General features: G+C 44.2%; 5 protein-coding genes across 6 annotated transcripts; all 5 read right to left on the reverse strand.

The window, feature by feature from the left end:
• Window positions 1–7,409: 7,409 nt before the first annotated feature.
• LOC135555512 (myosin-10-like) lies at window positions 7,410–85,673 on the reverse strand. Its single transcript, XM_064988012.1, has 39 exons — window positions 85,516–85,673; window positions 82,930–83,302; window positions 67,983–68,139; window positions 40,356–40,383; window positions 37,835–37,937; window positions 33,613–33,705; window positions 30,795–30,858; window positions 29,861–29,959; window positions 29,493–29,636; window positions 29,312–29,407; window positions 28,246–28,364; window positions 27,939–28,091; window positions 27,634–27,807; window positions 27,366–27,539; window positions 26,630–26,744; window positions 20,397–20,590; window positions 17,588–17,709; window positions 17,208–17,277; window positions 16,813–16,973; window positions 16,545–16,653; window positions 16,252–16,383; window positions 15,403–15,609; window positions 15,100–15,237; window positions 14,864–14,987; window positions 14,600–14,771; window positions 13,520–13,877; window positions 13,162–13,368; window positions 12,972–13,076; window positions 12,338–12,490; window positions 11,939–12,187; window positions 11,593–11,805; window positions 11,202–11,414; window positions 10,903–11,064; window positions 10,667–10,795; window positions 10,320–10,532; window positions 9,921–10,129; window positions 9,513–9,621; window positions 8,856–9,028; window positions 7,410–8,731 (listed from the first exon to the last, which is right to left on the reverse strand). The coding sequence occupies exons 2-39, from the start codon at window positions 83,272–83,274 to the stop codon at window positions 8,575–8,577; spliced, it is 5,943 nt and encodes a 1,980-aa protein (XP_064844084.1). The 5' UTR covers window positions 83,275–83,302; window positions 85,516–85,673; the 3' UTR covers window positions 7,410–8,574.
• Window positions 85,674–86,707: 1,034 nt separating this feature from the next.
• Window positions 86,708–89,803, reverse strand: LOC135555514 (probable ATP-dependent RNA helicase DDX47). The gene is made up of 11 exons (XM_064988014.1): window positions 89,645–89,803; window positions 89,229–89,322; window positions 88,901–89,089; window positions 88,736–88,807; window positions 88,436–88,626; window positions 88,200–88,316; window positions 87,946–88,092; window positions 87,678–87,815; window positions 87,463–87,533; window positions 87,238–87,367; window positions 86,708–87,150 (listed from the first exon to the last, which is right to left on the reverse strand). The coding sequence occupies exons 1-11, from the start codon at window positions 89,774–89,776 to the stop codon at window positions 86,971–86,973; spliced, it is 1,461 nt and encodes a 486-aa protein (XP_064844086.1). The 5' UTR covers window positions 89,777–89,803; the 3' UTR covers window positions 86,708–86,970.
• Window positions 89,804–90,091: 288 nt separating this feature from the next.
• LOC135555513 (WW domain-binding protein 11-like) lies at window positions 90,092–97,749 on the reverse strand. The gene is made up of 12 exons (XM_064988013.1): window positions 97,549–97,749; window positions 95,324–95,410; window positions 95,035–95,066; window positions 94,848–94,941; window positions 94,533–94,729; window positions 94,284–94,417; window positions 94,021–94,172; window positions 93,686–93,913; window positions 92,228–92,350; window positions 91,733–92,017; window positions 91,412–91,597; window positions 90,092–91,142 (listed from the first exon to the last, which is right to left on the reverse strand). The coding sequence occupies exons 2-12, from the start codon at window positions 95,385–95,387 to the stop codon at window positions 90,493–90,495; spliced, it is 2,145 nt and encodes a 714-aa protein (XP_064844085.1). The 5' UTR covers window positions 95,388–95,410; window positions 97,549–97,749; the 3' UTR covers window positions 90,092–90,492.
• Window positions 97,750–100,357: 2,608 nt separating this feature from the next.
• Window positions 100,358–101,841, reverse strand: LOC135554967 (osteocalcin-like). The gene is made up of 4 exons (XM_064987350.1): window positions 101,727–101,841; window positions 101,447–101,494; window positions 101,180–101,271; window positions 100,358–100,462 (listed from the first exon to the last, which is right to left on the reverse strand). Exons 1-4 carry the CDS (start codon window positions 101,785–101,787, stop codon window positions 100,358–100,360), a joined length of 306 nt encoding a protein of 101 aa, XP_064843422.1. The 5' UTR covers window positions 101,788–101,841.
• Window positions 101,842–106,204: 4,363 nt separating this feature from the next.
• LOC135555515 (matrix Gla protein-like) lies at window positions 106,205–112,597 on the reverse strand. Of its 2 annotated transcripts, none has more exons than XM_064988016.1 (5): window positions 112,490–112,597; window positions 109,434–109,525; window positions 109,301–109,330; window positions 108,961–109,063; window positions 106,205–106,747 (listed from the first exon to the last, which is right to left on the reverse strand). In XM_064988016.1, the coding sequence occupies exons 2-5, from the start codon at window positions 109,492–109,494 to the stop codon at window positions 106,597–106,599; spliced, it is 345 nt and encodes a 114-aa protein (XP_064844088.1). In that variant the 5' UTR covers window positions 109,495–109,525; window positions 112,490–112,597; the 3' UTR covers window positions 106,205–106,596. The 2 variants fall into 2 exon arrangements, with proteins under 2 accessions (XP_064844088.1, XP_064844089.1); XM_064988017.1 differs by having other exon boundaries at window positions 109,434–109,528; window positions 112,490–112,596.
• Window positions 112,598–144,161: the final 31,564 nt, after the last annotated feature.

Raw genomic sequence — 144,161 nt, forward strand, 5'->3', positions numbered from 1 at the left:
CACACACACACACACACACCTACTCTTAACTCTGAGCTCCTCTTTTTGTTTAAAATAATTATGTGTGGTACTCAGAGTTATCTTGCATTCATGCCTTACAAATCCATTCATTAGTTTACCTTTGGTCCACAGGTCAGATATTAGTGTGGTACTGATGGCTTCTTTCCCTCAGGTTGCCTAATATTGGCAACACCTGCTTCATGAACTCTGCTCTGCAGTGCCTGCTGGGGCTGCCAGCATTTTGTAGAGACATCCTGAGACAGCAGGACACCTGGAGTTCCTACCCCTCCTCTAAACTGCTATGGTATACAGCCTCGCTCTCACCCTCCTGTCCCACCTGTACACACACTGACCCACCCACCTAGACGCTTATAGTTACAGTACACAGTCCCGCCTCAATGTATGTATCAATGGAGGCTGCTGAGGGGAGGATGACTCGTAATGATGTCTGAAACGGAGCAAATGGAATGGCATCAAACACATGGAAACCATATGTTTGATGTATTTGATATCATTCCACTGATTCCGCTCCAGCCATTACCACAAACCCGTCCTCCTCAATTAAGGTGCCATCAACCTCCTGTGGTATGTATGTACAGTATGTATGTATGTATGTATGTATGTATGTATGTATGTATGTATGTATGTATGTATGTATGTATGTATGTACTGGATGTATACTAAATAAAAAATATAAATGCAACATGAAAGAATTTCAAAGATTTTACTCAGTTACAGATCATATAAGGAAATTAGTCTATTGAAATAAATTCATTAGGCCATAATCTATGGATTTCACGACTGAGCAAGTGCGCAGCCATGGGTGGGACTGGGAGGGCATAGGCCCACCCACTGGGGGGCTAGGCCCAGCCAATCAGAATGAGATTTCCCCACAAAAAGGCTATATTACAGACAGAAATACTCCTCAGCTCCCCCTCAGACCGCAGGTGAAGAAGCCAGATGTGTCAGTTCTGGGCTTGTGTGGTTACACGTGGTCTGCAGTTGTGAGACCGGTTGGATGTACTGCCAAATTCTCTAAAACGATGTTGGAGGGAGCTTATGGTATAGAAATGAACATTCAATTCTTTGGCGGACATTTTTGCAGTCAGCATGCCATTTGCATGCTCCCTCAAAACCTGAGATGTCTGTGGTATTGTGTTGTGTGACAAAACTGCACATTTTAGAGTGGCCTTTTATTGTTCTCAGCACAAGGTGCACCTGTGTAATGATCATGCTGTTTAATCAGCTTCTTGGCAATGGATAAATAACAGGTATGTAAACAAATTTGTGCACAAAATTTGAGAGAAATTAGTTTTTTGTGCATATGGAAAATGTATGGGATCTTTTATTTCAGCTCATGAAGCTTGGGACCAACACTTCACGAGTTGCATTTATATTTTTGTTCAGTTTGTTTGTGTGTGTATGTATACTCTCTATCGTACACTCTTAGTGCCTCATATGATTTTTAAGATAAAACCACACCCAACTCAGCTACTGATTAACACCAGAGGTGATTTCCTGTCACTATCAGGAATTAACTAAAGTAGAAAGCACAGAGCTAATCTGTGGCCAAAGTGAGACAGCGAAACCTGAATGCATGCTCTTTGTCTCCCTCCACAGCTGCTTTGCCGAGTTACATCAGGCCAGGCTTTCTGGAGGCACTGTCAATACTAAGAAAAAGGAAAATAAGAAAATCCTTCAAACAGTCAAGCGCTGTCTCTCTGTTGTCAATGAGGACTATGAGGACGACGATGAACAGGTAAGATATTATATGCCAAAAGACTTACTTAACAATAAACCTGGGACACGTGACAGTGTTTTTCCTCAGCTCTGTTTCAGTTGTGGTTGTTGATGTATTTTCTGTTTCTTTCCCACTCTCAGGATGCCCATGAATGTGTGTTGCTCCTCCTCTTTCAGCTGAAGGAGGAGGGTATGGCATTAAAGGGCTCACCAGAGCCATACACCTGCCCCGTGAAGCAGTTAGAATTCAAGCTGAAGACTTCCCGTACCTGCACCAGGTAACAGCTGTCATTTGTATACGGTGTACCTTGATGTCGTCATCACATTTGTGAGGAGGTTTAATGTCAGCATAACATGCAGGATACAGAGGTAAAGCATTAAGATAGTGTGTAGAGGGATCAAAAGGCTTGTGTTGGATAGCTGATGCATTTCTCTCCGTACTTCTGAAGCTGTGGAGTTATAGTGTATGGTCAGGAGGATTACAATCACTTGTCACTGAGCCTGAGCCATTACCTGCCACACAGCCTGGACCTCTACTTTAAGGTCAGCACTTAGCTTCAACCAAGAGTTAGTATGTCAAGGAACACTATCATTAATGTCATAATGTTCATAATTGAATTGCTATGCTTTGTCACCTAGCCATCTGCGTTAGAGTGTGCATGCAGGGTGTGCTCAGGCAGCATGGCATCTGTGACTAGGCACTTCCTCACACTGCCCCGGTGAGTCCTCCCATCACCTCTGATTACAATTGACAGTCCTGATCTAACTCACCAAACTGGATTATTGATTTGAGTACAAGACTGATTCCTTTGTCTGTGTGAATGCTTGCCTGTTCATCCCGTCTTTGTGAATGTCTGTCTGTCTGTCTGTCTGTCTGTCTGTCTGTCTGTCTGTGTGTGTGTGTGTGTGTAAATGCCTGCCTGTCCGTCTGTCTCTGAGCAGGGTCCTAATGCTTCATATTAAGCGGTTTACTGCAGGCAACTGGGAGCCAGAGAAGGTGGACGATCCCATGTCCATCCCTGCAGAACTGACCCTCCCAGCCCTGTGTGGGGAGACAGCTCCTGTCCAGCATGGAGCCAGGTTGGTTTACACTCTGTTTGGGGACATTGCACATTGAGCAGCCAACACACACCAGGATTTTCACACACTAGATATTGATTTTCATTGCCATCGATTTACACAGGGCAAGCTCACTGGGGAACAACAACATGGACAACACATCTGCAAACTCCCCGAAAGACACCCTTGATAAACTAGGTAGGACATTGTGTTACTGACATCATGCAGAACAAATGGAGTCAATCACAACAATGAGTCACCCTCTCATGAAACAGGACTGTTGAGGAAAGCAAGTCGGAAGTTAAGAGTATATTTGTTGATAGGTTTCCACTTCACTTTTTGGTTTGTATTTACACTATATTTGATATACCCCCACCAGCTTCAATTTCCTCTGATCAGCTAGAGAAACCAGCTGACAGTGAGAAGGGGCAGCAGGCAGTCGCTGTGGTGAGGAGAGAGAGAGAAATATATATATAGAGAGAGAAATAAATAAATAACAGATAATTAGATCCAGTTGAGATAGTTTGGGGGCCGGTCAAGATAAGGCAGTTATAGAAGGCACCCCTATCCTGTAGACAAAATAACAATCCTATTATTAAATGTTTCCTTACAGAGACACCAGCCAGACAATATCTACAAATTGTCAAGTGTGATCTCACATCTGGGAGACAACATGTATACAGGTATGCAGGCACTCAGGTATGCAGGCACTCAGGTATGCACACACATACATAATTCTGAAAGCTTAATGTACACTCTATTCTGTCTCCCTTGTTCCCCAGGCCACTACATCAGTGATGTTCTGGACAGCCGTGGCAGTGGGTGGCTCTGCCTGGATGACACCCGTGTCTTGAGGACAGATGAGGCCACTGTGCTGAGGGCAAGGGCACAGACTGCCTACATCCTGTTCTATGTCTGCAGGTAAGGCTCTAGCCCACACATTTGAGAAGAATGCCACAAATGGAGTCAATCACAACAATGAGTCATCGAGAAAAAAAAAGTGTTTACCAAAGCTAGAAAGATGATTCATTGACCACACATTAAGAGTTGAATGTGTAATCTTTAATGTGTAATCTTTAACCTGTAATCCCTTTGTATGTGTTATTTTCCAGACATTGTATGTACATGTAAGATCTCCCTGTCATTTCTCATTGTAGTGGAGCAGGGGAAGGAGACCAGGCCCCTCAGGACCAGGAGAACCCATCATAAAACTCAGGGAGATGCACAGAGCCCAGGGACCACCTGGAGTAACACCTACCACAATACCAAGAAACATCAGATTCATTGAATTAGGCTGCCCTACACCACCATTAAGCTGCCCTAGACCACCATCAAGCTGCCCTAGACCACCATCAAGCTGCCCTACACCACCATCAAGCTGCCCTACACCACCATCAAGCTGCCCTACACCACCATCAAGCTGCCCTACACCACCATCAAGCTGCCCTAGACCACCATCAGGCTGCCCTAGACCACCATCAGGCTGCCCTAGACCACCATCAGGCTGCCCTACACCACCATCAGGCTGCCCTACACCACCATCAAGCTGCCCTACTCCACCATCAGGCTGCCCTACACCACCATCAAGCTGCCCTACACCACCATACACCCACCATCAGGCTGCCCTACACCACCATCAAGCTGCCCTACACCACCATCAGGCTGCCCTACACCACCATCAAGCTGCCCTACACCACCATCAAGCTGCCCTACACCACCATCAAGTTGCCCTATACCACCATCAAGCTGCCCCAGACCACCAGGGAATAAAGCTGCATGAGACCACCACCAGGCTGCCCCGAGTGCAATTTATTTTCCTTTACTGTACATGGTAGTGAATAAATGTACCTACAGTGCATTCAGAAAGTATTCAGACCCCTTGACCTTTTCCACAAGTTACAGCCTTATTCTAAAATTGATTAAATAGTTTTTTTCTTCTCATCAATCTATACACAATACCCCATAATAACAGAAAAAACAGATTTTTAGATTTTTTTGCAAATTTATAAAGAAAACAAGAATCTGAAATATCACATTTACATAAGTAGTCAGACCTTTCACTCAGTACTTTGTTGAAGCACCTTTGGCAGTGATTACAGCCTGGAGTCTTCTTGGGTATGATGCTACAAGCTTGGCACTCCTGCATTTGGGGAGTTTCTCCCAGTCTTCTCTGGAGATCCTCTCAAGCTCTAACAGGTTGGATGGGAGCATCACTGCACAGCTATTTTCAGGTCTCTCCAGAGATGTTAGATCGGGTTCAAGTCTGGGCTCTGGCTGGGCCACTCAAGGACATTCAGAGACTTGTCCCCAAGCAACTCCTGCATTGTCTTGGCTGTGTGCTTATGGTCATTGTCATGTTGGAAGGTGACCCCTTCATCCCAGTCTGAGATCCTGCATGCTCTGGAGCTGGTTTTCATCAAGGATCTCTCTGTACTTTGTGCCGTTCATCTTTCCCCCGATCCTGACTAGTCTCCCAGTCCCTGCTTCAGAAATATATCCATACAGCATGATGCTACCACCACCATGCTTCACCGTAGAAATGGTGCCAGGTTTCCTGCAGATGTGACGCTTGGCATTCAGGCCTAAGAGTTCAATCTTGGTTTCATCAGACAAGAGAATCTTGTTTCTCATCTGAGAGTCTTTAGATGGCTTTTGGCAAACTCCAAGCATGCTGTCATGTGCCTTTTACTGAGAAATGACTTACGTCTGGCCACTCTACCATAAAGGCCTGATTGGTGGAGTGCTGCAGAGATGGTTGTCCTTCTGGAAGTTTCTCCAATCTCCACAGAGGAACTCTGGAGCTCTGTCAGAGTGACCACCAGGTTCTTGTTCACCTCCCTGACCAAGGCTATTCTCCCCTGATTGCTCAGTTTGGCGGCCAAACAGTCTTTGGTTTTTGTTCTGACATGAAATGCCACTGCGGAACCTTATATTGACAGGTGTGTGCCTTTCCAAATCATGTACAATCATGTACAAATATTTTTGTTTTTAATGTTGGTTACATTTGCTAGAATTTCTAAAAACCTGTTTTCGCTTTGTCATTATGGGGTATTGTGTGTAGATTGATAAGGATTTTACATTTTTTTAGTCCATTTTGAATAAGGCTGTAACGCATAATGTGGAAAAAGTCAAGGGGTCTGAATACTTTCCGAATGCACTGTACAAGAGGCAATCCCTAGTGGAAAAAGTTAATATTACAATAACACTGTGTGTCTGTGCACAGTCTATAGTCTACGCGCTCCCTCAGAGCTTCAATGTAACCACCAATGAAGTAATGGAACAATGTATGGCAATGTAACATGGACCATACGTCACATATCAGTTTGGAAGACAGTCTTTCCCACAGTAGTTGTGGGAAAGTCTAAGAGGACATCAACGTGTTGCACAAGAATTACAGAATCAATCAAATACTTTTCTATAATGGATATGTTTATTGGTCTTTTACAACAATAACAAAAAAAGGCTAGGAATACAAGAAATAAAAGGAAATGATGAATACCTGGTCGTCAACAGCCAGTCCACTAATAATAACAACCTTCAGGATGTTAAAGCTTTGAACCCATTGAAATCCTACTTTCTGCCTGGCAGACAGAAGGCTCCATGAAGTTATAACACCATGGGAGAGGTGATTATGGTATAATATGACACTAAAGCTATGAAACTGGTTCACACCAACACCATGGGAGAGGTGCTTATGGTATAATATGACACTAAAGCTATGAAACTGGTTCACACCAACACCATGGGAGAGGTGCTTATGGTATAATATGACACTAAAGCTATGAAACTGGTTCACACCAACACCATGGGAGAGGTGGTATAATATGATAATATGACACTAAAGCTATGAAACTGGTTCACACCAACACCATGGGAGAGGTGCTTATGGTATAATATGACACTAAAGCTATGAAACTGGTTCACACCAACACCATGGGAGAGGTGCTTATGGTATAATATGACACTAAAGCTATGAAACTGGTTCACACCAACACCATGGGAGAGGTGCTTATGGTATAATATGACACTAAAGCTATGAAACTGGTTCACACCAACACCATGGGAGAGGTGATTATGGTATAATATGACACTAAAGCTATGAAACTGGTTCACACACCATGGGACATGGTATAATATGACCATGGGTTCACACCAACACCATGGGAGGTGCTTATGGTATAATATGACACTAAAGCTATGAAACTGGTTCACACCAACACCATGGGAGAGGTGATTATGGTATAATATGACACTAAAGCTATGAAACTGGTTCACACCAACACCATGGGAGAGGTGCTTATGGTATAATATGACACTAAAGCTATGAAACTGGTTCACACCAACACCATGGGAGAGGTGATTATGGTATAATATGACACTAAAGCTATGAAACTGGTTCACACCAACACCATGGGAGAGGTGATTATGGTATAATATGACACTAAAGCTATGAAACTGGTTCACACCAACACCATGGGAGAGGTGCTTATGGTATAATATGACACTAAAGCTATGAAACTGGTTCACACACTATACACTTGTTCCACCAACACCATGGGAGAGGTCTTTATAATATGACACTAAAGAAGAAACTGGTTCTTTTGTTCAAAAGAAACAAATAAACCTTTTTCCCTCAATTTGTTATGGTTTAAAATAATTAATAAAGGCCTCATATGTATTTACTAATTTACAAAATGGTAATTTATGTTTAACAATTAAGGCATCAACAAGTGTGCATATTCAAATTGATCGATTTCTCTACTCTGAACCACTGAATTAAAACCAACTTCTGTAAATCATGCTAATATTATTCAGCCATTTGTAATGCATTGAAATTAAGGTGACAAGAGATGCCAAAGAAACCTTGTGCATTTTGAGTTAAGCATTTTGTACATGGTACAGAAAACATAACTGAATGGGCAGAATTATACATAGCAATATTGCAGTATGTCAAGCACACATTTGGGCTGTCTTCCTAAAAAAAGGGCCTTTGCTCCAAGTCTGACAAACCTAATTCCACACATTATCGTACACCACTTAAAGTAGATTGATATGTCAAATATAAAATGGTGGGTTCTTGGACAAGGTTATATTGGTAAAGTTAACAGGGTCTTTTGCTGGTCATATATACAGGGGGAAGTGCTGAGGCAACATGGTGTGGTACAATCTCATTTACTACAAACCTGCTACCAAATAGTTATTCACATAGTTATTTTTATACTAAACTAAGTGGATTGCAGTATCTCTATGACAGTGGTGGTTTTGATGAAAACAATTCAGTGGGATCGTCATTTAGGCTACCATTTAAAAATAATTTCCTCGCTTATGCTGTGCTTTATTTGACATATCCTGGTCCAATCCTGTACAATCATGAAAGACACATGTTTTTACCGACTGGTGTGCAGTCGTCCACCTGTGTGCCAGTAAACCAGCTGAAATGACAGTGGTTAATTCTAGCTAGAGGACTGTTTGATTCTAATGGCTGTTCCAGGGAAGTAGCTTAACATAATTATGGTAAACTCCTGTTATTTGTTTTCGAGTGCCTATGCACATTCAGACTCCTATGCAATTTAAATGCAATTGATGTTAAAAACAAATCCAAGGTTTGATGTGCGATATATTCATATGGAGGAGATGATGGATTTGCTTGGCCCTGCAGCTTGCCATAGAGGGATAAGGCAGAGTAGTGGGGTCCACTGCTGGTGTCTGGGGTTAGGAGGACAGGGGGAAGGTTTGTGGGGGCGGAGGCCATGCTGCATGTGGGCTGGAGAGCTTCTACTCTGGTTGGGGAGCCGCTGGTGTCTCGTTGGCATTGGCGTCCGTGGTCTTGTTTTCCACCTCGTCGTCGGATAGGAGGTCGAGCGATGTTCCCTCCACCTGCAGCTGACGCCTGCCCGAGCGGCTGGAGGAGAAACTGATGGGGCCTCCACGCCTGCAGGGGACAGATGGGGCCAGGAGAGGTGAAGAGGACCACAATTTGGCCAATATACACAACTGATTGTGTGAAAAATATAATCTTAGAGTTTGTGTGTGTGTGTGTGGGGGGCTCTAAATACCTGAGGCGGCTCTTGAGTGTGTTGACCTCGCGGCTGAGACCCTCGCTGGCCTCAGTTGCATCGTCCAGCTCCCTCTGCAGCTTCCTGCGGTAGGCGTTGGCACGTGTGGCCTCCTCCTCAGCCTCCTCAAGCTGCCTCTTCAGCTGCTTCATGCGAGAGTTGGCCTTCTCCATCTGACCCAGCCAGGAGTCACAACAGACATCAACAATGATGAACAGTCAATACTAATACTTACAATACTCAGCAGTCCTGTGGTCCAGTGGTTACTGGAAAGAACCTACTGTAGGAAAGACTCCATTCCTAAATCTTCACACCTATCCAATCCCGTCCCACCTTTGCAAGTTGTACTGAATTGGATAGAATTCCTTCTTTAGCTGTGTACATCTTAAAAATGCACTATGCAGAATTCGCCTAATTTCTGTTTGAGTCAAAACAAGCAGTCATTGTGTAGAGAATCCATAACCAAAAAAATAGATATTTTCAGCTGTTGTACAAAACCGAAAGTAAAAGACGCAAAAACAAAACTTAAGAACAGGAAGCATAGAAATAGAGCACATAGAACAAACCTATCGCTTATTAGACTTGTTTTCAATGAGAATTAAATATATTGTAGCTTTAAGATCTGGAACGTCCAAACATCCGTGACAAGCTCCTCACCTGTTCCTTGTACTGGTCGGAATGGCGGCGCTCGTCCTCCACCTGCATGCACACCTCCTTCAGCTTCTTCTCTGTCCGTCTCACAAGCTTATTGGCCCCTGCTCGCTCCCTGATAGGACAGAGGAATGAGGTCATAGGACAGTTAGAGCACCACAGGAAACGCAATGTAACAAAGGTTGTCAGTCATAGATCTTCAAGTGCATCTCTTAAGATTGCTTTTGACTCATTACATTGATCACATTAACATTTAGATCACATTCAAGAACCTCTCTTCCAACGGGCTGAGCCTGTTCTGAAGCCCTCATGAACTCCTGCCCTCAGCACAGTGGCCTCCTGAGTCTTGGTCTCCTATTTCACCCTGTCTAATAAGGTTTGGAGTTGTTATAAGAGAGTTGCTGTGTTTCTCACTTAGCCTCCTGCTCCAGCTGCTCCTCCAGCTGCAGTATCTTGGCCTCCAGGGCAGTGATGGAGGCCTTGAACCGGCTTTTCACAGAGCCCTCCAGCTCACCCAGCTTGGCCCGCAAGTCCTTGTTCTGCCTCTCCAGCTGCTGGCGCGCATTCTCACTCTTCTGGGCCAAGCTGCGCTCTGCCACAAGCTCCAGGGTCAGGGTGTCCACCTGGGGGAGGAGAGAGGTGGAGAGAGGAAAACAGGGAATGAAGGAGAGAGGGGAAAGTGAGAGAGAGATAAGAGTACTTTTTATGGTAGGGGCTGAATAATGGATTGTTCCCTAAAAGTCAGAGGAACAAGGGTAATATGATTACAATGATCAAGTCTGCAACCTGAAAAGGTTTCCTTCTGGCTCATACCTGCATGGTGGTCTTGCGGAAGCGGTCATTGAGCAGCTCCATGTTGCCCTGTTCCTCCTCTAGTTCCTCCTCCAGCTGAGCAATGCGAGCCTCCAGCCTCCGTTTCTCATCCATCAAGGCAGACTTGCCCGAGGTGCTGTTGGAGATCTCGTCCGCTAGCTCATCCCGTTCCTGCTCTGCGTGGCGCCGCGCCCTCTCTGACGCAGCCAGGTCCTACAGGGCAGAGGTCACACAGAGGTCAAACACAGGTCACCATTTCTCACAGTAAGATGAGCCAGTCTAGACTACAGGAAACAGCCGACCAAAACACAGAGTTACGACGGGAGCAATACTACAGCCCACTGCACCTCATGCAGCTGGAGAACCTCGGCCTCCAGGCTCTTCAGCTTCTTCTCGTTCTCCTTGGATTGGGAGAATATTTCGTCCCGAGAGGCCCGGGCGTCCTCCAACTCCCTCTGGTAGTCTTTCATCTGGGACTGAGGGAGAAAGTGGAGATAGATCGAATCCCATTATTGACCAAAATAATAAATTGTATATTTTTTTATTTGTCTTGTCTGTTCTACAGACGGTGTGAGTTTATTACCTGCAATTTGCGTAGCTGCTTGATGGCTTCGTCACGGGCCTTGTTGGCGCCCTCTATCTGTCCCACCATGTCCATCAGGTCCATTTCCAGCTTCTTCTTAGCAGCCATGGCCAGGGCTCTCTGCTTCCTCTCATCCTCCAGCTCTGCCTCCATCTCACGCACCTGAGGAGACCAGGACAGAACAGGTCAGAGGAGGGGAAGGGGGTGGTGTACATTCTCTGAGAGTATGACAACATATTGTTCCTGGAATTTTTTCACACAATTCTTGTTTATATGGAAGTAATGTGTCCTCTTTGCACCTGTTTGACAAGTGCCCTTTTCTTCTCGTCGTTCTGGTCGTCTCGCCCCTGCAGGTCTCTCTCGTACTGGGCCTTCATGGCCTGCATGTTGACCTCCAGACGCAGCTTGGCGTCCTCCGTGGCCTGCAGCTCGTCCTCCAGCTCCTCCAGCTGAGTCCTCATCTCCTCCAGCTGCTGATCCAGAGTCCTCTTGGACTTCTCCAACTCATGGACCTGGACAGTGGTAGAGAAGATACTTTGAGGTGATGATATCTGGAATGAACTGGCTTTTAAAGTTTAGGTTTATCCTAGTTTATTTCTGTAGGATGCAGAGCAGTCCATCTGAAAACAACAGATGCAAACCATTCTGCCCTCAGCTGAACAAAACACAGGTATTCAGTGCAACACTCACGTTCTTGCCCACGTCGTCCTTGGAGCTCATCAGGTCCTCCATCTCACTCCTCAGCTGCTTGTTGAGTCTCTCAAACTCCTCCTTGGCCTCCAGAGCCTCATCCAGAGCCCGGGCCAGAGACAGTGACTTGGTGTCCTTCTCCCTGGCCTCCGCCTCAGCCTTGTCCCTCTCCTCAGCGTAGCGTGCAGAGATGTTCTTCTCCTCAGCCAGCAGCTACAACACAGGGTAAAAACTGACTTAGAGGGAAAATGTCCACCATCTATCTACACAATGCCATTCCATACTGTGCTCTAAGACCAAGCCAATTTAGCTACCATTATGGATGGCTTAGAGTGATCAGTCAAACCTGGTCAAACTTCTTCTGCTTCTTCTCCAGGTTGGAGACGATGGTTCTCTGGTGGTCCAGATCCACCACGAGGTCGTCCAGCTCCTGCTGCAGGCGGGTCTTGGTCTTCTCCATCTTCTCAAAGGCAATGCCCTTCTCCTCCAGCCTCAGGGTGGCCAGCTCCATGTCCTTCTGCAGCTTCCTCTTCACCTCCTCCAGACCCTCCACCATCCCCACGTCATCCTCCAGCTTCTTCTTGGTTTCAACCAGCTACACATACATAAAGTTTATAATGATATGATGCTCACTGAAGGATGGCTACAGTAGGTGGTAGCTTGTTATGGTGATATCATCTGTGTTGCAGTTAATGTGTAATATTATTTGAATAGATACAATTAAGCTGTAAGGCGCTGTGCGGACCTGGGCCTGCAGTGTGCACAGCTGTTTCTCCAGGTTTCTGCGCGCCACTTCGTCCTCCTCCTGCTGCTCCTGCAGGGTGCTCTTCTCCTCCTCCAGCTGGCGGATACGACTGCTCATGTTCAGCTTCTGACGCGTCTCTTCCTGGAGAAGCTCCTACACAGATAGACAGAGACAGACAGACAAAATCCCATATCCCAAAGATGAGACATTGACATGGAAACAGAATGCCACGTCCTCTTAATGTAATGTAGCAAAAAACAATTTTTCAAGCAACAATTTTGCTAGGACTGTCTGGGAGTGGGGAGGGGGAAACTGAAAACTAGCTGCTATTAGCAAATCAGTTTGGATCTCTTTGTTATTGGTCTATTAAATCAGTTTACCGCATGGCGATGTCACCATGAAAAGCCGAAACTCCCACGCATGCAAACCTGCTGATTAGAAGGACTTGCTGGTTGAAAATACAATTTATGCAACTACCAGGAAATAACACTGATCAAATTTGGTCAGTGTTAGTTTCATCAGCTGTTGTACAATATGATATAAAAGACAGGAAAACAAGATTTTGTCTGCACTGGGCCATTAAGATACACATAATGTGTTCTTCTCCGATGAGAGGTTGTCCAGTCTAGCTCACCTGTGTGTCCTGCATAGCACTCTCCAGGACAGTGGTGTCTTTAACCAGCTTGATTCCCTTCCTCTCTGCATCTTCCAGCAGAGCAGACACACTATCCAGCTCCGTCTGCACACACATCAAACAGCCCAGTTGAGAGACCATCACCAGCAGAGGTTAAAGTGTGTGTGTGCTGCAAATGGCGCTCTCTCACCTGTAGTTTGTGGGAGCGTTCGGCCAGCTCTCCCTTGCCCTTCTCTCCCTCTGTGACCCGGGCCATGAACTCCTGGAGCTGGGCCTCCAGCTTCTTCTTCTTGTGTTCTGACTCCATCTTGGCCTGCTGCAGCCCCTTTACCTCACTGACCAGCACCTTGTTGGCACTCTCTGTGCTCTGCTTGTTCTTCTCCAAGTTGACCTTGAACTGGACACAGACCAAGAGATATTACAATAGGAATCATGCTCAGACAACACAAAACATTTAAAACAGAGGAAGTACTACCTCCACTACTTCATCCAAGTGAAACATTGTCTCTGACTAAACATGTCCATGCGGTTGTTGTGAAGCCACCCACCCTTTTGGCCTGCTCTAGCTGCTCAGACAGCTCCTCCAGGGCCGTGGAGTGTCTCTGTCTCATCTCCTGGATCTGAGCCTCGTGGTTCTTGGTCTCCTCATCGATGGCCTTCTTCAGCTCTGTCACCTCCTGCTCACGCTTGGTCCTGAGCTCCTGCTGGGCTGCGGTGGTGTCCAGGGTGTCCTCCAGCTCCGTCTTTAAGGCCTCCAGCTCCTCACTCAGATCTCTCTTGAGCTTCTCAGCCTTGTTCCTGGAGACTTTTTCTGATTCCAGGTCTTCCTGCAGCTCTGCCAACTGGGCCTGTAGCTCCCGTACCTGCTTCAGGGCGTTGTTCTTCTGGGTCACCTCCTCGTCTCCCCTGACACACACATTTTCAATTCTTTATTAGGATGCAAAATACAACATTGTTGTACAAGTACAAAGGACCCCAAATAGTCATAGGCCTATGCTTGGACAGTTGAACTAAGTTGCTATGCATATATTTTCCACTGGTTGGCAGTATCAGACAATATATCCTGAAATAAACACAGATACCTTGTTTCTGTCACTACCATTGAGTATGTGAGTTGGTCCTGAAAGAGCAGAGTGTTTTTAATGGCCAGTGTTCAACACAGACTAGACGTGGGGCCAACATTTACACATTCCAACCCAGTGAGATCTGCTGAATAAATAGCTGCTGGGTGGTCTGGTCAGCACCGTATCATGACGAGAGGGCATAAAAATGGTAAATGCTCATAGGGTTTTAATAGTCAGATTACAAGATTACTGGTGCAAGTCTGGCCAACTGTAGACCTACCATTGTTAAATATGGCATATAAAAGACAGGTGTTGAGACAATTAAAATAGGAGGGAATTTGATGACGGTGCTATACAGCTATGTGATAATTACTTCAGTCTAAGGCAGTCAGAGAATCAGACTTCCTCGCAGTCAAACACCTTCCAATGGCAAAATACATCTGAACTATATCTCCAGGTGGCTTCCATCCAGCTTTGGGCCTTCCCTCCCTCCGTCCGTCCGCCCGTCCCACCTGGCCTGTGTCTGTCTGTCTCACCGTCCGTCCGTCAGTCCGTCAGTCTCACCTGGCCTGTATAGCCTGCAGCTCCTCCTCCTTCTTAGCCAGCTGCACCTTGAGCTCCTCTATCTGGGCCTGCAGCTCAGCTATCTGGTCCTGCAGGTCTGTGGTCTCTCCATCCAGCTTCCTCTTGGCCTTCTCCAGCTCCTGACGAGTCTTCTCCTCCTTCTTTAAACGCTCTGAAGGGAGAAGGGAAGGAGACGGATGGTGTTAAAGTGTCTGGACTCACTACCTATAGCTAGTGAGACCTTGTAGGTAAGAGGACACCTACCTTCCAGGTCCACCATCATCACCTCCTGCTTGTTCTTTGTCTTGCCCAGGTTCTTGGCCTTCTCCTCCTCCTCAGTCAGCTGGGACATCATCTCATTCACACGGTCATCCAGGAGCTTCTTCTCCTGAAGGGGGAAAAAGGAGTCAGGTTGTTTATAATGATAGTAAAGTTCAGCAGCATATTGTTAGTAAGGTCCAATATTTCTCAACCCTAGACTGCCTTTCATCTCCACTCACCTTCAGGAACTTGGAGTTCTGGTCCTCCAGGAGCAAGATGTCCTCCTCAAATTTCTTCATCTTGGCCTCGGCTGTCACCTTCTCCAGCTGCAGCTTCTGCCTGGCAGCCTCCTCCTCATCCAACTGCTCCTCCAGGTCCTGAAATAAATAAATAAATAAATCACAGCATTTATTAAGAAGGTAACTGGTAGAAATGTTTTGGGGTCCACAGAAAATATATTTTCTGTCATAAATTATGTGCAACCACTTCCATGTTCAATCTGCTCAAGCTTCCACTCTGCAGTCTCCATGTCTCATCAGTACCTGGATGTGAGACTGCATCTTCTTCTTCTCACTTTGCAGGCCCTGGGTCCTCTCCTCCTCCTCCTCCACTCTAGACTCCAGGTCATGAAGGATCTCCTCCAGCTCCTGCTTCTTAGCGGCCAGACGAGCTCTCATCTCCTCAGCCTCGGCAAACAGCTCCGTCTCGGCCTGCAGCTGCTCCGCTAGGATGTTCTTCTCCTCAATCAGCTACACAATGCAAACATGGGCATAATGGAATGAATGGTACAATGCGGAATTGAAGATCATAAAGGGATGCTCCTTAAGGTCTACACTCTTAGAAAAACATGTTCCAAAAGGGTTCTTTGGCTGTCCACATAGGATAACCCTTTTGGGTTTCAGGTAGAACCCTTTTTGGTTTCAGGTAAAAAACTATTTTTGGTTCCAGGTAGAACTCTTTTGGGTTCCAGGTAGAACTCTTTTGGGTTCCAGGTAAAACTCTTTTGGGTTCCAGGTAAAACTCTTTTGGGTTCCAGGTAAAACTCTTTTGGGTTCCAGGTAAAACTCTTTTGGGTTCCAGGTAAAACTCTTTTGGGTTCCAGGTAAAACTCTTTTGGGTTCCAGGTAAAACTCTTTTGGGTTCCAGGTAAAACTCTTTTGGGTTCCAGGTAAAACTCTTTTGGGTTCCAGGTAAAACTCTTTTGGGTTCCAGGTAAAACCCTCTGTGGAAAGTGTTCTACATGGAACTCAAACGGGTTTTACTTGGAACCAAAAAGGGTTATTCAAAGGATTCTCCTATGGGAACAGCCAAATAACAATTTTACGTTCTAGATAGCACCTTTTTTTTCTAAGAGTGTAGTCCACTGTAGTTGGTGTGGACTGGACACTGACCTGTGAGTGCTTTCTCTCCATCTCCACCAGTTCTCCCTCCACCTTGGTCTGCTTCTCCTTCACCTTGACAAGCTCATCGTCCTTGGCCTGCATCTCCTCCTCCTGCCTGGTGACCTGCAGCAGGGGCTTCACCTGGGGGACAGAACACAGACCTGGGGTCAGCCACTGTTCAAACACAGATGACTAGGAGCCTTATCATATAGCTATATAGAGAGACGTGACAATGCTGGTGTTACAAAGACAGATTAGCCATATACAGTAGATATCGTGTACTGTAATGGAGACATGCCCACCTTGGTAAAGAGTCTCCACCACTGCCAGTGCTTCAGCTTCAGGTAGGCAGAACAGTTCCTCTGAAGCACCTTCAGACAATTCAGTTGCTGCTGCTTCTTAACAAACGCCCTGTCAGGAGAGGGAGGGGGAGACGTGGTCAGACATACTGACCAAGAAGGTCAAAGGAAACATATATCTGTGGCATCTTTCTGTCCTAAGAAGTGTTCTAGTGGTCACGAAAAGGAAGGAATTGAGGAAAGGTAAGGCCATTGCATATAGAGAACTCACTTGCGGGCCAGGTATCCCCGGCAGACAGACTGGAAGTAGATGATGATGTCCGTGATCTTCAGGTCTCTCTCCTCCTCCAGGTGGGCCAAGACTCCAGCCCTGAAGAAGATCTTACTCTGACCAATCCTGAACAGGTTAGGATCCAACTCCAAGGCTCGGATCTGGAGTGAAAATTGGTCATAGATTTAAATCCAGGGAAGGAAGGCCAAATCATAATAAACAGTGTCATTTAAGCGATGCCCTATAAATACTAAGGAAGAATCATGCCATGGGTGTTTATGAAGTCGATATACATTTAACCTGCTTACCGTGCTCTAGCTTGTAAAAGGACAAAGAGCCTCTCCCAAGTATTCAATGTGTTAAACACAGTAAAATAGTGACACACAAATCCTCACCATTCTCTCACAGGCTTGCTTGCCATCCATGAAGCCCTTGGGGATGGCGTTGGGGGTGAGGATCTCATACCTGGCAACAGAGTGGACATGAATGTGTAAAGGCCCTGGGTCATTACACCACAACTCAATGTTGACTAAGACCAGGGTGTGAGGAGAGACGTGAGAGGCCTCAGATCTTACAGAAGCCTCACTGTTCAGAAATAGAACAGCTCCATGAGATAATCAAAGCACAACACCCAGGGCAATGGGAAACCAATGCCACTTTGTCCTGTATAATCTCTCTCTCAAAAGTAAACACAGGAACTTATCAATTGGGTTGAAATACATAAATAGTCCGTATGAGGTGTGTGTATGAGGTGCGTGTGCAGTGAGTACAGTACCTCTGTCTGAACTCCTGGAAGACGATACGGTTGGGGAAGCCCTGTCTGCAGATACGGATCCCCTCCAGAACACCATTACACCTCAGCTGGTCCAGAACCAGGTGGGGGTCTAGCTTACCAGCCTGTAAGGGAGGGAGGGGCATTGAAGTGAGAGGTCAGGGAGAGATACAGTACAGTACCAAACTTCATGCAAAGAAGATTATTCTAAACTAAGAGCAACTAAATGCTGTTACTGTTCATTTAGCTTTTTTCACCCAGAAAATGTTTTATAGGGAAACAATGTTACTTCAAATATATTTGTGAAATATTATGCAAAATGCCATTCTACAATTAGGATTGCATAGGGACTAGACTAACTACTTGAACACATTCACACCAAAACAACCAGTGTTTATATCCTCTTCTCCATCCATACCATCCATTTATGACAGTCATTTGTGGTTGCGCTGCAGAAACAAGCGTGTCTAGTCTAAATCCCCTGGAATACATTAGGGAACACTTAACAGGCCCACATAGCCCATAACTCTCCACTCTGCTATTGTTTCATTTCCAGCCTTCTATCTGAGCTGTTTGTTTATGGAGGCAGAGAGCCCACTGAGGCCTGGTAGCAGAGTGTGTCTCCGGGGGTTCTGGTGGGTGGTGTGGGGACTGTAGTCTGTGCTACAGGGGTTCTGGTGGGTGGTGGAGGGGCTGTAGTCTGGGCTACAGGGCTTCTGGTGGGTGGTGTGGGGGCTGTAGTCTGTGCTACAGGGGTTCTGGTGGGTGGTGGAGGGGCTGTAGTCTGGGCTACAGTGGTTCTGGTGGGTGGTGTGGGGGTTGTAGTCTGGGCGACAGGGGTTCTGGTGGGTGGTGGAGGGGTTGTAGTCTGGGCGACAGGGGTTCTGGTGGGTGGTGGAGGGGTTGTAGTCTGGGCTACAGTGGTTCTGGTGGGTGGTGTGGGGGCTGTAGTCTGGGCTTCTAGTGGGTGGGTGGAGGGGGGGGTTGTAGTCTGGGCTACAGTGGTTCTGGTGGGTGGTGTGGGGGCTGTAGTCTGGGCTACAGGGGTTCTGGTGGGTGGTGGGGTTGTAGTCTGGGCTACAGTGGTTCTGGTGGGTGGTGTGGGGTTGTAATCTGGGCAACAGCGGTTCTGGTGGGTGGTGTGGGGGTTGTAGTCTGGGCTACAAGTGTTCTGGTGGTGTTCTGTAGTCTGGGCTACAGGTTCTGGTGGGTGGCTGTAGTCTGGGCTACAGTGGTTCTGGTGGATGGTGGAGGGGTTGTAGTCTGGGCTACATTGGTTCTGGTGGGTGTTATGGGGGGGTTGTAGTCTGGGCTGGTGGGTGGTGTGGGGTTGTTGGTTCTGGTGGGTGGTGTGGGGTCTGTAATCTGGGCTACAGTGGTTCTGGTAGGTGGTGTGGGGGTAGGTGGTGTGGGGGGCTGTTGTCTGGGCTACAGGGGTTCTGGTGGTGGAGGGGTGTAGTCTGGGCTACAGTGGTTCTGGTGGTTGTAGTCTGGGCTACAGTGGTTCTGGTGGGTGGGGGCTGTGTCTGGGCTCAGTGGTTCTGGTGGGAGTGGTGGGGGTTGTAGTCTGGGCTACAGGGTTCTGGTGGGTGGTGGAGGGGTTGGTAGGTGGGCTTCAGTGGTTCTGGTGAGTGTTATGGGGGTTGTAGTCTGGGCTACAGTGGTTCTGGTGGGTGGTGGGGGTCTGTAGTCTGGGCTACAGTGGTTCTGGTGGGTGGTGTGGGGGCTGTTGTCTGGGCTACAGGGGTTCTGGTGGGTGGTGGAGGGGTTGTAGTCTGGGCTTCAATGGTTCTGGTGAGTGTTATGGGGGTTGTAGTCTGGGCTACAAGGGTTCTGGTGGGAGGTGTGGGAGCTGTAGTCTGGGCTACAGTGGTTCTGGTGGGTGGTGTGGGGGCTGTAGTCTGGGCTACAAGGGTTCTGGTGGATGGTGGAGGGGTTGTAGTCTGGGCTACATTGGTTCTGGTGGGTGTTATGGGGGTTGTAGTCTGGGCTACAGTGGTTCTGGTGGGTGGTGTGGGGGTTGTAGTCTGGGCTACAGTGGTTCTGGTGGGTGGTGTGGGGGGTTGTAGTCTGGGCTACAGGGGTTCTGGTGGGTGGTGGAGGGTCTGTAGTCTGGGCTACAGTGGTTCTGGTGGGTGGTGTGGGGTCTGTAGTCTGGGCTGGTGGAGGGGTTGTAGTCTGGGCTACAGTGGTTCTGGTGAGTGTTATGGGGGTTGTAGGGGGTTCTGGTGGGTGGTGTGGGGGCTGGGCTACAGTCTGGGCTTCTGGTGGGTGGTGGGGGGTTGTACAGCGGTTCTGGTGGGAGGTGTGGGGGTTGTAGTCTGGGCTACAGTGGTTCTGGTGGGTGGTGTGGGGGTTGTAGTCTGGGCTACAGGGGTTCTGGTGGGTGGTGGAGGGGTTGTAGTCTGGGCTTCAGTGGTTCTGGTGAGTGTTATGGGGGTTGTAGTCTGGGCTACAGTGGTTCTGGTGGGTGGTGTGGGGTCTGTAGTCTGGGCTACAGTGGTTCTGGTAGGTGGTGTGGGGGCTGTTGTCTGGGCTACAGGGGTTCTGGTGGGTGGTGGTGGGGTTGTAGTCTGGGCTACAGTGGTTCTGGGCTGTGGGTTCTGGTAGGTGGTGTGGGGGCTGGGTAGTCTCTGTGGTTCTGTGGGTGGTGTGGGGGCTGTTGTCTGGGCTATTCTGGGGGTGGTGTGGGGGCTGTAGTCTGGGCTACAGTGGCTCTGGTGGGTGGTGTGGGGGCTGTAGTCTGGGCTGCAGTGGGCAGAGGGGGGAGGGACTGGTGGTCAGTGGTGGGGGGGTGCTGTTCATTGCTCACCCTCTTCTCGTGGTTGGGGATGATGCAGCGGACAAAGTTGGGGTTGGTGTTCCTCAGCGTGGCCATGAGCTTGGTGAGAGACTCCTTGTAGAGTTGGCCCACCGTACGGAACATGCCCTTCTTGGTCTTATAGGCTGCGCCGAAGGCCGTCTCGTTCATCCCTGCTACCTGGTCCAGACCCACGATACGGTCCACTGACAGAAGAAAGAGGGAGAGGAGAGAAGGGCAGAGTTAGATGGGTAGACGCTGGTAGAAGGGTGACTGGTGCGTGAACTAAACATATATACTGTATAATCAAGCCGCAAAGGACTAGAGGCATGACCAGGACAGATGAGGGCTTCTAAGCACAACAACATGTAAACAACATGACGGACAGCCAGAGTGGGTGGGATGGGCGGTTGGCCCTAGCATGACTACATGTTCATTAAAAGCAGACAAAGGAAACAAGACTGAACCAAGCTATTGCAAAACCTAATCCAACTTAACTCAAAACATGTTCATAATACAGCTGTTTTTCCAAGAAAAGCACAGCCATTTTATTTGACCTTTCCACCCCCACCGTTACATAAACTGCAGTCAATTGGTTTTATTTGAATGTAATTCGACTAGCTAGATCAGTGGTTGTTCTTGCCATGAAATACAGAGAAATAATATCAACAATACCATCTTGTTTGCATATTCAGATAGCATCAATATATGAGGCAATGTTCTTTGCAGAGATCAAGGAGAACGGAAGGGAAGAGACGTTATTATTCAATGTGGTGTGTGGCAGCTCACCTTCCTTTAGAGACCAGCTGGCTGTTTCCATTTCGGACAGACAAAACAACCTCCGGGCTAAAAAAGGCCTTCCTCAGAGTATTACTAATATAGTGCCTTTGGAAAGTATTCAGACCCCTTGACTTCACAGCCTTATTCGAAAATGTATTACAAAGTTTTTCCCCCTCATCAATCTACACAATACCCCATAATAACAAAGCAAAAACAGGTTTTTAAAAATGTTTGCTAATTCATTAAAAAATGTAAAACTGAAATATTACATTTACATAAGTATTCAGGCCCTTTACTCAGTACTTTGTTGAAGCACCTTTGGCAGCAATTACAGTATCGAGTCTTCTTGGGTATGACGCTACAAGCTTGGCACACCTGTATTTGGGGAGTTTCTCACATTCTTCTCTGCAGATCCTCCCAAGCTCTGTCAGGTTGGATGGGGAGCATCGCTGCACAGCTATTTTCAGGTCTCTCCAGAGATGTTAGATCAGGTTCAAGTCCGGACTCTGGCTGGGCCACTCAATGACATTCAGAGACCTGTCCTGCATGGTCTTGGTTGTGTGCTTAGGGTCATTGTCCTGTTGGAAGGTGAACCGTTGCCCCAGTCTGAAGTCCTGATCTCTCTAGAGCAGGTTTTCATTCAGGATCTCTCTGTATTTTGCACCTTTCATCTTTGCCTCGGTCGTTCCGCTGAAAAACATCCACACAGCACGACGTTGCCACCACCACGCATCACCGTAGGGATGTTGCCAGGTTTCCTCCAGATGTGACGCTTGGCATTCAGGTCAAAGAGATGAATCTTGGTTACGTCAGACTAGAGAATCTTGTTTCTCATGGTCTGGGAGTCTTTAGGTGGCTTTTGGCAAACTCCAAGTGGCCAGTCATGTGCCTTTTACTGAGGAGTGGCTTCCGTCTGACCACTCTACCATAGAGGCCTGAGTGGTGGAGTGCTGCAGATATGGCTGTCCTTCTGGAAGGCTCTCTCATATCCACAGAGGAACTCTGTCAGAGTGACCATTGGGTTCTTGGTCACCACCCTGACCAAGGCGCTCTCCCACCGATTGCTCAGTTTGGCCGGGCAGCCAGCTCTAGGAAGAGTCTTGGTTGTTCCAAACATCTTCAATTTAAGAATGATGGAGACCACTGTCTTCCTGGGGACCTTCAATGCTGCAGAATGTTTTGGTACCCTTCACCAGATCTGTGTCTCGACACAATCCTGTCTCGGAGCTCTACATATAATTCCTCCGACCTGATGACTTGGTTTTTGCTCTGAGATGCACTGTCATTTGTGGGACCTTATATATACACTGGTGTGTGCCTTTTCAAATCATGTCCAATCAATTGAATTTACCACAGGTGGACTCCAAGTTGTAGAAACATCTCAAAGATAATCAATGGAAACAGGATGCACTGTGCTCAATTTCGAGTCTCATAGCAAAGGGTCTGAATACTTAGGTAAAAAAGGTATTTCTGGGCCTCCCGGGTGGCGCAGTGGTTAAGGGCGCTGTACTGCAGCGCCAGCTGTGCCACCAGAGACTCTGGGTTTGCACCCAGGCTCTGTCGCAACCGGCCGCGACCGGGAGGTCCGTGGGCGACGCACAATTGGTCTAGCGTCATCCAGGTTAGGAAGGGTTTGGCCGGTAGGGATATCCTTGTCTCATTGTGCACCAGCGACTCCTGTGGCGGGCCGGGCGCAGTGCACGCTAACCAAGGTTGCCAGGTGCACGGTGTTTCCTCCAACACATTGGTGCAGCTGGCTTCCGGGTTGGATGCGCGCTGTGTTAAGAAGCAGTGCGGCTTGGATAGTAGCTACTACAACAATTGGATACCACGAAATTGAGGAGAAAAAAGGGGTACATTTTAAATAAATAAATAATATAAAATATACACACAATTTTTAATAAACATTTTTAAAAAACTGTTTTTGCTTTGTCATTATGGGTTATTGTGTGTAGATTACTGGGGAAAAAAATTGCCTTTAAATTGTTTAACTTGGATCAAACGTTTCGGGTAGCCTTCCACAAGCTTCCCACAATAGGTGAATTTTGGCCCATTCCTCCTGACAGAGCTGGTGTATCTGAGTCAGGTTTGTAGACCTCCTTGCTCACACACACTTTTTCAGTTCTGCCCACAAATTTTCAAATGGGATTGAAGTCAGGGCTTTGTGATGGCCACTCCAATACCTTGACTTTGCCGTCCTTAAGCCATAACTTTGGAAGTATGCTTGGGGTCATTGTCCATTTGGAAGACCTATTTGCGACCAAGCTTTAACTGACTGATGTCTTGAGATGTTGCTTCAATATATCCACATAATTTTCCTTCCTCGTGATGCCATCTATTTTGTGAGTCACTCCTGCAGCAAAGCACCCCCACAACATGATGCTGCCACCCCCGTGCTTCACAGTTGGGATGGTATTCTTCGGCTTGCAAGCCTCCCCCTTTTTCTAGAGGACATTTCTCCAAAAAGTGAGATCTTTGTTCCCATATGCGGTTTTGGAGCAGTGGCTTCTTCCTTGCTGAGCGGCCTTTCAGGTTATGTTGATATAGGATTCGTTTTACTGTGGATATAGATACTTTTGTACTGGTTTCCTCCAGCATCTTCACAAGGTTCTTTGCTGTTGTTCTGGGATTGATTTGCACTTTTCGCACCAAAGTACGTTCATCTCTAGGAGACAGAACGCGTCTCCTTCCTGAGCGGTATGATGGCTACGTGGTCCCATTGTAACGGATTTCCTCCTCTTTGTCTGAGAAGGAGTAAGGATCGGACCAAAAACGCAGCGTGGTAAGTGTCCATATTGATTTATTCAAAACCACAACAAAATAATAAACGTGAAATATACAAAACCGAAACAGTACCGTGTGGCCCAAACACTCACACGGAAACAAACACCCACAAACCAAAAGTGAAACCCAGGCTACCTAAGTATGATTCTCAATCAGAGACAACTAACGACACCTGCCTCTGATTGAGAACCATACTAGGCCGAACACAAAAACCAACATAGAAAAACAAACATAGACTGCCCACCCCAACTCACGCCCTGACCATACTAAAACAAAGAATAAAATAACAGAACTATGGTCAGAACGTGACACCCATGGTGTTTATACCTGCGTACTATTGTTTGTACAGATGAACCAGACTTGTGGAGTTCTACAATTTTCTTTCTGATGTCTTGGCTGATTTCTTTTGATTTTCCCATGATGTCAAGCAAAGAGGCACTGAGGTTGAAGGTAGGCCTTGAAATACATCTACAGGTACACCTCCAATTGACTCAAATGATGTCAATTCGCCTATCAGAAGCTTCTAATGCCATGACATCATTTTCTGGAATTTTCCAAGCTGTTTAAAGGCACAGTCAACTTAGTGTATGTAAACTTCTGACCAACTGGAATTGTGATACAGTGAATTATAAGTGAAATAATCTGTCTGTAAACAATTGTTGAAAAATGACTTGTGTCATGCACAAAATAGATGTCCTAACCGACTTGCTAAAACTATAGATTGTTAACAAGAAATTTGTGGAGTGGTTGAAAAATGAGTTGTAATGACTCCAACCTAGGTATAGGTAAACTTCCGACTTCAACTGTATATACTGTACTGTATCTTTCAGAAATCCTCTGTTGGGGTCAGGCAGTATTTCCCTTGGCAGGGATGCATCATGCCACTTTGATGTGATTTTAGAGGCTTATTAGGAAACCATGGTTTCACAGTGTAGTCGGCTGTCCTTAAATGTGGCATGGTAAAAGCTTCATTGGCATGGTAAGCTTCATTGGCATGGTAAGCTTCATTGGCATGGTAAGCTTCATTGGCATGGTAAGCTTCATTGGCATTATTATGAAAGGATCTGGACATATGCATACACATTCTTCATAGATGGTGCAAAGGATAAAGTCATCAGATGAAAAGGGCCCTGATCCGTTTGGAGAACCAGAACCAGGCTTCTAAGCATAGGGCAATGGTCAAGACTGACAACTGATTGGAACAGGAACAGAGCTGAATCATTACAACTCTTTGAATCATATTCTCCCCTTAACTCTCTAAGTGACTGCTCTGATTTACTTCAATATCCAAGGGTGACAGAAGTTTAAGGAGTGTGTGCAAAGGTTAAGTGACACTGACTGATGAATCTTTTCTCCTTCAGTCATTCCACATCAGCTTCACCGATACCTACAGGGTGATATTTTAGCGAAGCTTCATTTCACAATCTATCTTTTTAAATAAAAGATTATGGAAATCAGATCAGTGATCCCGCATGCAGGTTAAGGTTGCTAAAAAATGTACCCTCAAAAAACAGGCTTAGCCCATGCCAAAGGGATTATGAATTCCAGCAAAGTCAGTGTGATCTGTAGCTAAAATATCCTGTGAAAGAGGTGGTGGAGGGAGTCGGTCTCTATCCATCAGTCTCCAGTCAGCTCCAAGCCTTACTGAAGGCACTTTACAGGTGAGTGTTGAATACATTAAACAGCCATGGCCCTGGCAATGTCCAGGCTTTTTCTCATACATTTACTCCACACCGGCAGATGTCTCCATGCTAGTATTCTTCAAGGTCCTACCTACGATGGCTCTTCCAAACAAATTATAACAATCCTGGTGCTTCCTTGTGCAGGAATCTCAAATAAACAATCTGAGCTGAGATTTGACTGAGACAGAATGGCACCAGACAAACCAGCATCGCTGAAAGGTACTGTCTTGGTTAGCAACAGTGCATTACGGGTCATGCAAAGCCTAGAGGCGGTGGGTGCATCGAAGGGTGCAGAGTGCAGCCGTGAGCGAGCAGGAAGAGCCCTACAGAGCAGCAGCAACGTGTGCATTCACCTGGAGGCTCAAGGAGACCAGAGGCCTTGTCATAGAAACAGGCTCTCTGAAAGGTCTGAATGTCTACAACTCAGAAACAGAGAGGGGAGGATGTGAGGGACAACTCAGCTTTACATAAACATACATGCAGACACAGATTTATTCTTATTATGTTACTGCATACACACTCACACAAACAATGATTAGTTGTGTACATTGTAAAGGACAGAGACATATTGCTGTTACTGGTCCAGTAGAATATTCCATACACAAAAACAAAGCAATTCAGTCAATTCCTTTCTATTAGTTGTTTCTGAATACATTGTAGATGTCCAATGACTCATAATGAAACTCAATCGCTTTTTAAAACAAGTGGATGTGCCAAATGAGGGAATAAAAGGCGGGAGGAGATTTACGAGCGGATATTTCAGGTTACCTCACAAATGCACAATGTTTTGGCTGACAATACTCATCACAGAGAAGCGAGCAGCTGAATATGAACCAGACAAGAAGTCTAATGGATGAGAGCGCGTACAAATACTCCCTCCATAGCCACTGTCCTAAGTTCCAGGTTTTAAGGGGATTCTTCAATACTGTCACTGAACAACCAAGACTCAAAAAGTGACAACTACATGGTCCAAACAGGAAGAGAGTATGGGACACTCACCATCCTTCCAGAGTTCAGACACAAACTTGTCAGTGGACTGGTTGAGCAGCGTGGCCACGTTGTCGTTCAGAGGGTCCATGTTCTTCATCAGCCACTCGTCAGCCTTGTAGTCCACCTGAGGAGAGACAGACAGACAGACGTAAGCTAAACAGGCTCTTTAATTTAATAAGAAAATGGATAAAGATGATATGAACTTTATTTCATGTGGAGTCTGGCCTGGAACGTACACAGGCCCTCTCCAGATGGGAGACCACACTGAGGTGAAAGTTGAAAAATCAGTGATTACGTAACAGTGTAAAATCGGTCTCACACCAATGTGAACCAGATGTGGAGATTGGGAGCACAACTGGGCTTTTGTGCTATAAGGCAATTACCTGTTAATGAGAGCTTTAGTGGAGACATGTCTGCTGCCTCAAAGGCAGCACTTTAACATTGACTGGTTACAACGTCATCCAGAAAGAAAACATGTTTCTCAAGACATTATGGAGCTGAACAATCATTCTAATTTCAAAAACACTGCTTCATCTTTCCAACACTCCAACCCCTAACCAGGCAAAGCAACAAAAATGTGAATGGCAAATCAGTTTCTTCGAATGAATGAGGCCCTTGCCAGAAAAAGGGAGCTTATATGGCAGAACTGCTTTGTTTTCAGCAATCAATGAAACGATATGAGAGGACGAGCTGAGGAGAGGAAGTCATTTCAGTGTATTGAGACCCAGGCTCTGCGTGGACGTACCCTGCCAGCGTAGTGAATGATGCAGAAGTCGGCTTTGTCCTTCAGCTGCCGGGGTTTCTGGAACTTGGGGTGGGTGCCCTGCTCCTGGAGCACCTTGTCTACAAATGTCTTATCAGTGGCCTTGGGGAACCAGCACTCCTCATCCAACAGGGCCAGAACTCCTGGAGGGTTGGTCTGCAGACAGGGAGAAAGGAGAATAATCTGATGAAGTTCCTCAGACATAATCTTGAGTAAAATACACCTTTATGTGTAAAGATGAAAAGCTGACCGGTCTCTCAATCAGGTCGATGCAGGGCTGCAGGTCCAGGCCGAAGTCGATGAAGCTCCACTCGATGCCCTCCCTCTGGTACTCCTCCTGCTCCAGGATGAACATGGTGTGGTTGAACAGCTGCTGCAGCTTCTCGTTGGTATAGTTGATGCACATCTGCTCAAATGAGTTCAGCTAGAGGAGGGATATGGGGAGAGAAAGAGATGTGAGAGATGAGTATTACAGATCAATAAGATAAGACAGTCCCTCTTGGACATGATTATATGCCTGCTACAAGAGATGAATGATCTTGAAAATAAATTTACCTCAAAGATCTCAAAGCCAGCGATGTCCAGGATGCCGATGAAGGAGGCTCCCTGTCTCTTGGTCCTGTCCAGGGCCTTGTTGATACGGTGGACGAGCCAGCGGAACAGACGCTCATATGTGGCCTTGGCCAGGGCTTCCACTGCAAAGTCAGCCTGAGGAGAGAACCAGAGAGCGATAGACGACAGTCTGCTGGGTACCAGTCTGTATCTACTTAACCCAACTTCATGGACCTGCATAGATTGGTGTTAGTGAATGCAGAAACAGTTGAGAGTGTACATCTGATGGGAACTGGAGAACAGCTCCTACCTGTTCTTTGGTCTGGGCCTTCTGGACGTAGTCTCGGCCCACTTTGATGCGGGGGGACAGAATGGCCCTGGTAAACTCCATCACATTCAGCCCCAGCAGGTGGCACAGCTTCTGAGCCGCTGGGAGGGAAGACAAGACATTGGGTTACTAGTGACCCATCAGTGTTGCAACCTGGAGATGGGCACAGACAGAGCCTTCTATACAGTACAAATAGAGAGCTTTGTGTCAATTCAAAACAGTTGGGGAAATGTCAGACAGGAATATGTAATGAAAGACCTCAGTAAAGCACTACCGCTTCATTTTACCCCAGTTACCCAAGGATATGGCCACAGTCTGATGTATGATTCATCAGTTAAAATCACCCAGGATAAATCTCAGCAGAGACACATCCATTTTCCTAATGACAACCAAACTGCATGGTTTACCATTATAAACTGACCATTAATGCAGAGCAACATGCCAGAAATAAATGAAAAATTACACATTTATTCCTACTAGCCATCTCCTTCTGAAGTAAAATAAGTCAAATACAGACACGCAGCATGATCCCCGGGGTATAACATACCTGATATGGACCGCTACAATGTGCCTGCATGTCTTTATATTAACAAAATCTGGACGGTCACTGCAGGAGTTCTGAGGAATCTGACCTCAGTTCAGTGAAGTGTCTCTGCGCTGCCAGACTTCATACTGTACTAAGGACAGACATCTGGAGCTGCTGACGCTTTGCTATCCTTGTCTCAGCCACAATGGTGAAAGATGACTCTACTCTGCTAGTGTTGTGATTCCAGCTGACTCACACTAAGACCCAATACTGATTTCAGCAGAATTTTAATGAAGCTGTTCTGCAGTAAATTATGTGGCCCAAGTGAGTGGACTGTTTTTGAGGCTGAGCAGCATATTGTGGGAGGATGATCAATGTTTAAGACTAGCAGCCCAGAGAGTAAGCTCACTGTAAACTGGGACAATGTATTTTCAGCTGTGTGGTGAGAAATGGTCAAACTTAAGCTGGATGATTTCAAAGTGTTGGTTGGATTATGTATGGCCTCTGAGGGTATAGCATTACCTGTGTTCTCAGGCATGGAGGCCTGGTCTGTGTTCCTCTCCTTCTTGAAGACAACGTTACCAAACTGTAGTACTGCAGACACCACCTTCAGCATGCCTGCAACCACAAAGGAGAGTAAATCAGACAAGAGGCGAGGACAGACATTGATACTACATGCATGGTCTAGGGTGTGTATACTCACATACAATCTCCTCGTGGGAGAAGCTCATGATGTGCATGGCATCCATGGTCTCCTGGAAGTTGTCCTTGTCCTGCTGGCCAGGGATGGTAATGTTGCCATTGGACAGGAAGCGGTAGTTGTTGAAGCCCTCCAGGAGCAGGTCAGCTGAGAGGACAGGGGTAGGGGGAGACAAATCAAAAACCAGTACTATAACAGAACAGCCAGGACTTATAACATGAGATGAAATAATGAAATGGCATATACAATATTGAATGAGCCATTTCTGGCACAGAATATTGAAAAACTGAAAATAATAGACATATGTGATTCTTCTTGCAGGAGACACTATTGACAACCATTATAATTGGAATGGTGTATAAGATACTGACTTTTGAGGTGCTCCCCGGCTCCTGCCAGAAGCTGGTAGAAGACATGGAAGGTCCTCTCGTCTTTGGCCTGGCGAACAGCCCTGGACTTCTCCAGGAGGTCTGGTAGTCAGGGAGTCAAGGTCCAAAGGAGCAATGCCATCATTCCTGTGCTGGTAAATGGCTTACTGGTTATTGTGCCATGTCTAGCAGAATTATCAAACATACAATGGATTGGTATGAATTGCTGCTTCTTGCTATACTTGTATGTTATACTGTAAAATAATAAGTATTAATTTCTGTTAACACCAATCTCAACAGACTTTAATATGTTAAATGCGGTCCCAATCTAGAGATACTGGGCATAATTTGCTGGCCCTAAAATTGTAAAGTCATGTGTTTCTGATCACTTGTGTCTGAGTACAGGGTGTTTTCTCTAAAGAGCGACCATTTTGGGCTTCAGGCAAGAGCTCAACTGTGCACATTACTGGACCTTAGTTTTACAGGAGACTGAAATGCCCACTGAGTGGGTTGCTATTTAGTCAGTGTTTCCAGAAACCTTGACTACCACCATCTCAGAAAGAGGAATGCATGTATAGCACACATCACACTGCTTTATAAATCATACTTTCTGCAACGCCAAATCTTGCACAACATGCTATTCTTGAGGGACACAAATTTGACATTTCTCACAAGCATAACGACCAGATATAATTCAATCTTAGAAAACGAAAACCAGTATTCTCCAAAGTCAACCTAAACATGAATAAACAAAAGCTGAGTATGAATATATCTAGCTCTAAGAACCTAAGTCTATCCACTATCTGGTGAGCACTCTGCATTGAAGTGTGGCACAAATCCCAGAGCCCCTTGAGCCAAACCGCGACTATGTATGTATATCTGCAGACTCCTACATCCCCTCCCCCTTCACTTCCCAGTCTCCCATCTTTGAGGATACAGGTCTCGATATTGGCCCCAACAATGTAGCCGGTCACGTCAAAGTTGACTCTGATGAACTTGCCCTGCAGGGAGGGATACAAAATGTGTAAGGCAGCAGTTCTAAACATTGTGCGACATTGTAGGCCTCTGTGAGCCCAAAAGTCCCCACTGAGTCAACAGTATCACTTCTGCAGACATCCGTGACGTGGAATGTGGGGAGACAGTTCTGGTCGGAAGTGGGGATACACTGTGAGTGTGTATGGGTTGCCAGTTCTGGTCGGAAGTGGGGATACACTGTGAGTGTGTATGTGTTGTCAGTTCTGGTCGGAAGTGGGGATACACTGTGAGTGTGTATGTGTTGTCAGTTCTGGTTGGAAGTGGGGATACACTGTGAGTGTGTATGTGTTGTCAGTTCTGGTCAGAAGTGGGGATACACTGAGTGTGTGTGTGTGTGTTGTCAGTTCTGGTCAGAAGTGGGGATATGGGTTGTCAGTTCTGGTCGGAAGTGGGGATACACTGTGAGTGTGTATGTGTGTGTCAGTTCTGGTCAGAAGTGGGGATACACTGTGAGTGTGTATGTGTTGTCAGTTCTGGTCAGAAGTGGGGATACATTGTGAGTGTGTGTGTGTGTTGTCAGTTCTGGTCAGAAGTGTGGATACACTGTGAGTGTGTGTGTGTGTGTTGTCAGTTCTGGTCAGAAGTGGGGATACACTGTGAGTGTGTGTGTGTTGTCAGTTCTGGTCAGAAGTGGGATTACACTGTGAGTGTGTGTGTGTGTGTGTGTGTTGTCAGTTCTGGTCAGAAGTGGGGATACACTGACTGTGTGTGTGTGTGTGTGTTGTCAGTTCTGGTCAGAAGTGGGGATACACTGTGAGTGTGTGTGTGTGTTGTCAGTTCTGGTCAGAAGTGGGGATACACTGTGAGTGTGTGTGTGTTGTCAGTTCTGGTCAGAAGTGGGGATACACTGTGAGTGTGTGTGTTGTCAGTTCTGGTCAGAAGTGGGGATACACTGTGAGTGTGTGTGTGTTGTCAGTTCTGGTCAGAAGTGGGGATACACTGTGAGTGTGTGTGTGTTGTCAGTTCTGGTCAGAAGTGGGGATACACTGTGAGTGTGTGTGTGTGGTGTCAGTTCTGGTCAGAAGTGGGGATACACTGTGAGTGTGTGTGTGTTGTCAGTTCTGGTCAGAAGTGGGGATACACTGTGAGTGTGTGTGTGTGTCAGTGTCAGTTCTGGTCAGAAGTGGGGATACACTGTGAGTGTGTGTGTGTTGTGTGTTGTCAGTTCTGGTCAGAAGTGGGGATACACTGACTGTGTGTGTGTGTGTGTGTTGTCAGTTCTGGTCAGAAGTGGGGATACACTGTGAGTGTGTGTGTGTGTTGTCAGTTCTGGTCAGAAGTGGGGATACACTGTGAGTGTGTGTGTGTGTTGTCAGTTCTGGTCAGAAGTGGGGATACACTGTGAGTGTGTGTGTGTGTTGTCAGTTCTGGTCAGAAGTGGGGATACACTGTGAGTGTGTGTGTGTGTCAGTTCTGGTCAGAAGTGGGGATACACTGTGAGTGTGTGTGTGTGTGTCAGTTCTGGTCAGAAGTGGGGATACACTGTGAGTGTGTGTGTGTGTGTCAGTTCTGGTCAGTGGGGATACACTGTGAGTGTGTGTGTGTGTTGTCAGTTCTGGTCAGAAGTGGGGATACACTGTGAGTGTGTGTGTGTTGTCAGTTCTGGTCAGAAGTGGGGATACACTGTGAGTGTGTGTGTGTGTTGTCTGGTCAGAAGTTCTGGTCAGAAGTGGGGATACACTGTGAGTGTGTGTGTGTGTTGTCAGTTCTGGTCAGAAGTGGGGATACACTGTGAGTGTGTGTGTGTGTTGTCAGTTCTGGTCAGAAGTGGGGATACACTGTGAGTGTGTGTGTGTGTTGTCAGTTCTGGTCAGAAGTGGGGATACACTGTGAGTGTGTGTGTGTGTTGTCAGTTCTGGTCAGTGGGGATACACTGTGAGTGTGTGTGTGTGTTGTCAGTTCTGGTCAGAAGTGGGGATACACTGTGAGTGTGTGTGTGTGTTGTCAGTTCTGGTCAGAAGTGGGGATACACTGTGAGTGTGTGTGTGTGTTGTCAGTTCTGGTCAGAAGTCACTGTGAGTGTGTGTGTGTGTTGTCAGTTCTGGTCAGAGTGGGGATACACTGTGAGTGTGTGTGTTGTCAGTTCTGGTCAGAAGTGGGGATACAATGTGAGTGTGTGTGTGTGTTGTCAGTTCTGGTCAGAAGTGGGGATACACTGTGAGTGTGTGTGTGTGTGTGTTGTCAGTTCTGGTCAGAAGTGGGGATACACTGTGAGTGTGTGTGTGTTCAGAAGTGTCAGTTCTGGTCAGAAGTGGGGATACACTGTGAGTGTGTGTGTGTGTGTCAGTTCTGGTCAGAAGTGTGAGTGTGTGTGTGTGGTGTCAGTTCTGGTCACACTGTGAGTGTGTGTGTGTGGTGTCAGTTCTGGTCAGAAGTGGGGATACACTGTGAGTGTGTGTGTGTGTTGTCAGTTCTGGTCAGAAGTGGGGATACACTGTGAGTGTGTGTGTGTGTTGTCAGTTCTGGTCAGAAGTGGGGATACACTGTGAGTGTGTGTGTGCATGCCAGGATTATGGAACATGGAAAGCGCATTGCCGTGCTCTTTAGCAGACAGTGTTCTCCTTCATACACTATTTCACTGTATTCTGGAGAGGCAGGTCCTACAATACCTATTTACACAGCGGGTCTGTGTATAGACCGTCTACAAATGTGTACATAAAACACAGTACAGCTGTCACATTCAAGACCATTTGTATCCAAGTGTAGCTTTTTGAACTTACGAAACGTGACGAGTTGTCGTTTTTCACCGTCTTGGCATTGCCAAAGGATTCAAGGATGGGGTTGGCTTGCAGAAGCTGCCGTTCCAGCTCGCCCTGTAAAATGAGGGAGAAACTGAGTGATATAGAGCCAGTTAATACCACCACCACCTAAACCAGCCATGAACCGCTAATGAAAGATGTATTAAATCGGTATGGACAAGTGCCTTTGCTTTCACCACAGGGTGGACATGGGAAGTAAAAAGAGTGTGAGAATGGAGCCTCTGTTATGCAGTAGACCTCTGCTATATTTCTACTGAATGAATAACCCATTAAAAGTATGATGTCAGTAAGACGACATTGTACCCAATTATTTCATACAATGTTGAGAAACACTAAATGTAAACCATATGGTTCAGCTCATCTGCAAAACGGAAGATTCAGTGCACTTTTGACTGAGGCTTTCTTTAATAATGCATTCCTCAATATCAATACCAGGCTTTGGAGAGAAAAATACATTTTTGTTTGACTGAACACAAAATGATGCAGCACGAGAATCCTCCTCAAAAGGCCTGATCATAATGCTTTTAAATCAGATGTGGCGGTCGTGTTATTAACATCTGGGACTAAATATTATTCCGTTTATAATATTATGCAGTTTAATAATATTATGTCAAAACATACACCAACTGATCAATTCGAGCTAATGAGCTGAGCGAATACAAGCCTACTGTATGAATCGTGTAGACAGAGGTTTATATGCTGTTTATATGCTGCTGGTCATGTCCATCACAGGTTGGAGGGCATAGCCAGCCACAGGGCATAGCCAACCACAGGGCATAGCCAGCCACAGGGCATAGCCAACCACAGGGCATAGCCAGCCACAGGGCATAGCCAGCCACAGGGCATAGCCAGCCACTGGGCATAGCCAGCCACTGGGCATAGCCAGCCACAGGGCATAGCCAGCCACTGGGCATAGCCAGCCACAGGGCATAGCCAACCACAGGGCATAGCCAGCCACAGGGCATAGCCAGCCACTGGGCATAGCCAGCCACAGGGCATAGCCAGCCACAGGGCATAGCCAGCCACAGGGCATAGCCAGCCACAGGGCATAGCCAGCCACTGGGCATAGCCAGCCACAGGGCATAGCCAACCACAGGGCATAGCCAACCACAGGGCATAGCCAGCCACAGGGCATAGCCAGCCACAGGGCATAGCCAACCACAGGGCATAGCCAGCCACTGGGCATAGCCAGCCACAGGGCATAGCCAGCCACAGGGCATAGCCAGCCACAGGGCATAGCCAGCCACAGGGCATAGCCAACCACAGGGCATAGCCAACTGTCTCATAGGGATTGAGAGGCCACTAGTCTACTTCTTCCCCACATACAGAGAGGACAGAGGGTCAAAAGCAGCACTGCCTGCAGTAACTAAAGTGAGACATTGTGGGGTGGTGAGAGCATTCCTGTGGTTGTGACGCTGCTCACATGCACCCTCCACTTCTGGGAGGCACTGCTGTGACGGGGCGGTGGCTACTTCCCAAATCCTCGAGCGGTGGGGGCATTCCACCATCCCACACCTCGCCCCTTGTACCCACTCTAACCAGGGCGCTGGCTGTGTGGGCACAACAGAAATAGCACTGCAACCAGCCAGCCTGTACCGCCCTGGTTTCTCTTCGGGGATGGGACACTGGGGCCAGGTTTTTGTTGACCCGGTGGGCCAGAGTTTTCTGTGATTTTAAAGGTTGGGGGGTAACAGATATGTGGGACAGGCTCAGCCTACATACGGGTGAGTGAGAGAGTGGTGCAGAGAGAAGTAGGGCTGCTGCCAGAAGGACTGGGGTCTGGCCCACTTAAACATACTGCAGCCTCTACCGTGTAGATGTGTCCAGCCAACCATGAAGCACATCCTATAACTCAGGTTTCTAGAGTTTGAGAAATGCACTACAGAGCATACATACACTAAACCCCTGGTTCCAGACAAGACACATTATTAACATAATGTTGTCTGAATAGTTAAACATGTCAACGTAAGAGAAGGGAGCATCCCCGGGGTAGATTGTGTTTAATTAGCTCAATGACTCCACATATATAATTTCCAGTGGAATGAGACTGGAGTCGGGGTGCCTGGCGGGGCAGAACACGGCGTGAGGACTATTTGTCTTTCAGGAGCTCAACTCAGGGTGGAAATCAGATCTAAACTGTACAGATCACATGGAGGTATTGAGTTCCTCCTCCCACTGTCTGGATCAGAGTCAGAGAGCTGCTCCAGTCAAACCTCTCTCTCCTGATGGCTGGACGCTAAGGGAGGGTCATGTGTACATTTTCACTCCCTCTCTTATCCTTTACCTACTACACTGCACAATACCTCCCTAATGCACACACATTGTATCAGATCAATGCAATACTTTCACTGCTCTGCCCTACTGAAAAATCCCCAAGGTCCTGGCTACTGGGTGTCTGGGGCCCACTCTTCTATCAGAGCTGCTACTTGGCCCCCAGCCTCCCCTCTCCTCCCTCCCATCGTCCCCTCGCTCCACATTCCTCTGGCCTGTGCTCATAGGGATCCTAACTGGACACAGAGGTAGCGTGGTGTGGGAGGGCAGTGGGCTGTAGTGGACTGGTGTATTCTGGCACATGGACTCAGGTACAGAGTTACAGCCAGGATAACGCCACACATCAACACCCTCATATACACAACCTGGGTGAGTGTAATTTTTTTAGGGGGTGTTTAATCTTAGCAGCATCTGCTTCAGCAAAGCATAGCTTTACAGAGGGGGAAAAAGGTTTTGAGAAAGAAAAATAGCTCCTGGGCAAACTGAGTGGGGAGACAATGAGGGCCAGTAAATATCTCATTTACACTCAGAAGTATCCACAGTGGAGTATTCAGTTGGAAAGAATGCTGTAAGGTTAGAAGTCTCTGTGGGGGAACAGTGGATCATGAATCAAGCTGAAAAATGATGTGCAGTGTATTAGTCCCAGGTGAGCCTCCATTGTTACTGAAGCATGCCCATGTTATGCAGCAGAGAGACAATAGTAGCTTCATTTCATTCCCAAAGATGTCCAAGTGAGGATTGAGATGGGGACAGGAAGGTCACAGCATTCCCACATCACTGACCCAACACGTGCTTATTGATTAGGAACATTCAAAAGCAACAGCTACTCACAGACTGTTCTGTAGGACAGGAATCCACTGTGTGTGAATGAGTAGTCAGGTGTTATTATGGACACAAACAGTATTAGTGTGGCCGTGGGCATTAACAGTGCATTAAAGGTATTTGAAGCTATGCCAGAGGCTTTATGAGCTAATCAAATGAAAAGCTAGCATGAATAAAGGCGAATGGTTGAGATATTAGAGGGTTGTTGCGGAAGAGGGTTTGGAGAGCCACAGTCTGATGGGATTTCACAGTTCACACCAAATCCTCTCATTGCCATGGACATTCAAAGTGGGAATGACAAAGATAAATATGACTGAAACCTAAACACAAACAGCACATGCAAATGGGGTTAGTTATTGAACAGTCACTGTTTTTCAAATGACAAAATATTTCTTTCACTTCTTAAGGCTTACTGTATGTTGACACTGTTGGGCATTTCCTTTAAATAAACCTAAAACAACTGATAAAAACACAACGTAATACGAGTCTGTCGGTTTGATAGCAGACTTAAACGTTTTGCCAGCACAAACAAATACCACATATACTGTAGCCAGCAGAGATAAGTTCATGGGAAAAGACAGTACAGTTTGATTTCAGGAAGGGCATGCAAAAACATCCAAACTGAGCACAAGTGTTTTAGAAAGTGGGGAAGCACTTGCCTGGAGCTTGTTCAACGCTTTAGGGGATTCGGGCTGTTTGTTTTAGATAATAAACAAAGGGAAGGGTTAGACCTGGAGGTGCTTATGTCAAACACAAGCCATAAGCAGTGAACCTACTGGTGGCTAACATTATCCTGCTAACATTATCCTGCTAACATTTGTCTCTGACAGAGTGGCACTGAGCACCACAGAGCTGGAGCGGAGACCGTTCAGGTTCAGGCGGTACACAACAACAAACTGATTAGACTCTACTGGAGGAGCTGCGTTAGCCATTAGCATCAGGGTCATTAAACTAGAACACATTGTTTAGAAGTCAGTTGAGTACACACTGTGGTAAAGCCTCGGCCTTTGGGTCCGGCATGGACACATTGGAGGGTTTAACAGGAAGAGTTCTGGAAGGGAACAGGGAAGGAGGGAATGGAAACACTCACAGGAATGTTGTGGTCTTTGCGTCCTTTGTGTGACGAGGCGACGTGGGCCAGGTACTGGATGACCTTTTTGGTGTTTTCTGTCTTGCCGGCACCCGACTCGCCTCTGTATGAGGAAGAGACAGACAGGACCAATACATATCAGATTAAACAGATGAAGAGAGGATGGGGGGAGAGAGAGGAGGGATGAGGGAGAGCAAAGAAACTGGTCTAATCTACTACCAAGCAGGCCTCATAAAATAAATAACATTTCAGCACTGTTGAACACTTCCAGCAAATAGTTGCATAACCCTTTGTCTACTGTTATGAATGTGCCTTTGGTTGCTAGACAGAGCCAAGCTTCCTGGAAGGCTTCCACATATATTCTCAACCAAAGTCAAAACACATAAACGACCCAGCCCAGCCCATAGGCTCATCATGTCAGATGGGATGTCTCTGCTCAGCCCGGGGACATACTATAGACTAGAGAGAGTCTGATGCTGTTGTTTGTTTTGCCTGCTCTGCTCGGTCTGATTTTAACTCCAGGGTCCTGTGGTTGGGTGGGCAGGTCTCCAGGGTTTCTAGGCTCTGCTTTTGGCCCGGCTCTAATGACAGGGATGTCCACAGCTCCGCCAGGACCCAACTCTCACTCCCCTCCAGACCCAGCACACAGCCACATACCCGTGGCTTTACCATAGCCAGCTATTAGCTCTCCACACAGAATGCTGGCTTAATGGATAAATGGCCAGAGTGCAACTCAATGTGAGTCTCCTCCTCTACACTTTGTATATGGGTGGTGTGGGGGTATAGTGTAATATATGTTAATCAAATGCCATTTCAGATTCATTTGATGTCACATTGCAATTGTGAGAACAGTGAGATGTTTTAGGTTGAAATGACAACATCAGATTTGGGCATGGACATACTTTTCTTCATTCCAAGCAGACTGGCTTTCTGAATTAGTCACTCTTCTTATTCAAGCACAAGGTAGCCAGGTCATCAGTGTGTGAGGCCTGTGACACTTGCATCAGTGTGTCACACTCTTAAGGTGAGAGATTCCACAGGTCTTTGACCCACTTTCTGTTCTGTAAAACAAATTACTTACTCATCATGTGGACTGGCATGTAAACCAGTTCTCACTGGTTTTCAATGACAGGAAGACTGGATTCTCTCTCAGATAGTACAACAGAGTAGGTTTCTGGCCAGACATGACAACTTTATGAGATGGTGTAAGATTGGTGTGCTTATTGCTGTGATAATGGGTCGGTCTAAATTAGATCATTGGCATTTAGCACTCAAGAACTCGGGAAGTAGCATCCTGGCCAACAGGGGGTGTAATTGTTTAAAGACTGTGTAGCAAACCACACTCATAACTCACTCTACTCTGCACAAAGTTGCTCAAAGGCGAACTTAGTTCCATAACTTTTTTTAATTTTTTAATTTCACCTTTATTTAACCAGGTAGGCTAGTTGAGAACAAGTTCTCATTTGCAACTGCGACCTGGCCAGGATAAAGCTTAGCAGTGTGAACAGACAACACAGAGTTACACAACTACATCATAAAGCTTTTTAGATCTAATCCATAATTGAGAACCAGCAGGATGGCAGGACCTTGCTAATCACTTCAATATAACTCCCATAACTCCCAACTCCCATTCTGACCAACGAACAGATGCTAATGCTGCTCACTTCACTCCCACATACTGTAGGCTTGTTCTGCCTTCTTCCCCGAGTCTAAGAGCTCGACTGTAAATCTGAAAGGAGTGACTGGGGAGCAACTCTGCATGGAGGAAATCACCAAAATTGAACTCAAGGACAAGACGGGGTACGTCACTGCGACCCTACTTAAGGTGCAGCCACATCAGTCTCAGCCCCAGACAGGTTACTTTTCCATCTCATAAATCCACTGAGTCTCCTCTGGAATCGGCCCTCCTTTAAAAACAACCTCTACCCTCTGAGTCCTCTTTGAGAGATGGTGTCAGAGCAGGACTTGGCAGGCTGAGGCGATCTGTTTACCTTACTGGGCAGTTTAATGAGGTAATGTTTCAGGAGCAGGACAGCTAGCATACTGACGGAGCAGAGCAGAGGCCTCTGAGAACATCCTCAGGCGTCATCAGGGGCATTAGCATAATGCAGTTTAGATAAAGGTTTGGGATGATAATATACCTCTGATATGGAACACTGAAATATACACAACTATTTTTGATATGTTAAATTTAGTCAATGTCATTACCCCCATTTGATTACCTCGACTAACCTGTAGCCCTGCACATTGACTAGGTACCCCCTGTGTTATGTCCTCGTTATTGTTATTTCATCTTATTGTGTTACTTTTTATTTCATACTTTAGTTTATTGAGGAAATATTGTCTTTACTCTATTTCTTGAACTGCATTGTTGGTTTGGGGTGTATTTGGCGCATGTGACAAATACAATTTGATTTGATTTGAAAAGCAAGCTGTTTTCAATCATGTAAAATGTTTCAGTGAAATGTGAGTGAAAAGGATGTCAATAGAAATGATCCCAACAGAGTAGTAGGATACTCACGTGCAAAGGATTGATTGGTCTTCACGATCTGTGGGGAAAAGAACAAAAAGACAGAGTCAGAATCAGCCTATTCCACTATCAGCCTATTCCACTATCAGCCTATTCCACTATCAGCCTATTCCACAATGTGCTCACACAATGTGCACACACACACACACACCATTTCATGACATCCAGACAAGAAATGAACACCCCCCCACATGCAGTGTTTATGTCAACAGGAGTCCCCTGGCCTGCAGTGACAGTGGGGTCGTGTTCTGCCCCAGCAGACACTGGGGAGTGTGATCAGATCCGCCTTACAGCCCATTCATAAAGACTCTGACATAGCATGACTGTCTCTCATACAGCTAGAGTCAGATCTTAACACGTCTTTCATTTCAAAAGAGATTTCGATCCATACCAGATTGGACATGCCTCGTCCTAAACTCTGAGGGCAGCCATGTAGACTACAAATCCTAGGATCCACAGAGGACTGCTCTGACACCCTGGCTCTGTGGTTGAGGAGGTGCTTGATATGATCAAATCATGCCCTAATTTCACCCATATATTGAAAAACAAGATATTCAATATGACAGAACTACTAAAGTTGAACACCCAGTTGCAGGAAATTCCCAGATGAAAGCCGCCAATTTGGCAAGCGTCTTCCTCCATGCTGCAAGGCAAGTGTTTAATCCAGCAAACACAGGCAACGAACGAGGTTAAAAAGTACTGGGCCTAAGTCTCAGATGTAGCTGGATATCACTGAGTGTATGCAGGTGCTCTGAAAGTAGTGCATAATAATGCTTCTATAACCTTTTATTCTGTCGACGGTGGTATGATAAGATCCCTAGCTAGCTACAATTGGGGGCTACTAAATTAAATCAATATTCCATTTAATTTGGAATGGCAAGCCAGACAAAATTAAACAGGCCTATTTATATAATGAATATGAATTCATATGAATTCAGCCATACAACAGGTATATTTTATTCAGATTACAACCTCTTACTTGAAAATGAAATAATCTCCAAAATATCACTATTTTTTTTAATTTAAATTTTACCCCCTTTTCGTGGTGTCCAATTGTTAGTAGTTACTATCTTGTCTCATCGCTATAACTCCCATACGGGCTCGGGAGAGACGAAGGTCGAAAGCCATGCGTCCTCCGATACACAACCCAACCAAGCCGCACTGCTTCTTAACACAGCGCACATCCAACCCGGAAGCCAGCCGCACCAATGTGTCAGAGGAAACACCGTGCACCTGATGACCTGGTCAGCGTGCACTGTGCCTGGCCCGCCACAGGAGTCGCTAGTGCGCGGTGAGACAACCAGCCAAACCCTCCCTAACCCCAATTTCAGTTTAATCCACCAGAAAAGACAAATATTACATCCAATATTATGGTTAAACTCAAATATACTAATTGATAAAAAAAACGTTATGATCTTTGTAAATGATATCATAAATAGGACTGGTGGAATTATCACACATGCAGCTAACAAAAATATATGGAAATGTCTGCTCTAAATTGCAACCAACTAATTTCAGCATTACCTCAAAAATGGAAGAGGCAAGTGGAAGGGGGGAAAAGTAAGGAACTTGTCTGTTGGCCCTGCATTAAAGAACAAAATCGGAAAGTTGTGATAAGTTGTGATAACATTTAAGGACCAAAAAATGCATTGACTGCTGTGCCATATAGATTGCAAAATAGTTCATGACACTTGGTTTATGTACTGATACACAAAATGGCGCTGGATTCAAAAAAGGTTTTTCAATTTAAATTATTACACAAAATTCTTGCAACCAATAGAATGTTATATATATGGGGGATACAACCATCCCAGCTCTGCAGGTTTTGCTATAAAGAGATAGAATCATTAAATAATTTGTTCTGGTTCTGTCTATATGTAGCTTGTTTTTGGTCGCAGTTTTTTGGTCGCAGTTTCAGGAATGGCTGAAGAACTGCAACATTTACTAAATCTGCAAATAGCACTGCTGGGTGATTTAGAAGTCATAGTCAATCCACCAATAATATAATAATACTCTTAGCAAAAATGTTGATCTTTAATTGACAATATGTAAAAATCTATGAGAATAGAAAGGTTCAGAACTTTTGTGAAACATCACAGCTGAAAAATATATGGCAAATAGACATCAAAACTGGATGGTGTTCAGAGATGGATGGGAGGGGTTGAGAGGAGCTGAAGGGTGGGACTAAAAACAACAAGATAACTAAATGTCAAATATACCGTGTCAGTAAAATGTATAAAGGTTCAGAATCTTTTGAAACAGCACTGTTGAAAAATACATGGCAAATAGAAATCAAAACTGGATGGTCTTCAGAGATAGATGGGAGGGCTTTGGTATTGGATAGGACTAAAAACAAACAAAAGATAACTATTGTAAAATATACTGTGTCTGTAAAATGTATAGTGTGTATAAGCTGGAAGTAGAAGCCAAAGTGTTGTTGTCTGTTAGTTTAATACAATTAGGGGAGGGGTGATAGTGTTAGGAAAAATAATAAAGGAAAATATATATTTAGGGGATTGGAAATTATGCAGACAATTACATTGATGGAAGCCACAATCTATCTTCAAAATTAAAGCTGATCCACCTGATCTATTCAAACAGCCTAGACCAGGGCTCTCCAACCCTGTTCCCGGAGAGATACCCTCCTGTAGGTTTTATCTCCAACCCTGTTCCCGGAGAGATACCCTCCTGTAGGTTTTATCTCCAACCCTGTTCCCGGAGAGATACCCTCCTGTAGGTTTTATCTCCAACCCTGTTCCTGGAGAGATACCCTCCTGTAGGTTTTATCTCCAACCCTGTTCCTGGAGAGATACCCTCCTGTAGGTTTTATCTCCAACCCTGTTCCTGGAGAGATACCCTCCTGTAGGTTTTATCTCCAACCCTGTTCCTGGAGAGATACCCTCCTGTAGGTTTTATCTCAACCCTGTTCCTGGAGAGATACCCTCCTGTAGGTTTTATCTCCAACCCTGTTCCCGGAGAGATACCCTCCTGTAGGTTTTATCTCCAACCCTGTTCCCGGAGAGATACCCTCCTGTAGGTTTTATCTCCAACCCTGTTCCCGGAGAGATACCCTCCTGTAGGTTTTATCTCCAACCCTGTTTTATCTCCCCTGTTCCTGGAGAGATACCCTCCTGTAGGTTTTATCTCCAACCCTGTTCCTGGAGAGATACCCTCCTGTAGGTTTTATCTCCAACCCTGTTCCTGGAGAGATACCCTCCTGTAGGTTTTATCTCCAACCCTGTTTTATCTCCGTTCCTGGAGAGATACCCTCCTGTAGGTTTTATCTCCAACCCTGTTCCTGGAGAGATACCCTCCTGTAGGTTTTATCTCCAACCCTGTTCCTGGAGAGATACCCTCCTGTAGGTTTTATCTCCAACCCTGTTCCCCAAGAGATACCCTCCTGTAGGTTTTATCTCCAACCCTGTTCCCGGAGAGATTTTATCTCCTGTTCCTGGTTTTTTTATCTCCAACCCTGTTCCTGGAGAGATACCCTCCTGTAGGTTTTATCTCCAACCCTGTTCCTGGAGAGATACCCTCCTGTAGGTTTTATCTCCAACCCTGTTCCTGGAGAGATACCCTCCTGTAGGTTTTATCTCCAACCCTGTTCCTGGAGAGATACCCTCCTGTAGGTTTTATCTCCAACCCTGTTTTTATCCCAACCCTGAGAGATACCCTCCTGTAGGTTTTATCTCCAACCCTGTTCCTGGAGAGATACCCTCCTGTAGGTTTTATCTCCAACCCTGTTCCTGGAGAGATACCCTCCTGTAGGTTTTATCTCCAACCCTGTTCCTGGAGAGATACCCTCCTGTAGGTTTTATCTCCAACCCTGTTCCTGGAGAGATACCCTCCTGTAGGTTTTATCTCCAACCCTGTTCCTGGAGAGATACCCTCCTGTAGGTTTTATCTCCAACCCTGTTCCTGGAGAGATACCCTCCTGTAGGTTTTATCTCCAACCCTGTTCCTGGAGAGATACCCTCCTGTAGGTTTTATCTCCAACCCTGTTCCTGGAGAGATACCCTCCTGTAGGTTTTATCTCCAACCCTGTTCCTGGAGAGATACCCTCCTGGAGAGATAGGTTTTATCTCCAACCCTGTTCCTGGAGAGATACCCTCCTGTAGGTTTTATCTCCAACCCTGTTCCTGGAGAGATACCCTCCTGTAGGTTTTATCTCCAACCCTGTTCCTGGAGAGATACCCTCCTGTAGGTTTTATCTCCAACCCTGTTCCTGGAGAGATACCCTCCTCCTGTAGGTTTTATCTCCAACCCTGTTACTGGAGAGATACCCTCCTGTAGGTTTTATTTTATCTCCAACCCTGTTCCTGGAGAGATACCCTCCTGTAGGTTTTATCTCCAACCCTGTTCCTGGAGAGATACCCTCCTGTAGGTTTTATCTCCAACCCTGTTCCTGGAGAGATACCCTCCTGTAGGTTTTATCTCCAACCCTGTTCCTGGAGAGATACCCTCCTGTAGGTTTTATCTCCAACCCTGTTCCTGGAGAGATACCCTCCTGTAGGTTTTATCTCCCCTGTTCCTGGAGAGATACCCTCCTGTAGGTTTTATCTCCAACCCTGTTACTGGAGAGATACCCTCCTGTAGGTTTTATCTCCAACCCTGTTCCTGGAGAGATACCCTCCTGTAGGTTTTATCTCCAACCCTGTTCCTGGAGAGCCAGCGACTTCTAGGATTTTGCTCCAACCGTAATCAAGCGCACCTGATACTAATAATTAGCTGGTTGATAAGCTGAATCAGCAAGGTTCCAATTGGGGTTGGAGTCAAAACCTACAGGATGGTAGCTCTCCAGGAACAGGGTCGGAGACCCCTGGGTTAAAAGCATAGAGACAGATGCTAGATAGATCAGTGTTCTGCCAGAGAAATACCTGCTGCAGCTGCTGTCCTCATGATTCTCCTTCTGCCTCTCATTATTCACCCCCTCAGCCCACTCATGACTCAGCATCTATTCATCTACTCTAACAAGAACCTGCTCTGTGGACAGGACAGTAACTCAACTCTCTTTTTTCTCCATAGATTGACTCTGATGAAGCTCTTTAGTGGGTGTTGTGGAGGCCTGCCAGTTTATCGGAGTGGCTATCAACCCCAAAAATGTAATGGAATAGGACCTGTCGGAATGATGTGACCGGCACTCCCTCAACCCCAGAATGTATGGGAAATGAAATCACTAAGTTATTTGGGGATAGGTGACATAGCTGACATGACATAGTGACACCAGAAGGTATATTATCCGAAGGGATGTAACACACGGAGTCAACACAATGAGGGTCTCTGGGTAGGAAGCTATTTGAGTCCAGATGGAAACATCTTGTAAATTGGACACACATCATAGCCACTGAGGCCCCTCTGTGTTTGGATAACCTTTTCTCCTAAAATGCAGACAACGTTCTGACGCTGTAAGGATGGAGTCCTCGACATTCATGGGAAGAAAGAGAGGTTGTTTCATTTCCTGTGGAAATCCTCCAAACATACCTTAAATTCCTAAACATCAACATCACTGGGAGGAATGCCCCCTCCACTAATACCACCAACTCTTACCACCTCCATCAATATCTAACCAGTATTGCTGTGCTCTCCAATCTCTGAATGGGTTTGATTTCATAGCCCCACTGCTGTAGGTTACACTGATAAAGTTGGCTTGTCACATTAAAATTTGTCTGTGTAGCCCCGGCATTACAGACAAGCACGCTGTGAGTGGTCTCTGTCGCCAGCAGAGAATATCCCCTACACTGTCTGCTGAACCAGCAGCCTGCCTGACGCCCCTAAATCTACCCACCCTGGGGACGACGCTTTGAGCCAGGGAGAGAGTGGGAAAGGGGTGAAGTGAGGACACACTGATTCTTTGTGTGCATGTGCATCATGAATAGCTCATGAATCCACTGCAATTTTTTAAAGAGAAAGGCATGTTGTAAACGGTGAAAATTGACATGACAGCTACAGTGGATATTTATAGATGAAACAGTCAGAGCACTCTTAGAAGGGATCAGAGGGACACAAGCTTACTGTGTATGTGTTGGTGACAACTCTGGTCCTATTGCAACCTCTTCCCTCTCTGTGTCTCTGTCATAGCTCTGTCCTCACTCCCTAAAAGCTCATTGTGCCTCAGCTCCATGCAGACTCACCCTGGTAGCCCATGGTATGAGGTGTTGTCAGTGTGAGGTGGCCTGTGGAGGTCTGGGGGTGACTCAGCCACACTGAAGGTCACCATTGGATACCCTTTAAGGTCACTGTGTTTACCTTACCAGCCCCATGTCCCTCTGACTAGACTGGACAGCCACAGAGGGCAGCTGTCACTGCTGGACCCTGCGTCATGGGTACATTGCTCCCCAGCCCAAGCCCATATTTGATCAGAAGATAAAGAGCTTACATGGTTTTATTAAGCCCACAGGTCTGGGACTGTGACCTCATGACAGATTTGAACAATGAGTCCCAGGAACAAATATAACTCTACGGATGATCATCTTTACACTCAAATGATGGTTGGAATGATAAGTAGTTCATGTCGGTCACCTTTCATCAGAGGACTGACTGGCTACCTGAATGTCTACCTGGTGTTATAGGCACAACCTTTTGTTATGTCACTATAGTGTGAACTGCTGCTGCGTCTAGTCACACTGATAAATGACCATATCGTTGAGCGCTCCTATTTGTCTGGCCTGTGGTGCTCTTTTTTTCCTCCCAGAGACACACTGTCGGTTTCTACTCATACCTGTCTACTGCTCTATTACAGACAGCCTTTCCTCTGCCTCAGCCAACCCCAAAAGCTATTGCTCTCCAAATGGTACGCGTCTGCTGAGAATAGCAAAACAGGAGGGATGATCGATGGGTTGCTGAGTAGAAGTGGCCAGGTTCCTGACGACACACCAGACTCCAGAGCTCCACAGGTCAAAGTTGGATTACTCTTCCTCTCCGTGACAGAGCTTTTCACTGGGTTTTCATGAGAATAACTTTCTATTTAACTCCGATGGTTATCATCCACGTCCTGTTGATTTTCAACCAGACCTTGTAGCTGTGATCGCTTTGAATCGAAGCACCCAACACCGAGCTACATCAACTCAGATATACATGATCAGAATATGATTCCCATCAGAGACCAATCGCGTTTTTCAAAAGGGCAGCTGAACATCGGTAGTCAGCGATACTAATGACCTCAGCCATTGATTCATCGATCCAGTCACTGCTATAAAATGGTGTGCTGGTCTCTGTTATGTACTTGAGTGAAGACCCAAAAGCGGTTTTAACAGAAAACAGAGTTCTTTAATGAAAAAACAGGAATGGCATAAATCCTCTTCCAACGTGGTCAATGGAACAAAAAGAACGTTAGTATAATGCAGGATGCACCTGCCAGGCAGACTCCGACAGGATAGGACAAGGTGGAAGCAAACGCGACGACAGCTTGCTTCTGGCATCAAAAAACACAAACAAGAATCAGACACTGAAAGTAGCAGGAACAGAGAGAAAATAGAGACCTAATCAGAGGGGGAAGAGAGAACAGGTGTGAAAGAGTGAATGAGCTAGTTAGAGGAGATGTAGAACAGCTGAAGAATGAGAGACAGAGAAGGTAACCTAAAAAGACCAGCAGAGAGAGACAGAGTGAAGAGAAAGGACAGGAACAGACATAACAAGACATGACAGTACCCCCCCACTCACCGAGCGCCTCCTGGCGCACTCGAGGAGGAAACCTGGCGGCAACGGAGGAAATCATCGATCAGCGAACGGTCCAGCACGTCCCGAGAGGGAACCCAACTCCTCTCCTCAGGACCGTACCCCTCCCAATCCACTAGGTACTGATGACCACGGCCCCGAGGGCGCATGTCCAAAATCTTACGAACCCTGTAGATGGGTGCGCCCTCGACAAGGATGGGGGGAGGGACGAGCGGGGGCGCGAAGAACGGGCTTAACACAGGAGACATGGAAGACCGGGTGAACGCGACGAAGATAGCGCGGGAGAAGAAGTCGCACTGCGACAGGATTAATGACCTGAGAAATACGGAACGGACCAATGAACCGCGGGGCCAACTTGCGAGAAGCTGTCTTAAGGGGAAGGTTCTGAGTGGAGAGCCATACTCTCTGACCGCAACAATATCTAGGACTCTTGGTCCTACGCTTATTAGCGGCCCTCACAGTCTGCGCCCTATTACGGCAAAGTGCCGACCTGACCCCCTTCCAGGTGCGCTCGCAACGCTGGACAAAAGCCTGAGCGGAGGGGACGCAGGACTCGGCGAGCTGAGATGAGAACAGCGGAGGCTGGTACCCGAGGCTACACTGAAAAGGGGATAGACCGGTAGCAGACGAGGGAAGCGAGTTGTGGGCGTACTCTGCCCAGGGGAGCTGTTCTGACCAAGACGCAGGGTTACGAAAAGAAAGACTGCGTAAAATGCGACCAACAGTCTGATTGGCCCGTTCGGCTTGACCGTTAGACTGGGGATGAAAGCCGGACGAGAGACTGACGGAAGCCCCAATCAAACGGCAAAACTCCCTCCAAAATTGAGACGTGAACTGCGGGCCTCTGTCGGAAACGACGTCAGACGGAAGGCCATGAATTCGGAAAACATTCTCGATAATGATCTGAGCCGTCTCCTTAGCAGAAGGGAGCTTATCGAGAGGAATGAAATGAGCCGCCTTAGAGAATCTATCGACAACCGTAAGAATAACTGTCTTCCCCGCTGATGAAGGCAGTCCGGTGATAAAATCTAAAGCGATGTGAGACCACGGTCGAGAGGGAATGGGAAGCGGTCTGAGACGGCCGGCAGGAGGAGAGTTCCCAGATTTAGTCTGCGCGCAGACCGAACAAGCGGCGACAAATCGACGCGTCACGTTCCCGAGTGGGCCACCAGAAACGCTGGCGAATGGAAGCGAGCGTACCCCGAACGCCGGGGTGGCCGGCTAACTTGGCAGAGTGGGCCCACTGAAGAACGGCCGGACGAGTAGGAACGGGAACGAACAGAAGGTTCCTAGGACAAGCTCGCGGCGACGGAGTGTGAGCGAGTGCTTGCTTTACCTGCCTCTCAATTCCCCAGACAGTCAACCCGACAACACGCCCGTCAGTGAGAATCCCCTCGGGGTCGGTGGAGACCTCAGAAGAACTGAAGAGACGAGATAAAGCATCAGGCTTGGTGTTTTTTGAGCCCGGACGATAAGAAATAACAAACTCGAAACGAGCGAAAAACAGAGCCCAACGAGCCTGACGCGCATTAAGTCGTTTGGCTGAACGGATGTACTCAAGGTTCCTATGGTCAGTCCAAACGACAAAAGGAACGGTCGCCCCCTCCAACCACTGTCGCCATTCGCCTAGGGCTAAGCGGATGGCGAGCAGTTCGCGATTACCAACATCATAGTTACGTTCTGACGGCGATAAGCGATGAGAGAAAACGCGCAAGGATGGACCTTGCCGTCAGAGAGAGAGCGCTGAGAAAGAATGGCTCCCACGCCCACCTCTGACGCGTCAACCTCAACAACAAACTGTCTAGAGATGTCAGGTGTAACAAGAATAGGAGCGGATGTAAAACGATTCTTAAGAAGATCAAAAGCTCCCTGGGCGGAAACGGACCACTTAAAGCACGTCTTAACAGAAGTAAGGGCTGTGAGGGGAGCTGCCACCTGACCGAAATTACGGATGAAACGACGATAGAAATTAGCGAAGCCCAGAAAGCGCTGCAGCTCGACGCGTGACTTAGGAACGGGCCAATCAATGACAGCCTGGACCTTAGCGGGATCCATCTTAATGCCCTCAGCGGAAATAACGGAACCGAGAAAAGGGACAGAGGCGGCATGAAAAATGCACTTCTCAGCCTTCACATAAAGACAGTTCTCCAAAAGGCGCTGGAGGACGCGTCGCACGTGCTGAACATGAATCGAGAGAGACGGTGAAAAAATCAGGATATCGTCCATGTAAACGAAAACAAAAATGTTCAGCATGTCTCTCAGGACGTCGTTAACTAGTGCCTGAAAGACAGCTGGAGCGTTAACGAGGCCGAAAGGAAGAACCCGGTATTCAAAGTGCCCTAACGGAGTGTTAAACGCCGTCTTCCACTCGTCCCCCTCCCTGATGCGCACGAGATGGTAGGCGTTACGAAGGTCCAATTTGGTGAAAAACCTGGCTCCCTGCAGGATCTCGAAGGCTGAAGACATAAGAGGAAGCGGATAACGATTCTTAACTGTTATGTCATTCAGCCCTCGATAATCCACGCATGGGCGCAGGGACCCGTCCTTCTTCTGAACAAAAAAAAACCCCGCTCCGGCGGGAGAGGAGGAGGAGACTATGGTACCGGCGTCGAGCGAAACCGACAAATAATCCTCGAGAGCCTTACGTTCGGGAGCCGACAGAGAGTATAATCTACCCCGGGGGAGTAGTTCCCGGAAGGAGATCAATACTACAGTCATACGACCGGTGTGGAGGGAGAGAAGTGGCCTTGGAACGACTGAACACCGTGCGCAGATCGTGATACTCCTCCGGCACCCCTGTCAAATCGCCAGGCTCCTCCTGTGAAGAAGAGACAGAGGAAACAGGAGGGATAGCAGACATTAAACAGGTCACATGACAAGAAACATTCCAGGATAGGATAGTATTACTAGACCAATTAATAGAAGGGTTATGGCGCACTAGCCAGGGATGACCCAAAACAACAGGTGTAAAAGGTGAACGAAAAATTAAAAAGAAATGGTTTCGCTATGATTACCAGAGACAGTGAGGGTTAAAGGCAGCGTCTCACGCTGAATCTTGGGGAGAGAACTACCATCTAAAGCGAACAAGGCTGTGGGCTCCCCTAACTGTCTGAGAGGAATGTCATGTTCCCGAGCCCAGGTCTTGTCCATAAAACAGCCCTCCGCCCCAGAGTCTATCAAGGCACTGCAGGAAGCAGATGAACCGGGCCAGCGGAGATGGACCGGAAAAGTAGTGCGTGATCCAGAAGGAGAGGCCTGAGTAGTTGCGCTCACCAGTAGCCCTCCTCTTACTGATGAGCTCTGGCTTTTACTGGACATGAGGTGACAAAATGACCAGCGGAGCCGCAGTAGAGACAGAGGCGATGGTGATTCTCCGTTCCTTCTCCTTGGCCGAGATGCGGATACCCCCCAGCTGCATAGGCTCAGCATCCGAGCCGGCGGAGGAGGGTGGCAGTGATGCGGCAGGTGGCAGTGATGTGGAGAGGGGAGCAGCGGAGAACGCGAGCTCCTTTCCACGAGCTCGGCGACGAAGATCAAACCGTCGCTCTATGCGAATAGCGAGAGCTATTAAGGAGTCCAGACTGGAAGGAACCTCCCGGGAGAGGATCTCGTCCTTAACCTCGACGAGGAGACCCTCCAGAAAACGAGCGAGCAAAGCCGGCTCGTTCCAGTCACTTGAGGCAGCGAGAGTGCGAAACTCAATAGAATAATCCGTTATGGATCGATTCCCTGACATAGGGAAGACAGGGCCCTGGAAGCCTCCTCCCCAAAAACAGAACGGTCAAAAACCCGTATCATCTCCTCCTTAAAGTCTTGATACTGGTTAATACACTCAGCCCTCGCCTCCCAGACTGCCGTGCCCCACTCACGCGCCCGTCCGGTAAGGAGAGAAATGACGTAGGCGATGCGGGCTGCGCTCCTGGAGTAAGTGTTGGGCTGGAGAGAGAACACCACATCACACTGAGTGAGGAATGAGCGGCACTCAGTGGGCTCCCCAGAGTAACACGGCGGGTTGTTGATCCTGGGCTCCGGAGACTCGGAAACCCTGGAAGTGGGCGGTGGATCGAGGTGGAGTTGGTGAACCTGTCTTGTGAGGTCGGAGACTTGGACGGCCAGGGTCTCAACGGCATGTCGAGCAGCAGACAATTCCTCCTCGTGTCTGCCTAGCATCGCTCCCTGGATCTCGACGGCGGAGTGAAAAGGGTCCGGAGCCGCTGGGTCCATTCTTGGTCTGATTCTTCTGTTATGTACTTGAGTGAAGACCCAAAAGCGGTTTTAACAGAAAACAGAGTTCTTTAATGAAAAAAACAGGAATGGCATAAATCCTCTTCCAACGTGGTCAATGGAACAAAAAGAACGTTAGTATAATGCAGGATGCACCTGCCAGGCAGACTCCGACAGGATAGGACAAGGTGGAAGCAAACGCGACGACAGCTTGCTTCTGGCATCAAAAAACACAAACAAGAATCAGACACTGAAAGTAGCAGGAACAGAGAGAGAAATAGAGACCTAATCAGAGGGGGAAGAGAGAACAGGTGTGAAAGAGTGAATGAGCTAGTTAGAGGAGATGTAGAACAGCTGAAGAATGAGAGACAGAGAAGGTAACCTAAAAAGACCAGCAGAGAGAGACAGAGTGAAGAGAAAGGACAGGAACAGACATAACAAGACATGACAGGTCTCTACCTACACCTACATACCTACGTTTTCACTTGTTCTAATACTCTCTCCTTGTCACCTGCTTTACTCCCTCTCCACTGATGAAGGGGTAGGCCTTCAAACTGTCATTTAGCATCTTTAATTCTCTTCTAAAGCCAAAATAAATAAATAAACAAGATAGTGACTTAAATTACCCGTCTCTGTGGGCCATTTATCAAAAGGCATTTCACAATCAGAAACCTGAGGATTCATCACAGGCAGAGCACAGAGCCAGACACCCAATAAGCTGAAGTCATTCTGTAATACATATCAAAGCCTAATTCTCTATGGCTCATATGATCTCCACGTTCTCAGAAAGCACACTAGCTAACGGTGATTATGTGAATGTGGAAAGTTAGCTTTATTACATAGGGTAGATACTTCATACCTACCAGGAAATCATTAATTTAGTATGCATTGTGTTGTTATACTCACTATGGGGCTAATAATGATATTATCCAAATCTTATCATATGAAAGAGAAATGTATTGGCTCCATACATTCATATCAATCAACTAACTGATCCAAACCCATTGCCTGGTGAAGTGAGCCAGTCTCTCCTCCATTCTCTTGTTCCCATGCACAGAGGGCTGTCTGACTGTATCCATCTGTTCTGCCCATATACGCTCTGTCCCTCGCCGTTTCCTCGATGACCAGTTTCACATACCCTGGGCGGGGCCAATGACAATTGTTCTACCAATTTCACACTCTATTGGCTCATCTCTCTCCCTCTGTCCTGACTGTTGCGCTCATCTCTTATTCTCTCCGTCCTCTGACAGAGTCCTTCTCTCCCTCTGCAGCTTTGGCACAGAGCCAAAGTATTATTCAGAAATAAAACAAAAGCGCTTTTGCGACTCACAGGTCCTTGATTTGATCGATGAATCAGCAATTCCAGCACAGTTTCCTCCCAATGAAGTTACAAGCCACCATTATCCTGGGCCTAACAAGAGGACAGGGTCAAATCAGTCCATACATCCATCAAGCTAGCTAGCTAGATACATAGCCGTCTTTGTATCTAAGACAATTGTGTAGCCTAGAGCGATTTTCTAGGTCAGCCAGCCAGCTATTGTCGTTCTTTAAGTAACCAACCTTGCTAGCTAGCCAGCTAGCCCCGAATAGCACCACTGTAGAAACTATTACACTCGGGAACGACTTGATTAGTGTAGTGTCAACATCGCAGCCACTACCAGCTAGCCTACTCAGCAGTACTGTTTCACTTCAATCATCTTAGTCAATAAGATTCTTGCTACGTAAGCTTAACTTTCTGAACATTCGAGACGTGTAGTCCACTTGTCATTCAATCTCCTTTGCATTAGCGTAGCCTCTTCTGTACCCTGTTAACTATGTGTCTATCTATCCCTGTTCTCTCCTCTCTGCACAGACCATACAAACGCTCCACACCGCGTGGCCGCGGCTGGTGGTCCCAGCGCGCACGACCCACGTGGAGTTCCTGGTCTCCGGTAGCCTCTGGAACTGCCGATCTGCGGCCAACAAGGCAGAGTTCATCTCAGCCTATGCCTCCCTCCAGTCCCTCGACTTCCTGGCACTGACGGAAACATGGATCACCACAGATAACACTGCTACTCCTACTGCTCTCTCTTCGTCCGCCCACGTGTTCTCGCACACCCCGAGAGCTTCTGGTCAGCGGGGTGGTGGCACCGGGATCCTCATCTCTCCCAAGTGGTCATTCTCTCTCTCTCCCTTACCCATCTATCTATCGCCTCCTTTGAATTCCATGCTGTCACAGTTACCAGCCCTTTCAAGCTTAACATTCTTATCATTTATCGCCCTCCAGGTTCCCTCGGAGAGTTCATCAATGAGCTTGATGCCTTGATAAGCTCCTTTCCTGAGGACGGCTCACCTCTCACAGTCCTGGGCGACTTTAACCTCCCCACGTCTACCTTCGACTCATTCCTCTCTGCCTCCTTCTTTCCACTCCTCTCCTCTTTTGACCTCACCCTCTCACCTTCCCCCCCTACTCACAAGGCAGGCAATACGCTCGACCTCATCTTTACTAGATGCTGTTCTTCCACTAACCTCACTGCAACTCCTCCAAGTCTCCGACCACTACCTTGTATCCTTTTCCCTCTCGCTCTCATCCAACACTTCCCACACTGCCCCTACTCGGATGGTATCGCGCCGTCCCAACCTTCGCTCTCTCTCCCCCGCTACTCTTTCCTCTTCCATCCTTTCATCTCTTCCCTCTGCTCATACCTTCTCCAACCTTTCTCCTGACTCTGCCTCCTCAACCCTCCTCTCTTCCCTTTCTGCATCCTTTGACTCTCTATGTCCCCTATCCTCCAGGCGGCTCGGTCCTCCCCTCCCGCTCCGTGGCTCGATGACTCATTGCGAGCTCACAGAACAGAGCTCCGGGCAGCCGAGCGGAAATGGAGGAAAACCCGCCTCCCTGCGGACCTGGCATCCTTTCACTCCTCCTCTCTACATTTTCCTCCTCTGTCTCTGCTGCTAAAGCCACTTTCTACCACTCTAAATTCCAAGCATCTGCCTCTAACCCTAGGAAGCTCTTTGCCACCTTCTCCTCCCTTCTGAATCCTCCTCCCCCCCCCCCCCCCCTCCTCCCTCTCTGCAGATGACTTCGTCAACCATTTTGAAAAGAAGGTCGGACATCCGATCCTCGTTTGCTAAGTCAAACGACACCGCTGGTTCTGCTCACACTGCCCTACCCTGTGCTCTGACCTCTTTCTCCCCTCTCTCTCCAGATGAAATCTCGCTTCTTGTGACGGCCGGCCGCCCAACAACCTGCCCGCTCGACCCTATCCCCTCCTCTCTCCTCCAGACCATTTCAGGGGACCTTCTCCCTTACCTCACCTCGCTCATCAACTCATCCCTGACCGCTAATCCCTTCCGTCTTCAAGAGAGCGAGAGTTGCACCCCTTCTGAAGAAACCTACACTTCCCTCCGATGTCACAACTACAGACCAGTATCCCTAAAAACTCTACTCATTCCATCTCTCTCACATCCAAATCAGTCAGAAGACCCCCCTCTTCTCTGCATCACGGCCACTGCTAAAGCTAACTCTCTCCCTCTGCTCTCATCCTTCTAGACCTATCGGCTGCCTTCGATACCTGTGAACCATCAGATCCTCCTCCCACCCTCTCCGAGTTGGGCATCTCCGGCGCGGCCCACGCTTGGATTGCGTCCTACCTGACAGGTCGCTCCTACCAGGTGGCGTGGCGATCTGTCTCCTCGCCAACCACTGGTGTCCCCCAGGGCTCTGTTCTAGGCCCTCCCTATTCTCGCTAAACCAAGTCACTTGGCTCTGTCATAACCTCACATGGTCCTCCTATCATTGCTAATCTTCAACCAGGTGGCGAGCATCTCTGCATGTCTGGCAGACATATCAGTGTGGATGACCCCACCTCAAGCTGAACCTCGGCAAGACGGAGCTGCTCTTCCTCCCGGGAAGGACTGCCCGTTCCATGATCTCGCCATCACGGTCCATTGTGTCCTCCTCCCAGCTAAGAACTTCGTGATCCTGGACTGTCGTTCTCAACCAACATCATGGCGGTGGCCCGTTCCTGTAATGCTCTACAACATCCAGAGTACGACCCTGCCTCACACAGGAAAGTCCTAATCCAGGCAGTCATCTCCCGTCTGGATTACTGCAATCGCTTCTGGGCTCCCTGCCTGTGCCATTAAACCCCTACAACTTCCAGAAGCCCGTCTGGTGTTCAAAAGTTCTCTCACGTCACCCCGTCACAAGACCATGGTGCTTGCCTAGGAGCTGTAGGGGAAACCGAATCCAGGCTCTGATCAGGCCCTACACCCAAGCAAGGGCACTGCGTTCATCCACCTCTGACCATTGAGGAAGTACAGTTCCGCCAGCCCAGTCAAAACTGTTCGCTGCTCTGGCCCCCCAATGGTGGAACAAACTCCTCACGACGCCAGGACAGCGGAGTCAATCACCACCTTCCGGAGACACCTGAAACCCCACCTCTTCAAGGAATACCTAGGATAGGATAAGTAATCCTTCTCACCCCCCCCCCCTTAATGACTTAGATGCACTATTGTAAAGTACTGATGTCAGAAGGTGAATTCACCAATTTGTAAGTCTCTGGATAAGAGCGTCTGCTAAATGACTTAAATGTAATGTAAATGTAAAGCTGTGGACTACTGAAAAACCCTTTCTGAAGGCTCAGGAAGGCTGATCTCAGTACAATCAAGCTGTCCGTCTCCTGCCATCAATTCAGAGTGAAAAGTTCACTATAACCAGGGGAGAACCTATACCCCTACCAACGAAATACAACAGTTCAGATAATGATTGCGCAGACACAAGCATGTCCTTGGCCTTGTTGTCTGCTGCTCCACACAGCATGAAACAACTACGGGAATGAAAGAGATGGAAGGTGGCACACATAAACAACACCGCATCTCGGTCTACATAGACAAACAACCCTCTCCTCGTCTCCCCCTGGGCCACGCGGCAGGAGACAGACTGGGGATCCGTTTTCCACTAATAATTTATTCCCCAGACGGATTAATCTACTCATTCCACACATTCCAGACCCCCCCCCCAGGCCACCCCTTTTACCCCCTCAACCTCCCCCCTCCTCCCTCAACTAGCCCCCTGATCTCTCAACATTCCCATCTACTCCCCAAAACATGTCCAAGCCTCCCTAATCTTGAAAGGTAGGAGTAGAGTGGAGCCCAAGTATGGATTGTAGTCTACTCCATTCCACTCTTCCTGCTGGACCACTTCAAATCCAAACAAGTCAAAGAGGCAGAGAAAAGAATGGTTTTATTCTGACTTCATGGGGTCTGTAGTTAGTGAAATATGATCACAGACTAGGGGAGGCAGGGTGGGAGCTGGTATGAGAAAACAGCCTCACCGCCACTTCAACTGGATACAACACTCTTTTTCCACATCCTTCTTCCTGCTCTCTAAATTAGCTTCATAAAAGAAGTCATAAAACCCCAACAAACGCAGTGCTAATTCTAGAGCCATGGTTACCACTTTGCACACATCAGAAATCCTGAGTGATGGCCAGTATTCCCCATACGCTCTAAGGGTATATCAATACCCAGGCCTACACACACACACACACACACACACACACACACACACACACACGTCATAGTAGAGCAGAGGCATGGATCATCTACTAGGACTGGTCATTAGAGCAGTAGCAATAGAAAGAGCTGTGGCCTGTTTACTCATATAGAGCAGTCAGGATGGATTCCAGGGGTACTTAAAGCCAGAGGAACAAAAGACTGAGTGTCTGTGTGAGAGAGACTGAGGTCCCTGCCATGTCTGGGGTTTCTCACTGCTGTATTGTCAATGCTGCGACGCAGGGAGCCTAGCCCAATCTCAATACCCCCTCCACACACACACACACACACACACACACACACACACACACACCCGCCAGCCTGCATTCTCAGACGGGTGAACTGGTAAACACACAATTAGATCTGGCCAGTCCTCTCTGTACCTGCTCTGTGTAACTGTCACCTCTGGGCTTCTGAGCTGTTATGATAACCCACACTAACACTGTGGAGTGCTGCTGCTGAGAGGACAGGGCCAGAGGGAGAGGCTGACATGCACCATTCCTTAAAGCAGTCACAACACAGTATGACTCTTCCTTCGTCTGAGGGGGATCCTGGTCATATATCCTGCCGGTAATGAAGAGTTCGCCAAGCCTGATGAATGTTGTAATGGAGACTGGGCTTTCTTCTCTCATTTTTTAAATGTATTTTACCAGGTTTTGTCTCATTAAAATACCTACAAAGTGATACTTTCAGACCAGTTTGACACAAAGCTGAGTGTGTCAGATCAGAAGAAGACCTTCCAGTTCTGCCAGCTAGCAGTGCATTGTGGGCTGCAGTCAGTAATCAGTTATGACTGTTGGAATTCGGATGCCCATGGTTCCCCTCACCATCAACGCTGGGGTCCTGGGGTGAGGACATTCCTGTGTGGTCACAGAGGGTGGCCAGGCTTCCTGGCCCACAGCAACTGGTAGGGGTAAAGGGGAGGAGGTGAGGGGGCTGTAGACTGCACCCTTCAAGGCCATGGAAACCCACTGACAGTAATACATAGAGAGCAGCCAGTGCATGGTGGGGCAGACTTGGCAATGCAGTGAGAAAGGTAGCATGGCGTCAGTCGACTCGGATACACAGATGAGGGCATTTTAGATGTGGCATTGTAGGCCGGAAGGCAATGTGTTGCAGTGACTACTGTAGCTACAATAAATAGCTTCCCATCCTATGAGAGAGACTACTTTTTTGGTTTGACTCAATTACAGTGGAAATTGAGATCATTGACAGGAATGGAATAAGGGTCAGATAGAAGGTGATGACTGTTCCCTATCTAGTGGATATGATAGGGGATGGTTTGTGAAGTGACCAATGGGACTAGAGGGAGAGAGATCCTGCACATTAAAGAAAGGAAGTCATTGTCCTCCCTCACACCTAGCGAGGCTTCCTTCCTCCCACACCTGTTGACCCCCACAGAGGGTATCAGCCACACATACACACACAACACACCACACTTTGCTCATACCTCACAAAGCACATTTTCCACATGCTTCTGACGCAAGGGTGAAATGAGAAACACCTGTGAATGTGTAACAGCAGTAACAGAGGCCCATCATGGGGTTCTAATGTTGCCCTGCTGCTGGTGTCAACATCCTAGGGCTTATTGGAAACTGGAATATAATGTCTCTATTCCACTGAATTCAGCACGAGCTGCTCTGAGAGGGGATATAGAGGTACAGGAGAGTGGAATGAGAAGTCGTCGTTTCAATTCAAAGGAGGAGTAGAGACGTATTACTGTTCACTGGAGGGTTAGGTAGGTCAGACAAAGTAGAAACCCATTGCCCTGACAGACAACCAGCAGCACCAAAATAGCAGGAGACACACACTCATGTTCTCAATGCTTAGGCTAGTCACAATAGAGAAGGGGAGCCACCCTGCCCTGCTCATGATACAGTCCCTGTTCAGGTCCAATCCCTACGTCCCGATACAGTCCAATCCCTACGTCTGATACAGTCCCTGTTCAGGTCAGATCCCCTGTTCAGGTCCAATCTCTACGTCCTGATACAGTCCCTGTTCAGATCCAATCCCTACGTCTGATACAGTCCCTGTTCAGATCCAATCCCTACGTCTGATACAGTCCCTGTTCAGATCCAATCCCTACGTCTGATACAGTCCCTGTTCAGATCCAATCCCTACGTCTGATACAGTCCCTATTCAGATCCAATCCCTACGTCTGATACAGCTCATCCCTGTTTGGACCCATTCACTAACACAACAGAAAGCGATCACTGATTTAAACACGGATGCACCTCATGCTGTTTAGAATGCAGTCACCTGTAAAACAGACTGTTATTCATCCAAGCGCTTACCTACAGAGAGCCCAGTCTGGCAGAGCCCCAGCCTACATCATCACTGTGAGAACTACAGAATGACTCAAACCTGTCTCCACTCTTAAATATGCTGAAAACAGGTTGAGCCTGAGCATAGAACACCTGCTGCCATCGGGGGTAATACTGTACACCCAGGTAGTTGATCTGAATTCCTTGAATTGCAGCTTCAGATATTCCAAGGGATTTATTCCAGTGTACCATGAGGCAATCATGCAGTCCAGTCCTGTCCATACATATCTACATTCTAAGTGTGTAGTCACTGCTACATTCTCCAGACAGCTATTCAAACACTCCCTGCTTCCACAGAAATCCTCCATGTCAGAATGTATCACATTACCAAGTGACCTGGTTGTCACTGTTCATCTGCCCACTTTCCATGCATGTCACTTTCAAATAGACATCTCCCATGCTCTCATTTTATGGAGCATTTTTACATTCAGGCACTGCAGCTACTTATCCAGACAATCCAGGCAGTTTTCCACATTTACCCTCACCCCAGAGGTCCACTAAATGTGTGTTTGTTGGAAAGAGTTGGTTGTATACTGTTCTACGTGTCCCTCCTTTCCCAACCACAGTGGCTGGTGGCAGGCAGGCAGGCAGGCAGGCAGGCAGGCAGGCAGGGAGGGAGGGAGGGAGGGAGGGAGGGAGGGAGGGAGGGAGGGGCAGCAGCTTCAGGTAACCTCATCTCCTTGGCTCAGACTGCAGCTATCCCAGCTATGTGTGACCAATGAAAACACTTCTAGACAGTTGACGGTGGTTCTCGCTCTTCACCACCCACCCAACACCATGTCTCCAGTGGTGCCCTGCATGCCCAGACCGTGGGTGGATTAGTGGAATTGTGTGGCCACCCAAGACACAGGCCCCAGTAAAAGATTGGACAGACCTGCAGCGCTGGGCAAGCTGCCATTATAACTGAGGTGGTTGAGCTTCCCTCTCTACCCTTCCAAAAACATGTTTCCATGTGATCTTATGGGAAGTTAATACGATAACGTGACAACATGTGATAACATGAAACTACACTTGAAACCATGTGATCATGTGAAGTTTTCCAAAAGACCTCTAACATATACAGCAATAAAGCACCTATTTATAATCATTTATTTCATAACAGGACTGTCATTCATAGCCATGCATGTATGTTGAGAAAACTCCCCACATCGTCAAGTGCTTTCATGGGGTCTCCATTCAACCCCGGTCTGTAATCTCAGACTCCCTCCCACCAGTGAAACCTCTAAAAACCAGTGAACTGAGGAGAACATGTTCATGTCGCTGGTTTATTAAGGGTACATTCTTTCCCCATATTGCAGAGACTCAACAGTTCATGGCTGTCTGAGATCAGAGATCTATGACAAGAGCCCGCCAACAGAAATACCATTTTATACTGAATGAACTCCACAGCTGTCTGCCATTAGGGGAGCATCTGCCAACATGTGTCTATATGAGTGGGATAGTGTGTGTGTACACTGCCATTTGTCTGAAACTCTAGTACATCCACCAAAGAACACAGAGTTATTTTCACTACAGAGAGAGGGTCCCTAACAGACATACCCCTATCTCCCCTGGGGTCCCCCCTTCTACCATACCCCCATCCCGCCTGGCCCTTCACACCTGTGCTGTCACTCAGACCTGACCTCTTCCCTGCAGTCAACACTCTCTGCCCCAACACAAGGCCCCCTTCTCCCAGGGAAGAGCCCTGTCGGTCCGAGCCTCCCCATACGGCACCCTGGCCCCTTATCCAGTCAACACAAAGCCCCCATTGTGAGCCACAATACAGGCCCCCCCATTTCTCTCTCGTCTGCTTTGGAGTGCAGGAGCACGTCCAGACCTACATGTCAGCAGCAGGGCATGCTTCGGACGAGGGGGTCAGAGCAGAGAGAGGGAGCCTCGTCTGTAGCAGTTCCTGAGACTAAAACGTGTCGGAGAGACAGAGAGTGTGTCAAACACAAACAAACAACCTGAGGAAAGGGCTACAGCCCATAATAATCACCTAGAACTATTCAAGCTCTGCTCCTGCTGACAGCTTAGGTGCAGTGAGGCCTCGGTACGGTTCGGTTGACTAACCCCCTGACTGAAGCCAGAGGGCCAGAGACAGGGACGCTGTTACTGTAAATGAGGAGAGAAGAGAATGGGACTGGAGAGAGAGAAAGAGGGTGATTGGTTGAGGCAGAAGAGAGACTGGTGAATAGTCCTTCCATAGCAATGCTAGAGCCGTAGTCTAGGCTGAAGTCAGAACACAGACATTCCACACACTTGTCCTCCTGTGTTCTCCTCACAAAGGAGGAAAAGGAAGGAACCACGTTGGGGAAAGAGAGCGCACAAAGCCACCCGGTCGTATTTTTCAGTTAGCAGTGCCGTAAGTGAAAGGGTCCCAGAAAAGCCCTGGCGGGATGACTGGAATTTTTCCTACAATGTCCTCTGAGCCAGAACATTTTGGAGAGAAGGGGAAAAAAAGAGAGAACAAAATAAGGAATGAAAGAAAACAAGAGTGGAAATGAGATTTTCTTCTCCTCTCAGGAACTGGACAGAGAGCCATTACAGAACAGTGGGGGATCCTTAACAGCCTGAAATGGCTTTTGAAACATCAATAGAGGCAGTCTTTCCACTCCCAAATGAAATTATCTGTATAACACACTGTAAGCACTACGCAGATCAATAGTTATTTAACTGTGCAAGATACGAGATACTGTCAATATAAGGTCAGCTACTCAGAAAGTGAGCTGACACACTGTAACTCCTCTGTGTGATGTGCCAGTGCGGGAATGTTCTTTTGGTCACATTCATATCCATAGTGAGGCAGGCAGCCGGACAGTCTGCCCTCCGCAGTGATCTGAGGGCCATGACACTACCACGATGACTCAGTACTTAGCATGCTGCGGATCACTAAGACAAGGGATGACCTCATTCCACAGTAGACCCCCTAGGGAGCGTACACAATGACCACTATGTGGCAGGACTGGGGATAGTGGGGCAATGAGGGGGGTAGATTTGACATGGGGCCCCAATTCAAACACCTCTCATGTTGAAACTGAAAGGCAGGCTGGCCACAATGGGTGAGTGCTCTGTGCAGGGATTTAGCCTATATTTAGTTAAAGGAAATTATGATGAGGGAGGGGGTGATTGGTCACAAGGGTTTCATGGCTATCACTGGTTAAGACACAATAATGTATGTGTGGATGGGGGTAGCGGGTCACAAAAGGAAGTGAGTGATGAGACATTGGGTGAGGTGGGGGGGATAGAGGTGTTGGACTAACCAGTAAAGCCTACCTATTGTATACGTGTGGCCACTGGCCAATATCATAGCACAAATGCTCATTAGAACTAAGAAGCAGGAAGGATTACTGCTCATCGCTTCAAGCTCTGGCTAAAAAAACTACAGACACAGACAGTAACAGTCAAAAGTTAGGACACACCTACTCAGTTAGGACACACCTACTCACACCTACTCAAATTCTTCAAAGTTTTATTTGATTTATTTATTTCACCTTTATTTGACCAGGTAGACTAGTTGAGAACAAGTTCTTATTTACAACTGCGACCTGGCCGAGATAAAGCAAAGTAGTTCGACACAAACAACAACACAGAGTTACACATGGAGTAAACAAACATACAGTCAAAAATATAGTAGAAAAATATATACACAGTGTGTGCAAATGAGGTAAGATAAGTGAGGTAAGGCAATAAAATAGGCCATAGTGGCGAGGTAATTACGAAATATCAATTAAACACTGGATTGATAGATGTGCAGAAGATGAATGTGCAAGTAGGGATACTGGGGTGCAAAGGAGCAAAATAAATAAATAAATACAGTATGGGGATGAGGTAGTTGGGATAGGCTATTTACAGATGGGCTATGCACATGTGCAATTATCTGTGAGCTGCTCTGACAGCTGGTACTTGAAATTAGTGAGGGAGATAAGAGTCTCCAGCTTCAGCAATTTTTGCAGTTCGTTCCAGTCATTGGCAGCAAAGAACTGGAAGGCGGCCAAATGGCGAATTGGCTTTGGGGGTGACCAGTGAAATATACCTGCTGGAGCGCGTGCTGCGGGTGGGTGCTGCTATGGTGACCAGTGAGCTGAGATTTAATTTTAGATTGGAGATGCTTAATATGGGTCTGGAAGGAGAGTTTACAGTCTAACCAGACACCTAAGTATTTGTAGTCGTCCACATATTCTAGGTCAGAACTGTGCAGAGTAGTGATGCTGGACGGGCGGGCAGTGATCGGTTGAAGAGCATGCATTTAGTTTTACTTGCATTTAAGAGCAGTTGGAGGCCATGGAGGGAGAGTTGTATGGCATTGAAGCTCATCTGGAGGTTTGTTAATACAGTGTCCAAAGAAGGGCCAGAAGTATACAGATTGGTGTCGTCTGCGTTGAGGAGGATCAGAGAATCACCAGCAGCAAGAGCAACATCATTGATGTATACAGAGAAGAGAGTTGGCCCGAGAATTTAAACCTGTGGCACCCCCATAGAGACTGCCAGAGGTCTGGACAACAAGGCCTCCAATTTGACATACTGAACTCTATCATAGAAGCAGTTGGTGAACCAGGCGAGGCAGTCATTTGAGAAACCAAGGCTGTTGAGTCTGCCGATAAGAATGTGGTGTTTGACAGAGTCAAAAGCCTTGGCCAGGTCGATGAATACGGCTGCACAAGTATTGTCTCTTATTGATGGCAGTTATGATATTGTTTAGGACCTTGAGCATGGCTGAGGTGCACCCATGACCAGCTCTTGGTATTCTCTCAACCAGCTTCTAGGAGGTAGTCACCTGGGATGCATTTCATTTAACAAGTGTGCCATGTTAAAAGTTCATTTGTGGAATTTCTTTCCTTCTTAATGCTTATGAGCCAATCAGTTGTGTTGTGACAAGGTAGGGGTGGTGCACAGAAGATTGCCCTATTTGGTAAAATATCAAGTCCATATTATGGCAAGAACAGCTCAAATAAGCAAAGAGAAATTTCAAGAACTTTGAAAGTTTCTTCAAGTGCAGTCGCAAAAACCATCACGTGCTATGATGAAACTGGCTCTCATGTGGACCGCCACAGGAAAGGCAGACCCATAGTCACCTCTGCTGCAGGGGATAAGTTCATTAGAGAGTTACCAGCCTCAGAAATTGGAGCCCAAATAAATGTTTCATGGAGTTCAAGTAACAGACACATCTCAACATCAACTGTGCAGAGGAGACTGCGTGAAATCAGGCCTTCATTGCCACACCCTGCGCTTAGAGATCCTTTTAATTCTCTAGTTGGTTAGGTCAGGGTGTGACTAGGGTGGGCAATCTATGTTTTCTATTTCTTTGTTGGCCTGGTATGGTTCCCAATCAGAGGCAGCTGTCGATCGTTTTCTCTGATTGGGGATTATATTTAGGCAGCCTTATCCCACCTGTTGTTTGTGGGATCTTGTTTTTGTGTAGCTGCCTGTGAGCAGCCCAGAACGTCACGTTTCGTTTCCTGTATTGTTTTGGTGAGTTTCATATTTATGAAACATGTGGAATTCTAAGTACGCTGCGCCTTGGTCCATTCATTCAGACGATCGTGACATTCATGGTCGAATTGCTGCAAAGATACCACTACTAAAGGACACCAATAAGAAGAAGAGACTTGCTTGGGCCAAGAAACATGAGCAATGGACATTTGACCGGTGGAAATCTGTACTTTGGTCTGATGAGTCCAAATTTGAGATTTCTGGTTCAACCTCTGTGTCTCTGTGAGACGCAGAGTAGGTGAACAAATTATCTCCGCATGTGTGGTTCCCACCTTGAAGCATGGAGGAGGAGGTGTGATGGTGATGGGGGTGCTTTGCTGGTGACATTGTCGTGATTTATTTAGAATTCAAGGCACACTTAACCAGCATGGCGACCACAATAGTGGTACTATCAGTTGTTTTTCAACAAGACAATGATCCAACACACCTCCTGTAAAGGCTATTTGACCAAGAAGGAGAGGGATGGAGTGCTGCATCAGATGACCTTGCCTCCACAATCACCCGACCTCAACCCAATTGAGATGGTTTGGGGGCCCCCCCGGGTGGCGCAGTGCTAACAGAGACTCTGGGTTCGCGCCCAGGCTCCGTCGCAGCCGGCCGCGACCGGGAGGTCCATGGGGCGACGCACAATTGGCCTAGCGTTGTCCGGTTCGGGAGGGCTTGGCCAGTAGGGATATCCTTGTCTCATCGCGCACTAGCGACTCCTGTGGCGGGCTGAGCGCAGTGCACGCTAACCAGGTTGCCAGGTGCACAGTGTTTCCTCCGTCACATTGGTGCGGCTGGCTTCCGGGTTGGATGCGCGCTGTGTTAAGAAGCAGTGCAGCTTGGTTGGGTTGTGATTCGGAGGACGCATGGCTTTTGACCTTGGTCTCTCCCGAGCCCGTACGGGAGTTGTAGCGATGAGACAAGATAGTAACTACTAACAATTGGATACCACGTAATTGGGGAGCAAAGGGGGTAAAAACTTTTTTTAAATGGTTTGGGATGAGTTAGACCGCAAAGTGAAGGAAAAGCAGCCAACAAGTGCTCAGTATATGTGGGAACTGTCTGGGAACAAGACTGTTGGAAAAGCATTCCAGGTGAAGCTCGATGAAAGAATGCCAAAAGTGTGCAAAGTTGTCATCAAGGGAAACGGTGACTACTTTAAAGAATCTAAAATCTACAATATATTTTATTTCCCAGTTTTGATGTCTTCACTATTATTCTACAATGTAGAAAATAGTCAAATTAAAGAAAATTGTCTAGATTCTAACACAGGGACGTGGCTGCTAAGGGGGCCTGTGTCCAGCACCCTTCCCGGTACAAAGAGAATAGCTCAGTTTCTTCCTGATGATGAAAGGTTTTGAGATTCTTTCTCTCCCTGTAGCACTGAGCTGCAGCAGCAGTGATAGTGATAGCAGTACTGTAGGGTGGTGGAAGACTAACAGCCAGAACAGCCAGAGCAGCAAGTCACAGTTCTGGATATATCCAGGTAGGTTCAGCCTGAGGAGCTGTAATGACAGAGAGGCTCCAGGCTCCATCAAATCCAACTTAGCTACTGTTCAGAAGGCTGACGTTACTCTGAACTCATTGAAACTGAACACACACTGTATCTATTGAAAAGTTTCCCTTTCCAAGAAGCCAGAGATAGATGGAATTTCTCACTGAAGGAAGAAGATTAACAGTGAGTCGTGCATTTCCCTAGGATCACAAGTTGAGTTAATAGCATCCTAAGTCTTGATCCTGGGCTCACACTCTCCAAATCCCTCAGTCAGTGGCCATCAATGTTAACAGGCTGAACTTTCACCTCTAATTAAACTGGCTCTTATCTGCAAAGGAACCAGTGAGGTCCTGGTCTCTACCTGGGATACAGGACAGTCGGCAGGGCAGTGGACGGGCCTTCACACATTGCCGGTGGCCATTAAGGAAGGCTAATTATGAGCGCCAAGTGTTTTTTTTACTTAACGCAAACAAATACATGCCATGCTCTGAAATTGAGTCATTCATGTTTTGCAGACAATATACATAACTTGCAGATAGACCGTACTCTGTGGTTTGTAAAACTATAAGCCTATTGTTGAGCTTTTACACATTACGTAGTCTATAAGTGGTACAGTATAGTCACATCAATAAGTAGTCTGTCAGACCCCTATGGCTAGCAGAGGCAGGGGGCAGCTCAACCATGACTAACGATGCCACTGCTTCCCTGCCTCTGGAACCTTTCACACACTAATCTCCTGGATTATGCAGCAAAACCCACGCAATCCACAACTCAGCAGGGCACCTGCCAGTCACACTTTGTGCACGTTGCGTCGCAGCAAAAGAGAGAGACGGAAAGAGAACACAGAGGAAGGAGCTATACCTTCCAATCACTGCACAAAACAGAGTGAGAGAGGAGGTTTACCTTGGAGCATGCAGCGGTATGCTGACTCTGAAATGGCGTAGATGTGTGGTGGCATCTCATGACGCTTCTTCCCTCTGTACATCTCTATGATGTTCTCTGAGTAGATGGGCAAGTTTTTGTATGGGTTTATCACCACACAGAACAGCCCAGAGTAAGTCTATGGGGGGGAGAGAGAAAAAAACCACAAATACAGTAAATCGACAAAATAAGAGTAAGCTATGAATGCAGATTTTATCTCTAGAAGAGGTTAATATGGGACCAAAGGTTTTTCAAGATGAGTTTCCATTGTACTGTGATCTAGGGGGATAAACACTTGTTAGTCTGAGAAGTGATCAACTCTCTCCATGTGGTTGAACTCAATCATCATACATAATTCAAAATAATTACTCAATCATCATGTTCTAACTCTAGAGTGGCTCTGAAGTGGTCTACAAAATGTCAGTGCAATTGAGCGGTCATCATTATGCTACACTTTGGTCCCTTTACTTTACGTCACCATAGTGATCATGCAGTGGCATGGAGGCAATAGTAGAAAACAGGTAAAGTGAGAGAAATAGTTGTGGGAAATGCAGTCAAATGGTAGACTAGCTTATCATGAAGTATCCAGTTGAATGTAAGATCTGGCAGCTCCTTACAGTGATGCCTCCCCATTAAACATTCTGAACTCCACGCCATAGTGAGTGCCTCCTTATCAAGCCCTGTGGCTAATGTTCTGAGAAATGACTTTGGTGGGATATTAGCTCATTCTCATGTGACTGGGGCTTGACATTCTCACTAGAGAGTGGAATGATCCCTCCCTACCCTCACACACATTCACCACTGCCATGCTAGAATAATACATTTTCCAACGTGCAATATTTGGAAAATAAAATGGATAACCTACGATCAAGATTATACTACCAACGGGATATTAAAACTGTAATATCTTATGTTTCACTGAGTCATGGCTGAACGACAACACGGATAAAATAGAGCTAGCAAGGTGAGGTGCGGGGGTGTGTGTCTATTTGTCAATAACTGCTGCTGGTGCGCAATGTCAAATATTAAAGAAGTCTCGAGGTATTGCTCGCCTGAGGTAGAGTACCTTGTGATAAGCTGTAGACCACACTATCTACCAAGAGAGTTCTCATCTATATTATTCATAGCCGTCTATTTACCACCAAACTGATGCCGGTCACTAAGACCTCACTCAACCAGCTGTATAAGGCCTTAAGCAAACAAGAAAATGCTCATCCAGAAGCGGAGCTCCTAGTGGCTGGGGACTTTAATGCAGGCAAACTTAAATCAGTTTAACCTAATTTCTACCAGCATGTCACATGTGCAAACAGAGGGGGGGGGACTCTAGACCACCTTTACTCCACACACAGAGATGCATACAAAGCTCTCCCCCGCCCTCCATTTGGCAAATCTGACTATCATTCTATCCTCCTGATTCCTGCTTATAAGCAAAAACTAAAGCAGGAAGTACCAGTGACTTGCTCAATACGAAAGTGATCAGATGACGCAGATGCTATGCTACAGGACTGTTTTGCTAGCGCAGACTGGAATATGTTCTGGGATTCATCAAATGGCATTGAGAAGTATACCACCTCGGTCATCGGCTTCCTCAATAAGTGCATCGACGACGTCATCCCCACAGTGACCGTACATACAGTGCCTTGCGTAAGTATTCGGCCCCCTTGAACTTTGCGACCTTTTGCCACATTTCAGGCTTCAAACATAAAGATATAAAACTGTATTTTTTTGTGAAGAATCAACAACAAGTGGGACACAATCATGAAGTGGAACGACATTTATTGGATATTTCAAACTTTTTTAACAAATCAAAAACTGAAAAATTGGGCGTGCAAAATTATTCAGCCCCTTTACTTTGTGCAGCAAACTCTCTCCAGAAGTTCAGTGAGGATCTCTGAATGATCCAATGTTGACCTAAATGACTAATGATGATAAATACAATCCACCTGTGTGTAATCAAGTCTCCGTATGAATGCACCTGCACTGTGATAGTCTCAGAGGTCCGTTAAAAGCGCAGAGAGCATCATGAAGAACAAAGAACACACCAGGCAGGTCCGAGATACTGTTGTGAAGAAGTGTAAAGCCGGATTTGGATACAAAAAGATTTCCCAAGCTTTAAACATCCCAAGGAGCACTGTGCAAGCGATAATATTGAAATGGAAGGAGTATCAGACCACTGCAAATCTACCAAGACCTGGCCGTCCCTCTAAACTTTCAGCTCATACAAGGAGAAGACTGATCAGAGATGCAGCCAAGAGGCCCATGATCACTCTGGATGAACTGCAGAGATCTACAGCTGAGGTGGGAGACTCTGTCCATAGGACAACAATCAGTCGTATATTGCACAAATCTGGCCTTTATGGAAGAGTGGCAAGAAGAAAGCCATTTCTTAAAAATATCCATAAAAAGTGTTGTTTAAAGTTTGCAACAAGCCACCTGGGATACACACCAAACATGTGGAAGAAGGTGCTCTGGTCAGATGAAACCAAAATGGAACTTTTTGGCAACAATGCAAAACGTTATGTTTGGCGTAAAAGCAACACAGCTCATCACCATGAACACACCATCGCCACTGTCAAACATGGTGGTGGCAGCATCATGGTTTGGGCCTGCTTTTCTTCAGCAGGGACAGGGAAGATGGGTAAAATTGATGGGAAGATGGATGGATTCAAATACAGGACCATTCTGGAAGAAAACCTGATGGAGTCTGCAAAAGACCTGAGACTGGGACGGAGATTTGTCTTCCAACAAGACAATGATCCAAAACATAAAGCAAAATCTACAATGGAATGGTTCAAAAATAAAAATATCCAGGTGTTAGAATGGCCAAGTCAAAGTCCAGACCTGAATCCAATCGAGAATCTGTGGAAAGAACTGAAAACTGCTGTTCACAAATGCTCTCCATCCAACCTCACTGAGCTCGAGCTGTTTTGCAAGGAGGAATGGGAAAAAAATTCAGTCTCTCGATGTGCAAAACTGATAGAGACATACCCCAAGCGACTTACAGCTGTAATCGCAGCAAAAGGTGGCGCTACAAAGTATTAACTTAAGGGGGCCGAATACTTTCGCAAGGCACTGTACATATCCCATATATTACAGGCAACATCCGCACTGAGCTAAAGGCTAGAGCTGCCGCTTTCAAGGAGCTAGACACTAATCCGAACGCTTATAAGAAATCCTGCTATGTCCCCAAACAAAACATCAAACAAGCAAAGCGTCAATATAGGATTATATTGAATCTTATTACACCGGCTCTGACGCTCGTCAGATGTGGCAGGGCTTGAAAACTATTACGGACTAAAAACTGGAAACCCAGCTGCGAGCTGCCTAGTGACGCGAACTAAATGCCTTTTATGCTCGCTTTGAGACAAGCAACACTGAAGAATGCATGAGAGCACCAGCTGTTCTGGATGACTGTGTGATAACTCTCTTGGTAGCTGATGTGAGCAAGACCTTTAAAGAGGTCAACATTCACAAAGCCGCGGGGCCAGACTGATTAACAGGACATGTACTCAAAGCATGCGAGGACCAACTGGTAAGTGTCTTCACTGACATTTTCAACCTCTCCCTGACCGAGTCTGTAATACTGACATGTTTCAAGCAGACCACCATAGCCTCTGTGACAAAGGAAGTGAAGGTAACCTGCCTAAATAATTACCGCCCCGTAGTACCCACGTCAGTAGCCATGAAGTGCTTTGAAAGGCTGGTCATGGCTCACATCAACATCAGCCTCCCTAGACCCACTCCAATTTGCTTTCTGAAAAGATTTGGCATGGGTCCCCAGATCCTCAAAAAGTTCTATAGCTGCACCATCGAGATCATCCTGACCAGTTGCATCACCGCCTGGTATGGTAACTGCTCGGCATCTGACCGAAAGGCGCTACAGAGGGTAGTGCGTAAGGTCAAGTACATCACTGGGGCCAAGCTTCCTGCCGTCCAGGATCTCTATACTAGGCGGCATCAGAGTTAGACTGTTCTCTCTGCTACCATTTACATTTAAGTCATTTAGCAGACGCTCTTATCCAGAGCGACTTACCGCACAGCAAGCGCTTCTGGAACGCCAAGTCTAGGACCAAAAGGCTCCTTAACAGCTTCTACCCCCAAGCCATAAGACACCTGAACAACTAATGAAATGGCCACCGGATTATTTACATTGATCCCCCATTTGTGTTGTACACTGCTGCTACTCACTGTTTATTATCTATGCATAGTCACTTTACCCCTACCTACATGTACAAATTACCTCAACCCACCTGTACCCCCGCACATTGACTCGGTACCGGAACCCCCTGTATATAGTCTCGTTATTGTTATTGTGTTACTTTTTATTATCATTTACATTCGTTTATTTGGTAAATATTTTCTTAGCTCTATCTTGAACTGCACTGTTGGTTAAGGGACTGTAAGTAAGCATTACACTGTAAGGTCTACACATGTTGTATTCGGAGCTTGTGACAAATAAAGTTTGATTTGATATGACATAAGGACATTTCCATAGAAAAGAACCCATGAGCACCAACTTGCTAATTTCATAGGAGCACATCAATTGGGTGTCAAATGAAAACTAATAGTCTATATTTTTGTGAAATTTTTCAACCATTTTCAATACAAACAAATTGGAATAAGCTAAGACTTTGATTTCTGGTCAAACAGATGGAAAAGGAGTCTTAGAAAACAAACAAGAAATAGTCTTAAGGTATTAGAAATACATCAAAACACACTAATTTTGAGCTAAAGACCCCTGCCAACTAATATCAACACTTATATTTCATTTTGGAGAAATTGTTCTGCCTTGGAATCCCATTACAAAAACCCCCACATATCTTTAAGATATGTTCTCCTTTCTCTCTGTCATGAGGAGAGAAAGGAGAGAAACTTCATAGAAGTAACAAGTAAAGGTTGACTTGCAATTAGTTAGTGTTTTTCATGATTTTATTGTCATTAATTATTAAGTGATTAAAACTCGGAATTCCGTTACCAAAATCTGTAACGGAATTTCAGAAATTGGTCATGAAATTTCTGGAATTGAATTGGCTAAAATGGGAAATCATAGTAGTCACAAACCACAGTTGGGTTCACAAGTTTGGACAGCACAGTACTGTACAGCACAGTAAAGAAAAGTAGCATATAGTTCAGTACACTACAGCAGAGTAGACTATAATGTACTGTATTCTATTGTACTGTTCTGTGTTGTACTGTGCTCTACTGTGCTGTATTTTGATGTCCAAACTTAGATGTCTATGATTGGTTCAAATTTGATCTTGTTTGGGGGCAGAGCTCATTAAAATAAATGGCCAGGGTTTAGAATAATATCCAAATACGTAACGGAGGATATTGTATATTTATATGTGTATGTACCTCACCATGAAGAGAATGACATTCATGTCCATAATTATGCATTTCTGTATAGTACATACTGTATTAGGGACCCATTATGAAATTACATTACTGCAATTCCATTACTGGGTGTAGATCCACTTCACTTACTACTATTCAATAACAAAAATAGATTTTTTCAAACTCAATGTGTCATGTCCTAGCTGACACCCCATTCTTTCGGCATACATCATTGAATCTTACATTTTGAGCAGAGATATAACAGGGTTTTTAAAAAATGTGGAAACATGAAGATGTTACCACAATTTTGTTATCAAACAGAGTTTTATGGTTTCTTAAATCAATGGTTTTTGTTTGGCATACATTTTAAGTGAAAGATCAGTGTAATTCCACCCTTATCACACACGTCAAGTACAATACAATGGCGTGGGGCGGGGGGGGGGATGCAGAGCAGAATTAGGACGAGACCGGCTGACAATCAAATTCCAGAAAAGAGCCCTTAAATTCTACAAACACCTAAAAGGAAGCAATTCTCAAATCTTCTACAAACAAAGCCATCACCTACAGAGAGGATAACCTAGAGAATGTCCCCTAAGCAAGCTTGTCCTGGGGCTCTGTTCACAAACAGACCCCACAAAGCCCCAGGACGGCAACACAATTAGACCCAACCAAATCATGAGTAAACAAAAAGATAACTACTTGACACATTGGATAAAACGTACTAAAAAAAAAAAAAGAGAAAACTGGAATGCTATTTGGCCCTAAACAGAGAGTATACAGTGGCAGAATACCTGACCACTATGACTGACCCAAAATGAAGGAAAGCTTTGACTATGTACAGACTCCGTAAGCATTGCTATTGAGAGAGGGCGCCGTAGGCAGACTTGGCATGGGGCCTCAAAAGGTTCTACAGCTGCACCATCAAGAGCATCCTGACTCGTTGCATCACCGCCTGGTAAGGCAACTACTCGGCATCCAACCGCAAGGCTCTACAGAAGGTAGTGCCCAGTACAAGACAAGACAGGGGTTAATTGGCATGGCCAAAGCAAGTGAAATAGATAATAAACAAAAGAGAAATAAAAAAAATCAGAAATTAACAGTGAACATTACACTCACAAAATATTAAGCATTTCGCTACACTCACATTAACATCTGCTAACCATGTGTATGTGACAAATAACATTTGATTTGACATCTATACCAGGCAGTGTCAGAGGAAGGATCTAAAAATGGTAAAAGACTCCAGCCACCCGAGTCATAGGGTTAGGGCAAGTGGTACCGGAGGGCCAAGTCTAGATCCAAAAGGCTCCTTAACAGCTTCTACCCCCAAGCCATAAGACTGCTGAACAGTTCATCAAATAGCCACCTGGATTATTTGCATTGACACCCGTTTTTTTTAAATTTTTACGTTGCTGCCACTCACTGTTTATTAACTATGCATAGTCACTTTACCACTGCCTACATGTAGATATTACCTCAATTACCTCGACTTACCTGTAACCCCACACATTGACTCGGTACTTTAGCCTGATTATTGTTATTTTATTGTGTTACTTTCTTTTTACTTTAGTTTATTTAGTCAATCTTTTCTTAACTCTTATTTTTCTCAAAACTGCATTGTTGGTTAAGGGCTTGTAAGTAAGCATTTCACGGTATGGTCGACACCTGTTGTATTCAGCGCATGTGACAAATACAATTTGATTCGAGGTGGAAGCTGAGCTGCCAAATATATGACCATATTAGAGAAACATATTTCCCTCAGATTACACAGGCCCACAAAGAATTTGAAAGCAAATCAAATTTTGATAAACTCCCATATCTATGAGGTGAAATACCACAGTGTGCCATCACAGCAGCAAGATTTGTGGCCAGTTGCCACAACAAAAGGACAACCAGTGAAGAACAAACACCGTCATAAATACAACCCATATTTATGTTTACTTATTTTCCCTTTTGTACTTTAATTGTACATAGCTATAACATTTTGAGAGTGTAATGTTCACTGTTTGTTTCTCTTGTTTATTATCCATTTCACATGCCAATGAACCCCTTTGGGGAGAGGGAGAGTAAGTTCATAGAACACACAGAGGTATCTATAACACACCAAACATGACTGACAGAGCCTCTGTTTAAAAGGCTTCTAATTGTTTCAAGAACTCTTATTTCATGCCTAAGGCCTAGTGGCTCCGTTCACCTCTTCCACGGGTCTGGATAAGGCAATGGGCAGAGGTGACCACAATAGAAATATAATAATAAATAATTATATTTTTATGAGATCACCTAAATATATGGCTTACTTGACCTTATCCAAAACCTCGGGGGTGAAGCCCATGGGTTGTCTATTTGTGAAGCCACAAGATGCAACCCTGTCTAACAATCAGGAGTCAGCCAAGCAATTAAGGCAGAAGGATAATGACTCAGCAGCCTAGCCACCGACAAGCGGCCCTGGAGAGCATGCTCATAATGTAAGAAGAGCCCAGTCAGCCTTTTCAGGGGAATGCCTTGCCAAACACTGACAATGACATAGGGAGAGGAAGAGAGAGAAACAGAGAGAGAGTGGGCTGTAAGGAGATAGACAGAGGGGAACGGAAGGAGAGAGGTGGTCTCAGTTCATCGGAGCTGGTCTGTGAGGCAGCTGAGCTGACAAGAATCTCTGTTGGTAGAGAAGCAGGGCATAATGATTCTATCAGCCTCCTCTCACTCCTTCTAAACCTTAGGGGAGGTGAATAGAAAAAAACAGCCCTCTGTAATTCTAACTTGAAGCTCCATTTTGTAGATAATTAAAAATGGATTCCCTTGATCTGAAAGCAGGAGCTATTAATAATGTGGCGGTGCCTCTGTGACGTGCAGGACCCAGGCAGCTGCCTAGGCAGACCTACCTGGCTGCACCCACAGCAATAATCTCAGGGCCTACTGTAGCATCCCACCAGACTGCAGCAGGGTCGAGATGGTTAGACACCAGACCAGGATGAAACAACAATGTTTATCTTGTTTATTCCTGATAATAACTCTATAATAACATAATCAACAGTATTGATTCAAAATAACACTTTCCTATCATACATATTATGCTTACTTTCAGGTTAAATGTGAGTGTGTGTCAATATCAAGTTAACACTGTCAACATTGCAGGAGAGTTTTTGCGTTTAGGTTTGCCATTACTCTGGGTAGACCTACAATACCTTATGGATGCATCATTTGTCTCCAGTCACAAATTCAGTTATGTTGCATAACACAAATAAATGCATTCTGCAGTACAGTCTACTTAGGAGGCCTCTCTTTCTCCCTCTCCCCAAAATGGGAATCCCTCTCCCTTCCCTCCCTTCCCTTCCCTCCCCTTACCTCCCCTTACCTCCCCTTACCTCCCCTTACCTCCCCACTCTCAGGAGGGGTTGGAGGCAGCAGCCTCTTCAGCAGAGGACGGAGTGGTAGGCCAGGCCTGCTGCTGGAGGAAGTAGGTCAGGTTAGCCTGCTCTCCATGCACCATGCTCCAGGGAAGGGGATATTTCCACTGTGAAATCGGATCCGGGGATGCAGTGGCTTAGTAACAGCTGAGAAACCCACAGGCAACAGCAGACATAACAGTCACTTGCATCTGCCATTTGGAATTAATAGCACCCCTACTGCAGCAAGGTGAGGACGGCCTAGTCCATTGATCTGAGGAGAATGACCTTGACAGTGCATATTCATTAAAGCTAATAACCCTTCAAAGTATGCTTTGAAATATGATCAATAATCTTTGTGCAGAGCTATTGAATGAAAAAGAGTGTCAAGCCAATAGCAGGGTGTTCAACTATCTTGATTTGATAATGTAATGGGCTTTTAACATAATCATATTAATAATACCAGGGGAAACTGAAAGAAAGAGAGCTATGCCTTGGTGGAATTGTGGCATATACTGTAAATGCATGGCACTAACGTTATATAGCTCTTAACCCATGACCTTAACCACCAGCTTAAACACAAAGCTACTCAGAAATTCTCAAAACAGAAGATTTTTTATTAAAAAAAAGAAACTGTTGCTCACTCTTTCTGGATAATTTAATTCAAAAATAACCACTGATAACTGCATGATGATCCATGAAAAGCCTGGTGCTGGTTTGGTATCCATGGAGAGTGTGTGTGTGTGTGTGTGTGTGCGTGCGCCAAGTTTATGGTAACACCTAAGATGTTTACATGCAAAATAGTTCTCCATGGAACAAGGGCAATGCCATGACAACAACAAAAGACTCAAGATAAGACTATGTGGGAGGCCTGAACACAATGCCACTCTTGAGAGAGGGTTAATGTACCCTTTATGCATGCACGTAGCAAGTGAAAGCTTGTTCTTGAACCTCAATAAAGAAACATATCAGCCAAACAAGAATGACAAGACAGCTAATTAGTGGGGGTTTTCCATTAGTGATACCACCTACATCCTGTCAACCAAGAGGCAGCTGGCCTCCACAAGTACAGAAGCTCAGCCAAGACTGCAATACATTTATTCAATGTTTGATCAATCAAACATTTTAAACACCTAAAGAAGTGCAGGAATAAGGTTATTGGCATTGGGCAGAGCATTAGGACAGAGAAAAGAGAAATCGTAAATTAGAGAGTGAGTGCAGGAAAGGAGACAGGACAGTCAGACACATTGCAATGAAGTGGGCGGGAGACAGACAGACGCTGTTTTCATGAAAGAATGCTGATGCTTTCTGACAGCTGGGGATTATATGCTGACACAAAGGCCTGGTTGTAGCGTCACTAGCTAGCGTTCCGGTTAGCCTGTTACCCACTGGACTGGCTCAACTCCCTGACTTCACATGGAGCCAAGGCTACGCCACCAAGCCATACTGGGGCCTCACTGAGGGACTGACCACAACGCACAGAGCCACATTACCCAGGGGGCTCCCTCTGCACACCAAGCCTAGCTCAGACACACAAAGCCTGGGGCAGCAGCGTACAGCGCAGCTGGGGATGGGTTATGCCCCAATGTGGGGGGAGGTCACCTCCTGGGGCTGGGGCACTCTCCCACTGACACAAATATATTCTTCATTTATGTCACGCCTACTCCCTTCCCAATCTCCGGCGCTCAACTAATCACTGGTACTGGCAAACCGCATTACACACTCCTGGAAAACCAAATCAATCTTTATTGGTCACATACACATGGTTACCAATGTTAATGCGAGTGTAGCAAAATGCTTGTGCTTCTAGTGCCGACAATGCAGTAATATCTAACAACTACCTAATACAAATGAATCTAAAGGGGTGAATGAGAATATGTACATATAAATATATGGATGAGCGATGGCCGAGCGGCATAGGTAAGGTGCAATAGATGGTATAAAATACAGTATATACTGTACATATGATATGAGTAATGTAAGATATGTAAACATTATTAAAGTGAATTATTTAAAGTGGCATTGTTTAAAGTGACTTGTGATTAATTTATTAAAGTGGCCAGTGATTGGGTCTCAATGTAGGCAGCAGCCTCTCTGAGTTAGTGATTGCGGTTTAACAGTCTGATGGCCTTGAGAAAGAAGCTGTTTTTCAGTCTCTCGGCCCCAGCTTTGATGCACCTGTAGTGACCTCGCCTTCTGGATGGTAGCGGTGAGAACATGCACTGGCTCGGTTAGTTGTTGTCCTTGATGATCTTTTTGGCCTTCCTGTGACATCAGGTGCTGTAAGTGTCATGGAGGGCAGATAGTTTACCCCCGGTTGAGTGAGAGGTTATTTCACTGACACCACACTCCGAGTGCTCTCACCTCTTTCCTATAAGCTGTCTCGTCGTTGTTGGTAATCAAGCCCACTACTGTTGTGTCGTCTGCAAACTTGATGATCGAGTTGGAGGCGTGCATGGCCACGCAGACGTAGGTGAACAAGGAGTACTGGAGGGGGCTGAGCACGCACCCTTGTGGGGCCTCAGTGTTGAGGGTCAGCGAAGTGGAAATGTTGTTTCCTACGTTCACCAACTGGGGGCGACCCGTCAGAAAGTCTAGGACCCAATTGCACAGGGCGGGGTTGAGACCTAGGGCCACCAACTTGATGAACTTGGAGGGTACTATGGTGTTGAATGCTGAGCTGTAGTCAATGAACAGCATTCTTACATAGGTATTCCTCTTGTCCAGATGGGATAGGGCAGTGTGCAGTATGATGGCGATTGCATCGTCTGTGGACCTGTTGGGGTGGTATGCAAACTGAAGTGGGTCTAGGGTAGCCGGTAAGGTGGAGGTGATAAGATCCTTGAACAGTCTCTCAAAGTACTTCATGATGATAGAAGTGAGTGCTACGGGGCGGTAGTCATTTAGATCAGTTATCTTTGCCTTCTTGGGTACAGGAACAATGGTGGCCATCTTGAAGCATGTGGGGACAGCAGACTGGGATAGGGAGCGATTGAATATGTCCGTAAACACACCAGCCAGCTGGTCTGTGCATGCACTGAGGACGCGGCTAGGGATGCCGTCTGGGCCAGCAGCCTTGCGAGGGTTAACACGTTTAAATGATTTACTCACGTCGGCCTTGGAGAAGGAGTGGTGGGGGCACAGCCTTTGTTAGTGGGCCATGATGGTGGCACTGTATTATTCTCAAAGCGAGCAAAGAAGGTGTTTAGTTTGTCTGGAAGCGTGACGTCGGTGTCCGTGACGTGGCTGGTTTTCTTTTTATAGTCGTTGATTTCCTGTAGAGCCTGCCACATACATCTCGTTTCTGAGCTGTTGAATTGAGACTCCACTTTGTCCCTGTACCGGCATTTCACTTGTTTGATTGCCTTGCGGGGGCAATAACTACACTGATAACTACACTGTTTATATTCAGCCATATTCTCATGGTTAAATGCGGTGCTTCGCACTTTCAGTTTTGTGCGAATGCCACCATCCATCCATGGTTTCTGGTTAGGGTAGGTTTTAATAGTCACAGTGGGTACAACATCTCCTATACACTTCCTTATAAACTCACTCACCGAGTCAGCGTATCGATCGATGTTGTTCTTTGAGGCTGATCGGAACATACCCCAGGCTGCGTGATCAAAACAATCTTGAAGTGTAGATTCCAATTGGTCTGACCAGCGTTGAACGGTTATAGTAACTGGTACATCCTGTTTGAGTTTCTGTCTATAAGACGGTAGGAATATGATGGCATCGTGGAAGGATTTTCGGAAGGGAGGGTGGGAGAGGGCTTTGTATACATCGCGGAAGTTAGAGTAGCAGGGGGGAAAGTTCGTCCAACTGGCCTCACAACCACAGAACAAGTGTAACGACGCCAGCCCTGGACCTCCACATCCGGCTTCTTCACCTGCGGGATCGGCTGACACCAGCTGTTAAAAACCGTCTCAGGGAAGCTCATCTGCGTGCTGGTCATCCTCACCAGGGTCTTAAACTGTCTGCAGTCCGGTGTCGAAACCGACATCAGTGGGCAGCATGATAATGCACGGACCCATGTCGCAAGGATCTATACACAATTCCAGGAAGCTGAAAACGTCCCAGTTCTTCCATGGCCTGCATACTCACCAGACAGGTCACCCACTGAGCATGTTTGAGATGCTCTGGATCGGTGTACAAAAGTGTGTTTCAGTTCCCGCCAATATCCAGCAACTTTGCACAGGTATTGAAGAGGAGTGGGACAACATTCCACAGGCCACAATCAACAGCCTGATCAAATCTATGTGAAGGAGTTGTGTCGTACCTCATGAGGCAAATGGTAGTCACACCAGATACTGACAGATTTTCTGATCCATGCCCCTATTTATTTTAAAAGGTATCTGTGACCAACAGATGCATATCTGTATTCCCAGTCATGTGAAATCCATAGATTAGGGCATAATGAATTTATTTCAATTGACAGATTTCCTTATTTGAACTGTAATTCAGTAAAATCTTTGAAATTGTTGCATGTTGCGTTTATATTTTTGTTCAGTGTAGTTTAATTTTCATTACGGCCATTATTCAACAACACACAGATGAAGAGAGCCTTCAAGAAACATGGAGAAACATAAAGCTATTATCTAGTGGAATTCGTCATCAAGCCTGGTAGAGAAGATAAATCAAAAAGACTGCAGTTCCTCCAGAATCCCAGTCACCATGACTTAGGTGATAACCAATCCACATTCTATTCCTGGAACGTATGTCACTAAATGGGTCAAGATCACGACGATACACTGTATATAGGACATCATTAACTAGACCCATCTGCACTGAAACATAGCTGCAGATAACGCCACAAACAATGAAAGCATGCAATTTAACCAATGCAAACTTGGACGTTGGATTTTTGGTGTGCTTAGATAAAAATAAAAAAAAGTTTACGGACTACAGAATGGAAAATAGTGATGGGATACCAACAGCAAGAGGTAGCTTTAAAATCTCCCTAATCTCCCTAAAATCTCCATCATCATATACATCACTGACACTATCTATCATCTAATGGAATTCTGGGATTGTAGGAGGTCTTTTCTACAGACGGCTTATATGTGAGAGGACAAAGGCTCCCGACCATAAAGATGCACAGATGCATAGAGCACAGCAGCAACAGTGACAGGAGGTGGGCCAGTGCCTCTCCCAGTCTGCCACCCTGCCCTGGGGCTCCACAGTCAACACACAGGGCCAAATGTGTTGGCTTTAATACCCAGGGACCCCATTAGATGAGACACAGACAGCTCAGAGATCAAACGAGCAACCACGAGGAATGGGGTCATGCAAACAAACTGACCCACCAATGTTTATGGTAGAAATGTCACCTACAAAGGTGAAAGTAAAGAAGATGTCAGGTAATCTAGATACAGAGAGAGAACTTACCATCGGTCTGAACTATCTGGAAATGGTTATAGAGTATGATCAGTCTTGGTGTGTTTTTTAAACTTCAATCAAGCCACAAGACAGAGAGAGGCGTATCCAAATAGCCATACTAAATAGAATGCGGAAAAAAGAAAGTGTTATAGTATATGCAATTTCTAAAATAGTACTCCAAATGAGTCATCTCATTGCATTAACTGATTGCGTTAACTCCCGCCACTCGCTCATTTTGGTACAGCAGTCAATTTATCTGATTATCAGCTGTTGTCAGACACGTGAGTCAGAAAAGACAAGTGAATTCTACTAGATCAAACGTCAAAATCAGTATGCAGTTTATGTGTGTAGTACTTATTCAGACACAGACCCTGTTTCCTCAGAGTTCCCCAGAGGTTAGGTTCTGTAGGTGAGCCAGGCCCTCTCAACATTATCAAGAGACCAATACATGGGATTCTGGGGTCTGGGTCTCAATTAAGGTATGCGTCGCCAGAGTTGCTGAAAAACAACTAAAATATTGAACTATTGAGCAATGTCTGCTGTGTGCATTATGTGTGAGTATGGTTGAATTTGCTTTCTAGGTGAATAGATGTATAATAAGAATACACTCACAAAAAAAGTGCTATCTAGAAGCTAACAGGGTTTTCAGGCTGACCCCATAGGAGAACCCCTATGTAGAACCCTTTTTCATTCCAGGTAGAACCCTTTCCACAGAGGGTTCTACATTGAACTCAAAAGGGTTCTACCTGGAACCAAAACCCTTTGGTTCTACCTGGAACCTAACCCTTTTGCAACCCTTTTTTCTAACTGTGTACAACAACATAACCACTCACGTAGATGAGTCCAGAGTAGTAGCGGTCTTTGAGGTTGTGCAGCACTGAGGCCTCGTTCAGGCAGGTGAGCTCGGCCATGTCTTCCACCTTGCTGAACTTGGGCGGGTTCATCTTCTGGATGTCGTCCTTGTTGACAATGGCCTTCTTGCCATTCTCTGACAGTTCCACCACCACCTCCTCTCCCCGCTCCTCCTTGATACTGGCCGCCTCAAAACCATGACGCTCTGAAGGGATCCACACCACCTTCTTGGCTGTCCAGTCGGCCTGTGTGGCCGGGTTGTAGACCACAGCGCGATCCACAAACAGGTACCGCTCCGGGTCCTCCAGCCCACTTCGATGAGCCATTTTGGGGGTACCAGAGAAAGAGTGCCACCTGGAAGAGGCAGAGACAGGCAGAAACTCAGTATAACAACATGTTTGTCATGAAATGTTAAGCACTCTCAGGCATGGCACTTATCAAGGTTGCATTCCTTTGTGACAATACAGCTACCCCCTTTTCAAGCCTAGATGTAGCCAGCAGATCTGACCCGCTTGCTTACAGCTGCACTGGGGTCGGACAGCATTCCTGTGTAGATTAAGACACCGTGAAGCTGGCACGAATATGGCTCGGAAATCGCACCTCAATCCAAGGATGAGAAAAGCATTGCACTCTAAGAATTGTCCCATTATCCCAACTGTTACACCGAGAAGACTGAACTACTGCTAGTTTTTACAGAAAGCTGTCCTTTTCGTCCTCATGCTAGGTAGAAGAAGCCACAGCAGCCATTTTGGAAGGTGTGTTTCCCGAGCCATATCGCACATCGGCTTTGCGAGATATCAAGGGTTTCCCAAACTTGGTCCTGGGCCACCCCCGGGGGCACATTAAGTTTTTTTGCTGTAGCACTCACAGCCGATTCAAATATTCAAAGCTTGATGATGAGTTGGATATTTGAATCAGCTGTGAATTTGGGAAAACCTGTCTTAAACTATATAGGAATGTGGTCTGACCCTAGCGCAGCTGTAAGCAAGCTGTCAGATCTGCTGGCTAGCCTAGGTGGGGACATTTTACTCACCTGTATCTTATTTTCAGGAGGTTATGAAGGGTTATGAAGGGAGGTACAGTGCAAAGTTGCATAATTTTACATGCTTACAAAAATGGATGAGATGAGTCTACTCTGCTGCACTGCACTAGGCCTAGCAATGGATAACAAATGGTAGCTAGGTAGCCTAAGTGTTTTCCAGAGCAGCCCAGAATTCTCGCAGGTTCCCCACTCTCTGAGGGCTTGACAGAAAGCTGATCAAATCAAATGTATTTATAAAACCCTTCTTACATCAGCTGATATCTCAAAGTGCTGTACAGAAACCCAGCCTAAAACCCCAAACAGCAAGCAATGCAAAGGTGTAGAAGCACGGTGCCGAGGAAAAACACCCTAGAAAGGCCAGAACCTAGGAAGAAACCTAAAGAGGAACCAGGCTATGAGGGGTGGCCAGTCCTCTTCCGGCTGTGCCAGGTGGAGATTATAACAGAACATGGCAACGATGTTCAAATGTTCATAGATGACCAGCAGGGTCAGATAATAATAATCACAGTGATGTTTCCAGTTTTCAGGGATACAGTATTCAACATAAATGTAGGGACTATTTTTAAGGATGCTACATTATGGTACAGGTTACCCAACGTCCTTATTGTTTCTTTATTTCTCCCAGGTTATACTTTAAGCGTTTTGAAAGCTTACTGCAGTACGACAAAAGTGTGTTTCTTGTGTATGATATTGGTTTCCGCCACACTGTATCAGATATTGGACAGAGGACACAGATGTTTGTTAAATTGTATCTGTACACGCCAAATAGGCCTACAGCATCATTGCTTTTTACAGCAGAATGTATCACACGTTCCTCATCCAAGTAGACGTTTGCAGCCAAACATGGAAAGCAATTCCTCACCTTAGGGTGGAATATTCATCGTGTTGAACAAATGCATTCAGAATGAAGTAAGTGCCAAACAGAACCACATTTTTAAAAACTTTTCTGTTGTTGATTTGCCTGACAGGCTGCCTACAATTGTTGACTTGTTTAATAACACGCGTCTTACGCTAACTTGACTAGAGTCATCTCGCGCGCTGGTGTAACGGTGTGGTGAATGGGACGCAATCTGTCCACACATGACAATCAACATAGACAATAAACATGTATTTATTAGAGCAGCAGGTCCCCGAACAACCTATATCGCTATTATAGATCACATAGATTCAGATAGCTGCACGTTATCTGACATTTACGATCACTTTGATAACAGAAACCATCTGAAATCATGCAGAGAGCTCTACTGGTCAAGGGAGTCAATTTTTGTGTGGCAACATCTCCAAAGTCCTAATTTCTATTTTATTCATTTAAAACCTTCAAGAAATATAACGCAATATATTCCTTTAACATATTTTAATTCAACGTATCTGGGTAATCAATAGTCCTGAACATAATATAACGACATCATTGCAAGTACCTTCACAGTTGCGCTATGTAGCCTAAATCCATCTAGCCGGACAGTTTTCAAGCTGCTAATGTAACCAATGCAGAATACAATTATTCCTAAAAGAGCTGGTAATTTACCTGGTGGTGTGAGAGAAGAAACGAGGACAACGGTTCACACGAATAGACCGACCTCCCTCTTTAATACCCCTTTATGGAACAACACAACTGATATTCAGGCATCTATCTCGGCTTTGGCTTGCACCAAAGACACTGCCCCTATGGTGGGTCCCCTCAACCGAATAGATCTGACCGCTGTTACTCCGCCCACGATGGGTTGTGCAGACATAGATATTGACCAATAGATCAGCTCCTCCGAATTCAATAGCTCATTGTGATGCTTTACGTGCAAGTGTTGATATCCTCTGAAAAACAGACGTCTAATGATAAACAAATACAAATCCTGTTTTTATTCTGAAGCCACATGAGGTGAATATAATATCAAGCTGTGAAAGTCTATACACGGCACACACCTACTAGATGCGGCTAAAACACAATTGGATTCGCACGCTGCAGTCTCTACTACCCTCGCCTCCTATTGGCTAAAAACAGAAAAACCCAACTATTTTTAGAGGAATTATTTCTGGTCCATCGTTTCACCTGTTCCCTGACACCATTTTCAACCGGACCCTCGACATTAAAATGTTTTCTAATACATTTCCTTTCAATTAAATCATTATGCTCAGTGCACGAAATAATAATGCACGTCTTTGTTCCTTCAGTCATTAACACGCTGTTGATGCAATGTTCATTTTGTATGTTCGTTAGGTATCGCATGGAGTGATATTTGACATGGTACAAATGTTACAATAAACTGCCACAGAGTAACTGGTTAGATATCATGGTATGCGACGCCCCCATCTTGTGTCCAAAGTGGTGGGGCTTCTTTGTACCATTATCTTCCTGGAAACAGGTCATAGTTGGTTTAAAGTCTATTTTTTCCCATTATCTTCCTGGAAACATAGGTCATTGTCTATTTTTTTCCCTGTTCATGTCACCTGCATTGCAAATATACATTCAAAATATTTAATGAAATATTTAATAAATTAACTTTACCTTTATTTAACTAGGCAAGTCAGTTAAGAACAAATTCTTATTTTCAATGACGGCCTAGGAACAGTGGGTTAACTGCCTGTTCAGGGGCAGAACGACAGATTTGTACCTTGTCAGCTCGGGGATTTGAAATTGCAACCTTCCGGTTACTAGTCCAACGCACTAACCACTAGGCTACCCTGCCTAATTAATGATGTTATATTATCATATCAGGATTCCATTCATGTTGAACAAGCTTTATTATCAAATTGTGAATGTGAACAACTCACTGAAAATGGTCTTGATTTTACATAAACATTTTATTACAAATGGAAAGATTGATTAGTAAATTGAACAAGTCATTGGTAATTAAACAGCCTGTCTCGTGATGTGGTGGTTGTAAAGAAAGAGGCATCTGTTAATAATCATAGATGTTTTATATCAAGGAGAAAATGTCATACTATCTGACAATATGTACAGTATTGTGTTATTCTACTGGCACCTTTAACGTCCACCTCTCCATGCTGCTCCGCCACGGTTTTTTCCTCCTCCTCTGCCACCCCCCCCCCCTCCGCCACCACCAGCGCCGCCTCTTACTTTCTTCCTCACACCGCTGGACTGCTCTGTGTCATCCCCCTCTTCTCCTCTGGGCCTCTTCCTCTTTTCTCCTTGTTCCTTCATTTCCTGAGAGGGAAAGAGGTTATCGTGACTGACTTTAGAGCTATTACAATGGATGACGACAATGCTGAAAAGACACTGATTGAGACTCACAATTCTGGCGAATCGCTGTGCCTCGCTCACTCTCTCCACCAGCATCATCACTTCCTCCTCCTGCGTGGGGAAGGCAGGCAGCTTCTTGCCAATCAGAGTTTCGATTCGCTGGAACAGCTCCACATCATACCTGAGAGGTTAATATGTCAATCAGAAGAAAATATTTGGACGAAGTCACCAATTTCAATAGGATTGGTTGAGATCGAGCATAAAGGTGGCCCTTACTGTGTGACAAATGTGATGGATTTTCCAGATCGTCCTGCTCTGGCGGTTCGCCCCACTCTGTGGATGTAGTCCTGAGCGCGCGCACACACACACACACACACACACACACACACAATAAAACACCACTAAACTTGCTCAGTTGGGTCATCGTTTGTGATAACATTGAAGAGACTGCACAGACCAGGGAGAAACATCCACATGAGCAAGATTGATACCTTTGAGTGGGTTGGGATGTCGTAGTTAATAACACAGTCTACATGTGGAATGTCCAGTCCTCTTGATGCCACGTCCGTCGCCAGCAACACAGAGCGAGACTTAGACTTGAACTTGTTCAGCGACCCCAGACGTTTGTTCTGACCAACAGAGAAAGACATTTATACTTTCATACATGCAGATTTCTAAGATGTGTAAAACATTTGGAAGTGTTAGTATGATATTTGGAGTATGTTGGTAGACAGTAGTGTGTTTGGATAAGGGCGGTACCTGACTCATCTGCCCATGCAGGGGGATGGCAGTGATGCCCAAGTTCCTAAGCAGCAGTGCCACACGCTGGGCATTGTTACACGTACTGCAGAAGATCATGAAGGAGTTCCCAGCCAGCTCGTTGATGATGGATACCAGATAACAATCCTGGAGACACAGCCAGTTAACTTACAATCCAACACGAACCATACACAGCTTCTGACTTCTCAGAGACAAATTACCTTGATACCATTACAACATCAAACTTCAAGTACCTTGTATTTGGAGGGTATGAAGACATAGTACTGCTGAAGTTTTTCTACTGTTGAGTATTTGGTGTTAACAGCACATTTAACTGGATCCTTCAGAGCTGCTCTTTGCAGCTTGGCGACCTTGGTAAATATAGAAGACATAGAAGGGTTAGTGTGACAGGCCAGGTGTTAGGGATACTCTGACAAGTCTCAAATTAAAAGCTAAAAGGAATAGATAACAGGGGCTATTACGTGGTTACCTTTTTGGTCATGGTGGCAGAAAAGAGAAACGTCCGTCTGTCTCTGGGAATAACCTTTAGGATCTTGTCCACCTCGGTCTCAAAGTCCATGTTGAGGATCCGGTCTGCCTCATCCATCACCAGGAACTTCAGCGCTCGCAGCGAGAAGCCTTTGGTGTTCTCTAAGTGGTCAATCAACCGCCCGGGGGTGGCTGTTATGACATGCACGGTGAATACACAGTATCAACCAGGAATGCACTTAAAATATGCTACCATATTATGCAACTGAAAGGGGTAGGTTGGATTAAGGTATGTTCTCACCAATGACAATGTGAGGTTTCTTGGCCAGGACCAGGGATTGGGACATCATGTCAATTCCTCCAACGATAACAGCTGAAACAGAAAAAAAGACGAGTTAAAACAACAGTCACATGACACTTGAGTTCCTTCAAATATATGTTTCTACTCCTTCCAATGCCCACGTACCGGTCTTGACTCCGATGCTGGAGCCCAGGGCCTCAAACTGTTCTGCTATCTGGAAAGCCAGCTCTCTGGTGGGGGTGAGTATGAGTGTATGCAGCCTCTGAGCGGAAGCGAGGAGTGACTGCAGGATGGGCAGAGCAAACGCACCGGTCTTCCCTGAGCCAGTCTCTGCCAAGCCAATTACATCCTTTCCTGAGAGAGGAGAGAAGAACGTGCATCGTGAGTGTACAAACAGACATGAGACCTTCCCCCGAGAGGACAGGTCTTTACCAACCATTTTATACATGGCACAAACAAGAACATTCACCCCCCTCCATCCAACTGAACTCACCTTGTAAGGCTACAGGTATGGCCTCTACCTGGATCTTTGTAGGAGTCTTCCATCCCAACTGTTCACAAGCTTCACACAGCACTTCAGTTACACCCTATATTAAACAGATGCATGCCATAGCAGAAATATGTAAACACGTTAGAATATGGAGTTTATGTTACACATCTACACACATCGCATGGCTGAATGCGCGCCCCATTTTTAAATGTCTGTCAATGACATCACATCATCTCACAGCTGTACATAGCTTCCATCAGTAGGATGCTGAACTGTATGTTGGTGGTTGAAAGAGAGTTAACTTGCTAATTTATCAGCGTTAGGTTGGTTTGTTGATGTGCTGTTTTAACTAACGTTAGCTCGCTTCCAAGCCGGCAAGCTTATACACCATTTCCATTTAGCTAGCTAACGTTACTTACCAGATCCTTGAAGGTTTTCACTTGTTCATCATTTTCAGCGATATTAACGTTACTGTTATCATCATTACTCAAATCTTCATCCTTTGCGTCATCTGTTTTTATCTCAACACTTTTCTTCGGGTCGTCCGCCATGCTTGTTTGCCAACGTGCCGTCTACGCTAAAGTGCGCATGTACGGAAATGGACAAGATTTCATGCTAGGATTTCTGGGACTTGATGTTCCCCGTTGAATTCATACATCGTTCAAATTAATTGCAATGTTTAGACCACATTCAGTTGTCAAACGTTGCAGATAGAAATGCCATGAATAGAGCTGATGTGATTCCTTAGCCTCGTTCTTCCATCTGAATGTTCAAAAACGTTGCATCCTGCTGAACGAGCCTGTTCATCATGGTGGTTTATTAATTACTAGTCTGACTTATGAAAAGATTGGACTGAAAATAGTTAATTGAGTTTAAGTATTTATTTAGTTGCAGGTCTAACCATTTCAGACAAGCACACTCATTTGGATTTTCCTACAAACACCTGACAAAACACCCCCCTTCTTTCTTTGAAATCCATCATGTTTCTCAGTTCAACAATAAAATAAACATTTGACAGTCATAAAAAAACACTAGCTTTTTCACAAAGATTGAGCCAAATTATCATAGCCATGTACAGTAAGTTGGTAGCGAGGAGATTCTAGTCTCAATGTGAAAAACTAAGCCTTTCTGCTTCATTTAGAGGAACCAATGTATTTCTGAACAGCATCTGCTTGATGGTATCACTAACACTTTCTTCATGGCCCCTACTGTTCATTCCTTCTCAACACACACACCCACCCTTTTCACCCCGCAGCCCTTGTCAGTCTCAGAGGAGTCCTTCCATCTCCCTCATGAAGGCCTCATACATCTGGTCCTTGGTCTTCATGTTGGGCTGAGAGACTGGGCCCATCTGAGTAGGGTTGGCCGACCCCATGGGGGCAGCCATTGACTGCAGCTTCTGGCCTCCCACCCTTTCATCTCTTCTTCCTCTCTTTTCCATAGGCCCTCCTCCGCTCCCGGCCCCTTTATCCCTGCGCACCCTCAGCGCTGTGGGCACGAAGCGGGTGACCTCTGTCTTGGGGTTGATGATCTGGGGTTTGGCTGAGATGGTGGCTCCGCCACTCCCCTGGCCTGTTGCCAGATTGCTGCCTCCGGCTGAGATAGAGGTGATGTTGGCCCGCTTCTCGATGGTTGGTGCATGGTGGTGGCTGGTGGGGTTTGCGCCCGACGGCAGGGCACTTGTCCCCGGGGGAGGGGGCATCTGCATCCCTGGGCGCATGGACATAGGCATGGAGGGAGGGGGCAGCATGGAGGCATTGGGGTTGCTATGGGAGCCATCTGGGTTGGAGCCGGGTTTCTGGCGGTGGACGATGCTGGGGGGAGCACTGAGGACGTTGGAGTTAAGCGGCGGAGGGAAAAGAGAGAGGGGAGGGGCGAGTTGGCGTGGGGGGCCAGATCGTGGTGGAGGGGGGATACCTACAGAAAGGGAGAGGAGAGGAGATTAGAGTGGGGGGAAATCCTGCTTTATTCCCATGCTTTGCTGCCCAAAATACATTTTACATTCATTTTAGCTTGAGGTATGTGCCATGTTGACATACATTTTTATTACTGTTAACTTTGGGTACTACTGCATAACTGTAGTTATGTTTAAAAAATATGCATGTTTTGACAATGTTCTGTGTTTAAGGAGAAGGGATAAAGTCATGAAATTCCAATAAAAGGCACAAAAATACATCTACACATACCTGGGGGAGCTGGGGGAGGCAGTCTGGGTGGGGGTCCCCGGGGTGGAGGACCAGGAGGGAGACCTGGAGGGGGGCCTGGGGGAGGGCCAGGGGGACGACCTGGTGGGGGTCCAGGGGGCAGTAGCCGGGGCATCGGTCCCCTTGGACCGCCTAGCATACCAGGCGGCCTCAAAAACGGGGGAGCACCTTAGGATGACAAACAAGACATATCATATGACATATCACATCATAGTGCTTTGTTTTAGTAATTTGATAGTAATGAAGCAACGTCATACAAATGACACTGTACTCCAATCATTACTACACATAAAACCAACTAACCGGGTGGAGGGCCGGGAGGCAGGCCAGAGGGCGGACCAGGAGGCCTCATTGGAGGAGCTGGGGGTGGTCCCAACGGTGGAGGCCCTGTTCCTGGTGGACCCTGCATGTGTAGAGGTGGTTGCTGTCCTCCCATTGGTCCAGAGGGTGGAGGCATGCGCTGATTGGGTATAAGATGAGATTGGTTGTCGCCTGGTGGTCCCCTATCCTCGATGTCGGAGTCGTCAGAGTCAGTATACTCCTCCTCAACTTCCTCTTCCTCCTCTTCGTCTTCAGGGATGGACTGCCCTGTAGACAAATAATAAAGGGGATGATTGAGAAAGGGATGAAGGAAGAAATTATAACCTAGTTCCCATGGAGAAATCATCCTCCATACAAACCTCTTTAAATTACACCATTCTCCAAAATAGTGTCAACAATCCAATCATTCATCTGCATCATCAAGTCCTGCTGAAGTGTGGTAGTGGTGTTGTGTGCAGACTGAAGGAGATACAGTACCTGCCATCCTAAGCATCATAGCCTGCAGAGGAGTGATGGCCTTTTTCTTCTTCACAATCCTCTTCTTCTTGCTCTTCTCCCTGGGTGCTGAGGGGGGCATGTCTGCAAACCGCACACTGCGTCCTGCAAAACATATCACACAACCTTGTGTAAAACGCAGTGGTGGGCCGTCAGGGCCAGCAAGGCCTTCTCTGCTGGCCTAAACATCATCAGAATATATATTTTTTTACATATATTTTCCCACAAATATGTATTAAATTATTCCCCAGAGTAAGAGTTACACTCTTCATTTCATAGCATTCCTCTTGGTTGCACTGCTTCCAGCCCCAAGTTGAGATTTGGAGGACTGGTCTTTATGTTAGATATTTTATCCAATCATATTCAGCCATCATGTGTTGCCAGGGGTCTAAAATCTGCCCTCAGGCCTTCAGAATCAACATTGCGGGCGCTTGTAGCTTAAAGTGAATGGAAATTAAAATTTAGCGTCAACCAATCAGCTTCAGAGTTGGCTATTGTACGCCTGCTGGCTGGCTCCAGTGTTACACAGGAGCCAGCGAGCAGGCGTAGTGCGTGCACGTCTTTTGATTGGATTACCAATATTGAGCGGCAGGTCCTATATGGGCAGGTCTCAGAACTAGGAAACTGAAATTGATCAACAAATTAATTTGCGTACTACTAAACTGTTTTTTCAACCCACAATGGCGGAAGGAGAAGATATCGATTTGGTCGAGGATATAATTATAACGCCGTTCTCAAGACAAACTTTTCAAAAAAAGTTAGACATTGTCAGGAGAGGTAGACGCCGACACTACAAAGCCTGTCACAGGCGGGAAAGGGGTTTGTTCTCCACTTTCAATTATGGGCACTATCAATGACTCACAGGCTCCGAGAAGCACTGCAAACTGTACTGCTGGGAATGCCTATTATTTGCAAGTGATCGATTTGGTGTTTGGAGCCACACTGGCTTTGCAAACCTGAGTTGTCTAACCAAGGCAGCAACGAGACACCAAATTACGGCTGGGCACTTACAAACAATGGTGCTTTTGAACACTTTTGGGGACACCCGAGTGGATCTACAGCTCAACGAACAAGCGCGCAGGGCAACGAAGCTGCACAATGAAAAGGTATTGTACTCTTCCCCTGCAATTCTCTGAATAAAAATGTCAATTTCAAGGTGACGCAACGCCTGGTTATACTGCGTTTCTGTCTAAATGTATAGTGTCTAGAGCCATGGCATCATAATGATGGTAATAAGAGGTGGATTAATTCGGGTGGGATTGTGTAGGACTTCACTGAAGGCCCAGGCCCCAGAAGCACGGCACGCTACTGGTAAAACGCCATATCTGTGTTATCATTCTTTAAACTACAACACCAAGTAGTGCACAGACTTGAAGACCGAACCCAACACACTTAGGGTGATCAAGAAAGCACATATGTGGACAAGGCTCTGCCTCTCACCTGCATGTCTGTCCCCTCTCTCCTCCTCTCTGCCCTTCTCTCTATCGTCCTCCATCATCCTCTTGTCAACCTCGCCTCCGTCATCCCTCTCTCCTTCACTGTCCTCTTCAGAGTCGCTGTCGTCTTCCTCCCCATCGTCTCCATCGCTCTCGCTCCCACTGTCCCTCTCTCCTCCCATCAGCATAGTGTCCATGGCTTTCTCCATGTCAGAGGCCTGGTTGGATGGATCTGGTTGTAGGCAGAGAAAGGTGGATTTGGATGAAAAAATAGAATTAAGCATATTTATTCCTCCTGATCCCATGTGCAAACAAGCAGTAGAGAGGTGTGTGCAGTACCTGCGTCTGCTGCGAACTGGGCCCTGCGTGAGGCGTACAGTGCCAGGACCTGAGACGGTGGGGGGCCAGGTGGGGGACCCGGGGGTTTCCTACCAGGGGGTAACCGAGGGACACCTGCCACCGCTGCAGACATGGAGGCACTGATCCCCTTACTGAGAGAGAAAGAGATAGTGAGAGAGTGTTTACAGAGCAGCTGGTAGGGTTGTGGTATGGTCCATAGGAATGATACTGAGACAGCACTGTAAATTCAGGGGAGTGCCCACCTAAACGAGGAGCCCTTCTTCAGGATGGAGGGAGGCTGAGCCCCAGGCAGGGGGATGTCCTGGATCAGGATGCTGGAGGGTGCGTGGGGCATCTCTGGGAGTGGGATGCTATCCACCTCCACCAGTTCAGCATTCTAGTTGACAGAGCGTTGAAGACAAATAGTGAACAGCAAAAAATTATGACATGATCTCAGCACTGCTCGGTTTATCTGTGCAATTCATACATGTTCATCAGCATAGCATACACACCTTGACTGAGTCGAAGTAGAGTGACAGCTTGCCGCGATTGCTCTCATAGTCCAGCTCCAGTTTGCGTAGCTCCTTGTAAGTGTCTGGGTTCTCTCTTTCGTACAAACGTACGATGCGCTCAAACGTCTCCCGTAGCTTCTTCCTCTTGTCCCTCAGCACCTTCTCATTCAGCAGTGGCTGCTGCACAGGGTTGAACTCTGGCACAGGAAAAAACAGAATGGATGTGAACAGGAGAAAAGAAAATGATTAGCAAGATATTTTTGGAAGACCAATAAGACGCACAACCTTGTTTAAAACCCGTTTGCAATGGCTCACCCATTTCATCCAGCTTCTCCATGTCTTTGATGATCTGTCTGGGGTCCTTCATCTTCAGTACAGCTGTTCTCACCATCATCCTCTGCTTCTTGTTCTGTGGCGCAGCAAAGAAGAACACAGTGAGATTTATAGACAGACTACAAAGTCAACCTGTCATTGACATTCAACTTGTCAGCCAAGGTCTTACCTTCTTCAGCTCCCGTTTCCTGGCCTCCTTCCCTGAAGAGGAAAAGGCACCGCATTAAGTTTGATGTAGAACCTGTTACCTTACAGCTCTTCTACATTGATGCCTTTAATATTGTTCAGAGTGCTGCTGAGCTCAATAACAGACATAGAAATGATTTTCCTTTCACAGACATGGGATCCCCTGAAGCTTAAGTAACAATGGGTGTCCACTGACGTGGTCATGCTCAAGGTGAGGTGAACGTATGATGTGAGCGGTCACATGATGACGGAAAGGGTATGACGTTACTTACTGGCCTGGTCGGTGGGGTTCATGAACTTCCCACTCTTGGTGGAGGAGGTCGAACGTCGCCCCATGGTGATGGCGCGTGTCCTTCACCCTGCCAGGGAAGATACAGTATCAACTTATTGGAATCAGGAGAAAATCTATAAGTTATACAACTCGGGTGTATTACACACTGCAATGTATATTCCAACAATGAGCCCCAGCCTGCTCTGCTCTTGCTGAACAAAACCTTTTTTTTGTGTGATTCCCAACCAATGGCTGCGCTGTGTAGACCTACGGTGGCAGTTCAGAGGGAGAGTAAGGGGCTTCTTCCCAAAAACAAATGCACTCTTGCGCATGAACAGTGTTTTCCAACCCTGGTCCTTGAATACCTCCAATAGTACACATTTCTATTGTAACCCTGGACAAGCATACCTGATTCAACTTGTCAACAAATCATCAAGCCTTCAATGATGTGTGTTTGTCAAGGGCCACAACGAAACAGTGTACTGTTGGGAGTATTAGAGGACCAGGGTTGGGAAACACTGCTATAGCCTATCTTCAGTTAAGTTTGAGAAGGAGAGCGCAAAGATGAAAAGGAAGGCTGGAGGTCAACTTTTATAGCTTGCTGCTACTATAATTGATTTGATTAAAAACTAAATGTTTCTTGCCCATGATGTAGGCCTATTTATCAGAGTTATTAACCTCACAATAAGCCAGATTCAAGTAACTTACATTGTGGTGCTGAAATGAAGCAATCAATCGGAAATGGACAGCTCATGGTGCTGAAAGCAGGCAAATTCAAATAGGCATAATTCATTTCAACAGTCTTAATTTTAATTAGTTTACTAACAAGAGGGCTTTGTGTTGGAGCCTATTTAAGAAATAAGAGGTAGGCCCACCTGGTTGGCAGACTCACTTAGGCTATATATAGGCTGCTATGTCAATAGATTTGTTGGTCAATTCCACCATCCACTCTTTAAATAACAGCACTTCACTGACAAGGAGGCTAAGTTAAAACCAAGACTCAAATTGATGGGGCATGAGATGGTATGCCATAGGCCTTCTTTTTATTAAAGACAATTGCAAAAAAGAAAAAACAGATCTGATTATATAAAGTGATCTATAACAGCGCTTTGGTCCGCGATGCTTTATGCTAGAAATAAGCTGTAAAATATCCAGGAAAGACATGATTCCGATGCATATGGGGATATCATTGTTTCTAGCATAAAGACAAAAAACGTCCTTTGCTTGGGAAGTAATCGTATTCTGTCACTACCAATTGATTAAGTTATTAACTTTCTATACAATATAAGATGTTTAAACCCAGACAGCTTTTAGGTAAACGCTTGTGACCTTCTCTCGTTGGGTTGAGCTACAGAAGAAGAGTGGCGAGCAGTTAAAGCTGCCATTTTTCTGCGTCGGTCTACTCTGCCTGGGGTGATAAGTTAGGCCTAACTTTGGAAAGCACCATGCTCAGATTCCTAATGAGGTCTCAGATTTTATTATTTGCAAACAGGGGCAGTTTCATTGCAAACAAGACATTTATTTGGCATTGGATTAATATGAACACACAGGCATATGTTCATTCTTAGCCTGTAATTTTGGAAAATGGTACGGTATTAAACAAATATTCATATGTAAGGCTCTGGTCTGTCCAATAAGTGAGGGTAAACGGTAGACATGTTCTCTGCTATCCACTTTGTTTTAATTATTTTTTTAGGTATAGGGGAGGGTCACTCGTTTTTTGCGTTCAGGGAGGGTTTAGGTAAAATATATTTTGCTCTAGGGAGGACCATCCATTTTCATTTCAGAGAAGTCCTTTTTATAAATAACGTTCACTCTCTTGCTGCGATTAAACCAATAATGAATTGCCTTTTGACATTGTGCTGGGAAACACACTTGTACATACAAGTTCGTCTCCCAGCACAATGTCACAAAACAATTATTGTTTGAATAGCAGCTAGTCAGAAGTATACGTTAACTAGTCCAAACTAACAACTAACGTTAGGTAAATTAGCTAGCAAAGCTGTACCAGTTCTAATGTTAGCTAGCCATAGATAATGCAAATACTCGCCAATATTAATTTGCTGAAATGTTAAATAGTTAGCTAGCTAGCACATTTTGTAACCAACGGTAGCTATATCACCAAAGTCTGCAGGTTTCACATCAGCATAACGTTAGCTAGCTAAATTAGCCAGTCAACTAGCTCGATGAACAGGTAACGAAAAAGCTAACTTGAATTGACTCTACCTTTATCCACGTGAAAACTGTGGGCAGTGCGCCTTTCCCCTCTCTTACTTTCCAATCGGGTGAATTGTCAACTATAAATGCCGTTTCCTGTATCAAACTAATCTGTGTGATACCCTTTTAGATCACACTGACATAAACGCTTTTGGCTAATTGATGCCGTCCACCATGTTTTGATTGCCGCGAGCTAGGGCGGAAGTCTCGTGTGAGATAAACCGGAAACGCCAAAAAAGAAGGTCAAACTAAATACGCTCAACCCCCCAGTGGCTGACCTAGTAGACTGCAGTTTTGCACTCAAAGTCTTTGCTTCATGTCTGCAGTTTTGGGTGAACCTGCAACCTTTGCTACTGCTACTGTTACGAATAGCCTACGCTTCAACCAAGTTCTCTTGCAGGTGAGTGAGTGCCTTTTGCATTTTATTATACATTATTTTGTGGGTAGAATGGCCAGGTTAAACTAATCTTAAGGCAAGATGACCTTACATACAGTTGAAGTTGGAAGTTTACATACACCTTAGTCAAATACATTTAAACTTAGTTTTTCACAATTCCTGACATTTAATCCTAGTAAAAATGCCCTGTTTTAGGTCAGTTAGGATCACCACTTTATTTTAAGAATGTGAAATGTCAGAATAATAGTAGAGAGAATGATTTATTTCAGGTTTTATGTCTTTCATCACATTCCCAGTGGGTCAGAAGTTTACATACACTCAATTAGTATTTGGTAGCATTGCCTTTACATTGTTTAACTTGGGTCAAACGTTTTGGGTAGACTTCCACAAGCTTCCCACAATAAGTTGGGTGAATTTTGGCCCATTCCTCCTGACAGAGCTGGTGTGACTGAGTCACGTTTGTAGACCTCCTTGTTCGCACACGCGTTTTCAGTTCTGCCCACACATTTTCTATAGGATTGAGGTCAGGGCTTTGTGATGGCCACTCCAATACCTTGACTTTCTTTGTCCTTAAGCCATTTTGCCACAACTTTGGAAGTATGCTTGGGGTCATTGTCCACTTGGAAGTCCCATTTGCGACCAAGCTTTAACTTCCTGACTGATGTCTTGAGATGTTGCTTCAATATATCCACATCATTTTCCTTCGTCATGATGCCATCTATTTTGTAAAGTGCACCAGTCCCTCCTGTAGCAAAGCACCCCCACAACATGATGCTGCCACCTCCGTGCTTAACCGTTGAGATGGTGTTATTTGGCTTGCAAGCCTCCCCCTTTTTCCTCCAAACATAACAATGGTCTTTATGGCCAAACAGTTTTATTTTAGTTTTATCAGACCTGAGGACATTTCTCCAAAAAGTATGATCTTTGTCCCCATGTGCAGTTGCAAACCGTAGTCTGGCTTTTTTATGCCGGTTTTGGAGCAGTGGCTTCTACCTTGCTGAGGGACCTTTCAGGCTATATTGATATAGGACTTGTTTTACTGTGGATATAGATACTTTTGTATCTGTTTCCTCCAGCATCTTCACAAGGTCCTTTGCTGTTGTTCTGGGATTGATTTGCACTTTTCGCACCAAAGTACGCTCATCTCTAGGAGACAGAACGCGTCTCCTTCCTGAGCGGTATGACGGCTGCGTGGTCCCATGGTGTTTATACTTGTGTACTATTGTTTGTACAGATAAACGTGGTACGTTCAGGAGTTTGGAAATTTCTCCCAAGGATGAACCAGACTTGTGGAGGTCTACCATTTGTTTTCTGAGGTCTTGGCTGATTTCTTTTGATTTTCCCATGATGTCAAGCAAAGAGGCACTGAGTTTGAAGGTAAGCATTGAAATACATCCACAGGTACACCTCCAATTGACTCCAATGATGTCAATTAGCCTATCATAAGCTTCTAATGCCATGACATCATTTTCTGGAATTTTCCAAGCTGTTTAAAGGCACAGTCAACTTAGTGTATGTAAACTTCTGACCAACTGGAATTTTGTTACAGTGAAATATAAGTGAAATAATCTGTCTGTAAACAATTGTTGGAAAAATGACTTGTGTCATGCACAAAGTAGATGTCCTAACCGACTTGCCAAAACTATAGTTTGTTAACAATACATTTGTGGAGTGGTGGAAAAAAACAGTTTTATTGACGCCAAACAAAGTGTTTGTAAACTTCCGACTTCAACTGTGAATACGAACATTGGCAGTGATGACCAAGTTAAATGCCCCAGCATTGGGATGATTTATGCAATTGAACAGGTAGATAGATATGTTTGTTCATGCAATATAAAATGCAATGTAGTCTAAATGTTTTCAGCTGTCATAGATGTTTTATATTCATGAAGGTGCTGAAGATCTGTACATGTAACTTTGCTCTTTCAATATTTCAATAAACAAAGTCAGCAATGTCAAGCCAATGGAACTTTTTGCTCCACTATAGTTGCTCCACTATTTTTGTATCAAGGTCTTTACCAGCCTTTGATACCACAGAGGTCATTTCTTCAGGTCTCCATTAGTGTGTAGCCTAATCTGTTTCTCATTTATTCCCTTTAGGAAATTACAGATCTCACACAATGTATCATGTTATAACATTGTTATAATATTGTTATGTAATATGAAATAATTTTATGAAAGACACATTGTTTAGATATTTTTTGTTGACCATGCTACACTACAGAATATTACCAAATAGTTATCTTGATAACTTCCCATTGTCCTCTTTCTCTCTTTCTCTCTCGCTCTCCCTCTAACACCATATCAATTTATACTTCATTTGTTTAGATTTATTCAGATGTTTCACCCTCAGAACATTACACCTACTTCTCTCCAAAAAGCCTTGCAGAATGGAAGTTGGTTTGTGGAGTGGGTTGACATCTAGTATGGGATTGGTCCATAGAATTCGGTGTAGGCAGCAATGATCCCAGCTGTGTCCATCAGGTTCTCACACCAGTAGTTAAGCTCACACACCTCCCTCAGACTGGGAATGAAGGGGTTGGGCAGTTTACATAAAATAAGAGGAAGAGGTGAAAGAAGAAAGGGGGGAAAAACAACATAGACGAACATCTAGATATTATCCAGTGTGAAGAAAGAGGCTTATATAATTAACATTTCACTCCATAACAACAGGAAATTCCCTGAATATTTGTGCACATTTCATCGTAAATTAATCTTAAATTAAGTGGAAATGATGCTTGTTCCCATACAAACATTGATTAACAGCAAAACACATACACTGAGTGTACAAAACATTAAGAACACCTGCTCTTTCCATGATATAGACTGACCAGGTGAATCCAGGTGAGAGCTATGATCCCTTATTGATGTCACTTGTTAAAGCCACTTCAGTCAGTGTAGATGAAGAGGAGGATACAGGTTAAAGAGGGATTTGTAAGCCTTGAGACAATTGAGACATGGATTGTGTATGTGTGAAATTCAGAGACTGAATGGGCAAGACAAGGGATTTAAGTGCCTTTGAACAGGGTACGGTAGTAGGTGCCAGGCACACCGGTCTGTGTCAAGAACGGCAACACTGTTAGGTTTTTTACACTCAATAGTTTCCAGTGTTTATTAAGAATGGTCCACCACCCAAATTACATCCAGTCAACTTCACACAACTTATGACACCTTGTAGAAAAACAACCTTGTGTGCCAGGCTATCAGATGACAGACAGGGGACAACAGAACAGTACTGTCCCTCTCCAGCTGAGTCAGGGACAAGTCTGCAAGGGCAGTGCCAGTTCTCTTCTGTCGCACCAAAGTGGAGGCCAGGTCCTTCTTAACAAACACACCTGTAAGGTCATAGAACATATTAACTTTTTAAAACGAGAGAAATATAAACAAGTGTAATCCCACTGCACTTAGAACAACCATGTTCAGTGCATCTACGACTGGTCATCAACATTACAGTACACACAATCAGACCCCTGCCATTCTGGTACTAATTATCCTAGTGGTGTTTCTTACCCACTCTTTTCTCACTAGCAGGCTTTGAGGCAGTGGGGGTAGAGGAGTCTATGTAGACAGGAAACAATATTGTACATGATTAATCATCTCGATCTGAAAACACAACTACAACATTATAAATTGTTTACATGTTTTATTTATTCTTTAACATTTATATGAAGTTTAATTATTTATTTGACTATTTTCCTTATTCCCTTTATGCTGAAATCCTAAAAAGAGTTGCACATTTTGCACAGGTGCAAAACCTTGACTAACGCTGTCACTCTATCTCTGCTCTTACCTCCAATAGAGTGGCACACACATGCCAGAGCACAGAGGTCAAGGGTGGCCAAGGTCTTCATCTTTCTCTTTGCTGTTGGTTCACGATCGGGACGATCAACAAGTATGAGATTTAGACTGTTCTGTCTTGCTTGTCTCTCTCACCAGTACAAGAACACACACTCAGTTTATAGTTATGACCCTCACAATATCTTGAGTTGTGATTGGATGAGGAATCATGTATCATATACCCACAAGCAACAGCAAATGTACACTGGCACCTTGAACAGATACACACACACACACACACACACACACACACACACACACACACACACACACACACACACACACACACACACACACACACACACACACACACACACACACACACACACACACACACACCCTGAATTCTCAAATAATTGTTGAATATATTCAAAACATTCTAAAAAACATTCTACATTTATGCTTCATCATATTTCTAGGTGAGGTCATGCTTTAAAAAAAAAACAGATTAAAAAAAAAAACATGAAAAAATATTGTTACACCTTTTATACTTAACTGTTGTAAAAACATATGTACATGTCTCTAATAATTCCCACACCTACAGTGGGGGCCGAAATGTACACCCTTGATGAAGATGAAATTAATAATTATTTTATTGAGTTAAATTGTATGCTCCAAAAATTTGGAAATTAAATAATTATATTGCTGAGTTAAATTGCATGCTCCAAAAATGTGTAAATTAAATAATTATATTACTGAGTTAAATTGTATGCTCCAAAAATGTGGAAATGCTATTATTTTATACTAATACACAGTGGTGGAAAACGTACCTAATCGTAATACTTGAGTACAAGTAGAGATATCTTAATAGAAAATGACTAAAGTAAAAGTGAAAGATATCCATTAAAATACTACAAATACAAAATTTGGTTTTGGTTTTAAATATTGGTTTTCAATATACTTAAGTATCAAAAGTAAATGTAATTGCTAAAATACACTTAAGTATCAAAAGTAAAAGTATGAATAATTTCACATTCCTTATATTATGAAGCAAACCACACGGCACTATTTAGATTTTTGTTTTACGGATAGCTAGGGGCACACTCCAACACTCAGACATAATTTACAAACATAGCATGTGTGTTTAGTGAGTCTGCCAGATCAGATGCAGTAGGGATGACCAGAGGGGTTCTCTTGATAAGTGTGTGAATTGGACAATTTTCCTGTCCTGCTAAGCATTTGAAATGTAACAAGTACTTTAGGATGTCAGGGGAAATGTATGGAGTAAAAAGTACATTATTTTCCTTAGGAATGTAGTAAAAGTTGTCAAAAATGTAAATAGTAAAGTAAAGTACAGATACCCAAAACAACTACTTAAGTAGTACTTTAAAGTATTTTTACTTAAGTACTTTACACCACTGCTAATACAATTCTTCAGAGAAAGAGATTTTGTTTAACAAGTAATACTTTTTTTCTCAAAAAGATAGGAGTCAAAACTATTGATATCCCTGTTTTCAGTACCTTTCAATACCCCACCTTGCTAGGATAATGGCAATGAGGCATTTTTAATGAGTTGGAAAACATATTGGGAGGGATCTTAGAACATTCCTCCATACATAATCCTTCCAGATCCTTGATATCGTTCATCTGTGCTTATAGATTGTCAGCAGCATACCACCCTGCATACCACTGCTGGCTTGCTTCTGTAGCTAAGCAGGGTTGGTCCTGGTCAGTTCCTGGATGAGAGACCAGATGCTGCTGGAAGTGGTGTTGGAGGGCCAGTAGGAGGCACTCTTTCCTCTGGTCTAAAAATAAAATATCCCAATGACACTGCCCTGTGTAGGGTGCTGTCTTTTGGATGGGACGTTAAATGGGTTTCCTGACTCTCTGAGGTCATTAAAGATCCCATGGCACTTATTGTAAGAGTAGGTGTGTTCACCTTGGTGTTCTGGCTAAATTCCCAATCTGGCCCTCAAACCATCATGGTCACCTAATAATCCACAGTTAACAATTGTCTCATTACATCCCCCTCCTCTCCCCTGTAACTATTCCCCAGGTTGTTACTGCAAATGAGAATGTGTTCTCAGTCAACTTACCTGGTAAAATAATGGATAAATAAATAAAAATAAAGATTGCCCTCTTCTTTTCAAACCACAGGGTTTCTATGGATTGCAAGTCTTGAGAATGAGAGGACCATTCCAAAATGTTGATTTTGTAGCCAATTAACCATTTCTTTGTGGATGTTGATGTGTGCTTGGGGTTATTGTCTTGCTGGAAGATCCACTTGCTGCCAAGTTTCAACCTCCTGGCAGAGGCAACCAGTTTTGGGCTAAAATGTCTATGTACTGGGTAAAGTTCATGATGACGTTGACCTCAGCAAGGACCCCAGGACCAGTGGAAGCAAAATAGCACCATAACATTCAAGATCCACCACCATATTTTACAAAGAGCTCTATTTTCATGTCATCTGACCATAGCACTGACTCCAATACAAGTGCCAATGCTGTTTAGCAAAATCCAGGCGTTTACATTTGTTGGATGACATGAAAATAGAGAATGAAAATGTCCCAATTTTTTGCATACAATTGTTGCATACAATATAGCTCAGTATTTTAATTATTTATTTTATTCAGTCATTTTTGCTCATCTTTATCAAGGGTGTCAATAATTTCGGACTCCACTGTATAAAGACAACACTCCTTTAAATGTGCAGTACCACCAGACAACCTCAAGAGGTCCGAGTTTTACAGCATGCCCACACGACATTCTATTCAAACCACTAACTAACTACTGGTTGATAAAACCATATGATACTAATCGAACAAGAAGAGAAACCGACATCCGTCATTATGTGACAGACTTTTGATCAGAGGTTTTGCTTTTTTATAACAAACCACAGTGATTTCCTATATGAAGAAACTGAAAGAAATTTTTAGATTGATTGTTGATTGTACATTCATTCACCAGTAATACACATATTATGGTATATCCAGTAAAGACCTTATTGAAAGACCTCACCCTTAAGGGAAATGTCCCTCTATATTTTGCTTTCTCAGTTTCTTTCCAAGTCGGACTTCTGGGCCTTGACAATGTGGGGTGTAATTTCAGCGTCTGGGTCAGTGCTGATGTTGTTCCTCCATGTAGAGACAAAGTTCAGAAATCTATCTTAGCAAAGCCTTCATTATGAACATTTTGGTTCTGCAGAATTACAAAAAAACATCAATGTGATTGCCCGTTCGTGGGCAGTGGTGGAAAAAGTACCCAATTGTCACACTTCAGTAAAAGTTTAGATACCTCAATAGAAAGTTACTCAAGTAAAAGTGAAAGTCACCCAGTAAAATACCTCTTGAGTAAAAGTCTAAAAGTATCTGGTTTTAAATGTACTTAAGTATCAAAAGTAAATTGAATTGATAAAATATACTTAAGTATCAAAAGTAAAATTATAAATAATTTTAAATTCCTTATAATAACCGAAGCGGAAGGCACCATGTTCTTATTTTTAAAATGTACGGATAGTCAGGGGCACACTCCAAATCTCAGACATTATTTACAAAAGATGCATTTGTGTTTAGTGAGTCCGCCAGACCCTAGGCAGCAGGGATGGCCATGTGTTCTCTTGATAAGTGCGTGAATTTCACATTTTCCCTGTCCTGCTAAGCATTGAAAATGTAGGGAGGACTTTGGGTTGTCAGGGAAAATGTATGGAGTAAAAATAACAATATTTTCTACAGGAATATAGTGAGGTAAATAAAATAATATAAATAATATAAAATAATATAAATAATATAAAATAATATAAATAGTAAAGTACAGATAACCCCCAAAAATGACTTAAGTAGTACTTGAAAATATTTTTACTTAAGTACTTTACACCACTGTTCGTGGGTGTGCCATGACCAGATCCAGTGTGGTGCTTGTGTCTCTCTCATCTTCTAGAGACTGACATTCACTGTGTTCAGATGACCTCTGGTTCTTATGGTACGGTAAGGAGCTGCATCTTGTCAACAAAACCAGTGACCAGCTGACTACTTATTTTTGTATGTGACCTGGGAATTATTATTTTCTATTGATACCATTGATGCTCCCATTTACAAAAGTTAGGGAAAAAATTACCAAAAATATTACCAAAAGTGGAAGATGAGGCCATACAAACTACTGGATTATCAAACAAATAGTAACTGACTTTGAACATAATTTACACTTACAGTTTAAAAACAGGTGCAAACGTTGTCATGCTGGTGCAAAAATGTAGCTTCCCTTGGCTTTATTGTTTCCACACTACATTTTTCTGATTTGTTGCTACCACACTGGTCAAACTGGGACAGCTATTAGCGTTCACACTTCTGCTCCCTATTCAAAATCATATTCAACTTCAATTTGGCAACACGTGGAACCAAATGATGTGGAATTCTATAGCCCACAAGTAAGGTTACTAAGCCCCACTGAGGAATATCGTGACACCATAGGATTTAGACAATGAATGTAAGAAACTCTTCAAAAACACTTTTTAATGCATATAAATACATATGGGTTAGACAGAGACTGTTGTCTTAGTGTGGATGGAAAAAGGGAACAATGGAGGTGGGTGTGAAGCTAATCTTCACAAACACAGATTTCTGAAAGCAGTTATTCTTTGAGGGTGTGGTGATTGTGTGTAGGCTATAAAGTTATACAATAAATGGAGCTTGAATTATATAAATGCGCAAGATTATTGGATCACTATATACGTAATTGATTTACTGATATGTTTTCATATATTTGTCATATCTCTTTTACTGTTACATCACCGAACCAATATCCTGTTATGTAATGTTACAGTGTGTTGAATGAGCGTACAGTAAATCAATAGCAGGAATAATTGCTATGATAAGATGGACAGGGACTCAGAATCCACGGGTCCCTGTTGTGCCTGGATTCCTGGCTCTAAAATATCTCTGATAGGCCAGCTGGTAACCATAGCGATGGGCAAAGAAGCGACAGGGAGAGTAGTCCTCACATGTCTCTGTGCGCCTCTCCGCTGGAGACTTCATTGTTCTGAAACACAGACACAAGTCAACTACAATCACAGTCAACCATTATGAAACACAGATAAACAAAGAACACAGAGGCCGACAGTGCCTACAGAAAGTATTCATATTCCTTGACGTTTTACACATTTTGTTGTGTTACAGACAGAATTCTAAATGGTTTAAATTGATATTTTTTCTAAAAACGTGTTTTTAGAAATGTTAGCAAATGTATTGATATTTAAATACAAAAATAACCATTTACATAAGCATTCAAACCCTTGAGCCAATATATGTTAGAATCAGCTTTGGCAGCGATTACAGCCGTGAGTCTTTCTGGGTAAGTCTCTAAAATGCTGACCAGATCGGACACGTCGTGCGCGAGCGTCGCAAAATAAATGTACAAATCCATGTTATTCAATTATTGCACCCACACTGCTCACGCGCGCCAACAAGCGTCTTCTAAAATAGAAGTCATTACTATTTCTGACACAGATTGCGTTGAAAGTTCTGCCTCTCCTATCTCCTCATTGGTTTATAGAAGCAGGTACCCACGTACCATCTCCTCATTGGTTTATAGAAGCAGGTACCCACGTGCCATCTCCTCATTGGTTATACCCACGTGGGTGATTGAAAGACTAACTGTTTTGCCGGTAGTCGTGGTAATACTATGAAAGTTTAGATGCAATCACCATATAAGTTCAACTATGAAAAAGCCTGGAAGGAGGAGAGATGACTAGAAACGATTCGGTTGGCCGTTTCATGTGTGGATTAATTTAGAGTAGAGTAGAGGACCTTGTGCAGTTCAGGTAAAATAACAACTCAATGTTTATATCCCAGGACAAATTAGCTAGCAACAGCAAGCTAGCTAAATAGTACAAATTAGCTAGCAAGTGCAAGCTAACTAGCTAAATTGCCATACATGTTTAATGCTTTTCGACCTGTCCCCAAATTAATGTAATTGTTTCAGAGTTTGATTTGATATTTTAACCTGTGTGTCGTGATCGCGTTTGGTGTAGGGGGACAAAATACATTTATTCACGATAGCGCACGATGGCGCACACGCACAGCCTGTTTGGGTTCCGTGTAAGAGCTTTGCACACCTGGATTGTACAATATTTGCCCATTATTCTTTTCAAAATTCTTCAAGCCCTGTCAAAAGAGTTATTGATCATTGCTAGACAACCATTTTCAAGTCTGGCCATAGATTTTCAAGCAGATTTAAGACAAAACTGTAACTCGGTCACTCAGGAACATTCACGGTCTTCTTGGTAAGCAACTCCCGTGTAGATTTGGCCTTGTGTTTTAGGTTATTGTCCTGCTGAAAGGTGACTTAATCTCTCAGTGTCTGGTGGAAAGCAGACTGAACCAGGTTTTCCTCTAGGATTTTGTTTCCTGTACTTAGCTCCATTCCGTAAATGTTTTATCCTGAAAAACTCCCCAGTCCTTAATGATTACATGCATACCCATAACATGATGCAGCCACCACTATACTTGAAAATACAGAGAGTGGTACTCAGTAATGTGTTGTATTGGATTTGCCCCCAAAATAGCACTATGTATTCAGGACAAACAGTTAATTGCTTTGTTTTGCAGTTTTACTTTATTGCCTTGCAAACAGGATGCATGATGTGGAATATTTGTGTTCTGTACAGACTTCCTTCTTTTCGCTTTGACAATTAGGTTAGTATTGTGGAGTAACTACAATGTTGTTGATCCATCCTCAGTTACTCCTATCACAGCCATTAACCTCTGTAACATTGGCCTAATGGTGAAATCCCTGAGCGGTTTCCTTCCTCTCCGGCAACTGGGTTAGGAAGGACGCCTGTATCTTTTGTGGTGACTGGGTGTATTGATACACCATCCAAAGTGTAATTAATAACTTCACCATGCTCAAAGGGATATTGAATGTGTGATTTAAAAACAAAACAAAAAAAATACCAATAGGTGCCCTTCTTTGTGAGGCATTGGAAAACCTCCCTGATCTTTGTGATTTAATCTGTGTTTGAAATTCCCTGCTCGACTGAGGGACCTTACAGATAATTGTATGTGTGAGGTGAGGACTCACTCGTACACAGAGTGAGTCCATGAAACCTATTATGTAGCTTTTTTTAGCACATTTTTACTCCTAAACTTATTTAGGCTTAACATAACAAGTGGTTGAATAGTTATTGATTCAAGACATTTCAGCTTTGACATTATGGGGTATTGTGTGTAGGCCAGTGATCGTGTGTGTGGTACCTCCTGTAAGTGCTGCCTCTTGATGGAGTGTTGTAGGCACTTCCCCTCTGTGGACTCTGTGGGTTGATGAATGAGTTGGCTCGGGAAGGGCTGACAAACACATCTGGAATGTCATGGAATTAAATAAAACCATTTTATTAGAAGAAATTACCCCCATCTCAACAGGAGCGGTCATACAGATTTCAGTGACAAAATCATATTGAATTCACTAAATGGTCTAGTTGGTCTGGAATTCTAAATCAGATGAAATAATATAAAAAAATGTACAAATATAGTGTTTTTATAATACATCAAATATGTGGGAATGTTTTACTGCCATAAGAATCTGAAGGTCAATCACCTTCAAAGGATTCCGTGCTTTCTTGAGAATCTGTGGAGAAGAAGGGGAAAGTTATCCGTGACTTATCACTGTAGATCACCAGGTTTACTAAAAAGATTCTGAATTGACGTAGCGTTGATTTGTAGAAATGTACCGTAGCAGACGCAGAGAGAGATGGTGACAGACAGGGCCACACACTGGAGGAGAGTCCTCATCCTCACTCTGGCTGTCTGTCGGTCTCTTGGTCTGCTGGAGAGAAGACTGATGTTAAAATGTGTCATAATACCACCACCACCACGAGAGAAAGAAGGCATGGAGGGAGTGCATGACGTTACAGTACATTAGGGACTGTGACAGCTATAAAACAAGTGAACTGATGGTAAAGAGTCTACATGGGTCTGTATGTGGGTTCATGTACATGTTAACGCAGCCATAAATCCATTGACTACACACTATTTCTCAATGTCAACAACAATACTAATATCTAGGCCTATACATTTATGTATTTCCAGAGTAGAGGGCAAACAAACAAATTCCCAAAACAAAATGTTATTTTGTATGACTGGACCTTAGGGTCCCTTGTGATGTACAGACAAGAAAGTACAGAGTTTCTATGGGCATACCCCTTTCTAATTTTCTCTAATATTTCTGATACTGAATGTTATCAGGTCTTCAACCAAAACCTAATATTAGATAAAGGCAACCTGAGTGAACAAATAACAAAACAATTACATACTTATTTAATTTATTTCAGAAATAAAGTTATGCAACACCCAATGCCCCTGTGTAAAAAAAGTAATTGCCCCCATACACTGAACAACTGGTTGTGCCACTTTGAGCTGCAATGACTCCCACCAAATGCTTCCTGTAGTTGTTGATCAGTCTCTCACATCGCAGTGAAGGAATTTTGGCCCACTCTTCCATGCAGAACTGCTTTAACTCAGCAATATTTGTGGGTTTTCAAGCATAAACTGCTCATTTTAAGTCCTGCCACAACATCTCAATTGGGATTAGGTCTGGACCTTGACTAGGCCATTCCAAAACTTCAAATATGTTGCTTTTTAGCCATTTTCATGTAGACTTGATTGTGTGTTTTGGATCATTGTCTTGCTGCATGACACAACTGTGCTTCAGCTTCAGCTCACAGATGGATGGCCTGACATTCTCCAGTAGAATTCTCTGATACAGAGCAGAATTTATTGTTCCTTCTATTAAGGCAAGTGGTCCAGGTCCTGAGGCAGCAAAGCATCCCTGAACCATCACTCTACCATCACCATGCTTGACCGTTGGTATGAGGTTCTTACTGTGGAATGCAGTGTTTGGTTTTCGCCAGGCAAAATGGCACCCATGTCGTCCAAAAAGATATACATTTGACTCATCTGTCCATAGAGCATTCTTCCAAGATTCTTGATGATCATCCAGGTGCTTCCAGGTGTTTTTTGGGAAAACCTGAGTCAACGTTTTGGATGGGTCCTGTCTGTTGAAGATCTGAAACGAGGACTTGAAACAAGCAGTTTATGCTTGAAAACCATTTTATTATAATTTAAGCCCTGTTTAAGGCGGGAGGTTCTAAGCTAATTTATGAATTGTTTTAAGATGACCATGCCAAGGATTATTTAGCTTTTTGATTTTGAATTTTAAAACCCCTTAAGGTATCAAAGAAATATATGAAATTATTGGATGAAACATTGAATGTGTCATTACTGCTATTAGCCATTAGAAACAAATTGAATAACAGATTCACTACATGGAACAACATATAGTTCTGAAGTGTCTGTCCTATAGCTGAGAGATATCAAAAGTATCAGGAAACCATCTTTATTTATCCCCTTATTTTAGGCACTAAACTATCTCCATATATACTTCCATTAAACTGGTATAAACTGGTATTTTTAAACTTCTCTTTATCGAATATTAGGGTTTGGTAAGATCTGACAACATTCAGTATCAAAAATATGCAAAAATAGAGAAAATCAGAAAGGGGGCAAATACTTTTTCATGGCACTGTATGTGGGTATACTGTAGTAACTAGTCAGTGCCATTGCTGAATGATGGGGGAGGGAGAAAAACAGTCATAGTGCTGGCAGCAATGGAGCAGTGACACACACACACACACACACCTAATCTTAACCAAAAAAACCTAACCTTAACCGTAAACCTAACCCTAGCTCCTAACCCTAACCCTAATTCTAAACCTAACACTAATTTTAACCTTAACCCTAAATCCCCAGAAATAGCATTTGACCATGTGGGGACCAACAAAATGTCTCCAGTTGGTCAAATGTTTTTTAGTTTACTATTCTTGTGGGGACTTCTGGTCCCCACAAGTATAGTTAAACACGTCCACACACGCCCACACACGCCCACACACACACACACACACACACACACACACACACACACACACACACACACACACACACACACACACACACACACACACACACACACACACACAGTGACCTTGCCACGTTTTTGACACCTGTACAAATAGTCAACAAGACCCCAACCCTGTGAACAAAAACCCCCACATTCACCCACATTCATGTGCCCCATGGCAGACCCTCTCTGTCGCCTCTTGTGTTTATAGGGTAGGATGACAACCTGGTACAACGCCCCTGCTTTACATACCCAATGGCACATGTCACCCCCCAGGCATGGGGCACAGCTGGCCCACAGGGAGGGAGCTCACAGACCTTACAGGCAAAAGGGTTACGAGGATATCAATGAGTGGGTGCGTGTGTGTTCGTGAGGTGCTGACAGCATCGTCTGCAGCCTTTTATGCGCGTATGAAGCCTGACGAACACACAGCAGGCCCTGAGACCCCCCCCCCCAGGCCAGAATGTGCTCACCTCACTGGAAAAAAAACTTTACCATGCAGGATGCTACTAACCCACAGAACTGCCCCACCAGGCTAATGACCCCTATTCACTCAGCACTCAGTAGCACATCAAATAAACTGAAGGCTGTACCCATGCATCTCACTGTATCACTATTTTTAATGGATCAAAGTCTGTATGTTTTGTTATTTACAGTTAATTTTAGGCTGCAAAAAGTGACAGCCAATATTTACACCTAAACATTAACCTCCTTTATGGGATTTGATTTCTGTTGGAGTTAATTCAAAGTTACCAATATCAAATGTATATCTTGTTTTTAATATATTGTGGATAGTATATTGTTATGTAGCTATGAGATAGTTGTACTTACCCTAAGAAGATAGTTATGGTGTCAAATCTCTGGTAAAGTCTCTTTCAGAATCCCTCTCTCTCTCTCTGGGGATATTTCTTTATTCTGTTTCGCAAGGCTTTTATACTTTTATACCTCTTCTCCCCCCACCCGTCTGTTTCCCCCTACTCCCTCTTTCTCAGCCCTCCCTCTCTCTTTCTCCTCCCTTCTTCTTTCTATCAGCCCATTCCACCTCCTCAATCAGACCACACTTAACTCACTCTCTCCCTCTTTCTTCTATAAACATACTCACACGTTCGCTGAAAAACAGATTATGGAAAGGTGGAGTGGAATGAAGCAAAACAGACAGGGTGTAAACAGAGAACGAGAGAGGGATGGAGGAGAGAAATAGAGAGGAAGGCCAGTAGCAGAGTTACCTGCTCTATCACAGCTACCTGACAATATTTACTGCTGTTTACCAACATGACAGCATGGTATGAAAAGAGCAAGTAGCATACAAACCCCACACGGACTGACTCCACTATTTATCATCAACACTTCCCAAAAAGGTCATGTAGAACTTTCACTGTAGTGCCAGTCCTTGTCCTTTCATGTTTTTGACTGCCAAAACAGTGTTCTTAACTGCATAGTGGGGTGATGCATTTATTATACTAATCATATATATATAGGGCTATTTGAGTATAGTTCTACAGTTGTATGTAATAACCTCTTTAGATTTAAGCTCAGATGAGAATACAAATCCCTTATGCAATCTCACTTAAGGTTTCCTTATGTAACCTCACTTAAGGTTTCCTTATGTAACCTCACTTAAGGTTTCCTTATGTAACCTTACTTAAGGTTTCCTTATGTAACCTCACTTAAGTTGGAATGTTCTAGGAATAACTCAGTGAAACCAGACTTGCCCAAAGGGAAACAAACAGAAGGTGAAGAGCCAGGCGGATACAGTGCCTTCAGAAAGTATTCATAAAATTTATCAAATGTAGATTTTTTTGTCAGTGGCCTACACACCATACCCATGATGTCAAAGTGGAATTATGTTTTCCGAAAAAGTTTACAAATCAATTTAAAAAACTAGCTGAAATGTCTTGAGTCAATAACTACACCTAAATAGGTTCAGGAATAAAAATGTGCTTAACAAGTCATGTAATAAGTTGTATGGACTCACTCTGTGTGCAATAATAGTGTTTAACATGGTTTTTGAATGACTACCTCATCTCTTCATCTCACACATACAATTATCTGTAAAGGTCCCTCAGTCGAGCAGTGAGTTTCAAACACCGGTTCAACCACAAAGACCAGGGACGTTTTTTCCAATGCCTCACAAAGAAGGGCACATATTTGTGAATATCCCTTTGAGCATGGTGAAGTTATTAATTACACTTTGGATGGTGTATCCATACACCCAGTCACTACAAAGATACGGGCATCCTTCCTAACTCAGTTGCCGGAGGGGAAGGAAACCGTCCAGGGATTTCACCATGAGGCCAATGGTAACTTTAAAACAGTTACAGAGGGGTTGTGATATGAGAAAACTGAAGATGGATCAACAACATTGTAGTTACTCCACAATACTAACCTAATTGACAAAGTGAAAAGAAGGAAGCTTGTACAGGACACAAATATTCCAAAACATGCATCCTGTTTGCAAGACAATGTGGCACATTACTGAGTACCACTCTGCATATTTTCAAGCACAGTGATGGCTGCATCATGTTATGGGTATGCTTCTAATTGTTCAGAACTGGGGAGTTTTTCAGAATAAAAAAGAAACAGAATGGAGTTAATTAAGCACATGCAAAATCCAAGAAGAAAACCTGGTTCAGTCTGCTTTCCAACAATTCACCTTTCAGAAAGACAATAACCTCAAACAAGCCAAATCTACACTGGAGTTGCTTACCAAGAAGATAGTGAATGTTCCGGATTTGACTTAATTCTACTTGAAAATCTATGGAAAGACCTGGAAATGGTTGTCTAGCAATGATGAACAACTAATTTGACAGAGCTTGAAACAGTTTGAAAATAAATTTGGGCAAACGTTGCACAATCCAGGCGTGGAAATCTCTTATTAGGGTTTTCACATATAGTCCCCTTTAAAATAACCTATCTCAGTCCTATTTAAATCTCAGTCCTATTTAAATCTCAGTCCTATTTAAAGTGAACTCTGGGTAAAAAAAGAGCTAGATCTCAGTTCTCGTTGTATTCACACTGCCCTTGCCTTTGAATGAGGACTCAGCTGCCTGTTCACCGCCTGTTCACCCCGCTTCCATCCAGAAGGCGAGGTCAATACAGGTGCATCAAAGCTGGGACTGAGAGACTGGGACCGAGAGACTGAAAAACAGCTTCTATCTCAAGACCATCAGACTGCTAAACAGCCATCACTAGCTCAGAGAGACTGTTGCATACATACAGACTCACTAGTTACTTTAAACGATGCCACTTTAATAATGTTTACATATATTACATTACTCATCTAATATGTATATACTGTATCTTGTACCATCTATTTCATCTTGCCTATGCCGCTCGGCCATCGCTCATCCATACATTTATATGTACATAGTCTTATTTCATCCCTTTAGATTTGTGTGTATTAGGTAATTGTTGGAGAATTGTTAGATTACTTGTTAGATATTACTGCACTGTTGAAACTAGAAGCACAAACATTTCGCTACACTTGCATTAACATCTGCTAACAATCTGTATGTGACCAATAAAATTTGATTTGAACTATTTTGCCTGTTCACTTCACCTATTTTGTGATCCAAATCCTCTTTGCATTCTCATGGCTATGTTTAGAAAGGAACCAAGATCTTTTCCCAACATTCCCTCAATGCACTGTGCAGGATAAGCCATTCCATCAGAATGATATACTCTACCATACACCTACTTTCATTTTGGAAGCTAATAGATTGCATATAATTAAAAGGTGAGACATAATAAGTGTAATCAGAAGATATAAATATGCAAATATTATTGGTAACAGAATAAATAGCAGAATAATACATGCAGATTAAATAACGCTATAATTAAAAATGTACACGCAATTTAGGCTACTGTCCCTTTAAGAGCTAGAATAGATTTTATACCCTATGTTTTTGTCTTCTCACACAATTCAAACCCCACAATCGAACAAACAGTTTATGAAGCTCTCTTAACCTACAGATCACATAGTCAAAACAAATTATCTGAACTAAAAACTCCACACATATTTTGGAATGTCTGTGTATCCTTGACAATCGCTAAGCAATATCCAAAAACAGAATACGTTTTTTTTCCGCGCATCATTATTTTCTTTTTTTATCGCACCAATGTGAGTGTCTATGGCATGGTAGGTTAGTTTGTGGTGCGGGAATAATTACAAGCGAACCTGTGGAGCTTTGTGTTCACATTTCCCTAAAAAAGGGAACCAGACCACGGAATTCAAGCGAACCAAACTCAGACCACATCTCGAGGTGGTCTCAGTTCGGTTCTCTTCAGGGGCTCATTTGAGTGGTCTGAGTTCCTTTGGAGTGTTTGCACTGCACACAAAGTTAAGCAAACTGCAATAAATTCACAAAAATTGGCTGAAAGGGACCAAGTGTGAAACACCCTTAATAGAGACTTACCCAGAAAGACTCACAGCTGTAATCGCTGCCAAAGGTGCTTCCAAAAACGATTGACTCAGGGGTGTGAATACTTATATAAATGGTATATTTCTGCATTTAAATTCAACCAATTTTCAAAAATTTCTAAAAACATTTTCACTTTGTCATTGTGAGGTATTGTGTGTAGATCAGCGATAGAGAAAACATCTATTTAATCAATTTTGAATTCAGGCTGTAACACAACCAAATGTAGAATAAGTCAAGGGGTATGAATACTTTCAAAAAGGCACTGTCAAAATTAAGGCATGCACATGTTGTCAAACAGACATTTGGTGCTCTGGTTCATACAGGGTTAGTGATGTGGTCATATTAGGGTTACAACACTGGGCATGAGCGGTCGTGCTGAAGTTGAATATCTAGTGGCAATATTAAAGATCCTATTTCCTTCTACAAACATCAACAGGAAGGAGAGAGGCTGAAAGAAAAGGGAGAGGGATCATAAGAGAGAGAGGAATGCAACAAGACAAACATGAGAGGGAGCATATGTGTGTATTTATGTTATTTCTGTCCTGCTTTCACTGATATTTATATTGATTTAAGAGCTTTGGAACATGGCCCGATCATTACAATGCCAAGATAGTCTTGTTTGATGTAGATATTTTTTTCAAAAAAATCTAGGGGAGAGACAGAAAGACAGAGGCAGAAAGTTAGAGTAGGCGGAAACGGAAAGAAACAGAGAAAGTGAGAGCGTGGAAATATTGACACTGTAACCCAAAACATCAGGTCCCTAACATTCACACTCAAGACAGTCTTCTCTCTCTATTTGAAGCTGTCTAACAGGTATAGGTGTACTTTGGGGCTCTATCAGCTGGTTTGCTGGCGAGTGGGAGAAACAGAACCCACACAAACACAACATTTATGTTTTTCCAGCTATTTTTCCAACATATTTTTGTAATAGTCGTTGCTATGATTCACTGTCTCAAGTTATTAGAGGACAGTAGACACATTTAGCTGCAGACACATTTAGAAAATGACTCAATAAAATGAGGAAATACAAACAGTAAACAACAGTGTGATATCATGCCGTAGCTCCACCAATACGTCGTCCAGTGGGGGATGTTATGAGACTGGATGTATGCAGACATTACTTAAGACCGTCTCCCTATGAACCAACAATGGTCCCACTAATGTCCCAGTACCTAGCTGGCCCGTGACAAGCCTGCGTGGGCCTTTTGCAGGGTGTAGTGAAAGTTAGGTAAGTTACCTCTTCAATTCATCAGAACTGTAAAGTATATGCTCTCCAGGTTTAACATTTCAGCTGGCTCTTGTAGAATATGCATTCATGACAGATACTTGTAATGCCAGAGTTGTTATTTTGATGTGTGCTATTTCCCCTCTTGCTTGGCCAATAAAGTATGTTTATTCAGTCCCACATCTCAGCAACAAACACGTCTCCTCTAACTGTCAGTGGGAAGGAGGAACAGGCAGCTAGCTGAACATTGCCAAATCCAAACATGTCTCTCTCCACTGCTCAACAGGTTATTACTTAAACACCAATTATAAATAATTTCCTGAATTAATTCATTGTGTTTTGTCTGCCATTCCCTTTGAAATGAATTGCTCTACATTCTCTTGTATACACCCTTTGTGAATTATACGAAATCAAGGAGGAAAAACGTTATTACAGCAATATCTCTGTGCAGCTTTGTCAACAATTATGATAATACTTGTTTTCATAATATTTACCGGAATATTGTGTTCTTGGCTGTTTGGGCTCCCTAGACAACGGTTTGGATTTGACAACGAGACAGCATGTCTGTGTATAAGATACATGTGCAAGCTGTTACGGTTTATTCAAGGATGAGGTTAAATGTATCAATTAGTGGGGTCAGTCAAGGAGAGAGGTATACTTTGAAAAGTGTGTGTGTGCATGTGTGCGTACAGTATGTGTGTGTGAGTATAGTTCTGTCTGCATTCCACAGTTTAATCTGATAATATTCCTTGTTTGAGAGCACTATCCAACTTTCTCCTTTTAAGTAATCTCAGTCTCTCTTGCCTCAGTTCCCCCTACACTTCCTCAGTGCCAATACCAACAAACTGTCCTGCACAATGCCAACACTCATTCTACCCTGTCAGCAGTTTGAGGTAGGTACATACACACTCAGACATATCAAATACCTAAACAGACAGTACAGTCACAAGAATAACTACATCCTGGATTTAATCACACGTTTGGTACATTCACAAACACACATTCACTGGAACAGAGATACACTGACACAAGACAGGATAACATATGGTGTCAAATGTGAACAATACACACACAGAGACACATGTACACAGACGAAATGGAGAAGTTTAGACACCTACTCATTCAAGGGGTTTTCTTTATTTTACTATTTCTACATTGTAGAATAATACTGAAGACATCAAAACTATGAAATAACACATGGAATCATGTAGTAAACAAAAAAGTGTTGAACAAATCTAAATATATTTTATATTTGAGATTCTTCTAAGTAGCCACCCTTTGCTTTGATGACAGCTTTGCACACGCTTGGCATTCTCTCAACCAGCTTCATGAGGTAGTCACCTGGAATGTATTTCAATTAACAGGTGTGTTCAGATGAGACTGCATGAATCAGGCCTTCATGGTAGAATTTCTGCAAAGAAACCCCTACTAAAGGACACCAATAAGAAGAAGAGACTGGCTTGGGCCAAGAAACACGAGCAATGGACATTAGACTGGTGGAAATCTGTCCTTTGATCTAAAGAGTCCAAATTTGAGATATTTGGTTTCAACCGCCATGTCTTTGTGAGACGCAGAGTAGGTGAACGGATGATGGTTCCGCACGTGTGGTTCCCACGTGAAGCATGAAGGTGTGATGGTGTGGGTTGCTTTTCTGGTGACACTGTCTGTGATTTATTTTGAATTCAAGGCACACTTAATCAGCATGGCTAGCACAGCATTCTGCAGCGATATGCCATCCCATCTGGTTTGGGCTTAGTGGGACTATCCTTTGTTTTTCAACAGGACAATGACCCAAAACTCACCTCCAGTATGTGTAAGGGCTATTTGACCAAGAAGGAGAGTGATGGAGTGCTGCATCAGATGACCTGGCCTCCACAATCACCGGACCTCAACCCAATTGAGATGGTTTGGGATGAGTTGGACCACAGAGTGAAGGAAAGCAGCCAACAAGTGCTCAGCATATGTGGAAACTCCTTCAAGACTGTTAGAAATGCATTCCAGGTGAAGCCGGTTGAGAGAATGCCAAGTGTGTGCAAAGCTGTCATCAAGGCAAAGGGTGGCTACTTTGAATAATCTCAAATATAAAACACTTTTTTGGTTACTACATGATTCCATATGTGTGATTTCATAGTCTTGATGTCTTCACTATTATTCTACAATGTAGAAAAAATATATAAAAAAATAAAGAAAAACCCGTTAATGAGTGTGTCCAAACTTTTGACTGGTACTGTACATGAAATTGCGCATTCACATACAGAATCGTGGCTTTCAAAAAAGGGTGTTGAATGCAATGATATGAAAGCAGAGGACAGGCAAACTCTGCCCTTTGCAATCTGTTTTAGAGGCAGGTCCTCAAACCAAATCCCCATAGTTATTGTTATGCATAACCACAAAGACTTAAATGCAACAGTCTGCTCATCTATAAATAATTCTCTATCTTATTCACTCACTCTCTCTTTCTTTCTCTTTTTCCTGCCTCAACACAACAGTACTTTTCTCCTCTTCCTTTGGCTATAGGCTCCCCACTAATTATCCACAACCAACTATGAGCTCAGTTTGTCTTCTCTTTTTTGGAATCTATACTTGAACTTTATAGCTGAATTTCTCGGTCTATGTAGGGTATAACAGGTTTTATAATAATCCCAGTCCTGAACTTTATAGTTGAATGTATCTGTCTATGTAAGGTATAACAGTTTTTATAATAATCCTAGTCCTTCTACCCCTCCTCATGTCTGAGTTAAACACCTGTACCTTTTACTGGGACACTTTCTCTCTTTCATATTTCCTATGATTTCTTGCTTTTCATCTATATTTGATCAGTCTCAGATTTGATTTAATTTTCCTCCCACCCTTTGTGCACTCTCTGCCATCTGACACTCTCTCTCGCCCCCTTCCTCTCTCCCCCTCTCTGTCGCCCCTCCCTCTCTCCCCCTCTCTGACCCTCTCTCTCACCCCCTCTCTCTCGCCCCTCACTCCCTCTGTCCGTCTGTGGTTTGTTGAGGTCTGTGTAATAACATGTGTTGAACCAATAACACAACACGCCAACACAGAATGGAACCAGCAAGTGACACACAGCCAGTCCACAGACAGACACATACACAGAGCACAGAGCACAGCAGGGATGTACTCAACAAACGCCATCAACTCCCTCTCTTTAGCAGATTCTCTCTATAGTTTAGAGATGGTCATGACAATGACATTGTATATGAACATGAGTGTGGACAGACTAACACAGTCATTACTTAATGTAGTACTTCTGAGAACTGTTTAAGAATTATGAGATGTTGCATGTAAGGATTAACTATAAAAATATATAATGTATTTTAAGCATTTTACAGGTAATCAGTGAACTAGTTAACCCATTGAGATGAACTATGTTCAGACCATATTCACTTGTGAATTAGACAGTATAAACCTATGGGCTGCATGTGAACTATATGACACCGGTGAAGCTCTGATAATCTTATCCCTAATCTCTCAGCTGTAGTTAGATGTAATGGTATAAAACCATTCGCAGTCCCTGCTCAGTAGAGTTAGTCTGCCCTCTGCAGGTGGATAGTGGGAGGTGTCTGCATGTGATCAGTGGAACCTGTTTTGCGTACTTCTGTTGACACGGTTTTACTTTGAACAAGGATGCCACAGATGAGTAAAGTCTATGAAGGACAAGGACATTTGGACATTGTATAGCAATGTTTACAAAAATAAAATGACAGTAACATTTGGGAGAAATATAAATGGGTTGTAAAATAAAATGTATTTAGATCAAAGACAGACCTCAGATCTTAGGCAGATACACACAGAACAGATTCGTACAATATGCAGGCTATTTCAACACCATCCCTTTTGTTCTGAGCCTCTTTCATTTACGGTGGTTTTGGGGTGCTTGCCAATCCCATAATTCCTCGCTTGTGGCCTCATTTCCTGTCCGCATGCACCCTCCAGCTCCAACTCACCTACCCTCGCCAGGAAGATCACCAGCCAACAGGGCTTGGCACTTGGAGACCCATGCCTACATTGCCCCATTGCCACGGCGACAGAAAGGTCCTACCTAGATGAATGGTACAGCAACATGATAATGACAGCAACTAGGAATAATGAACTGCATATCACTGTTTCCCTATGAGTATTTACATGCCGGTCTCTCTCTTCCACTATGAGTGTTTCCCGACCTCTCCCTAATTGCCTGTATATCCTCCTCTCAGCTATCAGTTAACAGCTGTCAGTGACAATCTGAGAGTGGCTTAAAGGTTTTCCTCTCTTTTCACCATCTGATGCTTTGCCTCCCATCACTCCCTGTCACGTTTTAGGGTTTTCCTTTCTCTCCCTCTATCCTCATCGCATCTCTCAGCAACATTTCTCTCTCTTTCTCTCTCTCTCTCTCTCTCTCCTCTCTCACACACACACACCCTCTATCTCGCTCTCTTGCTCCATCTATCTATACATTTTCAACAGTGTGGGTGTGACACTGAGAGTGAGACCAATACCACTGAACCCACAAGGTTGGACTGAAGTATGGGAGGAGGAGAAAATCTGGGGAAGTTCAATATAGACTCTCCTTGAGCCAACAGTCTGAACATCCACTTAACCAGGGTTGGGGAGTCCGTTACATGTAAGGGATTACCAAACACAGTAACTGTAATCCGTAACATAATAAACAATAAAAATTGTAATCGGATTACAGATACTTTTGAAAAACTAGATGATTACTTCAAGGATTACATTCAGAAAGGATGTTTACGACAAAAACAAATCTTTGACACTTCTCTGGTTTCTTAATGACATTCAAATCAGCATTGAAAAAAGGCGCACATTAAGTTTGTTCCACCTGAGCGAGTCTGACCACAAGTCAGAGACCACTATGATGACACACCAAATGTGGTTGATGGCTCGTGGGAAAAGAGCAGGAATAGGCTTTTGTAGGATACAGTTCAAGCTATGTCTTCCAATGGTGTGACTGCTGTCGGCATCCAATGATTATCCAATTTGAATAAACACTTGGAGGTAAGGATGACAGCAGTGGTGTGGTCTACGGCGACACAGATATCATTTATTATTGATCAAAGCATGCCATTCCATGAGCACAGCATTCATTTTTCAACTCAAATCAATGAGCCCAATCAGTTCACCATGACAACAAAATCATAAACAACAGAATAGGGCTGGCTAATAAGTTCATTGTTTTGGTGCTCAGGTAAAACATTATGGCTAATCTATACTTCCATATTTCCAAGACCTATTCTTGAAGATCAAGGGGTATAACATTTATTAGAATAACTGGAATTCTGATAGACTTTGGTTTTTAATGTAAAGATATAATTGAATCGTATTATTATATGTAGTAGAAAGTGATGGGTTAGAGGAAGCCTATATAACCAACCCATAAAGTCAAATTTAACATCCATATATGGCCAGCTATGTAAACTTTAGCATTGATTTATCCTGCAATAGATGTGGTTCAATTGGTAACATACATTTTTTGTCTTCTTCTAATGCCTCTTAGGGGAAAGTAATCTAAAAGTAACTGAATGTAATCAGATTACATTACTGAGTTTTGGTAATCCAAAGTTACGTTACCGATTACAATTTTGGACAGGTAACTAGTAACTGTAACGGATTACATTTAGAAAGTAACCTACCCAAACCTGCACTTAACACACCAAAAGCTTGAATGACAGGGGGATAAATATACCCAGTGTTGTCTGACATGCTTATAAAAAATGACATATGCAGTAAGTAAGTAGAATAGCATAATATTATCTGGATATATGATTAGTTCATTGGTGTATTCTATTCAGTAAGAGATACATGTGTAATAAGGGTATGCTAAGGGTATGCTTAGCTGGGACTGTGTCTATAATCTCTCGTGGGCAGACTTTGCAAACATTACGCAAGACTTACTGTGCCTACAAAGGTCCTCTGCTGTAGGTTTGCGGAGTTTGTTTTCTCCTGATTTGTTTACTGTTGCACTGCAGGTATTGTCTGACACAGATTAAAAGTAAACATAGCATTTTTTTATTACATTGAAGCTTAAATGTGGAAGTTGTTGGGTCGTTATAGCTTCTTTGTTTGGCTTAGAAAGAACCTGTGCTGTAGCAGACAACACTACTGGGAAAGAGTGAATGGCGAGCCAAGAAATACCCTGGATGCAGGATTTCATAATGACACTTGACAAGTCCTGTCAACCATTTCTCCCTGATTCTAAAGAGACAGACTCATCTAAACGGCATTGAGCTGGAGAACGTAAGGTGGACATTTGAGAAATATTTTGTTGATGTACAGTATTAAGACATATGGCACATTGTATGTGTAATTGTTTTGCAAAGATTTGGGCTTGAATAGTCATCCAATGACCTGTGTGTCTGTGTTTGAGGGAGGAGCATGCATTAACGCTCTCACAATTCAACTGAACCCACTTTGTGAAAGCTATCTTTTCCCATGATCAAATTAAATGACGTAATGGTCTCGGGTACTGTAAAACTCCCACCAGGTAGACCCCCTCTTCCAGTTTTCAGAATAAGTCATGTGGGCGTGGTTATATACACTGAGTATATCGAACATTAAGAGCACCTTCCTAATATTAAGTTGTACCCCCTTTTGCCATCAGAACAGCCTCAATTCATTTGGGCATGTCCTCCACAAGGGGTTGAAAGGGTTCCAAAAGGATGCTGGCCCATGTCGACTCCAATGCTTTCCACAGTTGTGTCAAGTTGGCTGGATGTCCTTTGGATGGTGGACCCTTCTTGATACACATGGGAAACTGTTGAGCTTGATAAACCCAGCAGCGTTGCAGTTCTTGATACCAACCAGTGCATCTGGCACCTACTACCATACCCCATTTAAAGGCACTTACATTTTTTGTCTTGTCCAATCACCCTCTGAATGGTACACACACAATCCATGTCTCAATTGTCTCAAGGCTTTAAAATCCTTCTTTAACCTGTCTCCTCCTCTTCATCTAAACTGATTGAAGTGGATTTAACAGGTGACATCAATAAGGGATCACAGTTTTCACCTGGTCAGTCTGTCATGGAAAGATATGTTTTGTGTACTCAGTGTTTATATTATATTGGGTTCAATTCAGTTCCAGTCATGATGTTTTGAACCCAACACTGAGGATGTGTACAATGAAAATAACCAAATCTGTAACCCATTAGATTGAGTAGTAAACGTCTACATATGGCAAGTAAGTACATTGACTATTTGCTGTAATGTTCAATGATCAGAAAATAAACTAAAATGAACTGTTATTTCTCATTAAAGTTATATTTTATTGGTGGGTTAGGTTGGTCTGTTTAAACTAAATATGGCTCTGAAATAGGATTTTAGTATAAATCTCTAATTTCAATCCAAATGAATGTATTTTTTACCACATTTAAAGGATAGCCAAAGTCTTAGACTCCATGAGAAAACCTCAGAGTTTTAAAAGCAGAATGTAAGGGGACGATGGGGAACCTCAAGTGTATAACATTAAATAAGACTGCAACATGAGAACTCACCTCAGATCAAATCAAAGGCATAATTTCCCCCTCAGTGTTTTGCTTCTTCATGTTGGGGTATGTCACTGTGAATGCCTCTCGGCGCTGCCTTTGAACTTTAGCCACACTGAATAACATTTTTCATGCTGTTTATTTCTCTGGTTCTCATCTCAAGTTATCCCCTTATATACTCTCTCTCTCTCTCTCTCTGTCTGTCCGTCCGTCCGTCCGTCCGTCTGTCTGTCTGTCAAATCAAAATCAAATTTTATTTGTCACATACACATGGTTAGCAGATGTTAATGCGAGCGTAGCGAAATGCTTGTGCTTCTAGTTCCGACAATGCAGTAATAACCAACAAGTAATCTAGCTAACAATTCCAAAACTACTACCTTATACACACAAGTGTAAAGGAATAAGATTCTACTTTGTCTCTATACTGACGCTTAGCTTCTTTGATTGCCTTGCAGAGGGAATAGCTACACTGTTTGTATTCGTTTGTATTCGGTCATGTTTCCGGTCACCTTGCCCTGATTAAAAGCAGTGGTTCGCTCTCTCTCTCTCTCTCTCTCTCTCTCTCTCTCCGTCCGTCTCTCTGTCTCTCAATTCAATTCAAGGGGCTTTTGTAACGGTTTTCTTTTGGTGAAGGAGAGGTGGACCAAAACGCAGCGTGGTGGTTATTCATGTTTACTTTATAAAAACACTATACATGAATAAACTAACAAAACAAGAAACGTGAAAACTCAAAACGTGAAAACTCAAAACAGCCCTATCTGGTGCAAACACAGAGACAGGACTTACTTTCGCAAGGCACTGTAAGTATGATTCTCAATCAGAGACAACTAATGACACCTAGAACCATACTAGGCCGAAACATAGAAATACCCATATCATAGAAAAACAAACATAGAATGCCCACCCCAACTCACGCCCTGACATACTAAATAATGACAAAACAAAGGAAATAAAGGTCAGAACGTGACAGTACCCCCCCCCCCCTAAAGGTGCGGACTCCGGCCGCAAAACCTTAACCTATAGGGGAGGGTCTGGGTGGGCGTCTATCCGCGGTGGCGGCTCTGGCGCAGGACGCGGACCCCACTTCACCAACCTCATCTTCAAGCACTATTTACATAATCTCTAACTCCTCTTGCAAAATGAAACATTCGCCTCAAAACAGTTTTACCTGTGTTCAAAATCAAACACTGCTCTCAAATCATAAACAAAGTGATCAGGGCCTCCCGGGTGGCACAGTGGTTAAGGGCGCTGTACTACCAGAGACTCTGGGTTTGCGCCCAGGCTCTGTCGCAACCGGCCGCGACCGGGAGGTCCATGGGGCGACGCACAATTGGCCTAGCGTCGTCCAGGTTAGGGAGGGTTTGGCAGGTAGGGATATCTTTGTCTCATCGTGCACCAGTGACTCCTGTGGCGGGACGGGCGCAGTGCACGCTAACCAAGGTTGCACGGTGTTTCCTCCGACACATTGGTGTGGCTGGCTTCCGGGTTGGATGCGCGCTGTGTTAAGAAGCAGTGCAGCTTGGTTAGGTTGTGTATCGATAGTAGCTACTAAAACAATTGGATACCACGAAATTGGGGAGAAAAAGGGTTCAAATTAAAAATATATATATATTTTTAAAGTGATCAAAATGATATACACTCTCAAGCCGTCAGTAATCAATACACCGAAAAATAGAAAACACATTGTTCAAAACATACAATTCTCAGGGAGAAGTACATTTTTAATCTAAAAATATATTCATATTTTTCCGTCATTGTCTTTTGATGAACAAAAACATGTTCTATCATAGTAGCTCAAAATTGATCAGAAATTTCTACTCTGCTTTGCTCTCTGCAATTTTGTTTTTTGTTCTTCCTCCTTATTTTTACAGCACTGTACCCTGCATCTCACAAACGTGTCCTTTGTCTCTGTGATACTGTAATTCTTGTTCTTTGTTGATATGAACCTTGCAACCAGTCAAAATCTACTGAGCAGTCAGTACTGTTAATAAATGGAAAGAACAATGTTTAGGGCCATACAATTCATCCATTGTACAGTATACAGCCTACAATGCACTGTACTACAGTATCCATTCTCAGAATTTCTCCTTCCCACCTTCAACAACCTGTTTGCTCTCTGAACTGGCTTATATTGGTTGTGTCGCATTGTGTCGCATGTTCAATCAATGACATATGTTCTCTATTTGTATTTGATTGTTGCCACTTGTGTTTACCAGTATGGATGACATGTGCACTAGAGTGCAGAATGTGTTTTTAGAATGAGAATGTGTTTAGATTTTTGCTGAAAATCTGAGAGAGATCTGCAAATTGTGTTTTACCATGTGAAATGGTTTAAGGTATTGACAACAGACTGTGTTTTACCATGTGAAATGGTTTAAGGTATTGACAACAGACTGTGTTTTACCATGTGAAATGGTTTAAGGTATTGACAGCAGACTGTGTTTTACCATGTGAAATGGTTTAAGGTATTGACAACAGACTGTGTTTTACCATGTGAAATGGTTTAAGGTATTGACAACAGACTGTGTTTTACCATGTGAAATGGTTTAAGGTATTGACAACAGACTGTGTTTTACCATGTGAAATGGTTTAAGGTATTGACAACAGACTGTGTTTTACCATGTGAAATGGTTTAAGGTATTGACAACAGACTGTGTGTGAAATGGTTTAAGGTATTGACAACAGACTGTGTGAAATGGTTTAAGGTATTGACAACAGACTGCATAATTATCTCAATGAGTCCAGGCAACTGAGAACTTTGTTCAGCTAAATGGGTTTTAGTGTTTTAGCAATTGAGAACAACTGTAACATTGCCAAAGCAAGTGAGGTAGATAATATACAAATAGTGAAATAAACAATAAAAATTAATAGTAAACATTACACATACAGAAGTTTCAAAACAATAAATACATTATAAATATCATATTATGTATATATACAGTGTTGTAACAATGTACAAATGGTTAAAGTACACACGGGAAATAAATAAGCATAAATATGGGCTGTATTTACAAGGGTGTTTGTTCTTCACTAGTTGTCCTTTTCTTGTGGTAACAGGTCACAAATCTTGCTGCTCTGATGGCACACTGTGGAATTTCACCCAGTAGATATGGGAGTTTATCCAAATTGGGTTTGTTTTCAAATTCTTTGTGGATCTGTGTAATCTGAGGGAAATATGTGTCTCTAATATGGTCATACATTGGGCAGGAGGTATGTCTCTGTCTCAATCTGTTTCATTCTTTCTATCTCTATTCTCTCTTTCTCCTCTCTCATAAATACCTACTATATTTGTTACAGCCAATGAACCAATTTACAAGGCACATGGAGTGTTAGTGTTGTTCACCTTGAATGTTCTTTGCTCTGCAGAGAGCCGTTAATTGAATTAACACGCATACATACCTTCACCCATGCACGCACAAGCGAGCACACACACACACACACACACACACACACACACACACACACACACACACACACACACACACACACACACACACACACACACACACACACACACACACACACACACACACACACATTTTCCCTCATATTCTTCTCAAAGTGGATTCAGAACCTATTTGTGTCTAGAAAGAATCATTAGCTCACCGTGTATACATGGCTTGGCTTGGCATTGTTGCCATATGGTGTGTACGCCATCCCTCTGTCACAGGTCCAGGCTCTCAGACACAGGGGTGTAAAGTAACAATACCTGAAAGTATTACTTAAGTCGTTTTTGGGGGGGATCTGTACTTTACTTTTTATATTTTTGACAACTTTTACTTTTACTTCACTACATTTCTAAAGAAAATGATGTACTTTTTACTCCATACATTTTCCCTGACATGCAAAAGTACTCACTACATTTTTAATGCTTAGCAGGACAGGAACATTTTCAAATTCGTGCATTTAAAGAGAAAATCCCTGGTCATCCCTACTGCATCTGATCTGGTGGACTGACTAGACACTAAACCTTTGTTTGTAAATTATGTCTGTGTTGGAGTGTGCCTCTGGCTATCCGTACATTTAAAAAAACAAGAAAATCAAGGCATCTGGTATTCTTAATTAAAATTATTTGAAATTATTTATACTTTTACTTTTACTTTTGATAGTTAAGTATAATTTAACAATTACATTTACTTTTGATACTTAAGTATATTTCAAACAACATACTTTTAGACCTTTACTCAAGTAGTATTTTACTGGGTGACTTTCACTTTTACTTGAGTCTTTAATTATTTTAACTTTTTTACAATTGGGTACTTTTTCCACGGTTGCTCTGACTTCAGGGCCCTGATTTTGTCATATCCAATTAGTGCCTGCGCTGAGGGGAAACACTCAGTCCAATCTAATAAGTGTCCTGGCTTTAATACCCATAGAAAGCCTTAAAGCCCAGATTACAACTACTGCTCTCTATCTATTTTTCTCTATCTCATCTCTTCAACTTGACCTTTTCAAACTTCAACCCTCCCTCACGCTTTCTCTTCAATTCTCTTCCTTTCTCTCTCTTTCTGTCCCCTTGTCCATGTTTCTAGAATCGACACGTTTCTGTGCTGCCTCATCCATGCACTGTGTGACTTCCCTTGAGATTAGGGTCACACTGATTTCCTAAGTATTGTGCACCCCAATCTGTTCAACCAGTCATGGTTACCATGTTGCTAAGAAGTGGTTCTTGTTATTGTGGTAGTGTAGGAGATGGATTGGGCGTTGAATGATAAGACAGTCCCCTTGTGAAGTGCCCTTTAAAACAAGCATGCTATCAGATCCCAAGCTGATCCAAACGGCATACTGCAGTGACTCACTCCTATCTATTTCTCATCTTCTCCCTCTGTATCTTTAATCTCCCTCTTCCTCCCTCTCTCATTTTTTTCACAATTTGTGGTTGATTTCTAACTTCAAAGCCAAGGTCACGTTCAGGAAATCTCACAGTGTATGACATCCTGAATCTCAATGTAGATTTCCCTGTTTGTAATTCAGAATGTTGGTAGCAGCACAGCTATTTGCCAAACCTCACGTTACTGCACACAAATGAACATGTCACACACGTCCACTCTCACTGGAGAGTTAAAAACCCAACAGGATTCTGTGACTCCAAGTACCTAGTAGCTATAATTGGTCAGAGAAAGGTGGTATTTACACATCAGGTGAATCTCTTCTGCCAGGCCTTCAATGTGGTAAGAAGGAGACAAAGTAGGATCTGAAGACACCGTGTGAATCACAATGGCAGCTGCAAGGCTATACAGCTGCAAGGCTATACAGTACCTTAAAATCACAGTTTCCAATTTCAATCTAAATTGATGATATAAAAACATTGTATGTGAAACGATCTATTTGCATATATTCCTTTTAAAGGTTGTGTTGAGGTATTTCTATTGTTCCAGTGTATCTTGTATCATTCACAGTAGGGCTATTTCTATTGATCCAGTGTATCTTGTATCATTCACAGTAGGGCTATTTCTATTGATCCAGTGTATCTTGCATCATTCACAGTAGGACTATTTCTATTGATCCAGTGTATCTTGTATCATTCACAGTAGGGCTATTTCTATTGATCCAGTGTATCTTGCATCATTCACAGTAGGACTATTTCTATTGATCCAGTGTATCTTGTATCATTCACAGTAGGACTATTTCTATTGATCCAGTGTATCTTGTATCGTTCACAGTAGGACTATTTCTATTGATCCAGTGTATCTTGTATCGTTCACAGTAGGGCTATTTCTATTGATCCAGTGTATCTTGTATCGTTCACAGTAGGTGTAACGGTCGTCGATGGTGGAAGAAGAGGAGGACCACCCAACTCATGCCCTGACCATACTAAAACAAAGATATAACAAAAGAACTAAGGTCAGCACGTGACAGTAGGGCTATTTCTATTGTTCCAGTGTATCTTGTATCATTCACAGTAGATCTATGTCTTTGTCATTCTGTAATATGAGCAACAGGGGCTGCAGATCAAAATGAGCTTGCGCTAAATCCGGTGTAATGTATGAAATTTATGCACCTTTGTGAAAACAGTCACATGCTCCCTGACAAATGAATTAATTCAATATTGTAGTTGTCATTCACACAGCCTAACATGGACATTAACACAACTGGCACCTAACAACTTATGTTCAGAATTTTGCCAAATACAGTTTTAGTCTAATTAAACATTTTTGAATGACCATTCAGTAAATAATTAGTGATCTTGTCATTAATTAATTATTGTGATTCTCCCATAGAGTCAACTTGTTACACTGGTGTCTGAACGGGTTCAATGACACAATTAAGAATTACGTAATGACAAGACACATACATTTGGGGGGATTATTGACACTATAGTGATAACTTATATTGATACTACAGCTTCATAATCAACGTAAGCTAAATGATAACTCTAACAGTGGCTTTTAAAGCTGCAATATGTCACTTTTTGGGCAACCCGACCAAATTCGCATAGAACTGTAAGTTATAGAGCTGTCATTCTCTTTGAAAGCAAGTCTAATAAGTGATTTACCTGTTTGTAATTCAAAATGTTGGTAGCAGCACATCTATTTGCTGTTCTATGTGCACTATTTCTTTGCTTCCCAGTCTTAAATGTTGTTTTCACTTCTTTTACTTTGGGTTTGTACACCAGCTTCAAACAGCTGAAAATACAATATTTTTGGTAATGGAAAATATATTTTACAGCGGTTTAGATGGTACAATGATTCTCTCCACTATACTTGCTTGTTTTGTCACAAACTGAAATTAGGCGGACTGGTTGCACTGCAGTGCTTAAAATTCTAATGCAAACAAATTACAAGTAATCCATGAGCCAGGGGGGTCGGTCAGGCTCCCTTGGGTTGTCGATATCTCATAGTGATTTTCTTGAAATGTCCTTTGAGTTGGAAAATGTGTGATAGCAGTGCAGCAATGGGAGCTTTCTCTGTGTTATCACTCTTTCTTTCATCCCTCCACCCCATTCATTTCTCCCATAGGGATTTCAATCTATGACAATGTCCGTATACAACAAGTTCTTGCTCAGGTATACCCTTTAATCATATATCATTGGAAGGTTTAGATCCACAGTTATCCATCAGACACCTTGTTTTGTGCCATTGACATCAGGATGTTGAAACCTTAGCTTATATCTGCCTCACTGGATAGAATTCTTTCAAATTACATATGATTTAAGGGTTTATGTGAGGAATAACGTGTTCTATACGGACATAGTTTGTCATAGGTTAAAATCCCTATTGGACAAATGTATGGGATTGAGGAATGAAAGAAAGAGCTCTCATTGCTGCACTGCTGCACATTTTTCCAACTCTAGGGACATATACCTTTAAAAAGTGTTCACACCCCTTACCTTTTTCCACATTTGTTGTGTTACAGCCTGAATTTTAAATGGATTAAATTGAGATGCTGTGTCACTTATCTACACACAATAACCCATAATCTCAAAGTGGAATTATATTTTTGGAAATGTTTATAAATTAATAAAAAATGAAAAGCTAAAATGTCTTGAGTCAATAAAGAAGGGCACCTATTGAAGTTATTCATTACTCTTTGGATGGCATATCAATACACCCAGTCACTACAAAGATACAGGTGTCGTTCCTAACTCAGTCGCCGGAGAGGGAGGAAACCGCTCCGGGATTTCACAATGAGGTCAATGCTGACTTTAAAACAGTTACAGAGTTAGGAGAAATCTGAGGATGGATCAATAACATTGTAGTTACTCCAAAATACTAAAATAATTGACAGTCAACAGAAGGAAGCCTGTACAAAAGAATCCTGTTTGCAACAATGCCCTTAGCAATAGTGCTAAAAATGTGGCAAGCAATTATCTTTGGGGAAAATCCAATGCAACACATTACTTTTCATGAATTCACCTTTCAGCAGGACAATAACCATAAACACAAGGCCAAATCTACACAGGGTTGCTTACTAAGAAGACAGTGAATGTCCGAGTTACAGTTTTGACTTAAATCTACTTAAAAATCTATGACAAGACCTGAAAATGGTGGTCTAGCAATGATCAACAACCAATTTGACAGAGCTTGAAGAATTTGAAAAGAATAATGGGCAAATGTTGCACAATCTAGGTGTGAAAGCTCTTAGAGACTCTTACCTAGAAAGACTCACGGCTGTAAATGTGTCCTAAGTTGTTTCGACAAAGTATTGACTCAGGGGTGTGAATACTTATGTAAATGCATTATTTTTGTATTTCATTATTTGCTAACATTTCTAAAAACATGTTTTTTACTTTGTAATTATGGCGTGGAGATGGGTGAGAAAAAAACTATTTAATCCGTTTTGAATTTAGGCTGTAATACAACAAAATGTGGAATAATTTGTAAGTCGCTCTGGATAAGAGCGTCTGCTAAATGACTTAAATGTAAATGTAAATGAATAAGTCAAGGTGTATAAATACTTTCTGAAGGCACTGTATTAAATTCCTTTTTATATGAGAAGAAAATTCAGAATTATTAAAGGCAATTCTCTCTTTCTCTCTCTAGGAAGTGTGCCAGTTACTAAATGTGTCATTCATTTGACAGGTCAGTGTTGGAATTCTATTTCAGGGTTGCTTGGCGATGGCAATTAAGGGGGATACGAAGGATTGTATGCAGTGTCACACATCTCACATGGTCTATCTGTCCTTTGGTCTAGAACTGGGTGAGCTGAAACAAAGCTCCTTGCTTCCAGAAAGTCCCATATGTTGATATTGGCTGATACAGTTGAAGTTGGAAGTTTGCATACACATAGGTTGGTGTCATCATTTTTTACCACTCCACAAATTTCTTGTTAAACTATAGTTTGGCAAGTCGGTTAGGACATCAACCATGTGCATGACACAAGTAATTTTTCAACAATTGCTAACAGACAGATTATTTAACTTATAATTCAATATATCACAATTCCAGTGGGTCAGAAGTTTACATTCACTAAGTTGACTGTGCGTTTAAATAGCTTGGAAAATTCCAGAAAATTATGTCATGGCTTTAGAAGCTTCTGATAGGCTAATTGACATCATTTGAGTCAATTGGAGGTGTACCTGTAGATGTATTTCAAGGCCTACCTTCAAACTCAGTGACTCTTTGCTTGACATCATGGGAAAATCAAAAGAAATCAGCCAGGACCTCGGAAACAGAATTGTAGACCTCCACAAGTCTGGTTCATCCTTGGGAGAAATTTCCAAACACCTGAAGGTACCACATTCATCTGTACAAACAATAGTACGCAAGTATAAACACCATGGGACCATGCAGCCGTCCTACCGATCAGGAAGGACACCCGTTCTGTCTCCTAGAGATGAACGTACTTTGGTGCGAAAAGTGCAAATCAATCCCAGAACAACTCAAAAGACCTTGTGAAGATTCTGGAGGAAACAGGTACAAAAGTATCTATATCCACAGTAAAACGTGTCCTATATCGACATAACCTGAAAGGCCGCTCAGCAAGGAAGAAGCCACTGCTCCAAAACTGGCATAAAAAAGCCAGACTACGGTTTGCAACTGCACATGGGGACAAAGATCGTACTTTTTGGAGAAATGTCCTTTAGTCTGATGAAACTAAAATAGAACTGCTTGGCCATAATGACCATCGTTATGTTTGGAGGAAAAATGGGAAGCTGAAGGACACCATCCCAACCGTGATGCACGGGGGTGGCAGCATCATGTTGTGTGGATGCTTTGCTGCAGGAGGTACTGGTGCACTTTACAAAATAGATGGCATCATGAGGCGGGAAAATCATGTGGATATATTGAAGCAACATCTCAAGACATCAGTCAGGAAGTTAAAGCTTGGTCGTAAATGGGTCTTCCAAATGGACAATGACCACAAGCATACTTCCAAAGTTGTGTTGAAATGGCTTAAGGACAGCAAAGTCAAGGTATTGGAGTGGCCATCACAAAGCCCTGACCTCAATCCTATAGAAAATGTGTGGACAGAAATGAAAAGGCGTGTGTGAGCAAGGAGGTCTACAAACCTGACTCAGTTACACCAGCTCTGTCGGGAGGAATGGGCCAAAATTCACCCAAACTTATTGTGGGAAGCTTGTGGAAGGCTATCCGAAATGTTTGACCCATTTTAAACAATTTAAAGGCAATGCTACCAAATACTAATTAAGTGTATGTAAACTTCTGACCCACTGGGAATGTGATGAAATAAATAAAAGCTGAAAGAAATCATTCTCTCGACTATTATTCTGCAATTTCACATTGAAATAAAGTGGTGATCCTAACTGATCCAAAACAGGGCATTTTTACTAGGATTAAATGTCAGGAATTGTGAAAAACTGTGTTTAAATGTATTTGGCTAAGGTGTATGTAAACTTCCCACTTCAACTCTACCTATTGAATACAAGGCTTACTTAAAAGGCATAATCCATGTCGGTTCTCTGTCCCATTTGGCAATGATATAAACTACACACATAATGAACCTGAGACTAAATAAAAACAAACCAGTGCACCCAGTTCCTCTTCTTCATTTGTTTTATGCGGCAGGTAGCGCCAACACTGTCTTCCATAAAAAAAGATAAAAAAGGAACAGTGGCATAAGATTCCAGCCTTATAATTACCTAGTGCCATTTAAATTGGTGTATAGGATAATGGATACCAAGAGTATAAATTGGTTGACTACACTAGATCTATGTCGGTAGATGAATTAGAGACACCTGTGACTGCTTTTAAATGTTAGCTTGTGTTCAGGTTAGGGCTGGGCAATATCGCTTAAAAACTCATATCTCTGTGTTTTCAAACTTATGGGCGATTAACGATATACAATACCAGTAAAAGGTTTGGACACACCTACTCATTCTATGGTTTTTCTTCATTTTTACTATTTTATACATTGTATAATAATAGTGAAGACATCAAAACTATGAAATAACACATATGGAATCATGTAGTAACCAAAAAAGTGTTAAACAATTCAAAATATGTTATATTTGATATTCTTCAAATAGCCACCCTTTGCCTTGATGACAGCTTTGCACACTCTCTGCATTCTCTCAACCAGATTCATGAGGTAGTCACTTGAAATGCATTTCAGTTAACAGGTGTGACTTGTTAAAAGTTCATTTATGGAATTTCTTTCCTTCTTAATAAGTTTGCGTCAATCAGTTTTGTTATGACAAGGTAGGGGTGGTATACAGAAGATAGCCATATTTGGTAAAAGACCAAGTCCATATTATGGCAAGAACAGCTCAAATAAGCAAAGAAAAATGACAATCCATCATTATTCTTAGACATGAAGGTTAGTCAATCCAGAAAATGTCAAGAACTTTTTCAAGAAAGTTTCTTCAAGTACAGTCTCAAAAACCACCATCAAGCGCTATGATAAAACTGGCTCTCATGAGGACCGCCACAGGAAAGGAAGACCCAGAGTTACCTCTGCTGCAGAGGATAAGTTCATTAGAGTTAACTGCACCTCAGATTGCAGCCCAAAAAAAGCTTCACAGAGTTCAAGTAACAAACACATCTCAACATCAACTGTTCAGATGAGACTGCATGAATCAGGCCTTCATGGTCAAATTGCTGCAAAGAAACCACTACTAAAGGACAGCAATAAGAAGAAGAGACTCTCTTGGGCCAAGAAACACGAGCAATGGACATTAGACTGGTGAAAATCGGTACTTTGGTCTGATGAGTCCAAATTTGAGATAAACTCAGCAAAAAAAAGATAATTTGTAAAAATCTAAATAACTTCACAGATCTTCATTGTAAAGGGTTTAAACACTGTTTCCCATGCTTGTTCAATGAACCATAAACAATTAATGAACATGCACCTGTGGAACAGTCATTACACTAAACACTACCAGCTTACAGACGGTAGACAATTAAGGTCACAGTTATAAAAACTTAGGACACTAAAGAGGCCTTTCCACTGACTGGAAAACACCCAAAGAAAGATGCCCAGGGTCCCTGCTCATCTGCGTTAACGTGCCTTAGAAGAGGAGGAGGCATGAGGACTGCAGATGTGGTCAGGGCAATACATTTCAATGTCTGTACACTGAGACACCTAAGACAGTGCTACAGGGAGACAGGATGGACAGTTGATCATCCTCGCAGTGGCAGACCATGTGTAACAACACCTGCACAGGATTGGTACATCCAAACATCACACCTGCGGGACAAGTACAGGACGGCAACAACAACTGCCCGAGTTAAACCAGGAACGCACAATTCCTCCATCCGTGCTCAGACTCTCCGCAATTGACTGAGAGAGGCTGGATTGAGGCCTTGTAGGCCTGTTGTAAGGCATGTCCTCACCAGACATCACCGGCAACAACGTCGCATATGGGCACAAACCCACCATCGCTGGACCAGACAGGACTGGCAAAAAGTGCTCTTCACTGACGAGTCGCAGTTTTGTCTCACCAGAGGTGATGGTCAGATTCACACTTATCATTGAAGGAATGAGCGTTACACCGAGGCCTGTACTCTGGAGCGGGATCGATTTGGAGGTGGAGGGTCCGTCATGGTCTGGGGCGGTGTGTCACAGCATCATCGGACATAGCTTGTTGTCATTGCAGGCAATCTCAACGCTCTGCGTTACAGGGAAGACTTCTTTCTCCCTCATGTGGTACCCTTCCTTCAGGATCATTCTGACATGACCCTCCAGCATGACAATGCCACCAGTCATACTGCTCGTTCTGTGCATGATTTCCTGCAAGACAGGAATGTCAGTGCTCTGCCATGGCCAGCGAAGAGCCCATATCTCAATCCTACTGAGCACGTCTGGGACCGGTTGGATTGGAGGGTGAGGGCTAGGGCCATTCCCCCAATAAATGTCCGGGAACTTGCAGGTGCCTTGGTGGAAGAGTGGGGTAACATCTCACAGCAAGAACTGTCAAATCTGGTGCAGTCCATGAGGAGAAGATGCACTGCAGTACTTAATACAGCTGGTGGCCACACCAGATACTGACTCTTACTATTGATTTTGACCCCCCTTTGTTCAGGGACACATTATTCCATTTCTGTTTGTCACATGTCTGTGGAACTTGTTCAGTTTATGTCTCAGTTGTTGAATATTGTTATGTTCTATCCTTCCGGCGCCGACAGAGATGGCCGCCTCGCTTCGTGTTCCTAGGAAACTATGCAGTTTTTTGTTTTTTTTACGTGTTATTTCTTACATTAGTACCCCAGGTCATCTTAGGTTTCATTACATACAGTCGAGAAGAACTACTGAATATAAGATCAGCGTCAACTCACCATCAGTATGACCAAGAATATGACTTTCGCAAAGCGGATCCTGTGTTCTGCCTTTCAATCAGGACAATGGAATGGATCCCAGCCGGCGACCCAAAAAAACGACTTCGTAAAAGAGGGAAACGAGGCGGTCTTCTGGTCAGACTACGTAGACGGGCACATCGTGCCCCACTTCCTAGCATTCTTCTCGCTAATGTCCAGTCTCTTGACAACAAGGTTGATGAAATCCGAGCAAGGGTAGCATTCCAGAGGGACATCAGAGACTGTAACGTTCTTTGCTTCACGGAAACATGGCTCACTGGAGAGACGCTCTCGGTGGCGGTGCAGCCAGCGGGTTTCTCCACGCATCACGCCAACAGAAACAAATACCTTTCTGGTAAGAAGAGGGGCGGGGGCGTATGCCTTATGGCTAACGAGACGTGGTGTGATCACAGAAACATACAGGAACTCAAATCCTTCGGTTCACCTGATTTAGAATTCCTCACAATCAAATGCAGACCGCATTATCAACCAAGAGAATTCTCTTCGATTATAATCACAGCCGTATATATTCCCCCCCAAGCAGACACATCGATGGCTCTGAACGAACTTTATTTGACTCTTTGCAAACTGGAATCCATACATCCTGAGGCTGCATTCATTGTAGCTGGGGATTTTAACAAGGCTAATCTGAAAACAAGACTCCCTAAAATGTATCAGCATATCGATTGCGCCACCAGGGCTGGCAAAACCTTGGATCACTGTTATTCTAACTTCCGCGACGCATATAAGGCCCTGCCCCGCCCCCCTTTCGGAAAAGCTGACCACGACTCCATTTTGCTGATCCCTGCCTACAGACAGAAACTGAAACAAGAAGCTCCCACGCTGAGGTCTGTCCAACGCTGGTCCGACTAAGCTGATTCCACACTCCAAGACTGCTTCCATCACGTGGACTGGGACATGTTTCGTATTGCGTCAGGCAACAACATTGACGAATACGCTGATTCGGTGTGCGAGTTCATTAGAACGTGCGTTGAAGATGTCGTTCCCATAGCAACGATTAAAACATTCCCTAACCAGAAACCGTGGATTGATGGCAGCATTCGCGTGAAACTGAAAGCGCGAACCACTGCTTTTAATTAGGGCAAGGTGACTGGTAATATGACTGAATACAAACAGTGCAGCTATTCCCTCCGTAAGGCTATCAAACAAGCTAAGCGTCAGTATAGAGACAAAGTAGAATCTCAATTCAATGGCTCAGACACAAGAGGTATGTGGCAGGGTCTACAGTCAGTCACGGACTTTAAGAATAAATCCAGCTCAGTCACGAACCAGGATGTCTTGCTCCCAGGCAGACTAAATAACTTTTTTGCCCGCTTTGAGGACAATACAGTGCCACTGACACGGCCTGCAATGGAAACATGCGGTCTCTCCTTCACTGCAGCCGAGGTGAGTAAAACATTTAAACGTGTTAACCCTCGCAAGGCTGCAGGCCCAGACGGCATCCCCAGCCGCGCCCTCAGAGCATGCGCAGACCAGCTGGCTGGTGTGTTTACGGACATATTCAATCAATCCCTATACCAGTCTGCTGTTCCCACATGCTTCAAAAGGGCCACCATTGTTCCTGTTCCCAAGAAAGCTGAGGTAACTGAGCTAAACGACTACCGCCCCGTAGCACTCACTTCCGTCATCATGAAGTGCTTTGAGAGACTAGTCAAGGACCATATCACCTCCACCCTACCTGACACCCTAGACCCACTCCAATTTGCTTACCGCCCAAATAGGTCCACAGACGACACAATCTCAACCACACTGCACACTGCCCTAACCCATCTGGACAAGAGGAATACCTATGTGAGAATGCTGTTCATCGACTACAGCTCGGCATTTAACACCATAGTACCCTCCAAGCTCGTCATCAAGCTCGAGACCCTGGGTCTCGACCCCGCCCTGTGCAACTGGGTACTGGACTTCCTGACGGGCCGCCCCCAGGTGGTGAGGGTAGGCAACAACATCTCCACCCCACTGATCCTCAACACTGGGGCCCCACAAGGGTGCGTTCTGAGCCCTCTCCTGTACTCCCTGTTCACCCACGACTGCGCGGCAACGCACGCCTCCAACTCAATCATCAAGTTTGCGGACGACACAACAGTGGTAGGCTTGATTACCAACAACGACGAGACGGCCTACAGGGAGGAGGTGAGGGCCCTCGGAGTGTGGTGTCAGGACAATAACCTCACACTCAACGTCAACAAAACTAAGGAGATGATTGTGGACTTCAGGAAACAGCAGAGGGAACACCCCCCTATCCACATCGATGGAACAGTAGTGGAGAGGGTAGTAAGTTTTAAGTTCCTCGGCATACACAGCAAAGACAAACTGAATTGGTCCACTCACTCAGGAGGCTGAAGAAATTCGGCTTGTCACCAAAAGCACTCACAAACTTCTACAGATGCACAATCGAGAGCATCCTGGCGGGCTGTATCACCGCCTGGTACGGCAACTGCTCCGCCCACAACTGCAAGGCTTGCCAGAGGGTAGTGAGGTCTGCACAACGTATCACCGGGGGCAAACTACCTGCCCCCCAGGACACCTACACCACCCAATGTTACAGGAAGGCCACAAAGATCATCAAGGACAACACCCACCCGAGCCACTGCCTGTTCATCCCGCTATCATCCAGAAGGCGAGGTCAGTACAGGTGCATCAAAGCTGGGACCGAGAGACTGAAAAACAGCTTCTATCTCAAGGCCATCAGACTGTTAAACAGCAACCACTAACATTGAGTGGCTGCTGCCAACACACTGACTCAACTCCAGCCACTTCAATAATGGGAATTGATGGGAAAGGATGTAAAATATATCACTAGCCACTTTAAACAATGCTACCTAATATAATGTTTACATACCCTACATTATTCATCTCATATGTATACGTATATACTGTACTCTATCATCTACTGCATCCTTATGTAATACATGTATCACTAGCAACTTTAACTATGCCATTTTGTTTACATACTCATCTCATATGTATATACTGTACTCGATACCATCTACTGTATCTTGCCTATGCTGCTCTGCACCATCACTCATTCATATCTTTATGTACATATTCTTTATCCCCTTACACTGTATAAGAAATTAGTTTTGGAATTGTTAGTTAGATTACTTGTTGATTATTACTGCATTGTCGGAACTGGAAGCACAAGCATTTCGCTACACTCGCATTAACATCTGCTAACCATGTGTATGTGACAAATAAAATTTGATTTGATTTGTTCATACAAATATTTACACATGTTAAATTTGCTGAAAATAAACACAGTTGACAGTGAGAGGACGTTTCTTTTTTTGCTGAGTTCATTTGGTTCCAACCGCTATGTCTTTGTGAAACGCAGAGTAGATGAACGGATGATCTCCGCATGTGTGGTTCCCACCGTAAAGCATAGAGGAGGAAGTGTGATGGTGCTTTTCTGGTGACACTGTCTGTGATTTATTTTGAATTCAAGGCACACTTAATCAGCATGGCTACCACAGCATTCTGCAGCGATACACCATCCCATCTGGTTTGTGCTTAGTGAGGCTATCATTTGTTTTTCAACAGGACAATGACCCAACACACCTCCAGGCTGTTTAAGGGCTATTTGACCAAGGAGGAGAGTGATGGAGTTCTGCATCAAATGACCTGGCCTCCACAATCACCCGGCCTCAACCCAATTGAGATGGTTTGGGATTAGATGGACTGTAGAATGAAGGAAAAGCGGCCAACAAGTGCTCAGCATATGTGGGAACTCCTTCAAGACTGTTGGAATAGCATTCCAGGTGAAGTTGGTTGAGAGAATGCCAAGCGTGTGCAAAGCTGTCATCAAGGCAAAGGGTGGCTACATTGAAGGATCTAAAATATAATACATATTTTGATTTGTTTAACACTTTTTTGCTTACTACATGATTCCATATGTGTTTTTCCATTGTTTTGATGTCTTCACTATTATTCTACAAAAACCCTTGAATGACTAGGTGTCCAAACACCACAATTTGCAAATAAATAAATTTAAAATCATACAATGTGATTTTCTGGATTTTTTTTCTCCTAATTTTGTCTGTCATAGTTGAAGTATACCTATGGTGAAAATTACAGGCCTCTCTCACCCTTTTAAGTGGGAGAACTTGCACAATTGGTGGCTGACTAAATACTTTTTTGCCCCACTGTAATTATTTTATGCGTATTGTACATTTATAAAACTTGGACCAAACCTCAAATGCAAATAGCGAGTTGAACCTGTTTGTCAGAGTAAGAAGTGATCTCTCATATTTGTTGCTTTGAGTGAGAGAAAGAGGCGAATCGAGAGGTTTCACTCTCTCCATAATCTGTCCAAAATAAGTCCATTGCGTTTCCATGCGCTTATTTTTACTAACAAACGGTGTGTTCTTCTCAGTGTCTGGGAGACACTCTCCAGACGTCCATCAAAACTATGAGGGAGGATAAACATATTGAACGAATGCATGCAATGTACTCAATGCAGCACAGCACAGAGGGCTTTAACATAACACACAATCTGTATACATATACACAACAAGACAGTTCATGTATATGTATACATATACAGTTCACATACACAGACAGTTCATGTAGAATGCATACTGTGTGTTTGTCTGTCTATGTACTGCCTATAGTAAAGTCAAACCCCATCGAGGTAAATCAGTGCTAATTTCTTAACCCCTGTGTAATCCAATTATCCAAGTATTACTGTGAGCACACATACAGAAAAGGCTGGGCCTGTGACTCTTAAAAGATGTACATGTTGACCTACTAATACTAACACCACGCTTTGACTTTCTGTTGCTTTTAAAGTTAAATGTCCGTGTTGATTATGGAAAAATGGTTGTCAACAGTTAATTGTCTTTTAACTGTCTGTCAGACAGGTTATCACTAAGAGATCTCTAATCACATCAACTGTACTTAAAGAATCTCTTGAACTATAGCTTCCTGACGTAGACTAATGCCATTTCTATTCTAGACATTTCGTCGACATTGATTTCATCTGTGCACAGACAACAAAGTGAAAGACCAAGTGGCGTCTTCACAATGTATCAACAGAAAATGCAATATTCTGTTTATCCAATGTTCTGTTTATCCAATGTTCTGTTTATCCAATGTTCGGTATGTAGTTACAGGATATTAGCTGTTTTTGTCACAGGTCAATAATTGAACATAGAATCCAGATCTCTCTAAAGGGGTCAAGAAATGACCCAGTCCTAGCCTCATCAACCCAGGTACTGTCTGAGAGGCTGATCCATATCCATGCTTCTGAGTCTTTCAAATAAGGGTTTCTATAACTGGCCTGCCCTCAAAACCAGACCAGACCAGGGGTCTGGGTCAACATATCCCAGACTCAACTTGAGGAGCAATACGTATGACTACTTTTTTCCTCAGTAAAATCATTCATGTCAAAAAAGATCCAAATGATATGAAATATCTCTTATGAGACAAGGGCATATTGTCAACTTTGCTACCAATTCACCAATTATTGAAGTGCTCATCCCCAGACCTCCATTATCAGGTACGTGATGAAGTACTGTATATGAAATAGCTTCAGCTTCCTTTAAGGGCTCTTGGTCTGTCCTGTACCAAAGGGTCCTAAATCTCTAATCCAGAATGTCCCCATTAACTGTAGGTCCATATTTGGCCACTTCACCATGCCGAGGTCAAGGTCAATGTCCTTGCACGTCAGAGCTCTGTGGTTAGACCGTCACGGTTAATTTACATTGACATTTTATGCATTTAGCAGATGCTCTTATCCAGAGTGACTTACAGTTAGTGCATTCATCTTAAGACAGCGAGGTGGGAAACACATATCACAGTCGTAGTAAGTACATTTCCCCGTTAAATGGGCACCTTCCCATCTAATTATTCCCCATGGACATGAACATCTTTACCATATTCAACAAGGAAAAGTCAAATACAACACTACACCCTCCCCCCCATACAGAGGTTTTGATTCATGCTGCACTTCATTACTAATACAAATAGCACTGGAGAAATGAATGGGGTAAAAACAGTTTGATGTTGTGTAATGATCTTAAGTAGCGCTACACTTAAATTGTACTGTCTAGAGTATAAACTATAGGGATTTGGGAATTATCTACTGTTACAGTTTGTTGTATTTGATCTAAAACAAATTTCAGAACTATGACACAGTCTTCAAAGACAGTC

This window comes from Oncorhynchus masou, chromosome 15, assembly GCF_036934945.1.
Source record: "Oncorhynchus masou masou isolate Uvic2021 chromosome 15, UVic_Omas_1.1, whole genome shotgun sequence".
NCBI classification, from domain to species: domain Eukaryota; kingdom Metazoa; phylum Chordata; class Actinopteri; order Salmoniformes; family Salmonidae; genus Oncorhynchus; species Oncorhynchus masou.

What these genes read in the sequence shown, in the direction of transcription:
- LOC135555512 (XM_064988012.1), bottom strand. Translation starts at nt 83,274, where the DNA reads ATGGCTCATCGAAGTGGGCTGGAGGACCCGGAGCGGTACCTGTTTGTG. An exon ending in ACTACTCTGGACTCATCTAC is followed by an intron (nt 68,140 to 82,929) that starts GTGAGTGGTTAT and finishes TCCCCCCCATAG; the next exon opens with ACTTACTCTGGGCTGTTCTG. An exon ending in TGGGGCCAATATCGAGACCT is followed by an intron (nt 29,960 to 30,794) that starts GTATCCTCAAAG and finishes CCTGACTACCAG; the next exon opens with ACCTCCTGGAGAAGTCCAGG.
- LOC135555514 (XM_064988014.1), bottom strand. Translation starts at nt 89,776, where the DNA reads ATGGCGGACGACCCGAAGAAAAGTGTTGAGATAAAAACAGATGACGCA. An exon ending in ACATCCCAACCCACTCAAAG is followed by an intron (nt 87,534 to 87,677) that starts GTATCAATCTTG and finishes GCGCGCGCTCAG; the next exon opens with GACTACATCCACAGAGTGGG. An exon ending in TCCATCACATTTGTCACACA is followed by an intron (nt 87,368 to 87,462) that starts GTAAGGGCCACC and finishes TTAACCTCTCAG; the next exon opens with GTATGATGTGGAGCTGTTCC.
- LOC135555513 (XM_064988013.1), bottom strand. Translation starts at nt 95,387, where the DNA reads ATGGGGCGACGTTCGACCTCCTCCACCAAGAGTGGGAAGTTCATGAAC. An exon ending in AAGAAGGGCTCCTCGTTTAG is followed by an intron (nt 94,173 to 94,283) that starts GTGGGCACTCCC and finishes TTTCTCTCTCAG; the next exon opens with TAAGGGGATCAGTGCCTCCA. An exon ending in GCCTCCCGGCCCTCCACCCG is followed by an intron (nt 91,598 to 91,732) that starts GTTAGTTGGTTT and finishes TGTCATCCTAAG; the next exon opens with GTGCTCCCCCGTTTTTGAGG.
- LOC135554967 (XM_064987350.1), bottom strand. Translation starts at nt 101,787, where the DNA reads ATGAAGACCTTGGCCACCCTTGACCTCTGTGCTCTGGCATGTGTGTGC. An exon ending in TGTGTGCCACTCTATTGGAG is followed by an intron (nt 101,495 to 101,726) that starts GTAAGAGCAGAG and finishes CTGTCTACATAG; the next exon opens with ACTCCTCTACCCCCACTGCC. An exon ending in TGCTAGTGAGAAAAGAGTGG is followed by an intron (nt 101,272 to 101,446) that starts GTAAGAAACACC and finishes ATGACCTTACAG; the next exon opens with GTGTGTTTGTTAAGAAGGAC.
- LOC135555515 (XM_064988016.1), bottom strand. Translation starts at nt 109,494, where the DNA reads ATGAGGACTCTCCTCCAGTGTGTGGCCCTGTCTGTCACCATCTCTCTC. An exon ending in CTCTCTCTGCGTCTGCTACG is followed by an intron (nt 109,331 to 109,433) that starts GTACATTTCTAC and finishes TCTTCTCCACAG; the next exon opens with ATTCTCAAGAAAGCACGGAA. An exon ending in AAGCACGGAATCCTTTGAAG is followed by an intron (nt 109,064 to 109,300) that starts GTGATTGACCTT and finishes ATGACATTCCAG; the next exon opens with ATGTGTTTGTCAGCCCTTCC.